Source organism: Labeo rohita, chromosome 16, assembly GCF_022985175.1.
Source record: "Labeo rohita strain BAU-BD-2019 chromosome 16, IGBB_LRoh.1.0, whole genome shotgun sequence".
NCBI lineage: Eukaryota > Metazoa > Chordata > Actinopteri > Cypriniformes > Cyprinidae > Labeo > Labeo rohita.
The window spans coordinates 8,706,946-8,835,510 of record NC_066884.1 but is presented as its reverse complement, the minus strand read 5'-3'; the positions used below and the strand labels follow the sequence as shown (position 1 = coordinate 8,835,510).

General features: G+C 35.6%; 2 protein-coding genes across 4 annotated transcripts; both read left to right on the top strand.

Moving 5' to 3' along the window:
• The first annotated feature begins 13,037 nt into the window (after positions 1 to 13,037).
• On the top strand, positions 13,038 to 16,173 carry LOC127177826 (uncharacterized). 2 transcript variants are annotated; one of them, XM_051130318.1, is made up of 7 exons: positions 13,038 to 13,391; positions 13,823 to 14,182; positions 14,303 to 14,557; positions 14,682 to 14,769; positions 15,166 to 15,247; positions 15,503 to 15,597; positions 15,792 to 16,173. In XM_051130318.1, exons 1-7 carry the CDS (start codon positions 13,361 to 13,363, stop codon positions 15,850 to 15,852), a joined length of 972 nt encoding a protein of 323 aa, XP_050986275.1. In that variant the 5' UTR covers positions 13,038 to 13,360; the 3' UTR covers positions 15,853 to 16,173. The 2 variants fall into 2 exon arrangements, with proteins under 2 accessions (XP_050986275.1, XP_050986276.1); XM_051130319.1 differs by lacking the exon at positions 15,166 to 15,247.
• A 1,182-nt stretch (positions 16,174 to 17,355) lies between these two features.
• nek11 (NIMA-related kinase 11) lies at positions 17,356 to 90,509 on the top strand. 2 transcript variants are annotated; one of them, XM_051132344.1, is made up of 16 exons: positions 17,356 to 17,472; positions 17,790 to 17,993; positions 29,950 to 30,115; positions 41,734 to 41,852; positions 42,066 to 42,130; positions 44,098 to 44,224; positions 47,902 to 48,051; positions 48,296 to 48,374; positions 51,114 to 51,199; positions 53,995 to 54,114; positions 55,390 to 55,483; positions 55,656 to 55,785; positions 67,687 to 67,826; positions 72,672 to 72,732; positions 77,126 to 77,222; positions 89,926 to 90,509. In XM_051132344.1, exons 2-16 carry the CDS (start codon positions 17,818 to 17,820, stop codon positions 90,128 to 90,130), a joined length of 1,815 nt encoding a protein of 604 aa, XP_050988301.1. In that variant the 5' UTR covers positions 17,356 to 17,472; positions 17,790 to 17,817; the 3' UTR covers positions 90,131 to 90,509. The 2 variants fall into 2 exon arrangements, with proteins under 2 accessions (XP_050988301.1, XP_050988302.1); XM_051132345.1 differs by lacking the exons at positions 72,672 to 72,732; positions 77,126 to 77,222; positions 89,926 to 90,509 and adding an exon at positions 69,868 to 69,964.
• Positions 90,510 to 128,565: the final 38,056 nt, after the last annotated feature.

Genomic DNA, 128,565 nt, shown 5'->3' with positions numbered 1-128,565 from the left:
CCATCACAAGCATCTGTCTCTGTATATATCAGTCAGTGACGGAAGCTGTGTTCTTATGATGTTCTGCGCTGCCTTCCTCAGCCTCTCCAGAGCATTCTTATCAGTCATAGTGCAGCTTTTAAATCAGGATGTTGTAAGTGATAATACTCTCCACGGAGCATTTGTTAAAGGACAGCAGGAACTCCTATGATGAGTTAACTCTCTTCGCTGACCTCAAGAAATATAGTCTCTGTTGTGCCTGTTTTATGAGGGCATTTGTGTTAACAGACCATGTCAGATCCTGAGAGATGTATGTTCCTAAAAATTTAAAATCACTGACCTTTTCCACAGGTTCCTCTTTGATGTAAATAGGGGCATGCTTGTCCCTTTTTTCTTTCTGAAGTCTATGGACCAAGTGTTTTTGATGAGTTGAGTGTCAAGTTGTTATCAGAGCACCAGACAGTGAGTTTTTGGATCTCTTTCTGTCAGTCCCGTCAGTCCCTATCAGTCCCACCACCATAGTATCATCCGCAAACTTTATGATATTGCTGTCATAGATTGGTGTGCAGCCGTGGGTGTATTAGGTGTACAGCAGAGGGCTAGGGGAACACCAGTGCTGAGTACTAGTTTTGAGGACCGATGGAACCCCATCCTGACCAACTGGGGGCGCTCTGTTAAGAAGTCCTTAATCCATCTGCATGTGTGGTGACTGACACCCAGACCGTGTAGTTTAGTCAATATTCTGCCAGGGATGATTGTATTAAATGCAGCAAAAGATGTGCCGTGAGCCCCCCTTGCTACACTGTCCCTCTGTCCTTCTCCTGTAAGCCACTTTTGTTTCCTTGATGCCTTTTTAAGTTAGATCTGGCAGCACTGTATAATTCCCTGTTTCCAGACCTAAAGGCTGTATCTCAATCTCTCAACAGCTGCTTGACGTGTCTGGTGATCCATGGTTTGCTGTTTTGATAATGTCTGATCTGTTTCTGTACAGTAACATTATCAATACAAGTGTGAATATACGTCTAGGTTACGTACGTAACCCTCGTTCCCTGAAGGAGGGAACGGAGACGTTACATATGGGAACTCGCTTGAGAGTCCAATCATCTCTGAGCCTTATTCAAAAGGCCAATGAACATTCATGAACATTGGCGAGTGGTATTTGCATGCCGAGCCACTCCCCGTACATACGGGTATATAAGATGGCGGCGTGCAACCACTCATTCAGGTTTTTGCTGAGGAGCCGAGTCGCAACCCGGCGTCAGCGCGACGTCAGGTCGTGGCAGGGGATGTTACGTCTCCGTTCCCTCCTTCAGGGAACGAGGGTTACGTACGTAACCTAGACGTTCCCCTTCAGTCGTTTCACTACGACGTTACATATGGGAACAGACCCATGGAACAGGCCACGAACCAGACGCCGCGTTACGCACAGACCCACGTGCTGACAGGCGGACGTGTCAGCAGATGGATATGAACGTAACCTTCCCAACGCCCTGAGGGCCAATAGGGGACCCCACAGGGATGCCAGTTGTTACTGAAGCAGAAGTTGGGGGGGCGGAGCACATGAGATGTCTACATGTGGAATTAAAATAATTCAATATATCTATAACTTGTAGAGATATATGAGGGAAACAGCGGCCTTCTAGCTGACCTTGGAAAAATACTGAGACATGTTGCCACAACCTGCTGGGCGAAGGAGACCCAGCCGGAGCACAGTCAGGCACTACTCCGCAGCTAGGCCTGACTGCGGGGCATGGAGGACCCAAGGTTCACCGGAGGGAACAACTGAGGGATATAGCGCACGGATCCATTAGGAGTGGCGCAGCAAGCCGACACCAGCCGGTCTCCCGCTTACCTGATGTCTATGTTAAGACACGGGAGGACACTGCCTCAACGCGAAGGTTGTAGAACCTAGCGAAGGTATTAGGTGTCGCCCAGCCCGCAGCTCTACAGATATCTGCTAGTGAGGCGCCATGAGCCAACGCATAGGATGAGGCAACACTCCTTGTGGAGTGGGCACGAACACCTAAGGGGCATGGCTCTCCCTGGTTTTGATATGACAGGGAGATGGCATCTACCACCCAATGGGCCAACCTCTGTTTGGAGACAGCATTCCCTTTCTGCTGACCTCCAAAGCAAACAAAGAGCTGCTCGGTGCGTCTGAAGTGCCGAGTGCGGTCCACATATATACGCAGGGCGCGGACTGGACACAGCAGCGCAGAGGCCGGGTCTGCCTCCTCCAGGGGCAGAGCTTGCAGGTTCACCACCTGATCGCGGAAAGGCGTGGTGGGAACCTTGGGCACATAACCGGGCCGGGGTCTCAGGATGACGTGAGAATCGCCGGGCCCGAATTCCAGGCACGCTTCGTCGACAGAGAAGGCTTGTAGGTCCCCTACCCTCTTGATGGAGGCCAGCGCGGTCAGGAGCGCTGTCTTAAGAGACAGATATTTCAGCTCTACTGACGCGAGTGGCTCAAATGGGGCCTCCCGTAGACCCTGGAGGGTGACGGCGAGATCCCAAGAGGGTACGAGGTGCGGTCTAGGGGGATTAACCCTTCTCGCACCTCTAAGGAACCTCACGACCAGTTGGTGCTTACCAAGGGATGCTCCATCCACTGCATCGTGATACGCTGCGATGGCAGCAACGTACACTTTGAGAGTCGAAGGGGACAGCCTGCGCTCCAACTTCTCCTGCAGGAAGGAAAGCACTACTGCAATCGGACATCTCTGTGGGTCCTCTCTGCGAGAGGAGCACCAGTCAACGAACAGACCCCATCTCAGTGCATAGGCCTGCCTTGTAGAGGGAGCTCTAGACTGAGTGATAGTATCTATCACGGCCTGTGAAAGGCCGGAGAGGTCTGACGCGTCCCGTCCAGGAGCCAGACGTGCAGGTTCCATAGGTCGGGACGCGGGTGCCAAATTGTGCCCATCCCCTGAGAAAGAAGGTCTCTCCTCAAGGGGATCTTCCAGGGAGGGGCTGCCGCAAGGGAAATGAGGTCTGGAAACCAGGTCCGGGTGGGCCAGTATGGCGCAACCAGCAGAACCTGCTCCTCGTCCTCCCTGATCTTGTACAGGGTCTGTGCAAGGAGGCTCACTGGGGGAAAGGCGTACTTGGGCCCCGGAGGCCAGCTGTGTGCCAGCGCATCCCTGCCGAGGGGAGCCTCGCTGAGGGAGTAAAACAGCTGGCAGTGGGAGGATTCGGGGGAAGCAAACAGATCTATCTGGGCTTCGCCGAAATGGCTCCAAATCAGCTGGACTACCTGGGGGTGGAGTCGCCATTCTCCAGGATGGGTGGACTGCCGTGAGAGCTGGTCGGCTGCACGGTTGAGTTCTCCTGGAATGTGAACGGCACGTAGCGATTTCAGCCACGTCTGACTCCACAGGAGCAGATGGCGGGCGAGTTGTGACATGCGACGGGAGCGAAGGCCACCTTGGTGGTTGATATAGGCCACGGTCGCAGTGCTGTCGGTGCGAACAAGCACGTGCTTGTGGCGCAGCATCGGTCGGAAGCGACGCAGCGCAAGAAGCACAGCCAACAACTCTAGGCAATTGATATGCCATTGCAGTCGAGGTCCTGTCCAGGAGCCCGAGGCTGCTTGCCCGTTGCATACAGCACCCCAACCCGTGGAAGAGGCATCCGTGTAAACCACAAGATGCCTGGAGACTTGTCCCAGAGGGACTCCGGCCTGAAGAAAGGCCGGGTCTGACCACGGGCTGAACAGGCGGCGACACTGCAGGGAAACGCCAATACGGAGTGTGCCACGGTGCCATGCCCATCTCGGGACTCGATCGTGTAACCAGTGCTGAAGCGGTCTCATATGAAGCAAGCCCAGCGGCGTCACCGCGGCTGCAGCTGCCATATGCCCCAGGAGCCTCTGAAATGTTTTGAGAGGAACCGCTGTCTTGTGTCTGAATGAGTTCAGACAATTCAGCACTGACTGCGCGCGCTCGTTGGTGAGGCGGGCTGTCATGTTGACCGAGTCCAGCTCCACACCGAGAAAAGAGATCCTCTGCACTGGGGAGAGTTTGCTCTTCTCCCGGTTGACCTGAAGGCCCAGATGGCTGAGGTGCCGGAGCACCAGGTCCCTGTGTTCGCACAACACATCTCGCGAGTGAGCTATGAGAAGCCAGTCGTCGAGATAGTTTGAGAATGCGAATGCCCATCCGCCAGAGGGGGATAAGGCAGCTTCCGTGACTTTCGTAAAGACACGGGGAGAGAGGGACAGGCCAAATGGAAGCACTTTGTACTGATACGCTCGACCCTCGAAAGCAAACCGTAGGAAGGGTCTGTGTCGAGGTAGAATCGAGACGTGAAAGTACGCGTCCTTCAGGTCGATGGCTGCAAACCAATCCTGGTGACGGATGCATGTTAGCATGCGCTTCGTCGTGAGCATTTTGAACGGCAGCCTGAGAAGGGACCGATTCAGAGCTCGAAGATCCAGCATGGGTCTTAACCCACCGCGCTTTTTGGGCACAATGAAGTAGGGACTGTAGAACCCTGACTTCATCTCGGCTGGAGGGACAGGCTCGATTGCATCCTTCGCCAGTAGGACTGCAACCTCCGCACGCAGGACAGCGGCATGTGTGTCCGAGTGGACAGAAGTGGAAAGGACGCCTCTGTACCTGGGCGGACGCCTGGCAAACTGAATCGCATAGCCGAGACTTACCATCCGAATCAACCACTGCGAGGGGCTGGGAAGCTGAAGCCAGGCTCCCAGCCTGGTCGCCAGGGGAATCAAAGGAACGTTGACCGACGTGACCGCGGTGGGGCAGCCTGGGTGGGGAAGGGGAAGGGGACTGATCCCAGAAGGAAAAACGTCCTGGAGAAAAGTCTGACTGCACTGGGCAGCGCTTACCTTCTTCCCTGGTTCCCGCGCTGGCGATATCGACCTCCAAGTCCGGATCCGAGGATGCAAGGCGTTGCTCGAAAAGGAAACTCGGGGTCGAAGCCCCAGAGGTGAGAAAATCGACTCTTTGTGGGACGAATTTGTGGGTACTGAGCACATAGTGGCTCCCGGCCCTCCACCGGGATAGGGGACGCAGGTGTTGTCATCTCCCAAAGAGCAATCTTCTTCACCTCTGGGGTGCCCGCGTCAGGGACGCTTCGCAGCTCTCCTGCGGGTGTTCCTGGCCGGTCCCTGAGACGCGGGCGGCGCCCCTCTCCCACGGCCGGCTCGTCGCCGGGCCGCCAGTCTGGCATCGTGTGCCTCGGCGGGGGACAAAGCCGGTGTTTTTGGAGCCGCAGGGGGGCGCCCTCGGCGACGGGCAGGCGGAGGTTGAGGCCTCGCGGACATGGTGGTAGTGTCACGGCGAGGGAGGATGTGTTTGATCGCCTCCGTCTGCTTCTGGACCGCCGAGAACTGCTGGGCAAAGTCCTCGACGGTGTCGCCGAATAGGCCGCCCTGGGAGATGGGAGCGTCGAGAAAGCGAGCTTTGTCGGCGTCTGCCATCTGAGCCAGGGTCAGCCATAGGTGTCGCTCCTGTACCACTACTGTGGACATCACCTGGCCAAGGGAACGTGCCGTCACCTTGGTCGCCCGGAGGGCGAAGTCGGTGGCGGCACGGAGTTCCTGCATCGCCCCTTGGTCAGGGCCACCCTCGTGCAGATGTTTCAATGCCTTGGCTTGGTAGACCTGCAAGGTCGCCATGGCGTGCAGGGCAGTGGCAGCCTGTCCAGCGGCGTGATAAGCCCTGCCCGCGAGAGCGGACGAAAGCTTACACGCCCTGGACGGGAGATGGGGCCGATCCCGCCAGGTGGCAGCGCCCGCGGGCATAAATGCACCGCGACAGCGCGCTCAACCTGAGGGACCGCCACATAACCCTTGGCTGCCCCGCCGTCGAGGGTGGCGAGGGGAGAGGAGCTGGGGCGTGGGCGAGATGAATATGGAGCCCGCCACGTCCTCACCAGCTCCTCGTGCACCTCCGGGAAGAAAGGCACTGGGGGGAGCGCGGCGGTGCCGCGGATGACCTCCCCAGAAACCAATCATCCAGCCTCGAAGGATCGGCCGGAGGTGTTTTAGGCACCTCCAGACCGATCTCCTTGGCGGCTCGGAGGAGCATAGCCGAAAGTTCAGCGTCCGCCTCAGACGGGGCAGCGACCGCAGAGGGGCGCTGACCCGCCGAGACGTCCGCCTCACCCTCCGACTCTCCCTCTGATGCTGAGGCAGACATCTCTACCTCCTGAGGAGCACCAAAGGAGACACTCAGCCCGGCGTGCGGGGAAGCGTACTGCTCTGGCCACTCAACGGAACCGCGTGGTGATGCAGAAGTCCGCGGGGCTTTGCTGGCCGGCGGAGCATTCTGCACAGTCACCTGTATGTCCCCCAAGTGCCTCGCCGCGGCAGCCGAAAAACCTTGACGGCTCAACGACTTACCGCGGGAAGGCAACGAGGGGAGCCGACTCGCGAACGAGCGGCGGGACTTTAACGCGGCCATGGTCATGCGTTCGCAATGAACGCATGAACCATCCGTGAACGCTGCCTCAGCGTGCTCTCGGCCCAGGCACGTGAGGCAGTGATCATGTCCGTCCAGCGAGGCGAGGAAACTGCCGCATGCAGAAGCGCACGGCCGGAGAGACATCCCGGGAAAAATGCCCTCGACAGCCGTGAGAAATTAGCTCTTTTAGATCCCGGTTTGCCCAGGGAGGACCGCGGCACAACTGTGCACTCAAACGGGGAGGCTCGCTGGAATGCAAGAGGCTTTTCTGGCCGTGAAAACGGCCGCCCGCAGGATCTCGCTGGCGGCTGCCAAACGCTCTTTTAGATGAAGCTCTTTTAGTCTTGGCAGCACGCCAGCGGAGAGAGAGCTGGAACTCACAGGAACTTTTTTTTTTTTTTTCTTTCTAGGCTAGAGACGAGGCTCCAAAGCAAAAATCTGAATGAGTGGTTGCACGCCGCCATCTTATATACCCGTATGTACGGGGGAGTGGCTCGGCATGCAAATACCACTCGCCAATGTTCATGAATGTTCATTGGCCTTTTGAATAAGGCTCAGAGATGATTGGACTCTCAAGCGAGTTCCCATATGACTCCCAACTCGTCACATATTGACGATTGGTCAGGACCCCTTCAGCGTCACTTTTTGATAAGCAGTGTCCTCCATTGTTTTCAGTTGTTTGTCTTTAATTAAATTTAATGGTTTGCATGCATTTGTAAAAAAATAGAAATTATCTTATATAAATGTATACTTTAATTGGAGCACCTAACCCCACCCCTGCCCTAAACCTACCCACTTCTGAACCATATAAAACATGCAACAGGCAAATATAAGTACAGTCACAGATATTTATTGCAAAAACTGACCATAAACAAGCAGTATAAAAGCATTACAAACAAGTCCTGTTGCATTCCAAGTCTTCTGAAGCCATACAATATCTTTATGCGAATAACAGAATGTTTTGATCACTGAAAATGTGTCTATTCTTCTCATAAATCAATCGTTTTGCTTCAGAACCCTTGGAATATTAATACTTTTTGAATAAATTATGAATATAGTTGTATCTGCCTGTTATATCTTGCATTTTGTTGACAGATGGTTAGGTGTAGGGGCAGGTGTTGGGATAAATGTGTAAATAGTGTAATAAACTGTTAACTGTTTGCACTGAAAAAAATAAAATAAAATCACACCCAAACATATATGCAATAATAGCAATACATAATAACCAAATATATAATTTAATCATGACGATAAAATCCCCAGTGCCTTTCGCGTGAGCACATTGACGCCAAGGTTTCTTATGTAAAGTACTGGAGGACCCTGCACGTCGGAAAATGACGCTAAAGGGGTACCCTGAGCATCCAAAAGTGACGCCAAAGGGGTCCTGCCCAAGCGTCAATATTTGACGAGTTAGGAGTGAGACAGCACGAGATCCACCAGCATCGTGTGATCATGTGGAACCACCTTTAGCAACTGAATCAAGCTCAACCAAAGAATAAGCAATGGTCCCTGTTCAATTCAAACTGTCTTTGATATTTAGCGTTTGACTAACCTTAAAAAAAAAATCCATCACAATCTGCCCTGATCGCACAAAGAACTGTTAAAACATATTTAGACTAAACAATTATATTGAAGAATAATACGAGATACGTATGCTAAAAAAGACTTGACGTGTGTGCTGTAATGGAGCAACTGTTGTGAAGCGAGATACCAAATAAACCAAATAATTGTCTTTATCTTAAGAAAAAGTCAATATGGTCCTGCTCTAGCTGTCTGAATATTCAGTCTCTCCCTCTGTATGTTGAGTGCGGCCAGTATTTTTACCGATTGTTAGCTCATGCCTATATGTTTTTAAGTTTCATCTTAAACTATGTAAGCAGGAAATGTTTAGCATTTGATAAGTTGGTCAATCGCTCATCCATAGCTTTATCCTACTGTGGTGTTATAATACATTTTCTGCAACGGTTGTACTTGTTAGAACACTGTTTGTCAAACTAGTCATAAGTGATATTATTCATATTAAACAGGTTAATGAACTCTTTCAGCATCTATACTTGTAATAATGCATAAAATAATTTCATTAGGGTCTCAGCCACAGCTGAATGATAAAACAAACTTAAGGATGTTGTTGGCAGTTCGTGGGTGTCTGAAAAAAGCTGTGTGTGTGTGTGTGTGTGAGAGAGAGAGAGAGAGAGAGAGAGAGAGAGTTTGAAAGCAAAAAATGTTTTGGGTTAAAGATGTGATTTTACTACAAACTACAAGCACTCTAACTTAGAAACATAACTTAGAAAACAAAAAAGGCTTTTTTTGTGTGTTTTTAATTAGAAAGTCAGATATGGTATATATAAAGTAGGTCTTTTTTATTGATTAATATGGTAGAATCATGATGAATTTACAAGGTTATGTAATTATACAATAATGTTTCATGAACTCACTGGTTACTGTATACATATTCAAGAGAATAACCTCAGTTGTCAATGTAAAGTTTTTAGTCTGCATTACAAATATCTTAAAAGAAGAGGCTTTCATACATTCTATTTTTATTTGTCTCAGGACAGTGTTACACAAAAATGTGCTTTTAAAACTGTTTTAACAGTAATATTGAACTTTACAAATATTTTACACATACTTAACATCTTAACACATCTGTATCAGTAAGATATTAATGTCATCACAAACCGTCAGACACATCAGCTTGGGTGATAAGATGGGTCTTATCGAATACTTGATCATTTAAAAATAAAACTATAAAAGGCGCAGTTGTTTGTATTTTAATAAAATATAGCATTACAGTGTGACAATAAATATGTTGCATTTAAAAAGCATGGTTAATAATACCGTTTTAAAATGAGAAAGAAAATCTAATCTGATGTAAAAAATGGGGTCACTTATTGCACCTTGTTTAAGACTTCTTTTGTTGCAGACAAGCTTACGACAGCAAATTTTTAGTCTATTTAGGTTTGTAAGTGTCTCTTGCACTCATCAGAGGATCATTTGACAACTTCTAATCCTCATCATGGCTTTATGTGTGAAAGATCTAAAAATCTACAAAACTTAACTTATTTGTTAAAACAAAAGTTACATTTATTTAATCATACGGTTTTCCATCATCATGGATTTTGTGCGCATGTTTGTGTTTGTCATGTTTGTGTTTGCATTTACGTTTGCATGTTTGTGTTTGCATGTTTGTGTTTTTTGTGTTTGTGTTTTGTGTGCATTTTTTGTGTTTGCATTTGTGTTTGCATGTGTCTTTTTTTTTGTGTTTGTTTTTTTTGTTTGTTTGTGTTTGTGTGTGTGTTTTTGTTTGTGTTTGTGTTTGCATGTATGTTTGTGTTGTGTTTGTGTTTGAGTTGTATGTTTGCATGTTTGTTTGTGTTTGCATTTATGTGTTTACCACAGTTTTGTGTGTGTGTGTTTGTGTTTGGGTTTGAATGTATGTTTGCATGTTTGTTTGTGTTTGCATTTGAGTTTGCATGTATGTTTGTGTTTGCATGTGTCTTTGTGTTTTTGTGTTTGTTTTTTGCATGCATGTTCGTGTTTTCATACGTGTTTGTGTTTTAGTTTGTGTGTGTGTGTGTGTGTGTGTGTTTGTGTTTTAGTTGCATGTATGTTTGCATTTGCATTTATGTTTGTGTTTGAGTTTGCATGTATGTTTGTGTTTGCATTTTAGTTTGCATGTGTATTTGTGTTTTTGTGTTTGTTTTTTGCATGTATGTTCGTGTTTTCATACGTGTTTGTGTTTTAGTTTTGTGTGTGTGTGTGTGTGTGTGTGTGTGTGTGTGTTTTAGTTGCATGTATGTTTGCCTTTGCATTTATGTTTGCGTTTGAGTTTGCATGTATGTTTGTTTGTGTGTTTGTGTGAGTGTTTGTGTATGTGTCTGCGCTTGTGTTGAGGATTGAAAAATCTAGGAGTGAATATAAAGAAATAACAAATGTAACTAAACTAACAATATTCACTAAAATGAAACAAGAATTTTCCAACAGCATACACCAGTTTATTAAAACAACCTCTTTGGTTTATTGGGCTGCGGGGTACAAGCTATTTACATTTTGTGTGATGTTAAGTTTAGACGATTAACTACATGCACGTGAAAGTGTGTTTTAACTACCAGTCTTACAGGGGAAGAAAATCAGTGAGGACTACTCTCTTGTTTTTATTGTGCAGCGTGGAACAAAACATTTGCATTCATCTTGATATTTAACTACCTACATGTACATATGTGCGTTTCAGCTGATTTAACAGACCGTAAGGTCTAAAACTGACAAAAATGAAAGAATGAATAAATAAATTAAATTAATGAAGTGTGAATAACTAAATAAAATAAATTAAAATAAAGAAACATTTTCCTGTGGCTTAGGAGGAGTTTGTTTGAAAGGAAACTGGTATGATCTTTACAATGAAAAACTACTTGTATTATTGTTAAAACGAGAAGAATGCTTTCATCAATTAAGAAATGTCATAGATTTATTAACCCTTTAACTGTCACTCCCATTTTGAACATAGACGTGAAAATGTTAAATAGGTTAAAAATCCAATGGTAATGCAATGTCTGATTTTAAAATGGTTTTCAAAGGATACATTTTTCAATTGATATATAATTTCTTACAATTTCTAAAACATTATAGGGTAAAAGCCTGCGATGAAAGTTTTTTTTTTTTGTGACAAAGGTCAGAACTCCTGTTATGATGTAGATTTTTGATTTTTGTACTATTACTTTTCCTACATAATTTGTAGCACAAACAGTGGACAAATATCTATTTAGGAGTCTTAGACCTTTCCAACGATATACAGTTTTGTCATGATTAGATTATGATCTATTTGTAATACGGTGAAGTAAACTTAGGCGTCCCAGCTGAGCGGATGGGTGATGGGTGAAAAGTCTTTTAATTTTAAGAATATTATTTTCTTTAATTCTTTTACCATACATTTAAATCCTAGTGTTGGTGGAGGAGAGAGCTAGAGTAAGGGGAGAGAGAGAGAGAGAGAGAGAGAGAGAATGGGGGCCACACACACACACACAAACGCAGACTGGGGAGAAAGTGAGGGTAAGGAGAAATAGAGAGAGTGAGAGAGGGTTAGAGGTGAGGTCATAATAATGACGAATCGCCTATCGATTGCTTGGGAAAGAGCCAACTGGTCACGTCGTATGGAATTCCACAGATTTCTTAAAACATGCGTATCCTGTAACAGAAGAACGAATTTGGGGGGCCCGCGAAAATGACAAGAGTGGTGGGGAGGCTGTGAGACACACATGCACGCTCAAACAGAAGCACACTCAGTCGGTTGTGAAAGCTTTGGGGTAATAGAGATAGTTTTTTAAAAAGTTTTTAGGTTTTTGCAATCCTCTCAACAACTATCTGGCACAAAGAGGTAAATGTAGAAGATCATTTATCCATTTTCTTTATTGATGGTCTTATTTTTAATTTCAGTTATTATTAATTTTATATTATTATTATTATTATTATTATTATTATTATTATTTATTGTTATTATATTATTGAAAAGCATTTTATATACAATCCTCAAATTGTATGTTAGGGTACTTTCACATACAACATTCACTCAAAACCTGTTAAAATTCTTTATTTATTCTGTTCATCTTTCTTCTTTTCGTAAGAGGAGAGAGCTAGAGTAAGGGGGTTAGAGAGAGAAAGTCAGAGAGAGAGACAGACAGAGAATTTGCCTCACGCACTCAAACACACAGAGAAACAGGGAGAGAGAAAGTTTAATCTTTTTTCATCTCTCATTCGAATTATGGATCCTTTCTCACTGAAAAAGGTAAGGGGAATTTTATTTATTTATTTATTTATTTTTATTTCATTATTATTATTATTATTTATTTAAAGTCTTTATTAAAATTATTTATATGTTTATTATGATATGTACCGGTACTATTGTTCAAATTGTTTATTTATTTATTCTGTCGTGGTTCATTTTTTGTTTTCTATAGAGAATGAGATTGACCAAAAATGCAAGCGATCCTTGGAACGCAACCTGACCCCAAAGGATGCCCGCCCCGCAACGGATGCGGGGGCCAGACTGTGTAAAATCTCCAAAGCATTCCTCAGAGAGCATCATTCGTCTCCTGTCGTCGGACGGTCACGCACATACGCAGTATTTCTGTAACCCGTCACCGGACGGTCACGCAGATACACCATATTTCACTACCCCTAAGTCGTACGTTGACGCGACACCTGGTAAACCCATCAACCGGAGGTCATTAGAGGGTCACAAGGTCAACACATCCGGATAGAAGTCACGTGGGGCCCTGACACATGTGGCAGTCACGTGGGCAGCCCCCGAGGGGGTAGTGGGGGAGGAGGGGCAGTGGGGGGGGGGGTCAAAAGGTCAAAGGGGGGGGAGGGGCAGTGGGGGAACAATACTGAGGGGAAAGGTCAAAAGGTCAAAGCCATAAATCTTCGTGCCATCCCATCACAAATGCAAATTAAATCCTAAATAGAGCAACGCTATTGGCTGTTGTGCAGTCTGACGCGACACCCGAACATATACTTCGTATTTACGCGTACAAACTTTGCGTGTTAATGCGTCCAGATTTCACGCGTTTCATATAATAGGTATTGTCCCCAATGGCGTTCCATAGTCTCCCGAGGAGAGGCGCGCTCGGCATTTTAACAGCGGCGGTGATGAGGCTGCATTCACGTCAGGTGTGCCTCATCACACGCCGCCAGACCTGGCTGTTTCAGCGCCCCTCCTCTCTCGCACACCCACTCCTGTCGGGAGCCTGGTGAAGGGCGGCGATTACGGACGGGGTGAGGATGATAGTAGGGGGGAGGCAGCCGACTCGTCACAGTGCTAATGGTATTAGGAAGGAAATGGAAATCAGCCATCGTTTGAGCAACTTCTTCTTTCTTTCATTGTTTCTTCTTGTGTTTTATCTGACACTCCACATAACACATCTTGTGCTGAACAAGTGAAACAGTGAACTGAAATGCTGCACATTTTTCTGCTTCTGCTGCCTGGTAAGAAAAGATTTTCTGTATTTTGTAAATTTAGTTTGTTGTCCAATTTGTCTCTAATGAATCTTTATCAGATTTTAATAAACTGAAAATGTATTGTATATACAACGGAGATCAAATTCTGAGGCCACTAGTAAAAATGTTGCTATTTTGTGCTCTTTTATTTTCTAATACCCGGTGCATACAGAGTTCGCATCTGCTTATTTATTAGTGACATACAAATATTACAGAAACTTTTCTTTATTGTACTTTTGTACTAAGTGCATTTAATGTTTTTTTTTTTTTTTTTTTTTTTTTTTTTTTTTTTGTGTTTTTTTAATTTTATGTGGCCTCAGACTTTTGGATCCCATTGTATCTCTGTATTTTAGATTACATATTTTAACTGTGTACAGTAACAAATACTGTAAATAAATAAAGTGTTCTGTGCTCCTCAGGTGTTGTCAGTGATGAGTGGAATGTGAAATATCCTCCTCCAATCTGTGCTGCGAGGGGATCCAATGTCACTATTGACTGCACATTTACATATCCACAGAAGCAACGAGTACAGCAAGTGCTGTGGTGTTCAATGAGATCAAACCCTGATCAAAAGTGTATGAATGGGCCGTATGTTTATGATAGTCAAGTCAACAATATTCAAAACAACTTTCAATACATTGGAAACAAAACCTCAGATTGTTCTCTTTTGATCAGTAATATTAATCAAACACATTCTGGGGAGTATAAATTCAGATTTATAACCGATGACACAAAAGGACGTTGGACAGGTGATCCTGGAGTGAAAGTTTCAGTACACGGTAAATATAAAAGATTTATTGTTGATTAATACTTCAAACTTTTGTTGTTGCTATTTTGTTTGTTTTTTTATCAAAAGAAATCTTGCAGTTTCATTATAGAGTTTTCTTGTTTTTTGATAGATTTAAGAGTGTCCATGAGCAGATCAAGCAAAAATGGAAGCACAATAGTTGGTGACTCTTTGAATCTGACATGCACACTCGACTGTCCTGGTGATTTAACTGAGGTTCAGTGGTTTAAGAATGGTGATCCAATTCAACAGTCAGAGCCCGTCCTCACTTTCAGAAGAGTAACTGCTAAAGACTCTGGGAATTACTCTTGTTCTTTGAGAAACTTTAAAACAACTGAATCTGAAGAATTTACCATTTACATTGAAGGTTGGTTGAACTGATAAACATACGATTTTTTTTTATATTTACACAGCCATATTCATATTTGGAAAATGCTAGATTTATTATGCATAATTAAAAGTAAATTATATCTTTTTGTTGTCCTCCGTAGATGTCACCGGGACCTCAATAGTTCTGATTATTGTAGTGTCTTTAGTCTCACTTGTTTTCATCACAGCAGCTGTGATTGTTATAAGAAGGTAGGACATTTAGGATTTGTTACTTGCACACACCAATATCTTATTAATCTCTCAGTACTGTCAGTCTAAAAGGAATTGCACAATTTAAAAGTGAGTTTGAAAGTGCATTTGTGCACTGTGTCTAGCTGTCAGGAAAGTTTTGTAATGTTGGTTTGTCTGTGGTTAAGACTTATGACACAAAGTTGCCAAACTGCAAGTAGCCAAAATAAATTGTAACATGCTGTCTTTTAAAGTTGAAAGAAATAACTGTAAACTTAATTATTCATTCATTCATTCAATCAATCAATAAGTGATATTTTTAAAATATTTCCTCACAATCAGCCCCCTTTTCTGAAATCATTCAAGATGTGCTAAACTGTCCAATTTATAATCAATTTCTGTCACATTTACTCTTAGAAGGAAAGCAAGAGCTCAAAGAAAACCAATGGAAGAAAGAGAAGAAGCCCAGGATTCTCTTTACAGCACTCCTCAAAAAATTGTAAATATATTTGTAAAACCTAAAGATATAAAAACTAACAAAATAATGTATAAGATGTACATAACTATACGCTTTTGAAAGGACCACTAGGCTTCTTAACCAGCCTAATATATTATTATTAACCATGATCCCTTTTTTGGTCAACCAGCTTCAAACCACACCACACTTATGCTGAGCTAAACTGGTCTTTTTAGCAGGCTAGACATAAAACGGAACTAAGGATGACAGTAACATGTTGCATCTGTTTGCTGTTAGGCTGACACATACCTCCCGGAAGCTGACAACGTACAGCAAGAAGATGAAGTAGAATATTCATCTGTCATCATTAAACCCAAAGAATTGTTTCCAATGTGAGCATACATAGATGCGTATCACTGGTCAAATATTTCTACCTACTGGAATTGCTTTGTTTAATCTGACTAGTAGAGATGATGCAACACAATTCATCATATTTGTCTATCTTGACGTTATTGATAGTTAATAATATGAGTATTATGAGTGAATGCAAGTATTTCACTGTAATGATCTTCTTCTTTATTTCTAGATATGCAAACAAAGAGCAGGAGAATGATTCAACCATCTACAGTGCAGTGAGGAACGGTTAATCAGATAATCATACTTTTCAGTTTTGCATTGTGATGTGAAAGCAAACTTGTACACTGTGTGTGTGTGTTAGCTCTAAAAATGTCAGAGAACTAACCGTTTCTGGTTAGTTCTCTTTTTTTATGCAAATAAAAATATGCTTAATTTAAACAGCCTAGACAGTTAAGCTAAAGAAAGCATCTCAGATAAGCATTGCTTGACACAAACAATATTAAAAAAGAAACATATAAGAACGGCAGTGAGTACTGAAAAAAACTTTAAAATAAGCACATATTTGCATATGATCCAAAGTACAGCAAAAACAGTAAAAATGTGAAATATTTTTTACTATTTAAAATAACTGTTTTCAATTTGAATATATTTTAAAATGTATTTTATTATTATGATCAAAGCTAAATTTTCAGCATCATTACTCCAGTCTTTAGTGTCACATGATCCTTCAGAAATCATTCTAATATGCTGATTTACTGTTCAAGAAACATTTATTATAATTATTATTATTATTATCAATACTTAAAACAGTTGAGTACATTTTTTCAGGATTCTTAGATGAATAAAAAGATTCAAAGACCAGCATTTATCTGAAATAAAAAGCTTTCGTAACATTATACACTATACCATTCAAAAGCTTGGAGTCAGCATATATATATTTTTTACTTTGGAAAAGAAATGATAGAAATGAATACTTTTATTTAGCAAGGATGCTTTAAATTGCTCAAAAGTGATGATAAAGACATTTATAACGTAAAAAAATATTTCTATGTCAGATAAATGCTGTTCTTCTAAACTTTTGATTCATCAAAGAAACCTGAAAAAATTCTACTCAGATATTTTCAACATAATAAAAATAATTGTAATAATAAAAGTTTTTTGAGCAGTAAATTAGAATATTATTGGTTTCTGAAGGATCACGTGACTGGAGTAATGATGTTAGAAAATTCAGCTTTCAAATCACAGGAATAAATTGCATTTTAAAATATATTTAAATAGAAAACTGTTATTTTAAATAGTAAAAATATTTCAGAATGTTACTGTTTTTGCTGTACTTTGAATCAAATAAATGCAGGCTTAGTAGGCAGAAGAGACTTAAAAAAAAATAAAATTAAAAAACTTTGACTGGTAGTGTACATTAATAAATTCATCAAATTAGCAAGCGTTCTTGAAAAAAATATAATGAATTAATAGTAATAGTAGCTATAAATAAGAATGCTCCTCAAAAACATTCAGTAGCTTACAGTGCTCATCTGTCCACATGCTGTTTCTACGTCTAGTTATTAATATGTTTTGTATGCATTTGTAACATTTATGTATAGCATTTGACACTTTAGGACATGTAGTTTTGTGTGGTATTCCTTTTTGTTTTTAATACTTTTTACTTAATTGCAACGTATAATAAAGTTTTTGTGACATTTGTATTTGTTTTTAATATTATTCTATCCTTACAAGCCTACGTGATCCCATATTTTTTAAATAATAACTGGTAAAACGTCGGTTGACAGTCAACATTTCAAATTAGCGCCATCTAAAGGAGAAAAAATCCACTGCACCGAGTCTGTTCTCATGACAACGACTTAACACACGGAAGTTGAGTGCATGTGTCTAAATGAACTTCCGATGCACAGGTGAGGTTTTAACAACGTTAATAATTATTTTTATATAAAACAAAGTGAGTGTGGTGAATTTGGTTAGTGTTTTTAGTCTGCATCGCTAAATGTACAAACTAACCTAATTTGTTTTGTAATTTTTGTCGTTATTTTGTTTATGCTACGCATGGTAACGAAGAATTAGCATTTTTTGTAAGTCATTCTCAAAATAAGTGTTGTTTATGTTGCATATATTCAATTTAGGAACCTAAAATACCAAAACACAAAATAAATAACCAAAACAACGAAGCAAGAGAGCATTTGCTGACATTTTCTCGACCTTTATCTCTTTGTAGTTGACTGCTCTGCATTCATGACTGAAAAATGCCCAGATTTCGTGAGCGCCCAGGCCAAACACACTGTCGTCCTGACACACAAACACCTCCTGACAAGAGCAGTCTGATAGCTAACAGATACATCATCCAGCAGAGACTCGGGAAGGGAAGCTTCGGCACTGTTTACCTTGTTAAAGACACAAAGGCAGTCGCAGCGGAGAGACTGTAAGTCCTTTAAATATTTTTCGCCACCAGTGTTCCTTACAGCAGATCACAACTAAATCTAATCCTCTAATGCTTGAGTTTTTGTGGAGAAAGTTTAACATGTCTCCACTCTAGTGGTCACCATGCATTTAGGGTTATAATCAAGGCATGGTAATTTATGGGCAAGCAAAGAATATACTATGGCATATTAGAATCTCTCATAACTGAAGTGGACAATATCACAGATTGCATCAGTTTCTGAGGAAGAACTGAGGAAAGACTGCATGTACTTAGGGCAACCTTCCAATAACCACATACACAACCCCCATCATAAGCACACTGTCTCACACACCCACACATGCACATGGCCTAATTATGTGTCTATAGTGTATATTTATGTTGGTCTAATTTTAAAAGCTTTGAAGCTTACAGTAAGTCTTATGATTATGCATAAAATGAATTAAAAACTCACTGTGAAAGTTGCCTCATTTTAGTCTAATATTTACAGATATTATCAAAGGATTTATTTATTGGTTACTTTGTTTTTTCAGTGTATGATTTCATTGTAATGATAATTACAGATGCATCCTATGCAGGAGAGAAACTATTCTTGTGCACATGTTGGTTTTATTGAAATGATTAAAAATAATGGCAGTTTTGAAATAGTTATTTTTTTGGTCTTTTCACGAGTTCGCCTGCCCATCCAGTCTTAATGGGCAGTGGTAAACAAGCTTGGCTTGCTGTCCTTAATGGAGGCTCGAACTCGAGGCTCGGCTTGAGTGCAGAGTTCGACCCGCCCCCCCACAAATACGATATTACCTAGAGGGAGAATAACAGAAACAGAGGAGGAGAAGGGGAGGTGGAGGGATGCCGGAACAACAGAGGCTGGGACGGTGCAATGAGAGCTGCTTATATAGGCTTGTAATGATGATTGACAGGACTGAATGATTAGGCTCCTCCCGAACCTACATTTGGAACTTCATTAAAATTCACTTCTCTGTCCAGCCACCTGAGAGCAGCATTGGTCTTTGTAACTACTAACCAGTCAGTATTACTTTCCTTAGAGGTAGTTAAGGAACCCTTCATGTTACTATGAACATAATCTGTTATTTCTTATGATCACCAATGGTGTAAGATTGTGTATGTGTATATAATTTAAATACTCTCACACTTTTAGTAATGTAAATATTTATTTTTCTGTGTTGCATTTTCTTCCTCAGACAGAATAAATGCCCTGTCACTGGATTATTAGCTAAACTGCATAAAGTCTTATGCGATTTACTAGATTCTTATAGCTTTTTTTGCATTTGAAGTCCTGAGGGTAGGTTTCGCTCCTATGTGGATGTTTTGTAAAATATAAAGTTGATTTATTGCTTTTGTGGAGGACTGCAGTCTTAAACAGGCAGGTTTGCTTTCGAAACAGAGATAAGAAAAGAAAAAAGGAAATTGTAAGTCGTTATTTCAGAAGGCATTAGGTGCTGTGGTGATCATGGCAATATTACATTTTACTCAGATTCAGCTCACAGTGAAGCTCCCACAATAAATTAAAACCAACAGCTCTTACTTTATGAGGATATTGCTCTCAGAACAGAACAAATATTTGGCTGTGTCGGTTATATTACATGGCTCTTGATTCTGGTCAAAGGTGGCAATGAGCACTAAACTATCGATCTTTTTCCTTGGCAGCCAATTTTCTACATAGTTTCATGTCTTTTTATAAATACTTGAGAAACACAATTACACTACCATTCAAAGGTTTGAGGTTGGTAAGACTTCTGAAATATTTTTAAAAACATATCTTATGCTTACCAAGGTTGCATTTACAGTTGAAATCAAAAGTTTTTGCAGAATCTGCAAAATCTTAACTATTTTACCAAAATACGAGGGATCGTACAAAATAAATGTTATTTTTTATTTAGTACTGACCCGAATAAGATATTTCACATAAAAGATGTTTACATATAGTCCACAAATCCAATCTAAAAATATTATTGAACAAAAATATTTTACAATGATTTTCCTGAAAAAACAAAAAGTTCACTTTTGACCGCGAAGGAGCAGTCAAAACTAAACTAAGAGGGTTAATACTGTGTTGTTACCTGAATGATCCACAGCTGTGTGTGTGTGTGTGTTTTTTTTTTTTTTTTTTTTTTTCGTGATAGTTGTTCATGAGTCCCTTGTTTGTCCTGAACAGTTAAACCGCCCCACTGTTCTTCAGAAAAATCCTTTAGGTCCCACAAATTCTTTGGTTTTCAGCATTTTTATGTATTTGAACCCTTTCCAACAATGACTGTTTGATTTTGAGATCCATATTTTCACACTGAGGACAACTGAGGGACTCATATGCAACTATTACAAAAGATTCAAACACTCACTGAGTCTCCAGAAGGAAAAACAATGCATTAAGAGCCAGGGGGTGAAAACTTTTGAACAGAATGAAGATGTGTACATTTTTCTTATTTTGCCTAAATATCATATTTTTTTCATTTAGTACTGCCCTTCAGAATGTTTCCCAGAAGACAAAATAAATCAAAATTACCCTAATCTTCAAATTCAAAAAGTTTTTACCCCCCGGCTCTTAATGCATTGTGTGTTTCAAGTCTTCTGAAGTCATATGATAATTTTGTGTAAGTAATAGACTGAAATTCAGTTTGGATCTGTATGGCATCTTAGCAACTGCCATTAAGACGAATGGGGTTTCTAACAGCTGGTTTCATCTGTGTATTGTAGATCTTGGATGGTAGAGCTCTGTCTTGATCACCCTATTTGGGCTTATTTTGCTGTTAGGCCAGCTGCCTGCATATTATCCTTCACATATTGATTTCTGTGAGATTATAATTGGATTCATATACACGAGCAAACTGCCTGGAGAAGAGCCAGTTACAGTGTTGTCAGTTCATTTGCTGCTTTTAACTGTTCTCCATGTCTATCACACACTACTTTGCTTGGCAACATACCAGACGAGGAGCTGGAACTGAAAGCTGGAAAGATGCTGTTGGAAATAGAGGCCAATTAGGAAGAGCTCCACACTTTAGCTGCCCACAGGCGAGTGGCGTCACGCTACGGGTTACTGTTCCTTTGGCCCACAGCTTTCTGCTTGTTAGCCCATCGCAGCTGTTTGCCAGCCTCTGACCTGTCACACGCAGAGTGCTGGCATCAAACCTAAATGCCCACCTTTAGGATACCACCACACCTCCTGTTCCTTTCTCTCCAGCACACTTATACGTCAGTTCTCCTTCCTTAGTCTTCTCTCAGCCTTAAAATCCTGCTGGGTGTGTGTTTTGTTGTTACTGCCTCAGTGGCTCTTACAGTGCTATGAACTCCTTTGTTTCTTTGTGAGAGCCAAATGTCAGTGCTGGGTGCTGTGAGCTGAGACTGCCGTACCCCTTTACTGCAGCTGGCTTCTCACTGGGCTTTATTAGCCCAGACAAATGACTTCCTATTCCGGATTCGCCCCAAAAGTAGGGCTCACATCCTGTGGGTCCCATAGCAGGTCTTTCCAAAAAGCCACTGCTTCAGCGTTCACTTGAATGCTTTATATAGTCAGGCCGGAACTGGCGTGTATGTAGGCTGATGATGATGTAAAGCTGCAGAGATTGTATGTTTTTAGGGCCGTGCTTATTGCTTGTTTGTGATCGTAAATAATGGTGTCCTTTTTTTTTTTAAGACAGATTGTTTTATACTTGTCCTGGTATATTGCTTACCTCTGGTTTGTTTTTGTTTTCTCATCTCATTTATCACTTTAAATTCATGTACTAGAGATTTGCATTATAGGACTGTTTTATGATGCTTGTTCTGTCCTTTTTGGAGCATGAGAATACAAATCACCATCTACTTTCTTGTATGATAAAAGAGCAGCTCAGACATTCTGCTGAACTTCTCCTTTTGTGTTTTGAGGAAGAAGATTCAGTGTGACACAATTTGTATTTTATCCAGATGGGGAGCCATTTTGAGAAGTGTGATCTTTGCGAAACAACATCTCTATTAAAAAAATGAATGTGAGCAGAGAAGAGCAGCCTCTCATCTGCTCTGGTGTTCATTAATAGTCTCACAAAATGTGACAAAAGTACCACTGTGGGCACTAAGGATTTCCAAGCGGTGTTGTCTTCTAAATAAATCCACATACTTATGGGACAAAGATGATTATATTAGCATTATAATAGCAAATATCATTTAACCTCCTTGTCCTTGTTAAGGTATTACAATTCTTGATGTATTTTAAGGAATAATTAACCCAAATAAATAATTTCTATCATTTACTTATGCTAATCTGTGCTACTTTAGTTATGTAAACCCTTATAGTATTTATTAATAGTTTGAATTAGCTTTTATTTTTATTTTTTCAAGATTTAATTGAATTGTGGTTTAATATTTTTTTTTATATTTATTTAAAATTATTATTAAAGCCAAGTATGAATCTCAGTATGTTAGTGTAAAAAGCATTTTACATTTATTCCAAAATAATAATTCAAGGCAGCAATAGATTAAACAGTATATTTAGTTTGTAAACTTATGTTCAGCTATTCTTTTTAATAGTTAACTTTTAACTGTTTTAGAATAGTTAAGATCATCAGTCATCAAATCTCTGTAAATATTGGTCACAGACACAGAGATTTACTATTTTTACCAAGCTGATTTTAAATATTATTTTGGCATAAAAAGTGGATATATATAAGTGTGTGAGTTGTTTAATTCATTTTATAAATTAGTCTTCCCATTAACACAATTATATTGTTCATTCAGACTGATTCTGGAACACGCACGAACACAAGAGATGGGATTTATCACTTGAACCAATCACAGCCAGACATAATTAATATGTAATATTAGCGTTCTTATATTTTTAAACTATACATTTTTTTTTTTCTCATCAAATATTTTGAGGAGACACTGCCTCCCTTGCCTCCTCAGAGGAAACACCTTTGTATGTATGTGTTTTTTTTTTTCCTTTTCATTTCAGGTTTATTTCAGTTGCTTAAAATTGTTTCAGTAGTTTCATATTTAGTTAACTGATGCATCTCTTACTGCATCACTAAAGGAAATGTTTGTATTGGTCAAACTATTTTTCATGCAATTACAATGTATGAAGTTTTCAAGCCTCTAAAAGAAAACAAAAGAACCGAAATTAGTCATACGATACCTTTGAATGACAAACATTTGTTGATTGAAGTTGAAATCAGTCTGATTAGTGAGCTAATCATTTAGAAGGGTTTGGATGCTGGATGAATCAATTCATTAAAAAGTTCTGATTTAAACAAATCATTTGACTTCCAAGCAGACGTCTCTCATAAACAAGGAGTATTAGTAAATAATGAAAAAAATTTAAAGTTTTGGAGCACTATGATTCAGTCTGAAATGAGATTTTGAATGGTGTAAACAAATGGTTTATTATCTTGTTTGTGACTGCTGATTTCGTCTCTTGACCCCTCATGTCCTGTTTGAGTATTTCCATTTTAAATTAGGAACAGTTGTCTCTTTATTACAATGCGGCAGACACTTAAAACAGATCTGGAGCATCATGAATATCATTTGTATATTCTCCTCGCAGAGGCCAGTGGCGACTAATCTCGCACAAGGAGGGGAATGCTTCTCTCTTCAGCCCTGCTAGCCCACTTTCAGCTTGTCCTCTGTGGATTTGCCTGTCAGATGAGATTCCCTGGAGACTCCTGGCAGCCGTGCTTATTTCTGCTCACCTCATGATCCAGCTCTTTGTTATGCAACTTCCCACTTGGGTCCAGGTCCACCAGAAATCTCCCAATTTGTTTTCAGGTGCCCACACTCTCATGCAGGCTGGTCTCTCTCCACCTCCTGATGTTGCTTTCTCTCTCTCTCCTAGGCACTCCCTTGCACACCACTGCATGACAGATTTGGGGCTTTCTTGGTCTATGCTGCTACATCTGTTTGATTCCAGACCTTTAAACTGGTTCATTCAGTGACCTGGTTCATGTATCATGGGAATTTTCTCTCCATTTATTTTTTACATTACACATAGTAATTCTGATGGTGCCTTTTAGGGATATCTGGCTTTAACAACACCTTAAAAAGCAAAATATGTGGCCACATTTATAGGTTGAAGATGAACATAATCCATTCATAGCCTGTCTGATTTTTTAAAATTGGTCTAAATGTGTCTATGATAATCTAGAATTATGTAATTATTTTCTGCAACATCTCGTCACGGATAAGGGATGACGGTTTCATTTGAGCCAAGGCTTTGGATGTATTCATTCAAAGGATGTAGACTGTGAAAACGAGCAGGAGTTGATCAACAGAACCCTGTCATTTCCTACATATTCATACCTGTTTCCTCTGATCTCGGGGTTAAAATAGAATATGGAACCATGCAGGTTAAAATTGCAAAGGATTGTGGTTGGTTATTTGCTCAGCTTTCCAATATCCTTAAAATAGGTCTTAAATTGCCTCTACGCCTCCAGAGAGAGACTAAGAAATGGGACATGAACGCATGTTCAATTATTCACCACAGGAAATTTCAGTGATTGATGTTTTTTTATCGATGATATACCGTTTTCTGTCAGAAGAGGTCTAGCTGAGCTTTTGTTTGCATTTTTCCACACGTAAAATGCCTGGGATTTAAATAAACATGTATTGTGAAGTGATATGGTGAGGTTGAAATTGATACCACATATATTTACATTTAGACTAATTAAATTATAGATTTTCATTGCACTTGGCAACCTTAGCAACTCAACAGAGTAGTGTATTTGCAGAACAGGTTTGCGTATAGTCATCCTTTATGACATTTTTTATATTTATGTCACCCTATTAGAGAGAGTACACAGTCTTGTAGATACCTGTACCTAATCTACCTTCAAAATAAAGGATATATCTACAGCAATATATGTTTTTTTGGTCAAAGATATTTAAATGACTTATATCTGTCCTTGACACATTTTTAAACTAGACACTAAATTATTGATAGGGGAGGGAGGCATACTGTAGTACACTTCTGTTTGTAAGAAAAATGAATATAGGCACATATCCGCTATGACATGAGGGGACTATTTCATGTTAAATGTTCATGAAAATGATTTCTTTAAGCAAAGCCATTAAGTGCTGCCTTACTACTACAAGATAAAATCCCTGACATGTTTATAATATGTAAACAGTAGGTTGGTGATCAGCAAATTGTAAATAGAGTTTAGTTTATCCAGTAATTGACTGGATCCTTTACTTGAAATGAAGTGGATAAACACAAACACATTATCTTGGACGATGTAACAGCTTTATGGATGATAATATCTTGTTGTTTTGATCTCTTACCGTTATTCGCGTAGAAGCTTCTAATGTGAATCCATAATACAGAGTGTAAACAGCTTTCTACAACATCAGCTCAAGTGTTCATTAGATTGGTCTTGTGGCATAATGCATTATAAAGGTGTGTTAGCTCTAATGAGACATGAGAGGAAGTGGCCAAAACGAAATTAGATTTTCGAAATTAGACTGACCTGTCATACTTCAATGTAATGATTCCCTGTGTGTCTCACCGTTAAAGTATGTCTTACTAATGTGAACGGCCATTAATATCATTGTTTGTTATTAGAGTTGCTACATCACTTCACGAAGATTACGCTGGACATTTTGCTTGTTGGGGGTGGTTAGAAATCTGGGATGGTATAGCATAAACGTATAATTTTAAAAAAAGAAACTACTCAATATGAGTAGGCCATGCCTAACAAAGTAGACCTGGTGATGTCCATCCTTCATGCTTGAATAGTTCTCTCTAGAGAGATATGACATCTCATAACATGATGAAGAAGTCTTACCTTATTTCCCTGTGGGTGTAGTGCCATTTAGAGGCATTATGTGCATAAAATGTTCTGTTGTGCACGCTGAAAAGGTTAACAGGATAGTTCAACAGAAAATGAAAGGTCTGCCATCATTTACTCATTCTAATATCATTTCATTTGGTACGATTTTTCTTTAGGAAAACACAGAGCTCCTGCTTTTAGCAGTGACCAATTCATGAACGAATCATTCTTTTGATTCAGATCTTTCTTATGAATCACTTGACCAAGATATGGAATCGCTAAGGAGCATGGTGAAAAAATGAGATATTATGTATCAAAGCTTGCATTAGGTTCAAAAAAACTTTAGCATTCTCTCAGAACTTTTGCATTCTCTTGCAAAACAACTGGTAATGGAAATAATATGAGGTGGGAGGAAAAACTATCACTCTGTGTGCTTTCTATGCTACATATAATCCATTCAGAATTTGAATAAAAGTGTTGTTTTTCAGGCACGTACATGCTGCAAAGTTTCAGAAATAACATCCACATATAATTTTGGGATACATTTTCAAAATTGCAATGACTGATGTAGCAATGGATGGGACAAAAATAGATGTCCAAAAACATGTGCATTAAGGGAGAACTCCACTCCACTCCACAAATTTACAAATAATTTACTCACCATGATATTGAAGTCCAATTGAAGTCCATTATATTTCTTCATATAATGGACTTCAGTTGTGCCCCTGATTTTGAACTTCCAAAATGTACTTTAAATGCAGCTTCAAAAGCCTCTAAACAATCCCAGCCGAGGAAGAAGGGTCTTATCTAGCGAAACGATCAATAATTTTTTTTTGAAAAATAAAAATGTGTATACTTTTTAAGCACAAAAGCTTGTGTAGCACAGGCTCTGAGATGCGCGTTCACAACACTACGTATTATTAAAACACGTCGAGGTCACGCAGAACTATAGACCCAGTGTTTACAAAGCGAACTTGCAAAGACTAACAAACTGCAAGTAAGTCAAACGCTGTTTACAGACAAAAAGCTACAACGATGTCGGACGATTCTGAAGTTGTAGAAGAAAATAAGATGGAGTTTTTCGCCATACTCAGTACACAGGCGATGAACTTACACGTGATTCGTAGTACTGATGGGAAGTTCAGATCATTTTACCGACTCTGACCTTTGAGTCTCGTTCAGCAAAATGAACAAATCTTTTTTTCAGAGTCATTTCGTTCATTTTAGCAAAATATAATTAAAATGTTACGTGTTACTTCCCTAACACATCTACTGCTTACACAAATGTTGATCACACTACAAACAAGACAAAACTATAATGCTATAAGAAACAGAAAAGATTAATTCATTGTTTACCTGGGTCTTTAGTCTATGATTCGCTCACCTCACCTTTTATCTGACAAGTTTTCAGGATCGAGTCGTTCGTTCATCACGTGACAGCCCCATAAGATGAACGAACGACTCGAAAAACCCAAAGACTCAAAACAGGTGAACTAATTCCAGTACAGAACCTAACAGGATGTTGCGCATGCGCGACTGAACGAATTACTCCCTGAGATGACTCCTTCTTCCCGAGTCACAATAAAGATCCGTTCAAAATGTAATAATCATTCAAGAACGTGCATCCCAGAGCCTGTGCTACACAAGCTTTTGTACTTAGAAAGTATACAAATTTTACAAATCGTTTCCCTTCTTCCTCGGCTGGGATCGTTTAGAGCATTTTGAAGCTGCATTTAAACTACATTTTGGAAGTTCAAAATCAGGGGCACAATTAAAGTCCATTATATGAACAAAAATCCTGAAATGTTTTCCTCAAAAACCATAATTTTTTATGACTGAAGACAGAAAGACATGAACATCTTGGATGACCAGGGGGTGAGTAAATTATTTGTAAATTGTTGTTCTGGAAGTGGACTTCTCCTTCACGGTTAGCACACCCTCACTGATTTCATAGGCATCCTCAAAGATTTGATTCTGGAACCAAGTCAGAATTTTTACAAGAGAATTTTTTGCAATTTGCAATTGTGAATTCAAAGTTCAACAAGGAATGCAAATATTTTTCAAGGGAACGCAAAAGCATTAAAATGTAATTTTTCCTCCTATGTAATTTTTTTCCTTTTGGGGAAATTTCATTTTTAAAATCAAACTGATTTGGTTCAACTCACTGAATTCTGATCTGGTTACAGATTTATCATATGGCTGACATATGGTGCGGTCTCTTTTGCCATTGCTTGGTGAAATTTCACAGATGAAATCTAGTCATTTCATAGAGGAATCCATGCAATCAGGAGTTTTGTGGAACAAGTTGCATGCACATTTCGCTCATGTTAAAGTTGGTCACTCAAATTCGCCACGTTCACCAACAAAAAGCTGGTTTGAAAGTCACTTTTGTGTGAGCTTAACACATTGCTATACCATTGACAATACACCTTTTTTGCCTGCTATTTTGTGAATGTGACCACATCTGTCTAGCACAGAATATAGCACACTAATCACATACAGTAGACATCTTTTATTAATCTTAAAATACTTTTGCACTTGTCCTGGCACTTAAAAGCTCCATTTGCCATATGTCAAGTCATATAGGTATGAAACGACCTGAGCTGCCAAAATTTTTAGTTCTGAAAGAACTACTCCATTAAGCAGCTGCTTACTGCATCTTTAAAAACACATTACCTATTAGGCCCGTGTCTCAGCTTCCAGGAAAACATTACAAATGAGAGCCATCCAAGGCCAGCATTGAGCTACTGAAGTGCACTTTACCTGTTCCCTTTGCTGTAATGATTTTCAAGTAGGAAGAGGAAAGAACAGAATGTAGCAATAGAGAGGGGAGAGGTAAATGAGAGTCCTCCTTCAACAACCTGAGAAGCTATTTACAACAAAACCGGGAGGCAGATGCAGTGCGTTCCTCTCTGCTGGTGGTATTTGATTAAGTCCCTTAAGGTCTGAGAATAAGGTCACTTAAATATGATTTTAAATCCCTGCTTTGTGTTAAATGCTCATTTGCATTTTTCTTCTTGCTAAAAGCCGGTGGGATTAAATTAGCCGCTCTGAGGATTCCTTATTTGTCTCTTTAACTTGAATTATGATGTGCATAAAGTTTGATCAGCAGTCGTGGCGATCATATTTTGCTGTCGACTGGAGGAAAAATAATCCTCTGCAGAGTTTCTCTGCAATTATCATTCATTCCAAGATCATTCTTTGTTTTTAAAAATGGCTAATGATCACAAGTTCTGCATTATTCAAGATCATCAGTTTTTAGAATTCAATAATAGCATGATAATTTATGCTTATTGTTTTTATTCAGATGGATTTTCTCAGATTTTAAATTGCATCTTGTTGTGAGTGTCTTTCATCTGAAATGCATCAAAAGGTTGGTTGATTCTTTCTTCTCATTGCAAAAGGTCAAATAGGCTAATGCAACTTTCTGTCAAGAGAACACTAAAACAAAATAATTACAGTGACCGTTCATAATTTGTGAGCTAATGACGGACCGAATTTACATTGTGGCCCTGGCTTCCCGATCCCTTCAAGCTTGAAAAGGTCAGGGAAAACAATCTGTTCTTTCCTAAATGACATTTTTGGGGCCAGGTTACAGCTGGTAATTGAGGGACGTGATACTTATATATAAACAGCGCATCTGAGCAGCGGTGGCAGGGCTTGGGAAGTAGGAAATTGAAGAGAGACTGTGGAAAATTAAAGGCTAAACAAGCAATGAGATGAGCAGGTTGATTCGGGGGGCTCTTGAGAGCAAAACCCACAGCCTATCACTCTTTAACAACTTCATTTTTTTTTTATTTTCCCAGTTGGATTAGCTGTCAATCTTGAACTTCCTGTGAAAGGGATAGTTCCCCCCAGAAATTAAAAATTTGTCATTAATTACTCACCCTCATGTCGTTCCAAACATTAAAGATATTTGTTCATCTTCAGAAAACAAATTAAGATATTTTTGATGAAATCTTAGAGCTTTCTGACCATGCTTAGACAGCAACTGACATGTTCAAGAACCAGAAAGGTAGTAAGGACATTGTTAAAATAGTAAAATGAGACATCAGTGGTTAAATCTTAATTTTATGAAGCTAGATAGTGTGTATTGCATACAATATTGAAACCACATGCTTCTCTTTATGGCACTAAGACGTTAGAATTCAACTCAGGATATGCTATTTCCATGATTTTTACACTCTTCTCTGTGGTTTGTTGTGCAGAAAGGTGCTGAAGGAGATTCCCGTTGGCGATCTGAAACCCAATGAGACGGTCCACGCCACCCAAGAGGCTCAGCTTCTCTCTCAGTTGAATCATCCTGCCATTCTCAAGTTCTACACCAGCTTCCTGGAGAGAGATGCCTTCTGCATCATAACCGAGTACTGTGAGGTAAATCGTCCTCTGGGAACACCCAGTTTGGCTTTATTTGGTCACTTCTAGTCATAATAAGCCTGAAGCCCGTCACATGATCTGCTTTTGGAAAACTGTGTTGGCCTGTTGTGGGTGACATTTTGAGCAAATGTCTTGTTATGCCCTAGAAAAACACTCTGGGGAGGGAATACCAGGGCCCTGCAGTGCGACCATTTCAGACACATTTGTGACTGAAAACTACTGTGTGCGACTATGGAAAAAAAATATTTAGGAGCACCAGTGTGACTGACCCGATCAGCATATTTGTGTTTACGCTGAGGGGAGCTTCAAAGGTTTCTATGTGTTTTTGCAACATTGAGTAATGTATCACAGACATATCTCACGAATCCTTTCATAAACAAAGTGTAGAGAGAGTGTAAATAAGAGATTCATTGTGCAGTGTAGAGAGCTTTGTTGATTATAATGGAACTTTGTGAGATTGTGATGAGCTAAGATGAGTGACAGCTTTTAATGATTTTTAAGAGAGTTTGTAAATGAGATATTGATTTAATGCAACAGTCAATTAAACAAGAAGTTAATATTAAGTGACTTACATTGTAGTGACTAAAACTCTATTGCCTGATTTTGCTCTATTTCGTCGTCAAAAACAGTTTGAAACAAGTCACAACTGAGACGCTGCGCATCTCCATTCAAACAGAGCGGAGAGACGTTTATGAATGAACGTGCATTATTAAATGAATCTAGTGAGTCAATGATTCAATTTCCCATTCATAAAGAGAGTCACTTGCTTTATTCCAGAATGAATCAGACGTTCGAACGAATCACATGAATGAATAATTCAATAAAAAAATCAGCGATATGCTGCCACCAACTGGCAATTTTAGTTTCATTTTTAAAGTATCTTTTCAGTTATTTAAATTATTTAAAATGTCTATATTCAAAGTTTTATATTTAAAACCTTAATCTCAACATGAATTTATGAATTTAATTGCACTCATGCCACCTCTGGGCTTTATTAAACATATGAAAATACAACTACAAGCCACTTTTGTGTTCTTCTGTGCCACCTCTGTAGTTCGAATAATTGTGTTACTGCTGATTTCATTTGATTGTTAAGTTATTCTTATTCTACTTGTTCTTATTCTGTTGTTTTAATTTGAAATTTAAAAAAGCTTATAAAATATAATTTTTAAAAAATTGACATAAAAGATGACATACTTTTTAATAAAAAATGCCATTACAAAGTTAAAAACAAAATTCCCCTATAAATCACTCTAAGCAGTCAAATATCACATTGTAATGAGGAGGCCAATTTCTTGATCAGATTTTTTGATTATTGATTAGAAGGTGCTACTGAAATTTTGACTGTGCTTCTTTTATATTTTATATTATATTAAGTTCGGAGCTTTTATTTTAGTGTTCCTAAAAATAAAAGTAAGCGTAGAGCCCTAAATACTATTTGCAAAGATGTTCCAAATGAGAGTGCGTTATTGTGCATGATTCATCAGTCTAAAACGGAACTTGCCTTTTTTTATTTCCTCTTTGAATTTACTTGTAAACATGTGATGTTACAGAGGTAAAATAGATTGCACATGCTGTTTAGTTGAATTCCTAACCATAATTCTGGATGTATTTGCTCCCCACCTCACTCCACTTCCAGAACAACAATTCACAAATAATTTACTCACCCCCTTGTCATTCAGGATGTTCATGTCAATCTGTCTTCAGTCGTGAAGAAGTTATGGTTTTTGAGGAAAACATTTCAGAATTTTTCTCCATATAATGGACGTCATTGGTGCCCTGATTTTGAACTTCCAAAATACAGTTTAAATGCAGCTTCAAAGGGCTCTAAACGATCCCAGCCGAGGAAGAAGGGTCTTATCTAGCGAAACGATCAGTCATTTTTCGGAAAATACAGTTTTTTAAAATACTTTTTAAGCACAAAAGCTCATGTAGCACAGGCTCAGGGATGCGCGTTCACAACACTACCTACTATTGAATCACGTTGAAAGGTCGTGAGGAACGTAGGCGGAACTACAGACTCTGTGTTTACAAAGAAAATGTGCAAAGACTAAGAAAGTGCAAGTAAGTTTGTAAACTCTGTTTACAAACAAAAAGGTACAACTATGTCCTCTTCTCAAGTTGTAGGAGAAGATAGGATGGATTTTTTCGCCATACTCAGTACACAGATGGTAAACTTACACGTGATTCGTAGTATGTCAGTTCATTGTTTACCTGGGTCTTTAGTATATGATTAGCTCACCTCACCTCATATCTGACAAGTTTTTGGGTTTGAGTCGTTCGTTCATCATGTGACAGCCCCATAAGATGAACAAATGACTTGAAAAACCCGAAGACTCGAAACAGATGAACTAATTCCAGTACAGAACCTAACAGGATGTTGCGCATGCGCAACTGAACGAATCACTTCCTGAGATGACTCGTTCTTCCCGAGTCACATTAAAGATTCGTTCAAGATGAAAGAATCGTTCAAGAACGACCCATTTCTAATTCGTAGCATCGTGGATGTGCATCCCGGAGCTTGTGCTACACGAGCTTTTGTGCTTTATTTTTCGAAAAAAATGACTGATCATTTCGCTAGATAAGACCCTTCTTCCTCGGCTGGGATCGTTTAGAGCCCTTTGAAGCTGCATTTAAACTACATTTTGGAAGTTCCAAATCAGGGCACCAATGAAGTCCATTATATAGAGAAAAATCCTGAAATGCTTTCCTCAAAAACCATAATTTCTTTACGACTGAAGACAGAAAGACATGAACATCTTGGATGACAAGGGGTGAGTAAATTATTTATAAATTGTTGTTCTGGAAGTGGAGTTCTCCTTTAACAGCTTGCTTACACTGTCCAGCTCCTCCTCCATCCCTGCGGTTCCTTTCCTGTGTTCAGCGATGGATCAGAGATGCTGAAAGCATCCTGACATCGCCCAGAGGTCACACTCATCTCCCCTACAGCTTCTGTCTCAATCTCACCATCTGATCTTCTCATCTTTTCCTTGCTTATTAAGACATATCTGCAGGTCAGACCGGTCTCGTGTCATTTCTGCTCTTTGCTTTGGAAGGCTTGGTCAGTGATTATTACATTTTGCACGTCTCCTTTATCTTTTTCTGTGGCACACAGGCTGTTGTCCAGAGCTGCTTTGTTCCACAGGTAACTCTCAGTGAATTTAATGGACTTCCCCCTTAGAAAAGAAAAATCTGGCATGAGATCTCTGATCGTTTCTCCTAGCCAGCATTGAGAATAAATGGAGAGGAGATGAAGACGTTTGTTTTGTCTGCTCCGCAGATTTTTGAGATACTGAAATATATACTCACATAAGTCTCTTCTATAAGATATCTTAAAAGGATAGTTCACCCAAAAATGAAGATTCTGTCATCATTCACATGTTGTTCCAAACCTGTATGAATTTATTTCTTCTGTTTAACACAAAAGAAGATATTTTGAAGAATTTTGGTAATCAAACAGTTGCTGATAGCCTTTGACATCCATGTTACTATGGAAATGAATGGCTACCTTTTTGGTTAGAAACTCATACAGGTTTGTAACAACTTGAGGGTGAGTAAATGATGACAGAATTTCAAGAAATCATTTTTGAGTGAACTATCCTTTTAAATGTCACAGACTCTACTAAGAAACTAGAGATTTCAATATGAACACATTTCTTAATTTTTTACTGTTTGCCAACAATTTGTGGGCATTTTCATTTCTCCTCGGGGACTTTTGGGAAAACGTGAGACAGTAGTGATAGAACTGAATTCTCCTGGGTAGCAATAAAATTCTGGGTTTTCTAAGTCTGTTTCCATGCCTTTCTGTCTTGTGTCAGAAGCCAAGGTTTTTTGTTTTGAGCAGAGATGCTATGTTACCCTGGAAGTGTGTTTCTCACCCTTGGAATGTTATGGAGATAGTTTGCTCTAGGAAACCATATTTTTTTCTTGTCCAAATTGCTGTACTAAATTGATATGTCAGACCACATCCATATTAAATTATTAGCTTTGTTAAACTTGTCACAAAATTTGAACCTGTGTTGACCTGAACTAAATTTCAAATGTCCAACTTTTGCAAAAGTGAAAGGTCTGATCTCATTTTCATAAATCCGTCCTCTTTATATCAAACTTAGCTTTATGAGAACACTGACATCTTAACTTATATGAGATGAGTAACTAGTTCTAAACATTACTATGGTTTTAATACAATCTGAAGATTTAATTTTGTTTTATGACATATAGTTAATACACATTACGGTAGTGTTGTTTTTTTTCTTTGAGTAATTGCAATTAATCACATCCAAAATAAAAGTTTGTGTTTACATGATATATATACTGTATAAATGTATAGAAATATATATATGTGTGTGTATTTATATATACATATAAATATTTACACAAGCAGTCAAAAGTTTTTGAACAGTAAGATTTTTAATGTTTTTTTAAGAAGTCTTACCAAACCTACATTTATTTGATCCAAAATACAAAACCAGTAATATTCTGAATTATTTTTTCTATTTAAAATAACTGCTTTCTGTTTTAATATATTTTAAAATGTAATTTATTGCTGTGATCTAAGCTACATTTTCAGCATCATTACTCCAGTCTTTAGTGTCACATGATCCTTCAGAAATCATTCTAATATGCTGATTTGCTGTTCAAGAAACGTTTCAGTACTTTTTTTTTTAGGATTCTTTGATGAATAGAAAGATCCAAAGATCAGCGTTTATCTGAAATAATTCATCTTTTGTAACATAATACACTATACCATTCAAAAGCTTGGAGTCAGTATAATTTTTCTATTTATTTATTTATTTATTATTACTATTATTTATTATTTAATTATTTTTTTAATACTTTTATTGATCAAAAGTGATGATAAAGACATTTACAAAGTTTCAAAAGATTTCTACTTCAGATAAAGGCTGTTCTTCTGAACTTAATGATGCTTAAAATTCAGCTTTGAAATCACAGGAATAAATTACATTTTAAAATATATTCAAATAGAAAACAGTTATTTTGAATAGTACAAATGTTTCAGAATTTTGCTGTTTTTGCTGTACTTTGGATCAAATAAATGCAGGCTTGGTGAGCAGAAGAGACTTAAAAATCATTAAAAATCTTACTGATCAAAAACTTTTGACTGGTAGTGTATGCTACACACACACGTTTTGTAAACAAAAAATTTTGTTTTGGTTGCGATTAATCGATTTGACAGCCCTAATTTATTTATTTATTTGCAAATCTCATTGTGTTGGGACCATTTTCATTATAATGATAATGAAAATAATTTTTCCCCCATTACAGTAATGAGAATTTGAAGGGAAATGTCCTTAATAGTCATGAAACTACTGTTACAACGCAGATGCAAATATGCGAGATGAGTAACTTGTTACAAATCATCCACGTTTTAAACATAACCATGATTTTAACATGGAAAAAATGGTACATTTTTACATTACGCATATTATATGATGTCATGATTTTGGCATCTCGCACAAATTATTTTATGCCACGGAATGGGCTGCATAATAGACAAAGTTTAAAAACTTGTGTGCCACATGGGCAGCTTTTGGGCAGAAGAGCAATAGAAGAAACTGAAATGGCAGCATTTTACCAGTTGATTCCACATTGTTTCCGAGCTGTTGAAGAATAAAAGGTGACAGATGCCATAAAAACATAAGAAACCATTTTAATGTTAATGCTGTTTTGATTGTGTTCTGTGCTCTGGGTTACTGCTTGTCATGTGAAGCTGCTACGTAGATTAAAGGAGATCCCTCCTGTGCTGAGCGTGTGCATTGAGTTCCATTCTCCTAGAGACATGGGATGAACAATAGGCCCTTCCATTGATCTTGTGTCTGTCTCGTTCTCAATGAGGCAAGGTTCACTCTGATCTACAGCAGTTGAATAAAGCAAGAAGAAAAAGCTTATGCATAGAATGAAAGCATATCTCTGTTTCTGGCTTCTAGTTCTCCTCGTTCTGTTCTCTTTCATCTTGCCATGATGTTCTACATAGGTTGACTTGCATCTGACAGACACTCACTATAATTTGACAATTAATCAAGATGAGACTGATTGATCTTTGATCTTTTGTAGTGCAAGCGTCAAACTGCTTTTCTGTTGCGTACGGTTTCTGTGTAAAACTGAATTTTGTGAAAAGTGTGAAAAATAGGAATATTTAATCGCGCTGTCAAGAAATGTCCAGGTTATAAATTTTTATTTTATTTTATTTTTTAATTTATTTTATTTTTCCATTTTATCATATATTATTATTTTTCATTCTAAAATGTGTTTTTTCATTACTGTATTATGATTTTTTTCACTTTATAATAATGAGAATTTGAGTGGGAAACGTCTTTAATTATCTTGAAAAAATGTCTCAGTGCAAAAAACCTTAATTATTCCATCGACTGCCAGATTTTTTTTTTAAAAAAAAGCAAATATGCAGGAGTTGAATTGATAGTCTGTGACTATTCAGGATGCTCTATAAAAGCATAATAGCTGCAAATATGGAGCTGGCTGTGTGTGTTTACTAATTGTCTGGCATACCACCATGCAATTATTTGTGGAAATGGTGCCTTTGATATAGTCACAAGAAAAATATTCTGTTGTAAATTAATAAAAATTTCCTCTACGTGACTCACTGCAGATCTCATTACCACCTACTCCTTTGGATAAATGTCATGTCTCCATGCTATAAGACTGAAGCCACAGACACTGAGAAAAAGGGTCTGGCTTCCTGTTAGAAACAGCTCTGGGTGGGAATCATTAGCACATGGGAAGCCTCTGTTACGCTCCCTTCATGAAAACACACACACACACATACATGAAGGAAGTGATCTGAATGCCCCACTTTGCACCTGAACGGTTGAGCGGTAACAGTGAGCTGATAAAGGATGGAGCTCTGCTATTTCTCCAGCCATGTGGCTCAGATCTGTCCATGCCAGGCATCTCATCTCCTTAGCAGGCCAGTCTTCACCCCACCAGCTGCTCTCATCTCAAGATATCAAAGAGACTGTTGAGACCAGAAGTGTCATGCCCAATCAAACTGAGAGATTGCAGTCCAGATCTACTTGACGCATAACAAGTAGATTTTAACTGCAACTTTTGAAAAATAATTTTTATGTTTGATAATGAAAGGGGCAGTATTATTTGTTGCACTCGTTAAAATAACAGTCTTGCCTTAGACACCAGGATTTCAGGCATCACAGGCAACCTAGATTTCAGGGACATTCAGAGAAAAATGTTTTGTAAGCCTAGAAATGTCATGGATTGTACATAAATGTTTTTTTATTTTATTTTATTTTATTTTATTTTATTTTATTTTATTTTATTTTATTTTATTTTATTTTATTTTATTTTATTTTATTTTATTTTATTTTACCAAGGTAAATTGCAACTGACATTGACTGAACTTTCTTTGTTACATTTTTCTTGGTTTTGTTAAAATATTAATATATAAATGACATACACCACTGTTCAAAAGTTTGGAGTCGGTATTATTTCTTAATGTTTTTGAAAGTTTCTTGTGTGCACCAAGGCTGCATTTATTTGATCACTTTAAAAAATTAATACGTTTTAAAATGTAATTTATTCCTGTGATGCAAAGCTGAATTTTCAGAAGCCGTAACTCCAGTCTTCTGTGTCACATGATTTTTCAGAAATCATTCTAATATGCAGATTTGGTGCTCAAGAAACGTTTCCTATTATTATTATTAACACCCTCGGACCCTGGAGGGTTAAACGGTTGCTCTGTTTAATAAAAACTATTTAATGAATATTTTTTTTTTCCAGGATTCTCTTATGAATAGAAAGTTCAAAAGAACAGCATTTGAAACAGAAATCTTTTGTAACATTATAAATGTCTTTACTGTCACTTTACAAATCTTGTTGTGTCCCACTTTTCTAGAGATTGCACTCTGGTGCTACTGATTGCCTAATGCATTTGCTCAAAAAAACGTTCAAAACTTTTAATATAAAGATCCAAGACATTCTGATAAATGTGAAAATGCACTTTTTTAGTAAGTGAAATGGAGGTAGGTCGGTTTTTATTACATTTGTTCATGCTAGAATGCTTATTCCCAAATTTATTGCTCAATTAAACCTTGACAGCACTCATGAGAAGCATTGATGACAGCATTTTGAAAGCATTCGAGGAGGTTTTTTGAGTGATGATGGTCATAAGCGTAGATAAATATATCAGGGGACCAACAAATTAGCCAGTCCCAATTACACTCATAATGCGAATCATCCTTCGCTTGGACGTGTGGCGAGTCCCACTTACATTGAGCAAACACTTCCCTCAGGCAATGTGCAGGAGGGCTTATCCAAAGATGTTTCAAATGAACTGCTAAGCCTGCAGTATATCCGCACAGGGTGCTAATCTGACTCGCGCCTGTCATTGTGTTACCGATAGAAGACTTTCCTAATGGAACTCACTCTCTTGAGACATTGACAAATGTCTGTTGTTATTGAAATGAGGGGTGCTGAGTTCAACTGTGTGTTCACACTGAGTCCTGCTTCAGTCGTATCATTAGTGGGATTGATTATTCTTTTGGAGGCAAAACAGAGAGAGACTTAAATATGCTGCATGTTTATATGCTCATTCTGATTCCATTATTGTATATTTTAGGATAGTTAACCCAAAATAATAAAAATGCTCTCATGTTGTTTCAAACTTTTGCTCCATCATAGCTTTGGATGTCATTTGCACTGATGAGCATTTAAACTCAATGGGTAGTTTGAATGAGCATTTAAATGAAAGCTGCATGTTTATGATGCAGAAATCCATCATTATGGTGTTTTAACACTTTAAAAGGCAATTTCGGGCCAAAATGCAAGTTCATAATCCATAATACAGTTGAGGTCAAAAGTTTACACCTTTCAGAATATGCAAAATGTTAATTATTTTACCAAAACAAGAGGGGTCATACAAAATGCATATTATTGTTTATTTAGTACTGACCTGAATATAAATAAATATTTCACATAAAAGATGTTTACATATAGTCCACAAGAGAAAATAATAGCTGAAAAAAGTTTAAGGGTACGTCTACATTAATCCGGACACATTTGAAAACGAGTTTTCGTTTTAAAGCGCTCTCCGTCCACACTAGAGTTTTCAAGCATTTTCCAAATGTTTCTCATCCACACTGAAACGTAGGAAAAACGTTAAATTCGCCATACTTCGCATGCGTAAAAACTCACTTAGATGATACAGATGAAACAGATATAATAAGTTCCAACGCAATTCTTGGCAGGATCAATTTATTTTACGGAAATATCTCATCATTTACTGACGCATCCATGTCGCGCACTCTCATGTTTATCTAAAAAGCAGCTGCCCTCACGTTTAGCTGCAGGAGTCATGACAGCAACTGACTACATTTTCTGTCATCTTTTTAGGACTGTAATGTGAAGAGTGTACAAATATATCTTTAGCAGCACTGTGAAAGTGAATAGCACATAACAGCCACAATTACCGGTATAAACATAGATATCTACTGGTACAATATGCGTCACATGACTAAACATGCGTCATCGTTTTCAAAAGCCTCCGTTTTCACAGTCCACACTGCAACGCGAAAACAGCGTTTTCAAATTTATCCACTTTGGAGAGCGTTTTCAAAAAGCTCAGGTTTCCTTGACCAAAAACGCTGTCTCAGTGTGGACGGAAGGCCAAAACGGATAGAAAAAAGATGCGTTTTCAAACGAAAACGTATTAGTGTGGACATAGCCTAGAAGTTTACATCCCCGTGATTCTTAATATTGTGTTGGTAACTGAATGATCCACAGCTGTGTTTTTTTTTGTTTAGTGATAGTTGTTCATGAGTCCCTTGTTTGTCCTGAACAGTTAAACTGCCCACTGTTCTTCAGAAAAATCCTTCAGGTCCCACAAATTCTTTGATTTTCCAGCATTTTTGTGTACTTGAACCCTTTCCAACAATGACTGTATGATTTTGAGATCCACCTTTTCACACGGAGGACAACTGAGGGACTATAACAGAAGGTTCAAACGCTCACTGAGGTTCCAGAAGGAAAAATGATGCATTTAGAGTGAATTTAGAGGGGGTGAAAACCTTTGAACAGAATGAAGATGTGTACATTTTTCTTATTTTGCCTAAATATCTATTTTTTTTATGTAGTACTGCCCTTCAGAAGCTACAAAAGATATGTACATGTTCCCTAGAAGACAAAATAAGTAACATTTACCCTAATCTTCAAATTCAGAAAGTTTTCACCCTTTTTTTTTTTTTTTTTTTTATAAATTCAACCATTATGTTCTCTTGTGGACTATATGTAAACATCTTTTATGTGAAATATCTTATTCAGGCCAGTACTAAATAAACAATAACATGCATTTTGTATGACCCCTCTTGTTTTGGTAAAATAATTAACATTTTGCAGATTCTGAAAGGGGGATGTAAACTTTTGACCTCAACTATAGCACTTCCTTTAGTAACTTCCTAAAAAAAAAAAAAAAAAAAAAAAAAAAAACTTTCTCCTCTCACATCAAAATCCACCAACATATTTGTTTAGAACTGTTTTCGATTATAAACAGAGCATGACCTGTGCATATTTCTCTCCTCATTCAGCCAAAATGACTTTTTCACTGAGCATGATTTGTCTTAATGATTGATTTTTTTTTTTCTTATAAAGCCTCTCACTTCACAAGATGTCAGTTGAAGGACTAGAGTCATGTGGATTTCTTATTGGTCATTCTGATGTTTTTATCAGCTGTTTGAGCTCTCATTCTGACGGCACCCATTCACTGCAGTGGATCCATTGATGAGCAAGTGATGTAATGCTAAAATTCTCCAAATATGTGCCAATGAAGAAACAGATTTTAACAGATGTTAATTGTGTTGTATTTATCTGACATAAAAACAATGAAGGTGATAGCATTAAACACTAATTTACACTAAATGCAAAAGAAAATATATATATGAGTTTATTTGACCAGTGAATTGTTATTTACTTGAACAGTCTGAACAAACTGAACGAATCTGACTTTTAATGGCTCTTGAGAACATTTTGTAAGAGCATTTTTGATTATCATCTCAGTCCGTTGGCTGTAAAGCTGCAGGCATGATACAGTATGTTCTTTTATGCTCCATGGAATGAAAAAAAAGTCATAAAGGATTGTAATGACAGTGTGTAGGCCTTAATTATGATGGAATATTCATTTTTGGATGAGCCATCTTTTTAATTGACACTCAGAATTATTTTAATCGCCTTTGATCATTAGCACTGGGGTCTCTTTCTCTTTTGCTCTCTCTCGCACTCCCTGCAAAGGTCTCGGGAGACTCCGGGCATCGTGACTGGTGCTGCCAGTGTGCGTGAGCAGGAAAATGTGGGTTTGTCTGAAGTGTAAATAGGTGCCCAAAGACTCACATTCTTAAAGACAACTTCACAATCCACTAATGCAAACAGAGAAAGATCAGAGAGAATGTACACATAGGAAACCACCACAGTGTTAGTCTTTGAAGTATCTTTTTGGGAACAAAGACTGTTTACTTAATCTACTTTTCGGTTAAGTCTGCTCTGTGTAGCCAGGATTCCCAGTGCTTCATGCAAAAAAGATCGATTTTCATGTATAACATTTTGTGCCTCTTTAATTTCTCTTTGTTCCACAGGAAAAAGATTTGGACTGTAAGTTGGAAGAGCTGAAACGCACTGGCCGGACGTTATCAGAGCCTCAGGTCTGCGAATGGCTCTGTCAGCTTCTGTTGGGAGTACATTACATACATCAGAGGTAAACGCCATCCTCCTTTCCCCTGTGAATAATTCATAACTGACCTATTTTCTATTTATACATTCAATATTATTTGTTTTTAGTCTTTTATAGCTTGCCTTTACATTAAAGTTTGCAGTTTACAAGACGAATATGCCCACAATGGAATAACACATCTCTAAATCCTTACTTCTCATAGCTTCTATTAAATCTTTTTTTGTGTTCCTTAAACAGGAGAATACTTCACAGAGATCTAAAGGCCAAAAATATATTTCTAAGGAAGAACATTGTTAAGATAGGTAAGCTTTGCTTCGCAGCCCAAAGGATGCTGTATGTGTGTTTGATGTTCCGGCAATGCTTTTAAAAGCAACTTTTAATGGCACCAAAAGCCCTCCCATTTGGTAAAACAGGCCCTTCTTTTATAAGACACTCGTCTACAAAGAAACAAGATCATTAACCAGTAAAAAAAAAAAAAAAAAGTACTTCGGTCAACTATGTCAGATAGTTTTTATAGAATGACAGAAAAGCTAGATGCTTTTGTATATTTTCATTTTCAGTGCTTTGATGCACATCAAAATTTGCTGTCATACTTTGTGTTATGAACCTGTCAGCACAAAGTTACTTTTAGCTCCTTTTAGTGGAGAATAATGGATTTGTGCGTTCTTGAAGTATGAAATTCTTTTGTACAGTAGACTCACTTGAGCGCTAATCTGTGCATTTGTGTTGCTTTACGTCAATTTGTGCCTTAGCCTGCCAAAATAACAGGGTTTGCTTCAAACTAATTCTTAGGTCACACTGTAAAAAATGAAACGTTGAGAAAAGTCACATATCATGTCAGCATTATGCAAGATATTTTCAAGTTTTAGTCAAAGTGCTTCACACAGTTAAATGTTACTTCCAGCAAGCGTACGATAACTTACAGTAGCTAAGCCAACTTGTATTTCTACATTCACTAAATGTTAAATGTCTCATTTAGCTAATAAATTTGTGTCACAGCAACCACAGATCTCTTGTTCAGCAGATGTTCAATTAGCAACACAGGAAGCTTTGTCTTTATCATTATTTTAAATGACTGCTTTGCTCCGAAGGAGACGACATCTTGCAAGGCTTTTTACCTCTAAAAAAGGCACAAATTGAAGCCTTAAGAGGACACACACAGTCTCTCAGCACCTACAGTAGCGCATAAATCTCAATAGCCGTGACAGTTAACAAGCAGATCATTAAAGGGGTCATCGGATGCAAAGTTCACTTTTACATGTTTGAATATTAATGTGCGTTGGCAGTGTATGTACACAACCACCCTATAATGATAAAAATCCATGCAGTGGTTTTTAATTAATCTGTAAAAATAATATCCCCTTTATCTAATCAAGCCATTCTTAGATGCCTGTCGGGGTGGATCCGATGACCCCTTTAAGGAATAACTACCGAAAAATTTTAATCATAAAAAGTGAATCAGTAATAATCCTCTAACAGTAAAAGTATCATGTGTGCTTTAAACATGCTGGCAACTCCTAAATTGTTTACAAATGTGCAGCTTTGCTCAGTATCCTAATGTTTGTCTAGCTGAATCTCTTTTAAGCTCTTTTTTCGGGTACGTTTTTGGAAGAATATTTGTTGGCCTAGCATGTATTTGTATGTAGATTCGATCATTCACAAGTCACATTTCCTACTATCTGTGACTCAAAATTCATCTTAATAAGCATGTGCATGGTACTCAGTTGCTCACGTGTTTGTTAGTCTACATTTTACCAGTAAAAATGTTTTTGAACAGTAAGATTTTTAATGTTTTTTTTAAAGAAGTCGCTTCTGCTGCTTTTTCAGAAGAACAGCATTTATCTGAATGTTTTAACATTATAAATGTCTTTGTCATCACTTTTAATCAATTTATCAATTCATATTTCCAAAAAAAAAAAAAAAATAAATAAATATATATATATATATATATATAGTTATATAATCGGATCATGTGACACTAGAGACTGGAGTAATGATGCTGAAAATTTAGCTTTAGTTACAGAAATAAATTACGTTTTAAAATATATTCAAACAAAAAGTAGTTATTTTAAATAATTTGCTGTATTTTTGATTGAATAAATGCAGGCTTGGTGAGCAGAAAAGAATTCTTTAAAAAAACATTAAAATCTTACTGTTCAAAAACTTTTGACTGGTAGTGTATATATTTTAATTTGGATGTTTTGTAGTCTGAAAAACTCATTTTTAAAATCTGTTTATGCTAATGTATTTATTTTAAACCCTTTTAAAGGTGACTTTGGTGTATCCTGTCTGCTGATGGGGTCATGTGACTTGGCAACCACCTTCACAGGTACCCCGTACTACATGAGCCCTGAAGCCCTCAGCCACAGAGGATATGACTCCAAATCAGACATCTGGTAAGAATAACAGAAACATTACGTCATATGAGTTTGTTTTTAACCAACCAAGACATTGGGTTTTGCACTGTATGGGTTTTACCTTTGCAGTACATTACACTTAGTCAAAAGTTTACACACATTTGACTGTATTTATGCTTTTCATGATATTAAAAACCTTTTGATCTAAAGAATTATGTTTGAAATTATTTGTTGCCAATATTCATAGACAAAATTCAAGATTTTCGAGCAAAACAAATATTATTGCAGTGTTTTACAATGAAATACTATTTGTTTTTCAAATTTTACACTTATTCAGTATGTTAATTACAGTTTCTTTGTATTATTTGTAAAATTTACTAGCAATTTCTGAATAAAAATTGTTTCTGCTTAATTGTTTCAGTTACTTAAATATTGTTTATTGATTTATTTTGGTGATTTTATGTTTGTGCGTCCAAATGTTTGACTAGTGATGTATCTTCCAGCAGTTCTAGTTCTCAGCAAGCAACTTGCAAAAGTTATTCCCTCATCGAAACTCATCACTATGCAAAATTGCAAGTAATGAGGTATTATGTTTGATTGCTATCAAATGGTAGTCTTGAAAAATTTGTGAGTTCTGGCAATCTATGAATGCTCATCACATCAATGTTTTTTTTTTTAGTAATTTTAACTAAAAATGTACTGAAAGATGCAATCAGGTGTAGTTGAAAGTGCATGTGAAAAATGGCAAGCATAATTAACATAAATTCTGATATTTCCAGTTGCCTATTGAGCTGTAACAATCTGCATCTGTGCTGTGTGTCTGTATGTGTGGGTAGGGGAAGAATAAAAATTCATGGCATGAGACGTTTCCAAAGGCAGCAAGGCGAGGTTCCCTCTTAAAGATCTTCCCATGACAGCCCCTTAACACCACCGGAGCTCTGTCCTCTCCTCCCCCTTCACTTACAGTACTGCTGAGATAGATATATAAAGGGAGGAAACATGGGGAAACAAGATCCACTGGGAAATAGTGAGATAACAGCGTATTAGTAAAGTAGAAAAACTGTGGGGGAAAAATGACCAGAAAACAATAAGACAGAATGAAGAAGAAGGAGAGAAGACAATCTCATTTGCCAAACGGCTACAGGCACTAGCTGCTAATTTAAGGGTCATGCTTTTTCTCACGCAATCACCTCGTTGTGTATGTGCAACCGGGAGCTATGGGTCTCTGTTCAGACTCATAAAGCAGCCTATTGGGAATTGGACTCTTCACTCTGTGGTTTCGAGTCAGTAAGAACACAAGCACCAGGCACACTGGAGGAATGGGGTCAATGTGCTGCTTAACAGAGATAGAGAGCAGAAGCGTGAGCTAAAATAGACACATCCTTACACAAATTCTGCCTATATTTCTTTGTATTTTTTGTGTATTTACAAATGGGGCAAGAGAACGTTTTTACTATCCACCTTTTTTCTGAGTAACCAGTGAATACTGGGTAACGGATTCTAACTTCCGTTTGGGTGCTCTCACGTTCCGGTCTCCATCAAAAAAATCCATATAAAGGTGCGCAGGGGTTAAGCTGTGCAGTTGTTGGCTGCCACAGTAACAGCAATAAGCTTTAGAAATCCCTGTAAAGTACTTGTTTTGGATACCAGCAAATCTATGCCTGTCTGGCGCTGTATGCCTTGCATAAACAATGACAAAAGAAAACGACATGGCTTGCAGCGCTTAAGTTACACTGCGTGAAATAATAAAATAATGTGTGCTCTTATTATTTTGTGGACAAAATCCCACAAACTTCATCCCAACTGGGAGCTGTATATATGTGCCCTCATCTGTTTTCAGTGTAGCTAACCTTGTGTCGCTTCATGTCATCTACCTACTCATTAAAATATAGGTGAGTTACTGGGAAAAGATGGTTATTGCGACACTGTGAAGTGACGAAACTATGGCACCATGTGCTTCTTAAAACCATTTTTTATGAAAATACGTTAATTTGACAAGAAACACCAGAGACTGGAAATGTAAAGCATCGTTCCAGTCGGGCAAGACTTCCACGTTGAATAAAAATTGTATAATGCTAATTGCAAATTAGCATTTTTTCTTTTCTTTTCTTTCTTGTGTGATACAGACTTACAATTCCGACTGTCTTTCCTCAGAATTCTGAGATATAAACTCACAATTGCAAGTTATAAAGTCAGAATTGTGTGATATAAACTCACAATTCTGACTTTTTTTTTCTCAGAACTGTGGGATATAAACGCACAATTCTGACTTTTTTTCTCAGAATTGTGTGATATAAACTCACAATTCTGACTTTTTTTTTCTCAGAATGTGGGATATAAACGCACAATTCTGACTTTTTTTCTCAGAATTGTGTGATATAAACTCGCAATTGCAAATTCTAAAGTCAGAATTGTGTGACATAAACTCACAATTTTGACTTTTTTCTCAGAACTGCAGGATATAAACTCAATTCTGACTTTTTTTCTCTCAGAACTGCCTTTTGGGATTTAAACTCACAATGTTGACTTTTTTCTCAGAACTGCAGGATATAAACTCAATTCTGACTTTTTTCTTCCAGAACTGTGTGATATAAACTCGCAACTACAAGTTATAAAGTCAGAATTGCGTGATATAAACTCAATTGCAAGTTATAACATCAGAGTTTCGGGATTTAAACTCACAATTCTGAGAATTGTGAGATATAAACTCACAATTGCAAGTTATAAAGTCAGAACTGCATGATAATGATATAAACTCACAATTCTGACTTTTTTTCTCAGAATTGTGTGATATAAACTTGCAACTACAAGTTATAAAGTCAGAATTGCGTGATATAAACTCAATTGCAAGTTATAACATCAGAGTTTCGGGATTTAAACTCACAATTCTGAGAATTGTGAGATATAAACTCACAATTGCAAGTTATAAAGTCAGAACTGCATGATAATGATATAAACTCACAATTCTGACTTTTTTTCTCAGAATTGTGTGATATAAACTTGCAATTGCAAATTATAAATTCTGAATTGCATGATATGAGCTCACAATTCTGATTTTTTTCTCAGTACTGCAGGAAATAAACTCGCAATTCTGATTTTTTTTTCAGAACTGCAGGATATAAACTCACATTTCTAACATTTCTTGATTATATCTCAGAATTCTGATTTTGTAACTCACAGTTCTGAGTTTTTCTAGCAATTCTGAGAAAAAAAGTCAAGCAAGTATGTATCACACTAAGAAAAATTCAAAAAATATTTTTTAAATTATAATGATATCTTTGTTCTTTTTTTTTATTCATCTTTTATATTCTTATTTTATTACACGCTGACCCATATCCTCCAGGCTTTTCTATTGAGAACTTTAAGATTCAGTAGTGCCACTGTTTGTGTTCCATTTGCTAAAATTACAATGGCTGCTATATGTAAATATTAAAGCAAGCCTCTGAACGGATGAACAGAACAAGAAGATGCTTTGAAGAATCGTAGCCAAACAGTTCCCTATGACTTTCATTTGGACCAAAAATACAGTGGAAATCAATGGGAAACTGTTTGGCTACCAACATTCTTCAAGATATCTCCTTTTATGTTCCACAGAAGAAAGTCAGTCATGGTCAGTCAGATTTGGATTTGATATGAGGGTAAGTAGATGATGACAGAATATTAATTTCTCAGTGGACTGTCAATTTAAGCATTTCTTATTTGTTTCACACACGCAGGTCTTTAGGCTGCATCCTCTATGAGATGTGCTGTTTGGCGCATGCTTTTGAGGGACAGAACTTCTTGGCTGTGGTGATGAAGATTGTGGAGGGACCTACTCCATCCCTGCCAGAACCATACTCACGGCTGCTCAACTCTCTAATGCAAAGGTACCAGAAACAGATGCTGCCCTCCTCCAGGCATAAATCGGGCCCATGTCAGCCCACTATATCTGTTTGTCTGCCTGCTGTGGATGAGCAGATAGACACAAATCAATGGCGTGTTTGATTCAGCCGTTTTTCAAAGCAGATTATGCAAAATCCAAGCAGGTTTAGAAGCATTCAACTAGCACTATCAGCATTTCATGAGGTCTTAAGCATAATTCTCTCTCTCCCTCTGTTCCTGTGGTGCCAGTATGTTAGAAAAGGATTCTTCACGCAGGATCTCGGCAGCAGATGCGCTGAGGAGCAGGTTCGTTGAGGAGAGCTTGCAGGTGAGGAGACGCCGTTAATCAGATCAGCCGATTCGAGCAGCCGTTCACAGTATCTGCTTCAAAGGTTAATGGGAAGGGCCATGATGCACCAGGAAGACTTTGATTGCCGGCCAAGCTCAATAGGTTTCTAAAAGTCTGTTATGCATACTCATCATATCATTGATTCGCCATCACATTTGACTCACCCTGCGCATAACCTTTTCAGATTGTACTTTTGAAATGTCAGTGATTGGCATTGTTGCCGCTTGGTGATTGTATTGATTGTGGCTTGTCGTAGTTGCCCTTGTTCCATGGAATATATGAATTTTTATGTATCTCTCAAACAATAGATCAGTCTGTAATGTATAAAAGTTCAGAATGTTTCTGCGATCGCCTCTGTATCCTTTTTGAACAGAACAACTTTTCTCTGAGAAGCTTGCATAAATTTCTTTTTCGCCGATTTCAATTCGGCCCAATTTTCTCAAACAAACTCTGTAAAAATTACAGACCAAAGCTCAACAATAAGGGCCGTTTACTCTGGTCTGCACCAAACATTCTAGTGTGACAGACATATTTTATTTCATTTTATCTATTATAATTACAACTTTATTCTCTTTGTCCTATGGTCCCTGTGTGAAAATATTCCAACATTCAGGTCTTTGTCGCTTACGGGCCAGTGCTGCAAACTTAAATGTTGTAGAGACCTTCAGAATGTAATGTTATTTCCAATATAATGTTGTCTAGCTGGTTAACATGGATGATTTTTGTTTAATTTGCATATCCTATTGTTTGCCAACAGATATGTTTATTAACTTATATTGTAGATGCATGATTAATAACTTGTTGCATATTGTTGCATGTTGCATATTTAGGGGGAAAAAAAGATGTTTACATTTTTAAAAAATGCAAAATAGAAATAGTTGTGGAATTACATTGTAGCTGCATATTTGTTGCATATTTTCATTTTGAGAAAAAAAGCTATTTATATTTAAAAACAATTGCAAAATATAAATAGTTATACCAGTTATTTAAAAAAATATATAGCAAAAATTATTCTATGCTAATGCCAGTGAAATTGTTGCCAGGGAAAGTGACAACAAAAAAAAACACTGGTCTCACGATTCTGACTTTTTTTCAGAATTGTGAGATATAAACTTGAAATTCTGAGAAATAACATCAGAATTGCAAGATATAAACTCGCAATTCTGACTTTTTTTTTCTCAGAATTATGATATAAACTCACAATTGCAAGTATTTGAAGTCAGAATTGTGATATATAAGCTCACAATTCTGACTTTTTTCAAAGAATTGTGAGATATTAACTCAACAATTGACTTTTTTCTCAGAATTGTGTGACATAAACTCACAGTTCTGACTTTTTTCTCACAAATGCAAGTTTATATCTCGCAATTGTGACTTTTCTTACCAGTTCTACCAGTTATGTGAAAAAAAAAGGCAAAAAATATTTTATGCTAATACCAGGGAAAATGTTGCTAGGGAAAGTTAAAATTACTACTGGTCCAAAGAAGAAAAAAAAACTATTATTCTTGAGTCCTGAAGCAGTTTTTATCCAAATAAGAAATATCCAAGAAATCTATGCTATTATTTTATATCACTTTTTTCCCCACAGTGCTTCTCCTCATGTATTTTTGTCAGTTAGCATAATTAAAACAAAACGTCTTGTTGCACAGCCTGGTTCGACTTCATTATGGTTCTAGGTGTTTTTGTAACTTTCTCTGTAAAATAACAGTTGGTGGTTGAAATACTGCTGGCATCCCATCGAACATAAAATAAAGTGAAATCAAGCGAGTCAGATAACAAACTCCTCAGAACAGCTGTGTCAGGTATAATCCTTAATGAATTCTTCCCTTACTTTTAAACATAATGCATAATTGTATCAAATACAGTAAGATGTAAACATCCAGATCACATGACCTAACGCCCACATTCAACCAAGATGGCTTGTTAATAACTGGAACCCAAGAATCATGTATAAATCTAATCTAATGTCTGCTTAACTGCTTAGAGTTATACTGTACAAGTCATTAGTATTCTTCATTACAGAAAGAATTATGTAACCATCCCACTGTGAAAATATAATTGCACTATAGGCATCTTTATCATGTGCTTGTAATGGCCCTGTGCATTGATTTATTTATTTTTTTATAGCCCTTGTTTAATGCATTCTGGTTACAATATTTGCAGTTTACAGCACCCTTTCATCACTCGCAGTCATATTGACTTGTTTACATCAGGGCGCTTAGTAATATGTTTCTGCCTTTGGAAGCCAGTGATCCCCTAACCCCCATCTGAAAGCTCCTGGTGAGATGTGTTTTCCACTGACTATTACACCGTCACCATCTCAGAAACATGTAATCAGAGAGGGAAAGGGCATCTAAACGACAACTCCGAACACAATACTCTCTGATGGCTTTTTCCTCCTCTGTTGTTGTGTTGTGTTTTCAGTCTTTCTTCTGCCCGTGTAATTTGCGCCTTACAAATGTCTCGTATTGTTCTTTAAACGTGCTCGTGGCAGATTCTTCCCTGAGGATAATATCAGTCTTTCTCTCCCCTTTCCCGTTTGCTCTGATTCAGGAGTTCTGAGAATCGCAGGAGTCTGCGACAGTTTATACTGATTGAAAAGTAGCTGCTGTTTTGCGTCTTGTTTTCACAGCTCCTCACAAAACACTACCTTTTATGAGGCCTCAGAGAACAGCATTAACCAATTCTTCATCTCTTTTGTTATTTCTCTCACTGTAGAGCATGAAACACAAGTTTTTTAGCCTGACGCTGCGAGACAAGTCGATGGGGGAAGAGAGAGATGCGTCGCAGATCCTGAGAGCACTGTAAGTGAATCCACAGTCACGAGTCTCAGAGAGAGAGAGATGTTTTACAGGCAGTCTCACTTCTCTGTTCCTACAGTAACGCTATTGACTTAGAAATGCATGACACTGCCTACACCAGGGATTTCTGGGAACAGGACTGTTTTTGTGCTTTTATTTTCTACTAATATATTTTTTTTCAGTTTCTAAAAATATGTACGTAGCTGTGTTGCTGCATAGCCAGTGTTTGGAACATGTTAATCAGGTGGCAGTCTATGAGCAGCAGACTTTCATTAATTCAGTCTTCGCTTTTCATGCTAATTAAAAACTTTGTCACCAGAGCATGTGCCAATCATAATTAGCTATGACCTAGTGAAAATCTATGCAATGTTAAAGCCAACAGTGCATAGTGAGATCCATCAAGCGCAGTTCATTGATCCTTGAGTACTGGGACAAAATAGATAGCAAAACTGAAAAAGTTTAAAAGTTCTTCTTTTCGTTTTAATCGGCAAGGAATCAAAAGCGACAGTAAAACATTTAGAATGTTTTTGTTTAATTTTTGTTTCAAATAAATGTTTTTCTTTTGAACATATTATTCATTTAGAGAATTCTGAAAAAAACTAAGTATTCTAAATACAAGAATATTAAGTGGCACAGTTTTTTTTAACATTGATAATACTATAATAAGAGATGTTTCTGGAGCTCCAAATCAGCATAGTAGAATGATTTTCGAAAGATCAAGTAATGCTGAAGATTGAAAAGTTCTGCTTCGCATCACAGGAATAAATAAATAAATTACATTTTAAAATACAAAAAGATTTTTATTTTATTTTTTTTAAAGAAGACTTTTCTGCTTATCAAGGCTGCATTTATTTGATTAAAAATACAGAAAAACACAGTAATATTGTGAAATATTATTGCAATTTAAAGTACTGGTTTTCTATTTTAATATACTTTAAAATAGAGTTTATTCCTGTGATGCAAAAGCTGAATTTTCAGCATCATTACTCCAGTGTTTGGTGTCACATGATCTTTTAGAAATCATTCTAATATGCTGATTTGTTATCCATGTTGGAAATAGTTGTGATACTTTTTTATTTTTTCATTTTTTTGGAACCTGTGATACTTTTTCAGCATTCAGGGGCCGGTTGCATAAAGGGGTTAGACCAGTCTTAAAAAGTAAGTCAGCCAAATTTTTCTTTATGTCTGGTCCTAATGTTTTATATTCAGTTACAGAAAAATGTAGATTAGTCCAAGCTGAATCCAACAAATAAGACTGATTACTCTTTGGTTAACTGCTAGTTGATCAGACTAGTACTTAAGACGCTGTCTTAACATAGAGGTTAAGTTTATGCAACTGGCCCCTGATGATGAATAAAACATTAAACAGTTTTATTTAAAATTGAAATCTTTTGTAACTATATACACTACTGTTCAAAGTTTGGGGTCAGTAATTTTTGTTCTTTCTTTCTTTGAAAGAAATTAGTGATAGTAAAATAAAAAGTGATAGTAAAGACTTATATTGTTAAAAAAGATTTCTATTTTTTTATTCATCAAAGAGTCCTGAAAAAAATATCACAGGTTCCAAAAAATACTAAGCAGCACAACCGTTTCCAATATTGATAATAAATCAGCATATTATAATGATTTCTGAAGGATTGTGTGACACTGAAGAGTAATGGCTGACGAAAAGTCAGCTTTGCATCACAGAAATACATTATATATTAAAGTATAAATATATTTTGATATAAAAGTATATTAAAATAGAAAACTGTTATTTTAAATTGCAATAAAGTTTCATAATATTACTTTTTTCTGTATTTTCGATCAAATAAATGGAACTTTGAGCATAAGACACTTCTTTAAAAACATGAACATAAGTTTTTGAACGGCAGTGATGTTAAATTGTGTTAATTGTTCTAATATTTCACATTATTACTACTCTTACTATATTTTTGATCATAAATGCAGCCTTGGTGAACATTTCAGACACCGTATATTTATTTATTTAGTTATATTTTTGTCTTTTTAAGAGTCATTTATATTTGAATATTCAATACTGAAGTATTCATGAAGATCTCTGTTGTTGTATGAGAACATGGTTTTAATAAATTGTGATGAAATTATGAAATATTTGAGTATATAAGAGCATCTGAGTGATCATTTGCTTTTTTAAAAAAATATTGCTATTTTAAAAACAAATGGCAGGTAAAGTTCTGGAAAATAGTTTGTTTTACAGTATGTATAAAAAATTAGTGACTTCCTTTAGACCTTTTTATTTTCCTTTTTGTCTGTCTTCACCATAAGGCATAAAGCTAAGCCATTTGCATGAAGTGATATGCAGCCTCCACTTGAACTGAGAAATCTGACTGAACCTTTTGCTCATTAGCTCGTTCAAATACCATTCTAGTACGCTTGGTGTCCAAAGACTGCACACAAAGCATCTGAAGCTGTCTAACACAAGTTCTCATGAATAACCTAATGATATACTTTTTCTTGTTTGGATTCTACTCTTATTTTTTGTTGAATTAAATCCTAACTTCAAATAAAATGGCCTATTTCTTTTTAGATTTTCATGAATTATAAATGCACTTCCAGTCAAAAATACAGACACTCATTCTCTCTTTCCTATTCCTTTTCCACATTTTTTAATAATAGCAAACTAATATATATGCTGACTAATAAACCTGATGGCAAATTCATGAACATCAACAACTTCTTCACATCAGCTCTGATCACACAGTTCAAGCAATGTCTGTAAAGCAAAAAAAGTAGTCATCATTAGTCATTTCAGTAAATGTAGTCCTTGAACCCCACAGGCAGAAGAAGGTACATCTGCAGACACTGCGGGAGAGATCAGAGGTGCAGAAAATGAGCCCGAGAGAACGCATGCGGCTCCGGAAACTGCAAGTGGCAGATGAGAAAGCAAGAAAGCTGAAGTGAGTGACGTTCATTGCGCTGACCGTGTCACACTGAATGTTAATCAAATGTGACTCGCAGTTCATATTCCATACAGTTAGCATGAGTGTCAGGGCTTTTCTGTTTTCACGGTGCAAGGATTTTTGGCAGCCTGTCTCACGTCGGCTCTGATTCTTTGTGTAATGTATGATGCACTGATAGAATAGGAACAGTCAGTGTTAGCTCATATGACACGCATATGCACATTTTCACACTATATTATTTCTTAAAGCTGGTTGACTCATAAAAGAAAATTCTTTCATGTATTTGCTACCCAGAAAGTATGATATTCAGAAGAACATTGGGCCATCCAAGATGTAGTTGAGTTTATTTCCCCATCTGAGCAGATTTGGAGAAATTTAGCATTACATCACTTGTTTACCAATGAATCCTCTGTAGTGAATGGGTGCCGTCAGAATAAGAGTCCAAACAGCTGACAAAAAAATCACAATAATCCATAAGTAATCCACATGACTCCAGTCCATCAATTAATGCCTTATGCACTCAACCTGCGTGTTTTGTAATAAACATCCATCATTAAGGGTTTTTTTTTTTTTTTTTTTTTTTTTTTTTTTTACACACCTTGAATCCTCTATGCATAGTATTGCTTTCTCCAGTAAAAACAAAATATAAAAACCTGTTTACAAGCAAAACAGTTTCAGTGGATTTTTAAGTGAGAGGAAAACAGGAAAGGACTTTTTCCAGCCAGTTTCTAGCCAGTTTGGCCTATTATTGGTGGATTTGTTTCTTATGAACACGTTTTAATTGGGGGTAATCGCGTACAGAATAAAAGTTTGAGTTTGCCTAATATATGTGTGTAATTATGATGTATATAAATGCACAAATTAATGTATATATTTAGGAGAAATATGTTATTTATGTACAAAATATTTATATTTATATATAATATAAATTATATCAAAATTATAATAAATACATATACTTGTAAATGTTTCTTAAAAATATACATGAATGTGTTTGTATTTAATATGCATAATAATTGCACACAATACATGCACATATATTAGGCAAACTCTAACTTTTATTTTGTATGCAATTAATCGCGATTAATCATTTGACAGTTCTAATTTCAATGTTTTTATTCACTTTTTGGACTCTCGTTCTGACGGCACCCATTCACTGCAAAGGATCCATTAGTGAACAAGTGATGTAATGCTAATTTTCTTCAAATCTGTTCTGATGAAGAACTGGTTGTGTAAAGTGTAAACCTAAATGCAAGTTTTGTCTTACTGTAGGCAAATTGTGGAGGAAAAATATCAAGAAAACCACCTGCGCATGCAAGAGTACAAGTCTAAAAATTTTCACAAAGTCAGTTTGGATGTTTTAAAGGTATGTTGATAATATTTCTGTTTGACATTATGCATAATGAATACATTTAAGATCACAGCTGCAACGTGTTTCTACTACTTATTTATTTTTAAGGCTTTTTATAGTGATATAAATATGAGAAACTTATATATACGTTTGGTTCAGCATTCATGTTTTTACGTCTTTTTAAAAGGTGAGAACCGAAGAAGCAGATAACCAGACTCAGCCGATTTCGAGTGAGACACCAGACAGAAACTCTGAACTGTCAGGAAGCATTTCCCAAAAGTCTGATAAGATGTGCAAGTCTGTGTCAAAAGACCATGGTGAGTGGTATTTATAACTGAAGGTCAGATGGGATAAATTGTAGGTCTGAGTTGACACACTTTGGCTGACAAAATCCATAACCCAGGGTTAAAAGCATTGCATTCAGAATTATAAGAGTGAAACATTGGATTTCTGAGGGTAAGGCCATAACCCAGGGTTAAATGTGGCAGAAAATGTCCTACGGTTGGAAAAGAGTGGTTTTTTTTCAACACATTATTTAATTAAACTTTCAGAAAGTAGATTAATTAAATTATTATGAAACCGAGCTCCCTTGATACGTTTCTCTTGCTTTTTAAAGTATATCACAAAATGTGTGTGTGATGAATTTCTGCCCATCTCTTCTAAATCAGAAAGTTTAACTTTGTCAGAAATGTCTCTTTCTCTACATCTTCATTAAAATTCATTGTGTGCTTGGCGCTCCAGTGCCTCTTTCTCCATGGTTTAACAAACAACAGATCCCAGAACAGAGCGAGGTACCATGAGTATTACCGTGCACTGTCAGACACACAGACGTTTAAAGAGATCGAAAAAAAAAACAATATTCCATTTCAATTTGAAAGTCAAATGATTTCTAAAAGTTTTAATGATGTTCCACCACGCTGATTCATCAGAGCAGCAGTGGTGTGGGCCTTTATGAACAAATGATAAGGAAAGTAAGAAACGGGCAGCTATTTTCATCCCTTATTGAAGGCAGGACCCCAGAACTCAAGCCTGTGAATGTTTTCTGCATGTATGTTGCTGTTTCTAGATTTATCCAGATCAGAGACAACCTACTGTAGTGTGTACTCATGAATAAGGTCTGTATGAACTTCACTGTCTAAATACAGAATTCTTGGAATATATTTAGAGTGCAAATTTATATGTTGGTATGTTACAGTTTTAAAATTTTAATATTCAGCAAGGATGCATTAAATCAAAATTGATAGTAAATACATTGTCATGACAACTCTCTAATAGTTTAGCATGGTAATATACATGGCAATGTTAATGTGTTTGCTCTTGCTGGAATAAATCTGCTACGCTGCTTCTGCAGCATCATAGCAAGTACAGAGACTTGCTTCTGCCAATACATCCACAGACATGCTGCTGTGAGCATGGAGGAAATACTGTTACTGGGTATACACTGCCCTCCAAAAGTTTGGAAATGCCCTAGAAAACTGGGGTTTTGACAATATTGGCATGAATCCTTTTTAATTAGTGATAATTTTGCACTGATAAAGGACAACACAAACTACGAAAACATACTTTATTACATAAGCAGTTTATACATAGAAAAAAAGTTACATTTTCAGTTCATCAAAATATCCATCATTCGCAGCTATTACAGCTCTGCATAATCTGGGCCTAAATTCATTGTATTCTAAACTTAATTGGCAATCAATTGTTGAAGCTATTAAGGTGTGCTGACCCAAAAATCTTTTAAAACCTGGGCCAAGTTTAAACCAGTAACCAGGCATCAATGCTGGCAAAGGGGCATGTCTGACTTTGACATGTACACTGTAAAAAACAATTTGTTGAGTCAACTCAAAATAATTTGTAACCTGGCTGCCTTAAAATTTTAAGTTCAGTCAACTCAAAAAAAGTTTATTCAACTTGAAATGTTAAATTATACTAAGTGACAACTTAGATATTTGAGTTGAATCAACTTAAAATTTTAAAGCAGCTGGGTTACTTACCCATCTGTTAAGTTTAGCAAACACAAATATCTAAGTTGTTACTTAATACAACTTAACATTTCAAGTTGACTAAACTTTTAGTTGACTGAACTTAAAATTTTAAGGCAGCAGGGTAACAAATTATTTTAAGCTGACTCAACAAATTGTGTTTTTTATTTTTTACGGTGTATATATTGCCATTATTATGTAATTAAAATGAAAATTATTATTGCTGGTCTACAGTGATTATGTCAAGTTACTTCAATGTTTTTGCACCAAAAAATGGTAAGGGTTAATGCTGATACGGTCACCCTGTAGCAGATCTATGCATGTGGCACTAAGGGAGGTGGAGGGTTTCTGAAGCACTGTAACTGCTACAGCAAATGCTATTTGAATCTTGTGCAGCAAGCTCATTGGCCTGCGCCATGTGAATAATGATGTCGTTATGTTAGATTGAGTTAGAGCCTGTTGGATTGTGCCATCTAGAGTTTCATGACACAACGCTGCATTTGTAATGTTACCAAAAAAAAAAAGTTCTTTCGAACTTTCTGTTCATCAGAATCTTGAAACTAATGTATCACGATTTCCACAAATACATTAAAGGAAAAGTCCACATCCAGAACAGCAATTTACACATAATGTACTCACCCCCTTGTCATCCAAGATGTTCATGTCTTTCTTTCTTCAGTCGTAAAAAAAAATATGTTTTTTGAGGAAAACATTTTGATATGGTGCCCCAATTTTGAACTTTCAAAATGCAGTTTAAATGTGGCTTCAAACGATCCCAAATGTGGTTGTAAATGATCCCAGCCGAGGAAGAAGGGTCTTATCTAGGAAACGATCGGTTATTTTCATAAAAATAATACAATTTATATACTTTTTAACTTTAAATGCTCGCCTTGTCTTACTCTCTCTGAACTCTGTGTATTGTCGAAATTAATGTTGAAAAACTCTGACCGTATTTTCTCCCTCAACTTCAAAATCGCCCTATATCGCTGTTTTACGTTTTTTGTTAAGGGTGTTTGATCTTCTCTGCATGTTCACTTTGCAAAGACTTGGTTGGAACTTCTGCAGCGATGTAGGGTGATTTTGAAATGATTTTTGAAGTTGAGGGAGAAAATACGTTTTTCAGTATGAGGAGGAGGGCAGGCATCAAGACACATCCAGAAAATCTATAAAAAAAATAAAAAAAGTCCTGATAATTTACTTGCCCCCATGTCATTCAAGATGTTTATATCTTTCTTTCTTATTAAGAAATTAATTTTTTTGAGGAAAACATTCCAGGATTTTTCTCCATGTTTCTCCATGTTTTCTCCAAACGGTTTCAACTTCCAAATTGCCATTTCAGTACAGCTTCAAAGGGCTCTAAATGATCCCAGCTGAAGAGTAAGGGTCTTGTCTAGAGAAACAATCAGTCATTTTGAAAGAAAAATACAAATTTATATACTTTTTAACCACAAATGCTCATCTTGCACTAACTCGACCTCACACATTACGTAATCATGCATGCGTGATGTAGTTCTGACCCAGTGTTTACAATGTGAACATGCAAAGAAAGTCAAGCACCCTTAACAAAATAAGATAAAATTTATATGCTTTGGAGGAAAAAATGAGATGTTTTTTTTCGCCCTACCCTACCTTTTTAAATCGAAGCACACAGACTGAGAACTAACTGAACGTGACTTTTACAATGTGATTACGTAATGCCTGAAGTTAAAGACGTGCATCACAGAGCTAGTGCAGGACGAGCATTTGTGGTTAGGAATATAAATGTACAGTGTTTTTTTTTTTGTGTGTTTAGAAAATTACCAATCATTTCGGTAGACCATTATTCCTCAGCTGGGATCGTGTAGAGCCCTTTGAAACTGTACTGAAACTGCAATTTGGACATTCAACTCGTTGGCCACCATTGACATCCACTATATGAAGAAAAATCCTGGAATGTTTTCTTCAAAAACCTTAATTTCTTTGCGACTGAAAAAAGAAAGACATGAACATGGATGACATGGGATGAGTAAATTATCAGCAAATCTTTATTCTGGAAGTGAACTAATCCTTTAAGGGTATTTTTACTAATATATCCTGCAACCATGTGCATGGGGTTTAGCAACTGATGGAAGGTATAAAATGTTATCTTATGGATTGACTGAACCAGGCTGATTAATTCTTAAATATCCTATTGTTATTTTGCTTCCAGTTCCACTGAAAAAAATAACCATTGTAGTCATTAATTTTTTAAATGGTTTTGGAAATCTGTTTTCGTAGGAGGTGTCTGTAAACCAAACACTTCCTGTTGAGTCATTAACAGATGGGCAGTACGGCAGATGCTTGAGGTTTTGGAACACAGCCCTTGACACAAGTTGGTCCATGCAAAATGACTCAGGAAAGTGAAGTTAGTTTTGCAAATGGTTTGACTATTCATTTGCAGATGCCACTTGTCTAATTCAGTGACATTCAGATATTTTTAAATGTGTCCAAATACCTTTTAATGCCTCTATATGTGATTACACATGAAATGGTTTGTATTTATGTTTAGAATGACCTGTCATTTTCTGGTGCTCATTTGCATCATTGCTAAATCATACAGTTGGCCTAAGTTAATATTTGTGTGGAGGCCGATAACCAGATTTTGAAACGTCTGTAATTTTGCGTTGGCTGTGAATATGTGCAGAGTCTGATCTGGCGTATCGCTGGTTTTCGGTGACTCATTCTTTTACCAGTGTCATTATATGCATCAAGGGAAAGATAAGTTATGGCCAAAACGCCTCCTTAATCGGGTTTTGGTATCATGATGATAAATCTCAGAGATGTGTTTTCAGGAAGTCCTGAGAGGTTATCTATCAGCTCCCGTCTCTAATCACTTTAGATTCCTCTGTAAATGAGATGTTTTAAACGAGTGCAGAGCCACAGCTGTGCTCTTAGACGACTCGGGGAGAATCCACACGGTGTGATTTATCGATAGAGGACGCTGGGGGTGCAATCACTGTGAATCTGAAATATTACTGTATTGTAAGTGGGAATATGTAAGAAGGAGAAAGTGTGCGTAAGTATGTGGATTGGTATTATTAAATATTAAAGAAGTGATGCATTGCTGCTGGGTTTGGAATTAATGGAGTCAAATCTCTTGTCCTTAAATTTCGCTAATGTATTTATTATTTAGCTTCCATGAAACCTCTTGCTTCAAGTTATCTCGAAGGCAGGCAAGTCTCAGCGAATGAATAATGCATAATTAATGCTAAATAAGTAATCGCGCATGTTTTGGATCGTTTACTTAAAGCCCAGCAGAAACCCTGAGCAGAAACCCGTGCTACATCATAAATAAAGGTAAATACTCTTCTGGGATTGAATATTTATTCAGACATCATTATATCCCTCTGGTGCTCTTCGTTTCGGAGTCACACTTGTGCTCTTCGCGGTCAGAAGTGACCGGACACCTGTAACGCATCTTGTAATTTTTTTCAGTAAAACCATTCAAATTCATTTTTGTTTAATAATATTTTTTCTTTTTTATTTTGCATTTTGAGAGGGTTTTGTGGTAATAATTAATATTTATGCTGTAATTAATATCCATTTTTTTGCCATTGAGAATAATTAAAATTTTATTTATTTTTTTTAAATTATTATTTTTTAATTAATGCAGTATTTCAGGTTAAAATAGAGACTCAGCCATTCAACACTAATTTTTGAAGGCAGATTAGCGCCATCTGGTTGTAAAAACCGAGAAAAACATCTGTAATGACAGGTGTAACTTGATGCCTGTATAGTTCTCTACAGAGCAGCTTGTGAATTGCCTAGTTGTTTTTAGACAATTGATTCAGCATTTTTATTAGGTGGAATAGCTGAACATACATTTAAATAATCTCAAAGACTATTTCTTATCCAGTTTGGGATAGTTTTTTGTTATAAATATGATTTGAAGTGTTAATTTTTTGTATTATGATTACAGTCAAACCTAAACATTGTGTTAGAAAGAGAACACAAGGAAGTATTTGTTACCCATTTTTTAATTCAGAATTTGTACAAAAAAAAAAATACAATTAATTCCTTTTTAACACTTTATGTCTTTTGCACTCTAGATATGTATTTTTTTTTCCACACACAGTCAAGGGTTGTGAGATTTGATAACAAGAACAAGAGCTGCAAGAAATTAAAATGACAAGCTGTCACTCGTCTGAGATATTTGAGAAAAATGGGTAAATGTACAGTCCATGGACATGAGAGAAACCTGGGTAAGCAAGTTGTGAAACAAACGATGCATGACCTTCAGGAACATATCGCCATGTGACTATTATTATTATTTTTTTTTTTTTTACTTCTTATGCTGTTGACACAAAGCTTCTTCAAAAAAAGGAAAAAAACGCTCGAAACAATGTAATGGAACAAGCCCGAGCTTCCAAATGCACAGTTCATAGGTGTGTGTGTGTGTGTGTGTTTATGAATGTGTATGTTTTAGAGTAACACCCCTTCACTGTTGTGAGCTTTCGCTGAATTATGACTGAGTTATTGAATGGATTTTACATATTCTCAAAACTCTGCTCTGTTTATAGACACCGTAGTTCATAGGTGTGTGTGTGTGTGTGTGTGTGTGTGTGTGCACGTCTGTGTGTGAGTGGATGTGTCTACATCAGTGTCACCCCTTCACTTTTTTCAGCGTTGCAGCTGATTTGTAGATTGTATACATAGATACTCTCTGAATTTGTATATGCAAGAGAGTGTGTGTCTTTTGCACTCTGGATATGTAATTTTTTTATATATTTTTTTTTATTTTACATATTCTCACTTTGCTGTGTTACAGTTCATTTGTGCGTGTGTGTGGATGTGTGAGAAAGAGACAGAAAAATTCTCTAAATTTTTGCATTTTTGTCGTTTTCCCATTCATTTCCTGTGGTCGGTCATTTTTGACCAAAGAGCACAAGTTGTTTTTTTTTTTTTTTTTGGAATCGTGCCCTCATTTTTTATGTGTGTTCACATTCCAAATGCCATAAAAGTCACTGAATTTGGTACCGTTCTGATGAAGCTGTGATTTTTTGAAAAATTCAAAACCGAAAATGTTTCGGTCAAAAGTGACCGAAGAGAGGTGTGTATATAATGTGTGTGTGTGTGTGTGTGTGTGTGTGTGAATGGGTGTGTTTATGAATGGGTGTGTTTTAGAGTGTCACCCCTTCACTGCTGTGTACTTTTTTTCAGCATTGTGGAGGAATTGTAGATTGTACACACAAAAATTCTCTGAATATTTGTATTTTTGTCGATTTCCCATTCATTTCCTGTGGTCGGTCATTTTAGACCAAAGAGCACAAGTTGTTTTTTTTTTTTTTTTTTTTGGAATCGTGCCCTCATTTTTTATGTGTGTTCACATTCCAAATGCCATAAAAGTCACTGAATTTGGTACCGTTCTGATGAAGCTGTGATTTTTTGAAAAATTCAAAACCGAAAATGTTTCGGTCAAAAGTGACCGAAGAGAGGTGTGTATATAATGTGTGTGTGTGTGTGTGTGTGTGTGTGTGTGTGTGTGAATGGGTGTGTTTATGAATGGGTGTGTTTTAGAGTGTCACCCCTTCACTGCTGTGTACTTTTTTTCAGCATTGTGGAGGATTTGTAGATTGTACACACAAAAATTCTCTGAATATTTGTATTTTTGTCGATTTCCCATTCATTTCCTGTGGTCGGTCATTTTAGACCAAAGAGCACAAGTTGTTTTTTTTTTTTTTTTGGAATCGTGCCCTCATTTTTTATGTGTGTTCACATTCCAAATGCCATAAAAGTCACTGAATTTGGTACCGTTCTGATGAAGCTGTGATTTTTGAAAAATTCAAAACCGAAAATGTTTCGGTCAAAAGTGACCGAAGAGAGGTGTGTATATAATGTTTGTGTGTGTGTGTGTGTGTGTGTATGTGAATGGGTGTGTTTATGAATGGGTGTGTTTTAGAGTGTCACCCCTTCACTGCTGTGTACTTTTTTTCAGCATTGTGGAGGAATTGTAGATTGTACACACAAAAATTCTCTGAATATTTGTATTTTTGTCGATTTCCCATTCATTTCCTGTGGTCGGTCATTTTAGACCAAAGAGCACAAGTTGTTTTTTTTTTTTTTTTTTTTTTGGAATCGTGCCCTCATTTTTTATGTGTGTTCACATTCCAAATGCCATAAAAGTCACTGAATTTGGTACCGTTCTGATGAAGCTGTGATTTTTTGAAAAATTCAAAACCGAAAATGTTTCGGTCAAAAGTGACCGAAGAGAGGTGTGTATATAATGTGTGTGTGTGTGTGTGTGTGTGTGTGAATGGGTGTGTTTATGAATGGGTGTGTTTTAGAGTGTCACCCCTTCACTGCTGTGTACTTTTTTTCAGCATTGTGGAGGATTTGTAGATTGTACACACAAAAATTCTCTGAATATTTGTATTTTTGTCGATTTCCCATTCATTTCCTATGGTCGGTCATTTTAGACCGAAGAGTACAAGTGTGACTATTTTTTTTACGACCACTTAGCCTGCTTGAATCATGCCCTCAATTTTTTTTTGTGTTGACATTCCAAATGGCATAAAAGTCACAGAGTTTCATACCATTCCGATGAAGCTGTGATTTTTAAAATTTTAAAACAGAAAAATTTTCGGTCAGAAGTGACCGAAGAGCACCAGAGGGATATTACTGCTTCTGTCATTTTTAGAGTTCATAGTTTCATATTAGCATGTTATTCAAGGACCCAGACGGCCCTTTCTGATGATCTTCTTGAGTTCTGGAAGTAAATAAACATACGGTGTGATTTTGCTCATGTCTGCAGTTAAACTGTAATGACTACACCAGGGACTTCTGCACCTTGGAAACATGCCGTTCAAATGAATAAACTCTGACAATGAAAGCACATTATGTGCAAGCATTGTCAGCGTAATTGTCTCCAGTCTGTAACTGGCTCTCTTTAATTTGTATGCGCACATCACTACTGTTAACTGTTATTAATTAGTGCTGTAAATAGAGTATGTATAATAGAGTACTGCATCAAATGAAACAATAGTTTAATAAAGCAATAAGCCACAAGAGGTGTTTATGGGTTTATGAACATTTGTGGGCTTTTTAAAATGTGTGCTTATAATTAATCTAATTTAGCATCAGCCACAAAATGTTAAATGGTCATTTTCCTGGTCACTATTAGGAAACCTTGACCTCAGGGTTGAGATTGCTTTCAGTATTTGACTAAGAGAGCATAAAGAGAATGGCGAGTTAATGGTTGTTTAATCGTTGTTAAATGTCTCAGTGTGTCATTAACATCGCTAATTGAAATCAATAAAGTTAGGGATCAGAGTGTTCTCTGAAAAATGCAGACTGTCATCCATAGGGCTTTTCATTTATCTCCGTTTAAAAGTCATTTTAATTGATTCTAAAAGTAAAATAAGGATTTAACCTACAATTAGTCTTGGATGACCCACAGTCCACATTAGAATGAATATCCAATAATTCTCCAAAAAGTTTTTAACGTTTGTGTGAGGTGGTTTTGACTTGTGCAGGGGGGTAAATGTGAATAATGGGAGATGGAAACTTATTTCCCGAATAAATGCCTTCACGCGCATCAAATAAGTCATGTGACTTTGCGCTATGGGATGGCATAACTTGACTAAGCAGTGGACCGATCTTGTTGCACAGCATCTGAAATGTTGTTACTGTATGGTCATTCTTAAATGCCCGAGCAAAGTCTGTCGTTAAAGTATTTATGTATTATTGCCTCCCAGAACTGTCGACAGGACCGAGCACCCTTGTCCTAAACTGTTCGTCGCAGGCTTAAGTGTCTTATGTCATTGGAAACCTTGGCTCACGCCAGACAAAATGCACACCTCTGATTTGTCTGTCACCCTGCAAAATTTTCGGGTATTTTGCAGTTTTTGAAAAACCTACTTTTGCGAACCAGTCCTCGGTTTTTTGCCCGATTGGAACATTATTATTATTCTCTGGACAGTGAATATCAATAATTATCAAAACGTGAAAAAATTCGCTGAGTTTGGCCACTTGGTGGCGCTGTAAGATGGAAAAAAAACCCATAAAAACAGTCATAACTATGCACCCGTTTGTCCTAACGATATGAAAATGGAGTATGCACGATTTTTAAAAAAGGACGTTTTTTAAAAAACATGGCTGCCATTGGCTGATGAACTTTGAGCACAAGGTTAACAGAGGTCGATCGGAACGAAACTCTGTGGGCCTGTTTGACTCATGGCCCTAGAGGTCTGTGAGAAATTTGATAGAAATTGGCCATATCGCATTGTTCAAGGGTGTAAGCGGTTGTATATTGTTTTTCACACCTATACAGGATATTCAAATCATACGGTAGACCTCCTCTTGCACGAACACCTTAGAACCACTGCTGTCAATCAAACCATTTGTTAAATGATTGAGAAAATGTAAACTAAAATGTAAACTTATGCTAGTCCTAGGTTTTTCGCTCAATCTGGAAAAAAACCCTACAGTGCAATAATGATGAAAATGTTGAAATTTATCAGTTGGCAAGCTACGATTGGGTCATTTAGAAAAGAGGCCTGTCCAAATATACCCAAAAGCCTAAAGGTAAACTCAAAACTTCACAAAACCTGGTGAGCACATATGGCAGGTGATTCTGAACAAGCATGCAAAGTTTCAGGGAGATCGAACCACAGCTGGTGCTATAGCAGTCATAAATGTTAAAAAAACATCATTTCTATGGCAAATTTCCTGTATGTGCCACAAATGATTTTTAAATTTATTGATTTAGTTGGTTACAGGCTTGCTAAAAAATATGTTATGTCTTTTTTCGTATGTGTTTAAATGCCTTAAAGTGCTTGAACCATGGTAATTGCTGCTTGCAGTTATATTAAATATGGAAATTATTATATTTAGTGGCTTCTTTTACATTTCTTTTTTGTCAGTTCATCAGAAAGTGACGATTTTGTTCTCTTTTACTTATTGAATGAGTTAAATTTGCAACTTTGTTATGCTAATTTGGAACCATTATTATCAGTTATCAATGCTGAAAACCGTTGTGCTACCTAATATTTTTGTCGAAACCGTGATGCTTTTTTTCTTTGAATAGAACAGCATTTATTTGAAATGGAAATCTTTTGTAACAATGTAAAAGTCTTTACTGTCACTTTTGGTGGATGAATCTTTTCTGAATAAAAGTATTAAAAACAACTTTTAAATTATAGTGTATGTCTCAGACAAATACAAACTTTTTCAATCGTCGGCGCTAAAGTTCATATTCAGAGTCCACACTTTTTGTGATGAGGTTTTTGTATAAAACAGACATGAGCAGAGTCAATGAGGCAAGACTGGAGACTGAACAAATGATCATTTGAAATGACTGAGCTGAATCGTAAAAGCTTCCTGCACAGTGATGCAGCAGAATGCTCTTTCTGCTCTTTGTCATGACTAATCCTCTTTACTGGATAAAAAACACAGCTGTAGTGTTGTAAATGTGCTCCCAGGGCTCTTTTCTTTAATTCTAAATTGCAGGTTACACTTTCATTGGGTTGCAGCAATTTACTAGTTTAGACAGGACTGAAAAACAGAACATGGTGTGGTAGGACATTAGCCTCTCAGGTTATTAACTCACAAGAAACAGCAAAATGTATGTGTATGTGTGTGTGTGTGGGTATATATATACTAACTGAACCAACCAAGCCATCACCACTTGGTAATAAATGGATTCTGTCCTTTTGCACTTTGGTGGGAATTACATCCCTGGTTGTTGGTCTTGTAAGGCAGCTGTTTGTGCAGTGCAGTTGTAAATGTACATGCTGACTTATTACTGTTCTCGTTTAAACCGCAGGATAGTTCTCAGGTGGAGAGCTCTACAAAAGAAAATGAAACTGTTGAGATAGTGAATGGGAAATCCCACAGAGTACAGTCTAACACCTTCCTCTCACTCCCTCCGTCTCTCCTGCCATCTTTGTGTCTACGATTGTGGAGGTCCAGTCGCTGGCAGCTGTCTAATAGAATCAGAAGCATGAAACTGTGTAATCATCTTGGTCACAGGCCCAGGAAGCCGTGTGTGTGTGATAGACGTTGTCGGTGTTCATTTGTTCACACTTGTTCGGTGTACAGGTATTCTGTTGGTTATTTTCTGTTTCAGAGATGAAACTGGCACAGATCCATTCGCATTGTCTCAGTGCCATCATGCAGAAAATGTAAAGTGCTAATGATAGAGGTTACCTGTCATATCAAAACATTGCTCAACAGTTCAGAATATCGCTTAAATCTTTGCTATTTTATTAATCGTTTCAGCAATCCCTGAGGATCCTCAGGCGGCCGAGGCATTTTACTCCGTGGATGAGTTTGAGTCATGCTCGGAGGAAGATTCAGATGGAGAGGAAGACTCAAAGGATAATCTCCCCACAGACCCATCCTGTCAGACATGTGGACAGGTGAGGAGAGATCCGCCGCCTGAGAGAAACTCTTGTCAATCAGCTTGTGTGACTATGTGATATTTACATTCATAGAAGATTTAACTCATGTGCTGCTAAACTAAAACAATGAAACAGTGAAATATACACTTTTTTTCTTGAAACTAAAAAAGTAAGATACAAATAAAATATATGTGACACTGAACCACAAAACCAGTCGTAAGTAGCATGTACATTTGTAGCATTTGTAGCATTAAAGATCATGTCCATGAAGATGTTTTGTAAATTTCTTTCCGTAAATATATCAAAACTTAATTTTTGATTAGTAAAATGTATTGCTAAGAACTTAATTTGGACAACTTGGACACCTCTCAATATTTTGACATTTTTGCATCCTCAGATTCCAGATTTTAAAATAGCTGTACATCAATACATACATCAATAGAAAGCTTATATAAATCTCAAATTGACCCTTATGACTGGTTTTGTGGTCATATATAGAAACATATATACATATGTAGGGTCACATATATAGAAATTAATACTTTTATTCAGCAGTAAATTGATCAAATGTGACATTCATACTATTACAAGAGAATGATAATGTTACAAATGTTTTCTGTTTCCAATAAATGCTGTACTTTTGAACTTTTAATTCATCAAAGAATCCTTAAAAACTTTAATTTCCACAAAAATATTAAGCAGAAAAAACACTGATGATAATAACAAATGCTGCTTGACAACCAAATCAGCATATCTGAATGATTTCTAAATGATCATGTAACACTGGAGACTGGAGTAATGGCTGCAGAAAAGTCAGCTTTGAATTCATAAATAAATTGTAAATAAATTATATTTTATTCATGTAAACAAATTACATTTAAATGACATGTATTGCATTTTTAAAACTATGATAGTCTAAACACGGAGTGAAATATTTATAAATCATTTCCACACTTTATTTGTAAAAAAAAATAAATGTCTTGTATAAAATTGTGGCAAATTTAATTGTGCATAATTTTTAATCAAACTGTAAAATATAATATATAATAATTTATTGTTAATATTTAATATTTAATAATATTTAATGTATTATGGAAAAGTTTATGATGTTTCACAAGAATGAAAAAAATTCTGTTATGAATGTACAGTATATGTACAAAAATTACTCGATGACTTTTTAAAATAATATGACAGTCTAAACACAGAGTGAAATATTTATAAATTATTTCCATATTTTATTTTTAAAAAACTGGTTTAACTTTTTGGTCTTGTATAAAATTGTGGTAATTTTAATTGTGCATAATTTTCAATCAAACTGTAAAATATAATATATAATAATTTTATTTTTAATATTTACTATTTAATAATATTTAATATATTATGGAAAAGTTCATTATATATATATATATATATAATGCACTATATTTCACAATGTTACTGTTTTTACTGTATTTTTGATCAAATAAATTCTGCCTCTCTCTCTCTCTCTCTCTCTCTCTCTCTATATATATATATATATATATATATATTTGTATGTATATAAATATATAGAGGATATTTTACACTTAAAAAAAAATTTAAATAGAAAAGAGTTATTTTAAATTAAAGTAAGTAATAATATTTCACAGTACTACTGTTTTTACTGTATTTTATTATCAGATAAATGCAGCCTTGCTGAGCATAAAAGTCATCTTTCTACCAATATGTTAAAAAATATTAATGACCCCAAACTTTTAAACACTAGTATATATGGTACTATTATAAAGTACTATTTTGATTATTGTTTTCTAATTATTTATCTTTTATGACCACACATTCATTTAGAGACTTAGAATATACAGTATGTACTTTTAAACATGAATTTGTTGCACTGCAACCATTTAAACTGAACTAATGAAGTAAATGGTGGCCAATTACTTACACTTTCCTTCACACATTCATACAGTATACATCTGAACATAAACTGCATCAGCTAGCCATATGCTAATACCATATTTCCTTCCATCCTCAAGGACACTTTTGGTTTGATATTCCTCAAGTATCCTCTTTTTCTTTCCAGTATCTTTTTGAATTATTCACACACTAAACTCAAAGACACCCTGAAGTCTTAATAAGCCCTCATTGACAGGATCATCTGTTTATGAAGCATGGAATAAGAGGAATTCAGTCCTATCTCACATGCACTCGAGTCCACAGGTAATCGTTAACGTACAGGTAATATGATACTGCTTGTCTACGATGTTATAGTCTGCATTATGCAAATGCATTTTGCCCATAGAGGGTTTTCTCAGCCAAGCTCAAACTCATTATTGCAGATACTTTGTAGTGCTTGAATTTTGCGGCACAACAGCAAACACATACGTTCAGATCAGGTGCGAAAGAGCCAGGGGCTCATCTGGACTCCCAAGAGATCACCAGCTACGCACCTCAGCAGACTCTTAAAGCGGCAATCCAATACCGGGCTTCTGCACGATTCGATCAGGCCAGCCGAGATAGATTAAAACTATTTGTCACCATTGAGAGGAAGGGAAAAAACGCAGAACCGTTATGGTATAAGTATGAAACCAAAAGAGAGAGTGGAATAGACTTCTGCCCCAGTGGATATTTGATAATTAGCTGGCTCACAGTAAGAGCGGAGTGGCGATGTTTGTGCTGCCAGCCGTGGCCGGCTGAGATTCCCCAGAATTGCGGATAGAAGAATTGCATTTCGTAAATAGCAGAATAATACATAGCCGGTCCTTCTGCGCCACTGTTTTTTTTTTTTTTTTCTTTTCTCATTTTGATGTTTTGCACAGATGGCATGACTTGATACCCTTGAACTGCCCAAAGGCCTTTGCCTTCTACCACAATGCACTGGTGCCTTATTCACAATAAACTAGGTCCCGCTTTCTGCAAACCAACTGGGGCTTAAATATGGTTTTCCGTGCGTAATATTGGGTTTCTTCATGTGTTTGCACTTTTTGCTTCTTTTTAAATGCATTTTCATGTATATATTTTTATTGTTTTAGCAATTTCTCAGACCTTTAATATTAAAATATAAAATCCAGCATAAAAAATGCATTGCATTTTTAAAACTAGGACAGCCTAAACATAGAGTGAAATATTTATTATTTCCATATTTTATTTGTAAAAAAATGTTTGTTAACAGTTACTTTTTTCCATACACAAAAAAGTATTGTATAAAATTGTGGCAATTATAATTGTGCGTAATTTTCAATCAGACTGTAAAAAACAAAACAATAATAATAATAATAATACATTAATTATTATCAATAATAATAGTTATAATAATAATAGTGGGTTTTATTTGATTTCAAAACTGCTTTAAATGAGATAGGGAAACTATCATAATGTTTAACAAAACTGAAAAAAGTGTATGTAAAAATGTGGTCATCTTGTATAATTGTGGCAATTGTAATTCTACATAATTTTCAATCAAACTATAAAATATAATAATAATAATAATTATTATTATTTTTGTTGTTGTTGTTATACATTAATTATTGCCATTAGAAATAATAATAATTGTGGGTTTTATTTTAAATTAAAGTTGTTGTAAATGAGATGGGGAAATTATCATTATGTTTTGCAAAAATGAAAAAAAAACAAAAAAAAAAAAAAAAAAAAAACAATATGTTGAAAAAGTGGCCATCTTGTGTAAATTGTGGCAGTTGTAATTGTACACAATTTTTAAACAAACTGTAAAGTATAATAATCATTATATTTATTATATTATATATTAATTAAATTAATTTATTTATTAATAATAATTATTGTTATTATACATTAATTATTATCAATAATAATAATAATAATAATAATAATAATAATAATAATAGTGGGATTTATTTTATTTCAAATTTGCTGTAAATGAGATGTGGAAATTATAATGTTTTGCAAAAAATTAAAAAGTATATGTAAAAAAGTGGTCATCTTGTGTAAAATTGTGGCAATTGTAATTGTGCATACTTTTCAATCAAACTAAAATATAATAATAATAATAATAATAATAATAATGTAAATGAGATGGGGAAATTATCATAATGTTCAAAAATGAAAAAAAAAATGTAAAATAATAATAATAATAATAAAAAGTGGGTTTTATTTGATTTCAAAACTTTTATAAATGAGATGGAGACATTATCGTTTCGCAACGATATTATTATTATTATTATTATTTCGCAAAAAATGAAAAAAGTATATGTTAAAAAAGTTGTAAAAAATTTTTAATTGTGCATAATTAAAATTGTGCATAAGTTTTATTTTATTTCAAAACTGTTGTAAATGAGATGTGGTGGAAATCTTTGATGGAAATGTTCATGATTTTTGTTAATAACAAAAAATTATATTTAATCCTGTGATGAATGTTTATGTACTTTTGAACAGTTCATTTACTAGTTATTTTTTTAAGAAAGTAAGAGTGTGAATATGTGTTTTAGGAGAGGTTATTTTCTAAAGGTCCATAAAGGGCAAAAGTGTACGTTATTATGTTGCTGATGGACCTTTAGCCCTGCTTCAGACTCATTCAGTCTATCCTAGAGGCTTTCATCTTAACAAGGTGAATGTCTCGAGAGTATAAAACCCCTTAGGTTCCCTTTATCATGGTGCCAGTTCACCCCTCTGGGTCACGTCATCATTTCAGATAGGAGGCCCATTGATCCAGAATGGTGTTTATAGGACCTGTATTTCAAGACCCCTGTATGGCTAGACTGACATTAGGGAGTTGATCTAAACAGAAGGCATTCTCTCAGCCCTGTAATTTCGACTAATATTATGATGTCTCAATATGTAGGCCAGAGGGAACATATGGTGTGTTTCAGGCTGAACGTGTGTCCCCTTCTTGTGTGTCCTTGTGTGTGTCAGGACAGTGACCTGGAGGCCATGATCAGACACATGGAGAATGTTTTGGATGGTGACTCAGTTGGTGAGTATTTATATGATCTTACACACAGGAAAATGCATAAAACATAATGTGCTGGTTTTTGTTTTTGTTTTTTTCTTTTTTGTTCAGTGTACCAATACAGCCTCACTGGCAGGTTCACTCCATTACCAAAGTGAGATATATAGCATCTTACTCTAACAGTGACTGGCCAATTACATGAGGGGTCAGCGAGCAGACAAAAACTGCTTATTGAAGGTCACAGGGCTGTGAAAATGATACATTCTTCTAAAGACACGCAAGCGTGCTCATTTAGCTCCATACACGTAGAATGAATGACCCATTTGCCAGTTTCACCCCTCTCAGTGTGTGATACTGATATTTTTTTCTTGTTCCTGATGACTCTGAGGTGAGAATGTCAGGAAGCTTGTTTGTCTGCCACTTGAAGCCATGGTGACATTGATTAGGTAATTCATGAGAGGCTATTTACAGGTTCTGACCACATCTGATCAGTTCTGTGCATTTCCTCATCGATAGTACTGGAGTATTTATGTCCAACTCAGTTTCTTTCCTGGTTTATTTTACCTTCCTAGGTTTCAAATGCTTTATATAAATTGCCATTTTGGTCCACATCAGTCTCTGACTATATTTTTTCTGCCTATAAAGTACATTCTGGACAAATATCACACTGAATGTGCAAATGTATTAGCCTAAATATTTTATACATACATTTATATTTTAGATTTTTTACATTATTTTATCTATTTATGTCCCTCATATTCATCTTAATGTAGATTCTTATTCAATTTTAATTTCTCTTTTTATTTTATTTTTTTTTATTTTGAAACCTTAATCTATTTATGTATTATTTAAAACATTTTATGAATTGTTTGGTTTGAAAAGTGTGCTTTGTGCATGTCTTTTTTCATTATTATTTTTCACAATTATATTTATAATTTATTTATTTATGTCCCTCATATAATGTAGAATCTTATTCAGTTATTCAACTAATTTGGTTTTAGTTTTTTTTTTTTTTTATATATATATATTTTATTTTATTTTATTTTATTTATTTATTTTTATTATTTTATTATTTTTATAGATTTTATTCTTAATCTATTTCTCTATCATTTAAAAACCTTTTCTGTTTGTTGGTTGGAAAAGTGTGCTTTGTGCATATATATGTTTGTTTTTCATTAGTTTTTCATGAGTATATTTATAATTTATTTATTTATGTCCCTCAAATTCCTTCATATAATGTAGCAACTTATTTTATTTTATTTTATTTTATTTTATTTTATTTTATTTTATTTTTGTATCATGTAAAACCTTTTATGTATTGTTTGGTTGGAAAACTGTGCTTTGTGCATATATGTCTTTGTGCATATGTCATTATTTTTTTACAATTATATTTATAATTTATTTATTTATGTCCCTCATATAATGTAGAATGTAATTCAATTGTTCAACTATTTTTATTTTATTTTATTTTATTTTATTTTATTTTGAGACCTTAATCTATTTCTGTATCATTTAAAACCTTTTATGAATTGTTTGGTTGGAAAAGTGTGCTTTGTGCATATATATCTTTGTTTTTCATTATTTGTTTTACAGTTATATTTATAATTTATTTATTTATGTCCCTCATATAATGTAGAATGTAATTCAATTGTTCAACTATTTTATTTCATTTCATTTATTTTGACACCTTAATATATTTCTGTATTATTTAAAACTTTTTCGTGAAATGTTCGGTTTGAAAAATGCTTGTGCATTTCTTTAAATGCTGCTTGGTATTATCAAATTCAATGGCATTCATACATTTCTAGGTGTCTTTGCTTTTTCAGACCATTGTGAATGAGCGATTATGTATAACAGCTTGAGTTAGCATTTATTTGTGATTGTTTTCATGACTGATATCATTTCTCAACAGCTTTTGTCGAAACCTATTATTCACAAAAATGACCAGACAGATGACCAAATCCTCATATCAGGCCATATATAATAACAATACACTATTCACCAATCCTCCTGTCCCCAGTAATGAAAATGTTATTCCTAACTCCTGAACTCGGCTTATCTGTAGAGAAAGATGCATGATAGCTGTGTTAGGACAATGCATGATGGGTAATATCAGCCTAGGGTTGGTCTTTTGGCATCAGTATGAGAAGAAACACTTTTCTAACTTTATCTTCTTTCTTTCTTTTTCCAACCACTTTGTCAGCACAATGAATGTCAGATTTGCGCAGCCATAAGAAAAAGAATAGATGGAAAATGTGGAGAGAAAAATAATCGTTTTTGGCTCGAAGTGAGCAGCAGTAGATTTGATTTCAGGTGATGCCTTCATCTTGAACTATCTGACTAAACTGCAGTTCAAAAGATGGATTTAGGTGCACTTTTAATGACAAGTAAAATAAAGTAACAGGAAAGTGGTATTCATCCGGCAGTGACATTATACACCCAAACACATATTTGACGTACGGTACACAACACAGTGCACAAGGTGCTTTGACACATGACTTCTGTGTCCCCTCATCACCTGGTGACTTCTCAAACACACACACACACACACAATCTGGTTTGGCTTGCTGAACCGTAACACACATGTCACTGTGGCTGACAGCTCAGAAATGCAGCTTTCTGCTTGAGCTCCACTATCACATCTCTGACTTCATCCAGCTCTGGCCTACATAAAAGTGTAGCTGAAACTTTAACAAACCTTTTGCTTTATGAATTTATTCATGTAAAATATCTTCCCCTGGTACCTGTTGTCCTTTGTTATTCTCTAATAGCCATGATGTCAAGGAAGTCATAAACTCTACAATATTCTGCAATAAAAATGGCTTTTTATTAGAGACTAACTCATAAACATTCATAATAAATGTGAAAAATATGTGCAGATAAACACTTTTATTGCACTGGAGTAGATGCACTGTGTTGGTTGTTTGTGATTTTCTTTTTATTATTTTCTTGCTGCATCATAGACAGCATAACACTGTAATGTATATCTCTGTGTGATAACCAGAATCAATAAGGCCACTTCCTTCAGATTCAGACCCCTCGCTTGTTACCAGCTCATTTTTTGTTAACCCAAGTCATTTAAAAAAAAATAATAATAATAAAAAAATAAAAATTTGCATACATTACTGTTAAAAAGTTTGGGGTTGGATTTGAGGTAAGATTTTTAAAATGATTTTTTAAAATTACAATTAGAACAGTAATATTGTGAAGCATTATTAAAATTTAAAATAACATTTTATTTTATTTTTTTAATATTATTTTTGTATGGAAGCCTGTTTTAGCCACTGAATTAAAATTTAAAAAAAAGGTTACTGCAATTTTTTTTAAATCTCACAATTCTGACTTTTTTCATAGAATTGCAAGATAAAGCTCACAATTCTGACTTTTTTTTCCACAGTACTGTAAGAGTTTATATCTCTCAATTCTGACCTTTTTGCACGCAATTCTGACTTTTTTTTTCACAGAACTCTAAGATAAAAACTTTTGAGAATTGCATGATATAAACTCACAATTGCAAGTTATAAAGTCAGAACTGCAAAATATATTCTCACAGTTCTGACCTTTTCTTACACAAATGCAAGTTTGTATCCGGCAAATCTGACTTTTTTCTCGCAGTTGCGAGTTTATACTGTATCTCGCAATTCTGACCTTTTTGCACGCAATTCTGACTTTTTTCACAGAGCTGTAAGATAAACTTGCAGTTTTGACTTTTTCTCAGAATTGCGTGATAACTTACAATTGCAAGAAATAAATTCAGAATTGCAAGATAAAAACGTGCAATTATGACCTTTCTTACACAAATGTGAGTTTGTATCTTGCAATTCTGACTTTTGTCTTGCAATTGTGAGTTTATATCTCTTAATTCTGACCTTTTTGCCCACAGTTCTGACTGTTTTTCACAGAATTGTATGATATAAATTCACAAATATGAGAAATAAAGTCTGAACTGTGAGACAGCTTGCAATTCTGGCTTTTTTCTTGCAATTGCAAGTTTTTATCTCACAATTCTGTGAAAAAAAGTCGGAATTGTGAGAGAATTGCAAGTTTATAAACTTAAATTCTGACTTTATAACTAGCAATTGCAAGTTTATTCCTCACAATTCAGAATTGCGAAATGTAAACTTACAATTGCGAGAAAAAAAATCTGAATTGTGAGATAAAAAGTTGCAAAAACCTTTTTAAAAAAAAAAATTATTCAGTGACTAAAATGGGCTTTCCACACATTAAATGTTTGAAAAGTTTAAAATGTGTGCATTTATTTATTTATTTACATACTGTGTATATAATGTGTAGCGGCAATTTATTTTAGTCTGCAAATTTCAAGCTTCTTCATGCAAAAGTCCACAGACAAATCAATTCAGTGAAGTCAGTCAGAACTTTTATCTGACATTATATATAAACTGTGTTTGTGTTTCAGGAGCTGAAGCAGAGGAACAGAAGCCTCAGCTGGGTTCTCTGGGAGTTGGTAGCATCAATACCTCCATGGCTGAGGGCAGAATACAGCGAATGAGAGAGTGAGTATGAGTTTCTAACATACCCCAGACACCTCACAATGGGTCTTATTCACTAATAATTGCATTGACTGTACCTACATGCTCAGAAGAGTTTTTATGGAGAATCTGTCCTAGATAAAGTTTCTCTATATCATATCATATATCTCGTATCATATGTGTGTCTCTCAGCACAATAAGACCAAGAAGTTTTGACCAGCTAGTAGGTTTCTTCTGATATAATCCACCTGCCACTGCAATCAGCATACTGTCTGACACGGTTCTGTATTTGAGCCTGCTTTTCTTGCTCCAGAGGCTCCTAAACCCATCCTGCCTCTCTTTTGTTCCTAAAGCCCGAGTCTGATCTTCACAGAGCCAGGCAGATGTTTGGCTCACAACTAAAACCAGCATGAGCCAGACTCTGAGCTGCTCTGATGATTTATCAGAAATAGTACAATCTGTAGTGCTGTATCAGCAGGCCACTAAGTATGCATTTAAAAAAATGTCATCAGGACTGTAGCATTGATTCTTAATTGTTTTTAAAATGATCATTTAGCACTTAAATGGCTTTGTCACTTCCTGCTTTAATTTTCTTTAAAATGGCTTTGACTTGCAATAGCGATTCTAGTGCTCATTTCCCTATTGTATATCACTGTTCCGTGTAATTCAATTCAAGCATTATGTGAGTATGGTATGAACATTATATGAGCATTATATGAATACAAAATTAAATTTAGGCACCTCTGGACAGCATTTCCAAACGTGAACAAATGTCTGAAAGCACAAAAAAAAAACATATTTATTGGTCCTTTTGTACACTGTTGTATATATCAATATCTGCACCTGCTGTGTTAGTAAACTAATAATCTCGGTGACTCCTCCCAGTGGTGTGTTTATCTAGGTACGTTTTAATATGAGGCCCTGCTTGGAGTGTCATTTATAATACATAAAGCCAATTTGCTATTTTTCAGGTTATTGCACACAGAAGCTTTTCCATTTTTCTTCAGGATATCGCTGTCTTTTTCTGTATAGATACTTTCAGCTTCTTTTCTGTTTCCTTAGGTTTTTTATTTTGGGAGAAATTAATAAGAATGTATTAAACTGATCAAAATTGAAAGTAGACATTTACAGTGCTACCAAAAATTTCTCTTACCAAAGATTTCTATTCTATGTCTATGCCAGTTTTAAAACCCCTTCCCTAACATACCATATTTTACCTTTCCGTTCCATACCACACCGTACCATTCTCCAGTATAGTATGGTATATCTGACTAAAATATCACAATACTACTACTGAACCGATACTATTTTAATGGTTACATTTAAAAAAATATTTAACAAAAAGCATGTCAAATTAATTGAAATCATGACACTTGCAGAATTTAACAGCAATTTATTACAAGTTAAACAGAAATTACATGCCCTATGAAATACATTTAATTTTTCTCAAATTCAGTTTTGTTTGTGAATCTCTGTTTTCCATTAATTTTTTTATTCTATTTTAATAATAATAATCAAAAGCATGTCTAATGAATTTATAAAGGATAATTAAATTATTAATTTATTATATGCTGTATATTAATTTATTATATGCTTTTCAGAAATACTGTGTTGTGTATTTACAATTTTCTGGTAAATAATTGTGGTAAATATTTTTTTCTGGTAAATATCCATTAAACATTGTTTTAATATTTTATTAGTAGTAGTAGTACTATCTTTACATTAAGTAATATATTAATATATTTCTAGCTGTCAAGTTAAACCGAACTTTTATTTTGACGGGTTGCTGTGAAGACCTTTAGGATTTTCATTACATTACGATAGTTTTCCGCGAAAGAAAATGCTCATGAAGTGACTCTCAGAGCAGTTCAAGAGATAATGTTCATGTGTTCATGTGCTCATATATTGAGGCGGCAGAGGCTGAAAACACCGCGAGCGTCACGCTCATGTGTGTAGTAAACAAAACATGCGCGTCTGTGCCATTTACTAACACAGACATGCAGAAATACGTCTCTTATTAAAATGCATTCTTAAAGTACCGGTACTAGTAAGATAAGGAATCGTACCGCGGTATTGCGGTACTTTTTAAGTACCGGTATATCGTGCAATACTACTCCAGTATAACCTTGGTAGAGTGCTCTCCTTTCAGCATGACTGCAAAACCTTTCCTGACGGCAAACTGGGCCTGTGGCTCCCCTACTGAGTGTGGGTTGAAGATATTAATAACAGAAGCGCTCTTCCTGTGAGGGCAGGAATTAGAGGCTGTCAGCTCCCTCTCTGCAAGTCTCATAAGAGCGTAAAGATGAGGAGGAGGGAGAAGGAGAGCACAGGTAGCAATTTACAACAGCTGCATGTTCCCTACACGGCCTCTCGTCAGCTGTGCGGTGAGTCTTGTTCTTCCAGATGCAGCTCCACTTAGTTCTCATTTCTTTTATTCAGAGTAAATAAGTTCTCAGGTATATGCAGGTGCGAGATGATTCTAGTGCTGCTGAACAAGTAAAATTCTCTTACTTTGTAAGTTGTTTTATTTAGTTGAGTCACTCTCAACTGAAGGAACTTTCAGCGAAGTAAAAATATATAGTCTGTGACTTCTCTGTCCTCTAGGATGATTTTGAAGTTATTATGCTTTATTTTTGTATTTTTAATTACTTTCTTGAATTATTTTAAAAAATGTTCAAAAGACTATTAAATATAAATTTATCAAATATTTTTAAACTTCCCCTAAATAATAAAGTATTTAAAGTGTTACAATAAGTCAATTTCTACTTGGCACTTTTTCTGAGAATTTAAAAAATAAGGGGGGGAAAGATAGGGTGCAATTTGTACTTGTTATAACAAAGAATCATCCTCTTTACTGCTGCCATAACCTTCACATCAAATATTTTAAAGATAAATTGATATTTTGCAGAAATATTTTTTATGTGGTCATGGTGGAAAAGAAATAGGAGTGACAGGAGAGCAAATTTCTGCCAGGGTAAAGGACACTGTTTGAAAACCACAAAAATATTTTGTTACCATTACCAACTGTCCATTACTTTTTTTGTTTTTATTTAATTACTTTTTTTATTATTAAATTGAACTGCTAACTTGCTGTGTACAAAACACAGTACATAGCTTAATAACAAGATTTGAGTTTTGAATAATCTTTTTTATATTTTCAGTTTTCCTTTTAATTTATTTAAATTCTAGTCATTTTTTATATGCTTTCTCTATTTTTATTCATTTTTACTTATTTATTTATTTACACTAACAGTCCAAAGTTTTTAACAGTGATTTTAATAATATATATATATTTTTTTAAGTCTCTTCTGCTCACCAAGCCTGGATTTATTTGATCCAAAGTACAGCAAAAACAGTAAAATGTTGACATATTTTTACTATTTAAAATAACTGTTTTCTATTTTAATATATTTTAAAATGTAATTTATTCCTGTGATCATATATACATTTTCAGCATCATTACTCCAGTCTTAATTATAGAAATGAATACTTTTATTTAGCAAGAAATTAATACTTTGATTTTTTTTTTTTTTTTTTTTAGTTTTAAATTGATCAAAAGTGGTAAATGCCAGAAAAATGCTGTTCTTCTGAACTTTATGTTCATCAAAGAAACCTAAAAAAAAAATCTACTTGGCTGTTTTCAACATAATAATAAGAATGTTTTTTGAGCAGCAATTCAGAATATTAGAATGATTTCTGAAGGATTATATGACTGAAGTAAAGACGCTATAAATTCAAATTTAAAATCACAGGAATAAATTACATTTTAAAATAATAAAACAGTGATTTTAAATAAAAAAAAAAAAAAAAATTTTACTGTTTTTGCTGTACTTTGATCAAATAAATGCAGGCTTGGTGAGCAGAAGAGACTTCTTTAAAAAAACATTAAAAATCTTACTGTTCAAAAACTTTTGACTGGTAGTGTACATTTGTTAGTTGCAAGGACAACATTTCTAATTTTCTTTATTTTTTGTTTTTGTTTCCATTAATGAAAAAACATTTTAAATAAGTTTACTTTTAGTTAAAAATCATTCAACTGGTCAAAAGTGCCTTTAACTGAAGAATCACCCATACTTCTTGAGTATCCTGCTCTGTTCAAGGACACTAGATACGTCAGCATTTATCAACAGATGCCATTAGACTGACTATTAGACTGTCAACGAATGTGTGATTGATTTCTTTTCCGTAAATGTTCATGTCAAAATCTTGACCTTGAAGGCAACGGATGCTTTTAATCTTATTCTGGGCTCATGCCTCCTACGGATGCATGTCTGTATCAGCTCATTTGGATTTTATATGAAGCAAATCCCTTTCCTCTAAAAGCCACTTGTCAGACGTGAGATTTGAACCCACGCCCCCATTTGAAGACCAGCATGCTCTTCCTCTGAGAAGACTGAATCGTCTTGAGTCAGCCCTTCTGACAGTAAAACTCTTTCATTGTGCTCTTTAGATTTCAGTACGTTATACAGTATGTGCGCTTGGAGAATAACTCGAGGACAGCACTCAAGGGTGTATCTGAAAACAAAAGCGTCTTCTCTAGATGATGCTGTTTGATGTGATCGTTTGATGACGATAACACTACACCTTCACCTAGCTGATCTCTGCATGACACATGAGTTCTCTCCAACTTGTTGATGGATGGTATTGCGTCTTCAGTTGATCATTATGTAGGACTTCTTTTGTTGACTGCAGCTCATTAAGCTTTTGAAAACAGCCGATCAAAGCTGTGGCAGGAAGTGTACATTCACTGAGATATAGGTCCTCTTTTATCAGAGCGTGCACAGAGAATCGTTTGAGCTGTCGACGTGACGGCCCAGAGCGGTAGCTGCTTGTACTGTAAGTCATCATGCTTTTGTTGTTGAGGAGGTTCCCAGGGTTTGGGGAGCTCTCTATAGAAGGACGGAGAGTGGTGATTGCAAAGGAAAGAGCCTGGAGTTGGCCAGGAAGTGTCGGGGTGGGAGGAGAGCTGTGTTTATCATGCTGGGAGTCGGGGCTGATTGCAGCTCAGCCTTGATTACCACCACTAATCAGCTGGAAATGGACTATGTGTGTGTGTGTATGAGTGGGCGTGTGTGTGTGTGTGTGTTTGCAGCACAGTTTAAGTTTGTCGACTTAGAAAGAAACGCCTCTCTTATATGAAAGCACTGTCTGAAATTGGCTTATGAGACAACAGTGTTGAAGAGGGCTGGTCGTTGTGATCTCAAAGGTCTCTCAGTAATAATTGTCTTTATTCCTGGCGTCTTGACAGTCATGAGTCATAATAACAGAGGGGTCTGATTGCTCTCCTTTTACGGTGTCTTAAACTTTATGACTAGCATACTTACCTTTGTCCTTCATAAAAAAAGGACATTTCTAATGCATTGCTTGATTTAGTTGTCACAGTATAACTGTTCTTATGGGGAACAGTTTTGAAATATTCTTTCACTTTTTTGAATTTTGAGTGATTTACTACACCTGTTTCTTAGAAAAGTTATGAATTGAGCAAAAGCTTTCCAGTCTGTATTTCCCAGAGTTTTAACATTTTGAGAGAAACATACAGCATGCACTGCTGGAAATGAAATTTTCATTTTCAGGTGAACTATCCATTTAGTGGGGATAAAAACTATTAAAAATGCATCATATCCCAGTGGGAATTTCTAGGAATTTTATATTAGGAAATTCATAGTGGAAATTACGACAGCGCTTTAGTGCCACATTAAAAACAAAAAAAACTAAGACTACAAGATTAAAGTTATAATATTTAGAGAATAAAGTCAAAATTATTCTTGAAACATTTGGACTTTATTCTCGCAACATTTTAACTTTATTCTCAAAATTTTGAATTTATTCTCGAAACGTTTTGTCTTTATTCTCTAAATATTTTGTCTTTATTCTCAAAATATTTCAACTTTATTTTTTAAATATTTTGTCTTTATTCTCAAAACATTTTGACTTTATTCTCGAAACATTTCCAGTTTATTCTCAAAACATTTTGTCTTTATTCTCAAAATATTTCGTCTTTATTCTCTAAATATTTTGTATTTATTCTCTGAATATTTCTTCTTTATTCTCAAAACATTTTGACTTTATTCTCGAAACATTTTAAGTTTATTCTCAAAACATTTTGTCTTTATTCTCAAAATATTTTGTCTTTATTCTCGAAATATTTCGTCTTTATTCTCTGAATATTTCATCTTTATTCTTGAAACATTTTGACTTTATTCTCGAAACATTTTAAGTTTATTCTCAAAACATTTTGTCTTTATTCTCAAAACATTTCGACTTTATTCTCGATTGATCAATTGATAGTTTTGTTCTAAAAAAAAAATAAAAATAAATGTATAACTTTTTGTAGTTTTGTTCTATTTCAAATAGGTTGTTCTTTTTGAACTTTATATTAATCAAAGAACCCTGACAAAAATCCACAGTTTCCACAAAAATTTTGTTTTAACTGTTTAAAACATTGATAATAATAAGAAATGTTTCTTGAGAAGCAAATCAACATTTGGGTATTCGGCTTTGCATCACAGGAATAAATTACATTTTAAAATAGAAAAATTATTTTAAGTTGTAATAATATTTTAACATTTTACTGCTTTTATTTTTGATCACATAAATGCAGGCTTATTCTGCCTTAACAACCCCAACGATGGTGTTTACTGTTAATAAAAAACGTGTTTATGACATTTCCATAACCTCTTTTTGTTGGGTCACTTTAAAATCACTGTAAATTTCACCATGCTGGAGTGATCAAACTTATGAAGCACCTATATATTAAAGGGATAGTTCACCCAAAAATGAAAATTCTGTCATTAATTACTCACCATTATGCCGTTTCAAACCTGTAAGACCTTCGTTCATCTTCGGAAGACAAATTAAGATATTTTTCATGAAATTTAAGAGCTTTCTGTTCCTGCATAGACAGCAGTGCAACTACCACATTCAAGGTCCAGAAAGGTAGTAAGGACATTGTTAAAATAGTCCATTAGTGGTTCAACCGTAATGTTATGAAGCTACGATGACCCCAATGGTAATGTTCACTATTAATCACAGACGTGTTTTTGACATTTCCATAACCTCCTCTTGTTGGGGCACTTTAAAATCACTGTAAATATTCCATGCGGTTCATAAAGTAAAATAATTTGCTCTCTCCATTTCACCATGTTGGAGTGCTCAAACTTCCAGAGTCACAGTGAAACTCCAGGGGAGCGTGGAGAGAAGGAGACAGCAATTACCTCACGCTGAAGTGGGCAGGGGGGGCACAATCGATTTAATCCCAGACCGAACGCGCTCATATCCCGCTCCCCATTACTGCAGAGGATTGAGCAGGCTGGAGGATTGCGCTCACTGAAGCCCGAGCTGATGCCACCGCAGCTCTGCCATTCCTCAGCATCAGCAGCTGTCTGCTGCTCATCAGGCCTGACACCTGTATGATATGACTGAAAATATGACTGCTGTCAGCCTCGAGGCATAACTTTCCCCTTTGACAGTCGACACTCTCGGGTGACCCATTATATCTTGTTAAGACAGCAATAACAGAACTAATGAGAAGTAGTGACAACAGGTATCCTACTGGAAAACAGTATGCTTGGTTGTGTAAAAACATCATTCTCGGAAATGAATGTTTTTCCAGTTTATAGTGTTTAAAATCAATTTCTGTACTACGTTAAATATTATATTAAGGGGATAGTTCACCCAAAAATAACCATTCTGTTCTTAATTACTTACCCTCATGTCGTTTCAAACTTGTGAGACCTTTGTTCATCTTCGGAAAACAAATTAAGAATTTTTTTATGAAATCCGAGAGCTTTCTGACCCTGACACAACTACCACGTTCAAGGCAGAGGTTGCACTAGACTTTAACATTGTACGTCATTTTGACGGACAGCGTCGTAAAAATTCCGTCATTATCTATTATTACCCGTCATTGTAATTTTCATATTTTAGTTAGAATAAAACATTTAATTGCTTTCATTTTTGTTCACATTTTTATTTTTAATCATGAACCTACAGGACGACAGCACAGTGTTTAAAAACAACAAAATACGCTAGGCTGGGTAAACAAACAAACAAAATAACAAACAAATTTATAGATTCTCATTTTAATGAACCAAAATCGATTCTTAAATCACAATTGATCTTTTGGTCTATGCTTTTTACAGTTGATGAATGAACAGTACATGTGCGTCTTCCTTCCAAAAAATAGCAACAGGCTAGGCTTTGTGTTACTTTTGATAAAACAAAGTGTCATATTTCAAATTCTGTCTATTTCATTAGGAAATTCAAGCAATAAGTACTGTCTTGGCGCTCTTTAATGTGGTGTGATAGATTCTGTCAATGACAGACAATTTTCGGTTAACACGACCTCTGGTTCAAGGCCCAGAAAGGTAGTAAGGACATTGTTAAAATAATATGTGACATCTGTGGTTCAAGTTTAATTTTCTGAAGCTCTAAGAATACTTACAGGACATACAAAAAGTATTTTCGTAGTTTTGCAAACTATTTTTAATTGTTTTTGTTTAGTTCACAATAACAGCACTGTCATTTACACATTTGTATATGAGAGACTGAAGTGTCATCCATCTTGTTGAATGGCCCTGAAAATCCAATCCAGATTCCAGAATGATAATGAAATAATCAGCTATCAGCTCATCACTGCTAAATCTACTATTCACAAACTAATTGGTTCAGTATTTCTCTAACTCCATGTCACTTTCTCTCTGTAATGACTGTAGTTGTCCCTATTAGGCTCATTGGCCTAGATTTTGTGAGTCAGACTCAGGAAAAAGGCAGTACAGATGTGTTATGTCATGACCAGGTCCTCACGGAATCTGCACCAATGACATTAATTGGATGTTGTTCCTCCCTAAAGGCTTCCATTCAGCTGGGAAGACTGGAAGGCCACTGGATGTTGGCTGTGAGGATTTGCTCTAATTAAGGCAGAAAAGCATCAGTGAAGTTTGAGATGAATTACAACATAGATTTTCCCCAGACGATCAATACAGAAATGTGAGAACAAAAAGTGCGCATTCTGTGTGGATCTGGTCATTGCGATTCACTCTACCTGAATAACTGCTCCTAGTTTCATAGCATGTTGTCATCAAGAGATATGCAGATATTACCTAACAACTTCAACCTGACTCACGAATGTCATATTGGCCATTTTCCACTTATTGAATGATACATGCCTCTCAACATCCCCTCTCCTTATGTTAAACACGTTCACCCCATATACCTGCTCCTGTTCTTTTCTTTGACTCATTTGTCACCTCTGTATTTCAGTGTGATCTCGTATTAGACACTGCATTCCGTCTCTTTAATATTCAGTCATCATTCACCTAGATTCTGTCATTCTTGAATAATTAAGTGCTGCCTTAATTTCTTTAATGATGCCTTTTTTGTCCTGTTTTGCTGAGTTATAAAGTTATAAACTTCTTGTTTTTATAATGTCACTTATGTAGGAGCCTGTTTTTCCTTTTTGGTAATGCCCTTGACTGCAAAGTTAAGCTGAAAACAAAACTTTGGAAAAAAAAAAAATGCTCTCAAACTACATTTCATTTACACTGTCAACAGGGGGTGTCTTTTCCATTAAAATGTTTTTATCTGTCATAGGAAATGACTGTGTGCTGTGATAAAGATAAAAATTGAACGTTGCAAGTCACAGATTTCATCGAGGGTTCATTTTTCTTCTTGTGGGCATGTGGAGAAACTTCCATACTTTTTGTTTCAAAAGTACCATGGGTATTACACAGTTTGATTTGACTTGCTTTCATAAAGGATGTTGATTTGAGGCCATCAGGCCTGAACAGCCGCAAAATTATGTTTCCATGTTCATCTTCTTGAATAATAGGTGGTGTTTCTTGTAATATATATATATATGTAATATATATTATGTAATATATCTCTGCAACCAGCGATTACCGGGCTTTAAGCACTTCAAGCATTTAAGCATATAAGGAAAAAGACACCTAAATTTGCCCACCTAAATCAATGATTAAAAAAGCATTTTTGGCAAATCCAGGTAATTTACCATATAAATATGATGTTTTTTAATGTTTATGACTGTTATAGAGCCAGCTGTGATCCAATCACTTTAAAACCTTGCTTTCTTGTTTAGAATCACCTGTTTTCCTTTAGGCTTTATAGGATTATGGGTAAATTTGGACAGGCCCCTTTTCTAAACGACCCTGTAATAGCTTCCCAAAGACTAAATTTCAACATTTTTTGATAATTATTGGCCTAGAGAGACCAGAGAATTATACTGCAATGTTTTTTCCAGATTGAATGAAAAGCCTAGGACTATTTTGCAAAAGTAGGTTTGTTACATCTTCTCAATCATTTAACAAACAACTTGATTGACAGCAGTGGTTCTAGAAGCAAAGTTGTCTAGAGTGAGTTCTATCGTATCATATGAATATCGTGTGTATGTGTGAAAAAACACCCAATGTACAATCGTTTACGCCCTTGAAAAATATAATATTCCCCTAGAGTGGCCATTTTTTTTCAAATTTCTCTCAAACCTTTGGGGCCATGAGTCGAACAGACCCACGGAGTTTCATTCCGATTGGCCTCTGTTAACCTTGTCTTAACCTTGTCAAAATTCGTTGGCCAGTGGTGGCCGTGTTTTTTGAGATACGCGAATGTCCTTGTAGACTTGTGGCACTTCGGGCCAAGACCGTGCACACCGATTTCATTTTGTTAGGGCAAATGGTTGTGCAGTTATAGCCATTTTTATGTTTTTTTCCCTCTTATAGCGCTACCAAGTGGCCAAGCTCTGTGATTTTATTTTTTATTTTTTTCCTGTGACCTCAGCTTGAGCTCTTACATAGGTGTTCTGAGTTTGGTGTAGATATCTCATTTTGTTCAGAAGTTATAGGCATTTTACTAAAAGTTGTCCCTTTCAAATGTTTTGGCGCCCCTTTGCGACAGTGATTCAAAAGTTCAACTTTTTTTTTTTTTGATAATTATTGATATTCGCTCTCCAAAGAATCTTTCTTCACTGTTAGTTCCGATCGGGCGAAAAACCTAGGACTAGTCCGCAAAATTAGGTTTTTCAGAAAATGCAAAATACCAAAAAAAATGATCACTGTACCGTCCCCGTCAGGCCGATTGGGGCGAGCCTTGATCACGTTGTAGGCAGTGCGAGTACTACCATCCCTCCAAGTTTCAAGTCTCTACGACTTAAGGTTTGGTCTGCACAATCAGTTTTACGTGGAGATCGCTGATCCATGACCCAATTACAATAGGGTTTCAGTGCTGCACACTTGAATCCCTAAAAATTCAGGGCTACAGTGGGTTCACCTATTTTAGTGCAAATATTTCATGCTATCATAATTTTAAGTGCCGAGCTTAAAGGATTAGTTCACTCCTGAATAAAAAGTTCCTGGTAATTTACTGTCTGTCTTTCTTCAGTTGAAAAGAAATTAAGGTTTTTGAGAAAAACTTTCCAGGATTTTTCTCTGTATAATGGACTTCAGTGGGATAAAAAGTATATACGTTTTTATTTAAAAAAAAAAAAAGAACAATCATTTCATGTAAAGCCCTTTGAAGCTGCATTGAAACTGCAGTTTGGACCTTCAACCCGTTGGCTCCCATTGAAGTCCACTTTTTTTTTTGATGGTGGTTAAAAAAAGTCAGATCAGTGTCACTGAGAAAATTATTTAAATAGTACTTGACTTTACAATAGGACTAGAATGAAAAGTGATATCATATAATAATTTATTTAAAACGATGGTCACATTAGTACAAGGCCTCGTGTACAGATGCTGCTTCTGTAGTTCTGATCTTTTTGGACTGAATAGGGGGATATTGTTCATCTCTTCCAGCTGTCTCTTTTAGTTTTTGATCTTTCTACATCCTCTACCTGATGACATTACTTTGGCTTTTGGGTGCTGAGTGAAACAAACCCAAACCTTGTAAGCTTGAACCCTCAAAAACCTCTGAGCTACTGCGGCCAGCAATCCATCATTTACTCTTTTCACACTTTGAGTCACAAATGTTACATTGTCCTGAACAATGAAGTACCCTGTCTTGGAAAGTCCAAATCAATTTAGTTCCCTCGACAAGAGGAAACCTGATTTCTATGGCTCCATCCCTCATAAGAATGACAATTTCTGATATACCAAGATGGAATTAATTACTTTTTCTTCTGTTATCTGACCTTCACCATTGAGTTCAGTTGGACCGTTACTACTGTACTGTCTGTTTGATCTCTAGACTATCAACTTTGAGAAAGAAATGGACATTTCTGTCTTGGTCAACACTTACGTCAACTCATAAATCATTCAGATATCTCACTGTCTCACACTAAGTGGACATATTCACAAAGGCATTACTTATTTTTAACTCAGTTTGAAGGAAAAGGAAAGACGTTCTATTTTTGGCCTGTCAGCTGTGAACGTATTTCACCTTAAACATGGTGTGTGTGTGATGGGCTGTTCCGCTCTTGCTGAGGGGTCCAAAGGTGCCGGTAGAGATCACACTGACATTGAGAAGAGGACGTGATTCACGGTGCCTGCTCACATACCCAACACCTGTCAGGGGGTGTTTTTACAGGAGGTCCCGCTTGGATGCACCCACTTGTCCCACAGTGTTGAGAGACTGAGTGCTGTAGGATACATGTAGAACACGGACTCCAGAAATCCCCTTGCATTTGAGTTTTGAGACTTCTCCAAGTTCTTCATAAATGTGAACTGGATTATTTTAGCTATTTTTTAATTTTAATTGTAATTTAAATTTGGTCTTTTAGGTCAGTGTGTCGGAAGCTAGGAGAGGAGGTCTTCCTCAAGGTCTATGAGTATCTGAAGCAGGCCCGACAGAGGCAAGAGAGCGAGGAGAACATCAGACAGGCTCTGATCCAGTTGGTGGAGAGGCCCAGCGATTGCTTTGAAGTAGATCAACTTCTTTATTATGAAGAGCTGCTCTTGGCAGCACAGGACAACACTGTAAGATAACAATGAAACAGATACACTCACTCGCAGATGTTATCCGTCAACAGCCATATAGATCAATTTATGAACTTTTAAGATCTGCCTGTGATGCAACTTCATATTGTAAGAGTGCAAACACTTTGTTAGGGTTGTGGATAATTCAGAATTTCAGAATTGGTTTACTTTTAATTCACGCATTGGAATGGAAATGGCAGGTGGAATGTTGGATTGGTAAGGACAGGGAGATTTACTGAAATGCAGTTCAAAGAAATAAAAAAAAAAAAGTCAATTTATTTGATCAAAAATACAGAACAAAAAGTAATATTATGAAATATTATTGCAATTTCAAATAACAGTTTTGTATTTTAATATACTTTTAAATATAATTTATTTCTGTGATGCAAAGCTGAATTTTCAGCAGCTATTACTCCAGTCTTCAGCGTCACATGATCTTTCAAAAATCATTCAGATATGCTGAATTATCATCAATGTTGGAAACAGTTGTGCTGCTTAATATTTTTTTTGGAACCTGTGATATTTTTTTTCAAGATTCTTTGATGAATAAAAAGTTAAAAAGAACAGCATTTATTCAAAATAGAAATCTTTTATAGTCTTTACTATCTCTTTTTCTCAATTTAACACATCCTTGCTGAATACAAGTATTAATTTCAAATAATTCAAAGAAAGAAAGAAAGAAAGAAAAAAAAATACTGACCCCAAACTTTGAACAGTGTATATTTTTACAAAAGATTTCTAAAAGGTTGCAAAAATAAAAAATAAAAAATATTAAGGAGCACAACTGTTTTCTACATTAATAATAAATCAGCGTATTAGGATGATTTCTGAAGGATCGTGTGACACTGCAGACTGGATTAAATGTGCTGAAAAAAACAAGGTATAAATTCTATTTTAAAGTATATTAAAATAGAAAACAACTATTTTAAATTGCAATATTATTTCACAATATTACTGTTTTTGACTGTATTTTTAATAAAATAACTGCAACTTTGATGAGTAAAAAAAGATTTAAAAATCTTAATGTTAAAAATCCCAAACGTTTGAATAGCAGTATAGAAAGAGAGATGTTTTTCTTACTGATTAGACATATAGACTGTACATCTAAAATAATCTAAAGTTTAATAATGTAAAAACAATTTACAGTGTTTAATTTTGAACCACAGAATTTCAGCACCACAAAATGCCTTTTCTCTTGATAAATTTTAACATCAAATTAGGAATATTTAAAATGAGTAAATATGTCCACTGTCTTCCTTTAGAACATGCACCCCACTGTCATCTATAAAATAGAAGTTAATTAATTAAATATAATGAAAAATGGGTCATTTCTGTTAAAAAGAATGTAAATGTATTCATATGTTGAAACCTTCATATGTTCATATTTTGGTGTTAAAATGCATCAGTTTATGGAAATGTATTCGTATGTTGTGTTAATGGGTAAATCACACTGGAAATAGTTCAAAAGAATGTTAAAAAGCATTATTAAACTCTACACTTCCTTTGAACTCAAAATTCTATGCTTCAATTCCAGGATATAATTAGACTCGAAACCTATTCGTAATTCAATTCTGATTGCACACAACTCTAATATTTGTGATGTGTGGTACATTCAAGTCATATTTTATAAAACTTTGGTACTTAGATATATTAGACACTAGATATGTTTTGTCCTAGTAAATATAAATAAATAAAAATATGTAAGTGTAATTTAAGGTTAAATTATGTTTTTTGCTAATATGTACTATCCTGAGATCCTGTGCAAAAAATTAAAGCCCTTTACTGTGTTCACTATACATACTTTATATGTATATCTTATATTTTATTTGCTTGATATTATGTGTAATTTTAACTTCTGACGAGTCTGTCACTAGTTCATTTTTTACTTCTTACAGTTTTGAAAAGTCTGTACAGCGCTTACATATTTCATTTTTTCACTGTTTTCTGAAAACCCCCTGATGTTTTATGATTACAGTTATTAATCGATCTGTTTTGTGGTGCCTGTTCACCAAAAATTGGCTGATTTCTCACAGCTCAGAAGTTAGTGAGCTGAGTTAAACGCAACGGTAGAGGATCAATAGCAGGAAACACTGAGGCTCAGGGACTCTAGCGCTCCAGTCAGCCTTCTCCATTGTTCTGCTGTTATCGCTGAAGCGAACCAAGACATTCATTACAAGCTATCGACTTTTCCATGACATGAATGTAGGAATGTTGTTGTTTCTTTCCGTTAAAGATAATCCAAACTCAAAATATGGCTTTAATAGTCTTGCCATTTGAACTGCACACATTGTACCACTCTGAAGATGGGAGTGTTCTTCACAAAACCATCACTGATTTAATCAGACAATGTATGTTTATATAAACAGCTTGTCACGGTGATGGATTACTAGTACTGATCTACTAGTAATGTTCTTTTACTCTAGTACAATGAAAGTTGGAGAAACATCATGATACACATCAATGGATCCTCAGTAGTGAATGGGTGCCGTCAGAACGAGAGTCCAAACAGCTGATTAAAAACATCACAATTTTCCACAAGTTATCTACACAACTTCAGTCCATTAATTAACATCTGGTTAAGTCAAAAGCTGCATGTTTGTAAGAAACAAAGGCTTAACTTTAAAAGAACACTCCATAAAATGTGCTATAAAAATGAAAACATGCAGATTTTCACTTCATAAGATGTTAATTAAAATACAGTCGAATGGATTACTTGTGATGTTTTTATCAGCTGTTTGGACTCTAATTCTGACGGCACCCATTCACTGGTGAGCAAGTGATGTAATGTTAAGTTTCTCTTTTTTCAATGTTGAAACAAACTCATCTACATCGTAAATGGCCTGAGACAGTGCATTTTCAATAATTTTTTATTTTTGGGTGAACTATTTCTTTAAGTACGATCAGCAGAAATTCACAGTGCATTTTAGCACATCAAGTTCATAGCTGTGCTTGTGCTGTCATGCTGTGCTTGTTAACTCTCATTTACACTTTATAAATGCCATTCCAGTTTGCCGTGAAGTATTAACCGTGTACCCCACGTCCTCCTACTGTGCTCGCTTTTTCACATGTCAGAAACAAAGCTTTCATACACCCCTTGCTGTAAGGTTCAGAGAGTTTTGCTAGCCGAGAATCCATTGTTTTGTAATTCTAGTTGGTGTTGTGGTCATGTAAACGCTGTCTCATTATCGTCACTGTGTTTTCAGACACCTTATCATGTTCTGCTTGACTGATATGTCTGGACTGGAGAGAGCCAGAGTATTGTCACGGACGATGACAGATGTCATGAGGGATTCGTTGCTTGTGTGTCCTCCAGTCAAACAAAAAAAAAAAAGATGTTTATTAAATGGATGGAAGCGATTGACCGGAAGAGAGATAGTGAGTGACAGTGATAGTGACAGGCTACATTCAGTCAGTCAGTGTTTGACAGCTGTATTTACTAACAGGTGTGATTCTCAAATCATCTTGTTCATACAACAGCCTACAGGAGTGGTTTGAATGCTGTCTGTAGATGAACAAATAAGCCTCTTTTCTATTGTTCTACTGTCAGCTGTTCTTCAGTTACTCAGATTTACAGTGGGTAAAATAAGTATTGAATTATTCTCCATTTTCTCAGTAAATATATTTATAAAGGTGCTGTTGACTTGAAATTTTCACCAGATGTTGGTAATAACCCAAGTAATCCATAAATGCAAAGAAAACAAAACAAATAAGATCAGAAATTAAGTTATGTGTAATGAAATGGAATGACACGGGGGAAAAGTATTGAAGACATGAAGAAAGGGAGGTGCAATACGGCATGGAAAGCCAAAAAACTAGCTAGAAGTCCACTTTCAGAAAAACTATTTACAAAAAATTTACTCACCCCCTTATCATCCAAGATACTCATGTCTTTTGTCTTCAGTCGTGAAGAAACTATGTTTTTTGAGGAAAGAATTTCAGGATATAATGGACTTTATTGGTTCCCACGATTTTCAACTTCCAAAATGTAGTTTAAATGCAGCTCCGAAGAGCTCTAAACGATCCCAGCCGAGGAAGAAGGGTCTAGCGAAACGATTTGTCATTTTTTTATGAACATAAAAATTTGTTTACTTTTTAAGCACAAAAGCTTGTGTAGTACAGGCTCTGGGATGCATGTCCATGACTACTATTACATTACTATTACGTACTATTGAATCATGTCGAAATGTCACGCAGAACATAGGCGGAACTACTTACCCAGTGTTTACAGAAGTAATGCGCAAAGACTAAGGAAGTGCAAGTAAGTCGAATGCTGTTTACAAACTAAAAAGGTACAACGATGTCAGACGATTCTGAAGTTGTGTGAGAAAATGAGATGCAGTTTTTCACCATACTCTACCTTTTTGAGCTGGAGCACACAGACAATGATTTTAGACGTGATTCGTAGTGTCGTGGACGCGCATCCCAGAGCCTGACTGATCGTTTTGCTGGATAAGACCCTTCTAGGTCCATTATATGGAGAAAAATCCTGAAATGCTTTCCTCAAAAACCATAATTTCTTCATGACTGAAGACAGAAAGACATGAACATCTTGGATGACAACGGTCTGAGTAAATTATTTGTAAATTGTTGTTCTGGAAGTGGACTTCTTTAAGTAGCAAGGGTATGCTTGTAGCAGTAGCCAAAAATACATTATATGGGTCAAAATGATCAATTTTTCTTTTGATGCCAAAAATCATTAGGATATTAAGTAAAGATCATGTTACATGAAGATATTTTGTGCACTTCCTACTGTAAATATATCAGAACTTAATTTTTGATTAGTAATATGCATTGCTAAGAACTTCATTTGGACAACTTCAAAGGTGATTTTCTGAATATTTAGATTTTTTTTGCACCCTCAAATTCCAGGTTTTCAAATTGTTGTATCTTGGCCAAATATTGTCCTATCCTAACAAACATACGTCAATGGAAAGCTTATTTATTCAGCTTTCAGATGATGTATAAATCTCAATTTCATATTGACCCTTATGACTGTTTTTTTGGTCCATGGTCACATATTAGCTGGTTCAGTCCCAACATCTACAGTAGCAGGATGATGAAGATGAAACAAGGGAGGGCATTTCAGCAAGACAATGATCCCAAACACAGCCAAGGAAACTCCTAATTGGTTTCAGAAAAAGAAAATAAAGCTGCTATGGCCCAGCCCAATCACCTAAATTGAATCCAATAGAAAATAAGAATTAAAGATCAGAGTTCATAGAAGAGGCCCACAGAACCTTTAAGATTTGAAGACTCTGTGGAAGAATGGGCCAAAATCACACCTGAACAAATGTATGCGACTAGTTTTTCCATACAGGAGGTGTCTTGAAGCTGTCATTACCATTATATAGCTTGGTTTTTTTAATGCATCCTATCTTCCAAAAATTTGGGGTTGGTAAGTTCTTTTAAAATGTTTTTTGAATGTATCTTATGCTCACCAGGACAGCATTTTTTTCTTTAAAAAATATGGTAGAAGCAGTAATATTGTAAAATATTATTGCAACTTAAAACAACTGTTTTTGTAATTTATGTAATGTAATTTATTCCTGTGATACAAAGTAGAATTTTCAGCATCATTACTCCAGTCTTCAGTGTCACATGATACTTCAGAAATCATTTAGATTTACAGAGCATCCCTTGGTAATTAATTTTAATAAAATATGCTCATAAAGTGGTTAAAAAAATGGAAATTATTCCTACACTGAAGTAGGAATGAATTGTGATATTGCAATTGATGTGATCCTGGACCACAAAACCAGTCATAAGGGATCAGTTTTTTGAAACTGAGATTTCTACATCATCTAAAAGCTGAATAAATATTATTATTTGAAAACTATTTGAAAATCAGGAATCTGAGGTTGAAAAAAATTCAAAATATTGAAGTTGTTAAAATGAAGTTGTTAGCAATGCATACTAAATAATTTAAACATTTTTATATATATATTTACAGTAGGATATTTAGAAAATATCTTTATGGAACATGATTTTTACTAAATATCCTAACGATTTTTGGCATAAATGAAAAATGAATCATTTTGACCCATACAATGTATTTTTGGCTATTGTTACAAATATTCTCATGCTACGTAAGACTGGTTTTGTGGACCAGGGTCACATATTGCAATAGGATAAATAAAATGGACAAGATGCTGCATATAAATGTTAAAATTGCACAAATACTGTATCCTTGTCTGACAGAATGGTGAATGGCGAATGGCGAGCTGGGTTTGCATGACTATTTTCAAACAACCTCTTTTAAAATGTTCTTTCTCTTGTACGTATAGCATGCATCATTAAAAAGTCTGATTTACTTCAGTTCATGTAAATGAACTAATTTACATGAACCGAATGTACATTGCCTCAGTAGGCAGCCTCATGGCTTGGCAAGGTACAATTTAAAGTAGTTTTCCCAACCCTGATTCCTACCAATCACATACTGTACAAACATATCTATGAAAAAATCCTTGATAGCACACAACCGTTGGGTCTTGTGGTCTATAATTGTTGCCAGTCTGTAAACACCCCTGTGTTTGCACAGAGTGCTGTATTGACCTCAGAATTACAGTGATCACTTAGGGAGGTCTCAGCACTTCGAAGACCATGAGTGTTCAGCTCAGCAAAGAGCAAGACATAATTAGACAGGAGGATAATAAGCACCTTTTTGCCTCCTGCTGCCCTCAGCTCTTCTGGCCATGATCAGTCCTCAGCAGGAGCAAATGGAAGAGCTACATTAGTTAATGGACAGAGGAAATGGGTACAGTGGGAAACTTAAGAACTGGGCCCCAAAAACAAATGTATTGTATACTGATTGCATTTTTATGTAGTGGGGAAGATTAGTCAGTTATCAATCAGTATTAATTTCTCCATAGTGTTTTGTTTTAATGGCAGGAATATGTAAATTTTGCCACTAGAAGTCTTATTCAAAACAATAACGAAGACATAGCTCAATGGCACAGTGATGGAATTGTGGGAGTTATTGTGTTCACCTCCATTTTTGCTATATAATGTTATTTTTGGCGACAGCACCTGGAGTAAACAATAATGAATAATTGTGTTCCATCAAGAATGTGTAAAACGAACAACTGTGGCTTGCTAAATGCTATCAGAGATTTTCGACTTTAAAGGAGAAGTTCACTTCCAAAACAAAGATTCACATATAATGTACTCACCCCCTTGTCATCCAAGATGTTCATGTCTTTCTTTCTTCAGTCGTAAAGAAATGATGTTTGTTGAGGAAAACATTTCAGCATTTTTCTCCATATAATGGACTGATATGGTGCCCCGATTTTATACTTCCAGAATGCAGTTTAAATGCGGCTTCAAACGATCCCAAATTTGGTTGTAAACAATCCCAGCCGAGAAAGAAGGGTCTAGCGAAACGTTGGTTATTTTCATTAAAAAAATACAATTTAAATACTTTTTAATCTTAAATGCTTGTCTTGCCTTTCTCTCCCTGAACTCTGTGTATCCTGGTTCAAAATAATTAGGCTATGTCGGCAAACTCCAATTGTATTTTTTCCCTCAAGTTCAAAAATCATTTCAAAATCATCCTACATCGCTGAAATTCCGACCCAGTTTTTGCAAAGTGAACATGCAAAGAAGATCAAACACCCTTAACAAAAAAGGTCAAACAGCGATATAGGAGGATTTTTGAAGTTGAGGGAGAACATGAGATGGGAGTTTTTTGACATACCCTAACTATCATGAACCAGAACAAGAACAGTCCAGGCAAAGTAAGACAAGACGAGCGTTTGGCATTAAAATTGTGTTATGGCATATAAATTGTATTATTTTTTATTAAAATAACCGATCATTACGCTAGATAAGACCCTTCTTTCTCAGCTGGGATCGTTTACAACCGCATTGGGGAACATTTGAAGCTGCATTTAAACTGCATTTTGGAAGTTCAAAATCAGGGCACCATATCAGTCCATTATATGGAGAAAAATGCTGAATGTTTCCCCCAAAAAACATAATTTCTTTACGACTGAAGAAAGAAAGACATGAACATCTTGGATGACAAGGGTTGAGTAAATTATTTGTAAACTGTTGTTCTGGAAATGGAGTTCCTCCTTTAATGATACATTTTTTAGGAAGTGCAATGTGTTTTCATGGCTTATACCAACAACCAAGGGTAGGGTAGATATAATGCCATTGACAGGCGACACAGTAACCATGTGCAGTCTTGTGGAATAATGTTATGTTTTTATCAGCTGTTTGGACTCTCATTATGAGGGCCCCCTTTCACTGCAGAGGATCCATTGGCGAGCAAGTGAGTAATGCTAAATTTCTCCAGATCTCTTTAGATTGACTAATCGACACATTGTTCATTATCATTCATTGTTAATTAACATTTTTGGCAGCACTTTTATTGACAAAATTATTAGTATCAGATAACAAGTAATAAACTTTTGATAGAGTTGAGAATCACGCAGCTGTCTCAGTGGCTGCTGGAAACCTTTATTGCATGCCAAACACTACAAAGCTGGTCCGCAGCTGTAAGTTTGCTAGTAAAGATTTATTTATAATTAGTCCTATAAGTTGTGGTACTTTCCTGAGTTTGTGCTTGATGACTTGCAAAAGAAGCCACGCTGGGCCCAGGTGCAGGGACCCGATTACAGAACAGGTTTTGAATAAGAGATGCTCTACTTTAAATCTCGGAGGAGAATCCACCTTTAGATTCTGCAATCAAACACACCTGCACAGCGAAATGCAGCTCAGTATAAATCGCTGTTGGCTCCAGCAGTGCTTTCCAGCTACTGTGATCTCGATGCCCTGGCAAGTCTGGGTCTGTGCCGTTGTGTGCCATCCCTCTGTGGGCTGCATTAGCATTCAGCTCAGCAGGTTTCTGGCTGCCAATGGATAAATTAATTGATATTTTGGTGGTGGAGAGCTTGCGACAGTTCCAATCTTGTAAAGACAGTTTTTCAAATTGACCCACTTTCCCAACCACTGGAGTTGGTGGTTTAATTGAGTCAGCCTGATTTAGCAACATATTCAAAATGCATTTAAAGTCATTGTTTTTGTTGATAATGATGGTGATGACTAATTTGAAGGATAACTTGCAGCAGGGGGTCAGGCCTCCCAGAAGTCTTTATCATATTAATGTTATTGTTTTGTTATTATAGTTTCAGCTTTTGCATTGTATATCCTTCTCAAGCTATTATAAGATTTCAGCTATTAGATGCATCTACTTTAGACTTCATTTAATTTTTCAGAAATTTTTTATGTTTTTATAGTAGCTTGTGAAATGAGTAAACGAAACAGTTGACAATGTCCTTTATGTTACTGAATATTTATTTATACAACCAGTCAAAAGTTTTTGAAAAGCAAGATTTTTAATGTTTTTAAAGAAGTCTCTTCTGCTCACCAAGCCTGAATTTATTTGATCCAAAGTACAGCAAAAACAGCACAATTTTGAAATATTTTTACTATTTAAAATAGCTGCTTTCTATTTGAATATATTTTAAAATGTAATTTATTCCTGTGATCAAAGCTAAATTTTTTTAGCATCATTACTCCAGTCTTCAGTGTCACATGATCCTTCTGAAATCATTCTGATATGTTGATTTGCTGTTCAAGAAACATTATTATTATTATTATTATTATTAATACTATTATTATTAGTCAGTATAGATATTTTTTTATAATGATACAAAATATTTCTATTTCAGATAAATGCTGTTCTTCTGAACTCTATATTCATTAAAGAAACCTTAAAAAAATCTACTCAGCTGTTTTCAGCATTATTATAATAATAATAATACATTTTTTGAGCAGCAAATCAGAATATTAGATTGATTTCTGAAGGATCATGGTGCTAAAAGGATCATGGAGTAATGATGCTAAAAATTCAGCTTTGAAATCACAGGAATAAATTGCATTTTAAAATATATTCAAATGGAAAACAGTTATTTTAAATAGTAAAAATATTTCAAAATTGTACTGTTTTTGCTGTACGTTGGATCAAATAAATGCAGGATTGGTGAGCAGAAGAGATTTCTTTAAAAAACATTGCAAATTTTACTGTTCAAAAACTTTTGATTGGTAGTGTATTTCAAATAAATGCTATTAATTTAATTGAATTATTTGCTTGCAAATATTAAAATTAAATGATTGTATCACCAATTTAATTTTTAGAATAGTCAGCCTAACTTCAGACTCTCAAAAGTAAACTATAAGCTGTCTGTAAGTGAATATAATGTCTAAAGGAATAAATGCTGTTGAGGCTTCAAGTCACACGATCAGGTCTTGATCCTGACACTGAACCGGGCACATCCAGCCATTATGACTCATCTCTATGTTCCTCTGCCTGCCACTTTGTCTCATCAGGTTTGGGTGGAGAGTGGGCGTTCGGTGCGCTTTGGTCGTAACATCCGTATCACAGTTGTACCTTAAATCGCTCGTTCTCATCAACCCTGACTAAGTGCAATGAGGCATATAGCCATTGAGGAGAACATATTGCCAGGAACACTGAACATAACTAATGCCTCCTCTTACAGAGAGAGAGAGAGTGCGTATAGACTGCATACTCTGTTTTCATTAATCTTTCTCCAATAACTTGTCGGAGGGGCTCGAGGCCTAAACACATTGCATGTAATTTTTACCTACTGTACCTCCCAGTACAGAACTGAATGAATTGAAAATATTTGCCAATATGATATTGTTTATTTCAATGTGAAGTACTGGAGATCTGGGAGATTATTTGCTCCGATATTAGAGGCAATGAGCTGTTTTGACGTTGCATTGCATTAGTTTACTGGTTTAAATGTGTTAAAATGCTTTAATTTAGTTTAAATGAGTATCAGCATCCATAATGTGTTGTTTCAACAGTATATTCTCTTGAGTCTACGGTATTTACCCGAATGGATCAAATTGCTATCCGACTGGATATGCACATTTGAGAAACTGTTATCAAAAATGTGTTTACTAATAGTAGCTTTGCATACTTTCACTCAACACTTAAAAAAATCTGCTTAATTATAATGAGCTAATAACAATAATTACACTGAAATTTTTTAACCAGCCCTAAAATAATTTTTGGTTTAAGGGCATGATCCTTCAAAGTTAAAAGTAATATTTATTATTATTATTTTTTGATAGTATTTTTTTTTTTTGTCAATGTGTTTGTTGGTACTTTTCATAAATTAAAATTTCAAAAGAAAAAAACTTAAAATACAGTATGTGTTGTTTTGTGTTTTTATGAAAAAAAGGGGGACTTTAACATATACATATAATTAAATATATTAAGAAAAGTTTACATTTAGCATGCTTACACAGCAAAAAAAATGCTGGGTTAAAAATAACCCAGCGCTGGGTGAATTATGGACAAACCCAGTGATTCGGTTGTTTTGATCCAGCGGTTGGTTAAAATGTTTAACCCATCCTTCTGGGTAGTTAAAATACCAAATATCTTGTTTAAAATGAATCCAAAATGTTGGAAATTGGTTTGGTTGGAAATTAACATTTTTTAATATGTTCAGTAAATGAACATTTATTAATCAGTTGAATAAATAATAATTAAATAATAAACTTTTTTTATTGTTTATTAATAAATGTTCTCCTTTTGATTATTGCTGGTGCTTTTAGTAATTATGTGTATGATTTTTAATTTAAAACCTATTTTAGATTCATTTTAAGCCAGCCATATAGTAGTTTTTAAACAATACATGAGTAAAAATAAAACTACCCAGAACGTTGGGTTAAACATTTTGGGTCAAAACAACCAAATCGCTGACTTTGTCCAAATTTCACCAATTCCACCCAGCACTTTTTAGAGTGTATATGCTTAAGCTTTTGGCTAATAGTTAACCTGAAAGGGATTTGATGCTAAATGCATCTTGGATGACCTTTACACTTGATATTTTCATAATCAGTCCATAATCTCATCTGAATGAAGTGACAGAGTGTAAATATTTTCTAAGAACAGCTGTACTGAATGCAAGCAGCCACAGCTACTGAGTATGAAAACCCCATTTTGGAAAACCTTGGAATTACAAAGTTCTGTCTGGCATTTTTGTCCAAATTGAGTTATTCACATTTTTTTTTAAGTTGTGTCAATTTTTGGACTTTTTATTTTTAAAAAAGGTTTTATCTACAAAGTATATAGAATGCAAAAACTTTAAATCTCACTATCTCAAAAACAGCTCAGAATGCAGATAAAACCGTATAATTCCTAGGTGGCGAAATGTCCACACAGGCTCTTTGTAAACGGTTTGTCAGAGTGAAAATTGTGAGCTCACTTTCCATGTGGGAATCCTCCTTCTGTGGCCTCCTTATCGTTAGACTTTAGATATGTCAGCATGTGATGGATCTAGTGAACATACCCACATGTTGTGCGAGATTGAAGAAGAAAGCTCTGCTCCAGTTCTCATGCCTACAGGACAAAACTCTAAGCTGTCATGACACTATGCAGTGGAGCAGCAGGAGCGATTTCCAGGCTCTGGCACTGCCGTAATTGGTTGCTATTGCATCTTTTTTCCTCAGGTGTTATGTCGGTCTTTTGGTTTCATGTGACTAGACAAAAGAGAGCATCAGAGCCAATAATATCAATGTGCTTTTCTCTCTTCCTCTCCGCTGCGCTTTCTTTCTCACTCTCTCCATTTCTACTTACGTTTATATAATGGGAAAGGTCTAGACCTTTTACTATCATATGCAGGTAAAACTGAGATGACAAGCTTAATGGCTGAATGGAGCATTAACTTATCAAATCATTTATTGGTTCTGGGCAGCAGCAACACCTGTGAATGAAGGTTAACGGGTCTAGAGGGCATTTGAGTGTTTCAAATTAGATTTGTCTCCTTCAATGATTCAAGCCATCACATCTCACTGCTTTTATCAGTTATCATGCAAGAAAAGACCAGTTTTTTTGCTCTTTTTATTGTTCATTATCTTTGATATATATCAGAATTTTTTTATTAACATCATACACAAAGGTTGAAATGTTGCTTATTGCTTGTCTTCTGAACTTAAGACTAGACGTTTCATGCAGACAGATGAAAAAGCAGACGAGGGACAGGTGGAGATAAAGGTGAGAGACTGCTTGAAGAGAGCTGATGAATAGTATTAATAACAGTTGTCTTGTGATCCGCCATGCAGCGGTGAGGATCAAACTGTGATTGTTCACCTGAAAGTGAAAACTGTGCCGTCATCCTCATCCCCGTGTCGTTCCAAACCTGCATGATTTTCTTTCTTCTGTCAAACACGAGATCTTAGGCAGGATGTTCACGCTGATCGTTTCCTTCTAATGAAGGTGAACAGTGACCAGGGGCTGTCAAGCTATAAAAATGACACTAAAAGTAGCCTACATTAATTATGCGCTATTTTCCAGTCTTATGGTGTGTGCACACCAAAAGCGAAACATGTATTTGCATCGTGTTATCGCTATAGATTACTCACAGGATGTTTTTCGTGTCCCTCGCTTTTCACTTTATGTGAAAATAAAATCTTTGCGTAATATTCTCCTTCATTTTCTGGTACAACCGGACGCGTCAAACTGGACATGTCAACAAGGTCTTCGCAGATTGGCTAGCTTGACAACACGTAATGCGAAATTTCAGTTTGAAATTTCATGCCATGCATTTGGTATTAATTTACTATAAATTATAATATTAAACAAGTTATTCATTTGAATAATTAATTATATTACCGTTATTAACATGATAAGCGGACATAAGAGAAAGCAAATAGTTAATGATTGTTTAATTCATAATTAAATAATAGATGTTTTATATGACAGATTAAAAAATGTATTAATGTAGCCTATTATTATTATTATTATTATTATTATAAAGGGATCTACACTGTAAAATAAAATCTGTACAAACAGGGCTGTATTAATGTGAGGGAATTTTAGGAAATTAAAAGAAATCACTGTATTAAAAAAAAAAAACTACAGGTGTTTTTTTTTTACCTGTGTTTTGACTTTTCATTGCACTGTATTTTAGGGTTCATTGAAATATCCATAAAATTACCGGAAAATGTCCTGGCAAAAATAAAAAAAACTTTTTTTTTTGTTGTTGTTGTTGTTGTTGTTGTTGTTGTATTTTCCCTTTAAACAGTGTATAAGGGATTAAAAACAATATGTATTATTGAACTGACAATATTTATTATATAATAAATATATGATATAACCCATTTTTATGTGACAAAAATATGCTTATCCACAGATACAGTACATAAATCACAATGTTTTCTCAAAAAGCAAAACAAACACCAAAAACTAAATTGCTAGGGTATCTCTTAAAGATTTTCTCTGTGAAATATCTTTAATGCTGTGATTGCTCTGAGTGCCTGTTCGCAAGAGAAAGCTGCAGGGTTACGGCAAGGGCGTCTGAGTGATACCTGACATCTCAAACACTTTCTGTTCCATCCTCCAGAAATCTTCATCCAGGGCATCACGTTTCACTGACACCGATACACCATTTCCTAGTGGATGGACAGTGCACACTATCCAGTTCTGCACAGCTCAGCATTACGGATTATTTACAAGATTTAATGTTTTTATATGTGGATACACTGAATGTGCTCATTACAAGAATATGAAGCACACATAAAACAATTCCTGGCTAATGGGAGAGATAAATCTGAACGCTTGAATCGGAGAGGCATCGCATTTTGTTGAGCTTAGAAAAATGTGTGACCTTGAGGTGCATTGCTTTTCTAGGTACGTCAATACTGGATCTTATTCTTTCCTGGAGAAATAAATCACGCTCATTAAAAAACACAAGTGATATGGGTGGCGTCACTCTTAAGATTTTCCAAAGCACAAGATCTTTAGTTCATTATCCCTGGTTATCTTTTTGCTTGGCTGTTGCATTTTTCTTTAATCCCTCAATATTTCACGTTAACCATCTCACTGTGAGCCAGGCTTATAGGAATCAATTATACCACCTTTCTTTCCTTCTAATTCATGCTAATCCTTAAGGATCTGCGTCTTCCTTCCTGTTTTGAGAGGCAAAGTTCTTTTAAGGGGTGAGACTTATCTAATTAACCTATAGTGAAAAGTTTCAGAATGCATCTCAAACTTTGGTTGACTTTCACCCTGGTTATGGGCGTTTGATGGGTTATGCCTGGGCAAATAAACATTCAGTGCTATCCTCAGATGGGGAATTTACTCTCTGGAGCAATTTGAGATCTCATTTTGAGTGAGCAAACACAATTTGAGTTTTAGCTGTGGCCTACCTTTGCCCTCACTTATTGAAAGCTAGAAGCGACACATATTGTTGCTGGGTTTGTGTAAGTCAGTTTCGATTGGCTTGTGACCATGAGACGAGTGGTTTGGAAAATGGATGGATGGATAGTTTGATTGGATGCGAGTTGTTCCAAGAGTGTTGATATTTCATATTACACCACCTGCTATCCAGCTTTTTCCTGAGTATAACCAATAAGCGCTGCCATGATCAATTCTAACTTCCGTTAGTTGCTCCCGTATTTCGGTCTCAATAGAAATCCATGTTACAATGGAGTAAAAGGATCGGCTGAATTAATTAAACGGAAGCTTTTTTCAATATAACTAAATATAAAAATCTGTGCAGGGTCAAGCTGTGCTGCTATTGGCTGCCACAGTAACAGCAATAAACTTAGGGAGTTCCTGTAAAGAACTTGTTTTGCTTTCCTGCAAATCTGTCAGTGTCCGGTGCTGTATGCCTTGCATAAATGATGACAAAAGAAAACGAGCACAGCTTACAATGCTTAAAGCAGAAGCTCCACTCCCAGAACATATTTACAGATAATTTACTCACCACCTTGCCATCCAAGATGTCCTTTCTTTTTTCAGTCGTAAAGAAATTATGTTTTTTGATGAAAGCTTTTCAGGATTTCTCTCCATATAATGGACTTCTGTGGTGCCCCTAAGTTTGAACTTCCAAAATACAGTTTAAATGCAGCTTCAAAGGGCTCTAAATGATCCCAGCCGAGGAAGAAGGGTACAACCAGGTATTTTCAAAAAAAAATAGACAATTTATATACTTTTTAACCTCAAATCCTTTTCTTGTCTTGTCTAGCTCTGCGTGAACTCTGTGTATTCCGGGTTCAATACAGTTAGGGTATGTTGAAAAATCTCCCTCTCGTTTTCTCCTCCAACTTTAAAATTGTCCTGCATCGCTGCAGAAGTACCGACCCAGTATTTACAAAGAGAACATGCAAAGAAGATCAAACGCTCTTTACAAAAAAAGGTAAAACAGCGATGTAGGATGATTTTAAAGTCGGAAAAGAAAATGAGATGGAAGTTTTTCGACATACCCTAACTGTCATGAACCGGAATACACACAGAGTTCACGCAGAGCTAGACAAGGCGAGCATTTGAGGTTAAAAGGTATATCAATTATATTTTTCTTTGAAAATTACCGATCGTTTTCTGGAAAAGTCCCTTCTTCCTCGGCTGGGATCATTTAGAACCCTTTGAAGCTGCATTTAAACTGCATTTTTGAAGTTTAAACTCAGGGGCCCTATAGAAGTCCACTATATGGAGAAAATTCCTGAAATGTTTTTCTCAAAAAAACATAATTTCTTTACAACTGAAAAGAGAACATCTTGGATGACAAGAGAGTGAGTAAATTATCTGTAAATTTTTGTTTTGGAAGTGAACATCTCATTTTAAGTTAAAAAACTGTGTGTGAAATAATAAAATAATGTGTGCTTTTATCATTTTGTGGACAAAATCCCATGAACTTCACCCCAGTCGGGAGCTGTACGTATGTGCGTTTTCAATCCAGCTAACCTCACATAACTTCATCTTCCCGTTCATTAAAAGGGTGAGATACTGGAAAAAGACGGTCATTGCAACACTGTAAAGTGATGAAACTATGGCGCCATGTGCTTTTTAAAACCATTTCAATAGATTTACCATTATATTATCGGCTCGGAAAATATGTTAATTTGACTAGAAGCACCAGAGACCAGAAACGTAAAGCATCGTTTCAGTCAGGCGAGACTTTCGCGTTCAGGAAAACTGTGAATATTGCATCACTTGTCGGCGTTGCATTGTTCCAGACAGGCTGTCAGTCTATTCATTACTTGACAACATGCAGAACTTTGTGGGAAAATGTCAGTGATGGGGAAAGTATTTGTAAGTATGTATGAACTGGCCAGATTTAGTTTGAAATGCAATTTCCACAATATGAACTTAATTTACAGAAAAGTACCTTCATGTTTAATGGGAAATCATTGATATTTAGTAACAGCACTCTAGATTATGGTATTGCTTCTGAAAGTATCCCTTCTGAAAAAAACAATAGATACCATCACAAAATTTGTAATGGTTTTACTGGTTATAATGGGACTTGTATTGGTTTTAATGGAAACTGTAATAGACCCTGAGGGTTTCTACTGGTAATTCGTCACCTTCTATCCACCTTTTTCATTCCATAAGAGTGGGTGAGGCCATTTGTAAATTTTATTTTAACCTTCCGGTCTCATCTGCATCCAGCAATTTTTAGCTGTACAAAACAACTCGTTTTGCTTCTTGATATTGCAAATTGGTGTGTCTTACCATGTTATTTTAATGTATTATCTTAATTATGAGTACACTCGTTTGTAGAGCAAACAGTTTTATGTTTATGGCACGCTGTTATTTTTCTCATAATTTCCCTATAGCGGATAATGAACCAGGTGTCTCACCAATAGGCTTACTTCCGCACTGAGGAAAAAGGTGGATTGGTGGCTTAAGACCACTAAATCCTAATGAATACACACTACAGGAAACCATTTTTAATGGTTTTAATGGTTAAAAGTTGATGGTTTGTAATGTTTGCAATGGTATTTGTAGTGGTTAATAATGTTAATAATTTATTAAGAATTTTATTGATCATTTGTTAATAATTTATTTATTAATTTTATTGATCATTTGTTAATAATTTATTTATTAATTTTATTGATCTTTTATGTTAATGCTATTTTTGTCCAGTTTTTTTTTTTGTTATGCTATTTTTATTTCATTTAAATTTTAATTTCATTGACTTTGTATTTTATGTTATGCTATATTTTGTTCAGCTATTTTTTATTTTATGTTTTTAATTTAATTAATTTTATTTATATTTTAATTATATTTGTATTTTATTTTATTATTTTTTATATTTATTATTTTGTCAATCTCTTTTTTATGTTATAATATATTTATTTTATTTTAATTACACTACATTTTATTTAGTTATTACATTTTTATTTTAATTGTGTTACATAATTTAATTTATTTTTTATACTTTTATTGATTTTGTATTTTAGTAATATTTTGGTATTGTATGTTATGGTATTTTATTTTATTTTATTTTATTTTACATTTACATTGTTATAGAGAAGAAATTGTTGAATAAAATATTTTTATTTTATTTTTTTGTTGTTGTTTTTGTTTTGTTTGTTTTCTTAGCACACAAAAAGTATAGCTTCGTAAAATTACGGATAAACCACTGTCACATGGACTATTTTTTCGATGTCCTTACTTTCTTTCTGGGCCTTGAACATGGTCTCAACAAAGCTCTGAGGAGATTTTAGGATGATCTACCCCTTTGCAGTTCCATAAAAGGATTCAAAACACTGCACAAGTGTCATAAAAGTAATTCATATTACTGTAGCACTATAATTCAAGTCTTCTGAATATAATAACTTATGTTATGAAGGTGTGAACCACTTCAACCAGATCACTGAATCATTTAGGCATCTTTTGACAAGATTCAAGCCAAGGCAATGATTGAGTAGTAGATTTTCCATAAATAATTAACATTTTGGCTTGTTTCTCACACAAAGCTATTAAATGACTTCAGAAGACTTGGAATCTGGCACTGAAGGCATTATCGTGTTCTGAATCTTAAAAGCCTCAGGCTCCATTCGTTGCAATTGCACGAATTGCCTTCAGAATTTCTGCTTTTGTGTTCCACAGAAGAAAGAAAATGATGCAAACAAACAAGGAAGCAAGTAAATGCTTGCAGAATTTTTATTTGTGGATGAATCGTTTTAAAATAAGCCATAGATCAGAAATGCTGTGACAGTGACATGAGGCAACAAAACATTACCCCAAAAGAAACCCTATCTGTTCGCTAAAAAAATGCATTATCACAACAAATTACCAGCTAAACCTGTTGTCTGTGGCCTTTTGTGAAAAATTGCACATGAAGAAACACAATAAAGAGGAATGTCTACCACAGTCAGGCCTTAAGAAGATAAATTGCAGATGTTTGCCATGGTAATGATTCTCTAAAACAAACTGAGCGTCTTGTAGAGTTTCTCACTCACAATGCTGAGCCACGGTGCTCAATCACAATGAGTGGACAGGCCTGTGCAGCTATGGGCTTTGTTGGGATATGGGCCTTCAGCATTTTATTTACAGCCTTATTTGGCAGAAAAGCACCTGGTTTGACTCTGAGCGATGGTGGTATTAGTACACAAGATGTGCGTTTATTGTCAACTGCTTTTGAAGTTATGTGCTTTTTTTCCAAATACTCATTTGTATGCAGTGACTTTTTAAAGCAGCTGGAAGTGTTTTGTATAATGAAAGCGTGGCATTTATATCTCCTGTGGTTTTGTATGTCAGTTATCACTTAAAATGTTAGAGGTGAAGAATCTAATTGGTACGGGATTCTTACTAGTGCCCCTAATAACAGCGAGGATGGTAGATCATCCCTATTACTTGGACAAAGCAGTCACACCTTCTGGTTTCATTTAGAAAAAACACTAAATAAGACTTAACCCTAGACACAAATGAGGTGCACCGAGTGTCCGCATGGGAGTGCTCATTAACAGTCGAAATCGGCCTCTGGAGCTCATCACTGACCCGCTGAGGCTCTGTGTAGACCCCGCTTTCACTTATCCCACTGCTGCTTCCTTGAAAAATCAGAAGTGATGAGAGGTAGCAGGGGTAATGACGTTCTCTTATCTCCATAAATTGGGCTTTGAGATGAATGTGGATCGTGGGATGAGGCTGACAGACCATTACTTATCTTTAATGGAGTGCCCCTTGTGCAAATGGGGATGGACTTTCATAAACGTCTGCACTCAGATCAAGAGGTGCTATGGGCCTCCAAACAACAACTGCAACACAAAGAGGTTTATGAAAGACAAATGCAAGACTGAGTACTGTCGTGACTTCTGGCTGTAACTCAGTATATTGGAAGGTTTTATTAGCATTTGCAAAAGCAAGGATCTTTTTCGTTATTTTTGCTCATAATTATAATAGGATTATTTTAACAAACCATAACCCTAAGTTTTAGACTTTGAAGCATAAATCATTTTTTTTCTTGTTTTATTTAATTATTTGTAATTTTATTTTGTTGTATTTTTGTTTATTTTTTATTTATTGTCTTTTTTGTTTTATTTTCTATTACGTTTTTATTAGTTTGTACTTTTTGTTAAGCTATTTTTATTTTATTTTAATTACAGTTTTTGTTATTATGGTTTTATTTTAATTATGTTACATTTTCAATTTTATTTTTTGATTTTGTATTTTATGTAATGCTATTTTTGGTCTAGTTTTTTATTTTATTTTATTTATTTATTTATTTATTTATTTTTACATTTTGATTTTATTGACTGTATTTTATGTTATGCTATTTTTTGTTAAGCTATTTTTTATGTTATGTTAATTTAATTTAATTTAATTTAATTATATTTTTATTTTATTTTATTGTTCTGCTTCAATTATATTTTTATTTTGTATTTTATGTTGTCCTATTTTTTGTTAAGCTCTTTTTTATGATAAGCTCTTTTTTATTTTATTTTTTGTTACATATTTATTGTGTTGCATTTTGTTTTATTGATCTTGTATTTTATACTATTTGGATTTTATTTTAATCACACATTATTATTTTAATTACGTAACATGTTTAATTTAATTTTATTTTATTTTGGATTTTGTATTATTTTTAATGCTATTTTGTCTAGTTTTTTATTTTATGTTATGCTATTTTTATTTTATTTCAATTTTAATTTTATTGACATTGTATTTTTTATTCTATGCTATGTAAATGTAATTAATTTTAATTATATTTTTATTTTTATTATATATTTTTTTTTTTGCTTCAGTTATGTTTTTTTTGTTTTTTTTGTGTTCTATGTTGTCCTATTTTTTGTTTAGCTCTTTTTTATGTTGTGGTGTTTTTATTTTATTTAATTCTTTATTACATTTTTATATTTATCTCTCTTTATGTTATGATATTTTTATTTTATTTTTATTACATTTTTTAATTACATTAATTACATATTTTATTGAATTTTATTGATTTTGTATTTTGAACTATTTTTGTTAAGCTATTTTTTATTTTATGCTGTTAATTTATTTTAATTATATTTTTATTTTTTTTTACACTAATTAAATTTTTTATCGTATTTTTTGTTAATCTCTTTTTTTATGTTAAGCTATATTTATTTAATTACACTACATTTTTATTTTATTACAATTTATTTTTTAAATCACATTTTTAATTATATTTTATATCTTATTTACATTGTATTTAATGTTTTATTTGTATTTTATTGACTTTGCAATGTATATTTTTAACTGTTTTTTTTCTCCATTTTATGTTAATTGAAATATATTTGTCCTTTTTTTCTTTTTTAATTATTTTAATAACACTCACATTGAACATGATCTCAAAACATCTCCAGTTACCTTGTACTTTCTCTTCCTGTTGCACCTGTTTGTGCTAAAATGGTAGCAGAATGGCTTCAGTTTTCTGTTGAATATCTTCAAAGCTTTTGAGAACTTGGAAACCAAGAACAAATGTCTATCACATATTATCTCCTCTGTGCACCTGTCTTAAGGCTTTCTTTTCCAAACAACCAGACAGAGGTTTAACAATAGTGTGGTGTGTTCCTGTAATCTGTATATGCCACTTACAAGGAAGGGGGCGTCTGGTTTGAAGATCTCATGCTGATCAGCAGGATTTATATGCAACAACACCTCTGTGCTGTTTTATTGACTGAGATTAGGAATTCAAGTTTGCAATGCTGAAAGTGGATCTGTGATGTGCCTCTTCAAGATGCAAAGAAGCACATTAATATGTAAAGAATCATAAATATTCATTCAGTCGCACATAGGCAGTGTAAAGAATTAACAATAGGTCTGTTCCAAAGTGCAGTGCCCTCAGGGATTACCCTTTTTTCACAAAGTTTACAAGCTGCCTTAGAAGTTGCTAAAACTTTTAATTTCTTAAAAGGAAGCGTAATGAAATTATGGGTTTTGTCAGTTTGTAGAGAACTGCTGTGGATAATTTAGGACATCAAGACATTAACATAACCCCTGATGTAAGAGGCCTCCAGCTGCTTCTTCAGGTTTATAGGAAGTCACCTGACCCCTGGTCAAGGACCTGAGAGACATCATGATCAATACCTTCAATATTTATCCCGACAGCAAATATTTACATAAGTACCCTAATGGGACTGCAAATCTGAAAATCAGCATTCTGTGTGCTGCTTACAGAGTTACAAGCAGAAGCTCAGCTTTATATTAGAAGCAGCTTCAAAATTACAAACCATTAGGAGAGAAATTAGGAGACACTAACGCTTGGGAACTTATTCAGTAGTCACAGCTCAAACAAACAGACCACTTCGACTGCCAAAAGCTAGAAGCCTGCACAAATGATTCGCATTATAACAAGAAGCAGTGATTCCTCAAAAAAGCATTTAAAAATGCATTAAAGTAATCTGAAATATGATATGTTTTTATTTTTATATTCAGATTACTTATTTATTTGTCTGTGTTAACTCTTATATTATATTTTATTAATTTACATCATAATATAACTTTCACAAATTTTATTTTGCATACAAGAATTAAAAAAAGTTTTTTGGAGGTGACTTATTGTTTTCTTTCAGGCATTGTTATGTAATAATGCACAGTCAGGTATTTTTTCTTTTAATACAGTTTCATTTTTAGCATTTTATTTCATTAAAATATTATATACTTTTTTATTTAATATATTATTTTAGACTAATTTAAATATTAAGCACAGTAAAAAAAAATATATTTTATTACATTTGATTTTTTTTTTTATTTTATATTTTACTAATTTCCATAATATTACTTTTACTAATTTGAGGACTTGGTATTGAAGCAATTTATTTTTGCAATAATTATTAGCGGAGTCATTCAATTATTTAGCGCAGTCAACAATTTTATTACATTAGATTTTATTACATTAGATTTTTTATTTTGTATTTTATACATTTTTTTGTTAGAATACTTTCACAAGAATTAAATTAAATTCAGAGTTCATTTTTATGTACAAGAATTTAAAAAAAAAGTTTTTCGGAGGTGACTTATTGTTTTCTTTCAGGCATTATTATGTAATAATGCACAGTCAGGTGTTTTTTCTTTTAATACGGTTTAATTTTTAGCATTTTATTTCATTGCTATTACACCAGATAATGTTTTTTTTTTAATATATTATTTTAGACTCATTCAAATATTTTTAATAAAATAAATGTTATTACATTTGATTTTTTATTTTATATTTTACTAATTTCCATAATATTACTTTTACTAATTTCAGGATTTTGCATTGAAGCAATTTATTTTTGCAATAATTATTAGCAGACTCATTCAATTATTAAGCACAGTCAACAATTTTATTACATTAGATGTTTTGATTTTTTAGTTATAATACAAAATTTTAATTTAATTTAAATTTATAATTTTTCTTTCAAGTACTATCATGTAATAATGCACAGTCAGGTATTTTTTTCTTTTAATATTGTTTCATTTTGAGCATTTTATTTTATTACTGTTACACCAGATAATATTTTTTTTAATTTAATATATTATTTTAGACTCATTCAAATATTAAGCGCAGCCAACAATTTTATTAAATTGGCTTTTTTATTTTATATTTTATTAATTTGCATAATATTCCTTTTACTAATTTCAGGACTTGTATCGAAGCAATTTATTTTTGCCTTAATTATTGCCAGACTTGTTTAATTATTAAGCACATCAACAATTATTACATAAGATTTTTTATTTTAAAATTGTATTAATTTACTTTATAATACTTCTACAAGAATAATTAAATTAAATTTAGAATTATTTTTATATACAAGACTTATTGTTTTCTTTCCGTTATTATTATGTAATAATGCACAGTCAGCAATTTTTAAAGCACAGCCAACAATTTAATTTTATTACATTAGATTTTTAAATGTACATTTTATTCATTTACATAATATTACATTTACTAATTTAAGGACTTATAGGTATCGAAGCTGTTTATTTTTGTGTTAATTATTGGCCGACTTGTTCAATTATTAGGTAGCAATTTTATTTTATTACATTAGATTTTTTATTTTATATTTTGTTAACTTAATTAATTATGTAATAATGCACAGTTTTTTATTGTATTTAATTATAGTGTTTTATGTTATTACTAATACACCAAATAACTTTTTATTTATTATTATTTAATAAATTATTTTAAATATTTGATCCATTTTTTATGGCACGATATGAAATGATAAGCCAAATCAAAGGTCATCATGGCCCATGGGCCCTGGTTTTGGCATCTCTAATGTAGGTAATAGCTTACTGTGGTATTTTAATTATTATGTTACTCATAATGCATTTTTATCTTAATTTATTTTATGTACAAGAATGTAAAATGTGCATTTCTTGTGGTGTCTTACTGATTTCTTTTCAATTCTTATGGAATGATAATACGCAGTCAGCTGTTTATCATCATTAAATAAGCCCGGACAGAGCAATCAGGACTTGTGTTGAAGCAATTTATTTTTGTGATAATTATTGGCAAACTGGATATTATCTTGCTAATTACATGTCTATCTAACAAATTAATAAATGAATGGACATGAAATATTGATTTGAAATTTTAAAAGAAGTGATTGAAATTGAAAATCAATTGACTGGGACACTCAATTACACAGGTCATTCTACTAAAACACATAAAAGACGAGCTTACATCAGTCTTTTTTAAAGATTTAATACTACTAGTCTGAAATAGTTAAAAAAAAAAAAAAAAAAAAACTATTTTTAGCACTAAATTAAAAGTTTAAAATCAGCATTGAAATCTATTATATTTTAAACGCTGATCAGCATCCTTTATAAAAAACACTCAATGTATTTAAAAATCCTTCAGAAAAAGGTGTCTTATACACTCTTAAAAATAAAGGTGATGCCATAGAAGAACCATTTTTGGTTCCACAAAGAACCATTCAGTCAAAGGTTCTTTAAAGAACCATCTCTTTCTTACCTTTTTAGAATTTCGTCACAAAGAACGTTTTGTGAAACAAAGATTTTTCAGATGTTAAAGGTCCTTTATGGAACAATTTAGACAAAAAGGTTCTTCTATGGCTTTGTGTAGCACCTTTATTTTTAAGAGTGTAGTATACATTTCTCACTAGACTCACTACACTGTAAAAAACAATTTGTTCAATCAACTTAAAATAATTTGTAACCTGGCTGCCTTAATTTTAAGTTCAGTCAACTCAAAATGAAATGTTGAAATGTTAAATTATACTAAGTGACAACTTAGACATTTGAGTTGAATCAACTTAAAATTTTAAGGCAGCTGGGTTACTTACCCATCTGTTAAGTTTAGCAAACACAAATATCTAAGTTGTTACTTAGTACAACTTTTCAAGTTGAATAAACTTATTTTAGTTGACTGAACAAATTGTGTTTTTTATTTTTTTACAGTGTAGGTTTTAATGCAAAACACAGAGTCTTTATCCTACCTTTTCAGATGTTTTCCTGAAAAAACACAGATGGGAACAATTAGTAAAGGCAGCATTTATGTCACACCCCTGTGGACTGTTTATGTTGGTTTCTCCCTTCTGTGCCCATATATGGTCTTTCCTGTTCCATTCCTTGTTAAGTCCTTATTGGTTTATCACCCTCACCTGTCCTTTTATCATTAGCACCCCTATATAAGTTGTTTTCAGTTCAGTGTTTGGTTATGTTGGTGTGTGTTTCCCTGCCGTTCCTGTCTGGATTTACCTTTTGTGGATTTTATTAAAGATTTGTTGTTATACTTTGTCTTCGTACATTTCCTTTTACACACAATCGTGACAATTTAAGTATTTATGAAACATAAGCTGACACGCAGCAGCTGGTAATTAACAGACCCGACTTCAAAGTGTCTGTTAGAGAGCTGATCTGAGCAGTACAGCGGATGGACAGGAGAAATGGACACTGGCTCTGGTCTACCTTTCCTCTGTCAGGCCCTGCATTCATTAAGCCACTGCCAGACACTGACCTGACTGAAGGCTGTAATTGGCCCATCTTTAAGCCCAAAAACTTTTGGATTTCAGGAAGAAGACAGAATGGCCAGGGAGATAGATAGGTAGGAGTTTTTCCACTAAATTAGACATTGCTTTGCTTATTGACTGTTGATGCAAGAACGAATAAAAACACTTTCTCAATTTCAGAAGACAGAGAATGTTACAGCACGAGAAATGCACCCTTGAGATGAATTTCATACCTAAATTAAGATATAGATCAGGATATGTTACTGTGGAAAGCGCTCAGGTTTTGTTATCACATCCGGATGAAGAACGGTTGAAGTGCTGTGTTTCCTCATATCTGTTCTTTGCAGGCTTGATCTATTGTGCTATCAGCACAATGCTGATAGAAACTCTGAGGTCAATAACCCAAAGTTCCTCTGGATTTATCACCCAGCACTGCACAGGTGAGAAGTTCTGAGAACATTAGTCCGGCGAGTGTCAACCTGGTTTGCTCTGTGACCCATTTTTTAGTTTACAAAATTCTTCAACCAAGGACCCCCCCACCTCACCTTCAAAATATATTTTTCACTTTCCACAGAAGAAAGTCATGCAGATGTGGAAAGACATGAGGGTAAGTAAATGATGGAATATAGATTTTGGGGTAAACTATAACTTACACTCTTAAAAATAAAGGTGCTGCACGATGGCAAAAGAAGGTTATAAGAAGGTTATAAAAAGGTAATTATAAAAAGGATTATAAAAAGGTAAAAAAAAAAAAAAGAGAGAGAGAGATGGTTCTTAAAGAACCTTTAAATGAATGGTTCTTTGTAGAACCAAAAATGGTTCTTCTATGGCATGGATGTGAAGAACCTTTTAAAGCACCTTTATTTTTAAAGGGGTCATCGGATGCTAAGTTCATTTTTTCATGTTGTTTGAACATTAATGTGTGTTGGCAGTGTATGTACAAATCTACCCTATAATGATAAAAATCCATGCAGTGGTTTTTAATTAATCTAAAAATAATATCCCCTTTTTCAAATCGAGCCGTTCTCAGATGCCTGTCCGTGTGCCGTCACACCCACAGAGGCCGCTCCCACAAGAGTTGATTGACATGAGCTCTTACCTCAGACCAGCTGTCACAGTCCAGTAACTTTCCTTGTTTCGATGCCGGAGCAGGGATGTAAGTTAGACAATAATATCTCCGATTGAGCGATTGAGGTGTTGTGTTGCTGGATGTAATAATGAACATAGTGGTCGTCATTTACTCAATACACATCTGAGCCGCTGAAGATGCAGTGGATTACGTTTGTTTGTGAATGGAATACCCGATCTACATATATCTGTCTATGTTCGCGCAAATCATTCATGATCCAGCTTCACTTACAGCAGAAGTGTGTGTAAGCGTTTTTTTATGAATCTTTGTGATCGCCTTTCCTTATAACGTGGTAGTTAGGAAGTTTAGCGGCTAAATGTGGCTAAAGTAAACAAGATCGTCATTCCACAGAAAGAAGAGAGGGGCGGGGTGAGCAGAGCTCATTTGCATTTAAAGGTACAACCCCTTAGAATGAGATGATTTTTGCAGAGCTCATTTTGACAAGGTAAAAAGGGTGTTGTTTTACAAAACCATTGAGAATTTTTAATCAAAGTATATTAGAGACTTTTCATTTAGACCCTAAAGAATCATATAAACTTGTGGAAAATGGGCATCTAATGACCCCCTTAATAGTGTAGTCACACAGTATGCAGTTTGTACAAGCAAATGCTTGCAAAGGTTTTAGTATGCTAAGCTACTTTTCGTTTGCATCCGTTGCAAGATAGGATCGTCATCCCCAAAGTTGAGAAGCTTAGATACCACTGTCATATTCATGAATGAAAGTCTATCCATTATATGCATATTATTCAACACTGAAGACTATGTATGAGACTTCTGGTTCCGCTATAGGGAACAGTGTTGCCAAGCCTGCGGTTTTCCAGCGGAATTAGGCTACTATAACATTGCCGCGGTTTGTTTTTCATGTCCGCAGGTTGAAGCGACCCTAATAATGTGATATTTATTCCCTGAAATTTTACCAGCGGTACCCCGCCAAAAACATGATTAATGAACACGATTGGTCTAGGCTTGGGCCAGTTCTGAGTAGCTATTGGGCGGGTTTTGTTGTGAAAATCTGGGAACCCTGATAGGGAAATAACAAGAAGAATAACAACGTGCAGTAAACGGCAAAACTGTTTGCACTACAAACCAGTGTGCTCATAAAATAATATGGTAAAACACACCAATCTGCAATATCAAACAGCAAAACAGGCTATTTTGTACAGCTAAAAATAGCTGGACAGAGGTGAAGCTAGAGCCTGTAGTGTATTTCATATTTTAATATCTTAATAAGTATATGAAAAAACTGTACTTGCAGTTAGAGCTGCACGATTAATCGATAAAAGATTGCAGTCTCCTTTCAAACACCCATGTGGTCTTATTTCTGAAGGACAACGAATTGTCTTTGTTAAAGTCATAACGGATCATTCAAATCTGTGTTCACACTACAACTGACACAGAGAGAGCAGTTATCATGTTTAGGTATGAAACAGCTTAAAAAACATTGTTGAATGTTGAAAAATGCATTTGTCATTGAATCATTCATTCAAATATTTTGTTCGAAAATGCTGATTCATTCAGTAATGCAACAAGTGAAATATTTAGGTATTTTTCAGTGAGTCATTGAATCATTAATTTAAACATGTTTAAACATGCCGCGTTTAGCTGCTAACTTTGCTAACTAGCACGTTATTAGGAAGCTGATTGCAGAGATTCATAAACAAAAACCCCTCACTTTTGGATTCATTCACTTTTGCTGTAGGTGAAGCTGGATCACAAATGATTTGCGTGAACATAGATGCATTTATGTAGATTGAGAGGCACATTCCATTCACAAACAAACGTAATCCACTACATCTTCAGCGGCTCAGATGTCGGGAGTAAATGATGACCACTATGTTCACTATTACATCTAGCAACACCACACCTCAATCTGAGATATTCTTGTCTAATTTACATCCCTGCTCCTGCATCAAAACAGTGGAGGTCAGACTGTGACAGCTGATCTGAGGTAAGACGCTCATGTCAATCAACTATCGTGGGAGCGGCCTCTGTCGGTGTGATGCATCTGAGAAAGGCTCGATTTGAAAAAGGGAATATTATTTTTACAGATTATTTAAAAACCACTGTATGGATTTTTATCATTATAGGGTAGATTTGTACATACACTGCCAACACGCATTAATGTTCAAACAACATGAAAAAGTGAACTTTGCATCCGATGACCCCTTTAAGTATGTAAATACATGACAGCGGTTTAAAGGGGTTATATGTATTTATATTCACTTTTATAAATATGACAAACAAGCTTGTGATAGAAATTACATTCATTTATATTTTGGTTTACCATAAATGCTTGTCAGTTCAGCAGTACACTGCACCATTTTTTAAAGACAATTGAAATAATAATGAAATTACATAAAGTATGTACTTAAGTCCTACCTACTTACTGTAAGTTGTCAAAAGCCCTGTGCCTAAAAACATTACATTCAGTTTGCACTTAAATATATTCTTTTTAAATAGATAATTTCCATAATAATTATTCTTTTTAAAAGTAGGCCTATGCTAAAAGTGTTTTCTCACAAGGGATTATTTGAATGATTCATTTCCATGAAAGTTTGATGTTACTGTGCTATCAATACAGATTTGCATCTCTGCTATCAGTTATACCCAGCCCTATAAAAACAAAATGAACTGAGGTGTATAAGTCAGACTGAGTAGATGGTTCTTGACTAAAATAAGCTGGAAAGTGGACTAGACTTTATATGACACTACATATGTATAGGAAAACAGCATCCTGTATTTCATTATATATTTGCTAGATGGGTAATCCACCCCTCCCCCGCCTCAGACAGCACTGCTGTGGCTCATTTGAGCATGATACTCACACTCAGAGAAAGTGAGAAATAGAAAGGTTGTGAGAACACACAGAGACAGAAAAATTCCTTCACTGATTCAAACATACTCAGCCGGCTGGATCTCATTTGCATTCATTATTCAAAAAGATGTTCATTTTAGAGGAATATGTAAATATAAGCTCTAGTAGAGCCAGAAACATGCCCGAGCTCTGTTTGCTCTACAAGTAGAGCACTTCTACGGCTGCATTAATTAAACCTCAGCTAGGTTACACCAGCGGTGCTTCTCGACTGGTATGTCGTGACCAAGAAGTGGGTCACAGGTCTGACTGGGTTATGGACAGCAGAGAAAAACAATCCAACTTAAACTTTACAATTCAAGATAAATAAACAATAGATAAAAAACAAAAACAAAATGCTTTTTCAGAGTATTTTTTGCCAATTTAACTATCCCTTGGTTAAGTAGATGCCAAAATGCACAGGATGCTTGAGCCTATGTTCCTTAAAAATCCAAAAACCATGTCAAATTGTGAATATTCCTGTTCAGCGGATATTGTTAGATTCTCAGTGCATTTTTTGTTTACTTTTGCACAATTAAAATGAGGTCATCAAAATGTAAAACCTGGATCCTGATGCAAACCCTGTTGAGAAGCCCTGCACTCTTTCTGTCGTTGAAAGGTGCTTAGATTTATATCAAAGCTAGAAATACAAACTGTGGTTTTATTAGTGGGGTTCCATTTTTTAAGATGCACTGTACATCAGTGTGACAGCAGATCAAAGGAAGGTAGGACACGGATCCACAGAGGATCAAAAAAAGTTAAATTTTTCAATGTTTTCACTTGAGATGTTGCCATGGGAACTGGTCAAAGACCGTGAAATCACCCATCCAGAGCAAGCTTTGCCTACGGAGGGGTTCTGGGTAGAGGATCTGTCATCTACAAAACCGCAACAGTGAGCTGAAATACCACACTGAGCATTGAGAAGAAAAAATATCAGCTTTCCATTATATTCGTGATTGTTAAGGACAAACCCGTGCTCAACAAAAATGATGCAAAAAGATGCAAAAGGCGCAAAAAAGTCCAAAAGTACAAAAAAGATCATCTGCAGTGAATGGGTGCAATCAGAATAAGGGTTACATCACAATAATCCAAAAGTAATTCATACAACTGCAGTCAACCAATTAACAGTGAAAAGGTTGTCTTATCTGAATCAGGAGAGAAATATGGACAGATTAAGCACTATTTATAAGTGAAAACAGTCCAAAACAGATTTAAAGTTAAAACACCTTCATATTGGATTTGTTCCTGTAAACGCGTAGCTTTTTGTTTCACAAAACACTCATTGTTGGACTGGAGTCGTATGGATCACTTATGGATTACTATCTTGTTTTTCTCAGCTGTTAGGACTTTCGTTTTGACGGCGCCCATTCACTGCAGAGGATCCATTGGTGAGCAAGTGATGTAATGCTAAATTGCTACAAATCTGTTTTGGACAAACTCTTCTACAGTGCCTTGCGAAAGTATTCATACCCCTTTGTTTTTTTTTTTTTTTAACGTTTTATGTTGCTTTCCTATGTTAAACTGCTTTAAATGACTTTTTTCCACATCAATCTACATTCCATGCACCATAATGATAACGCAAAAAATAGAATTTTTCAAGAATTGTCAACTTACATTTCATACATTTATTAAAAAAAAAAAAAAAAAAACTGAAAGAAGTACATTGCATAAGTATTCATAACCTTTAACTCTAAAGTACTAAGATGAAGCACCTTTACAGCCTCAAGTCTTTTTGAGTATGATGCAGCAAGATTTGCACATCAACATTTGGCAAGTATCTGCCATTCTTCTCCTCCTTTTCACATCTCAAGCTCTGTCAGGTTGGATGGGGTCTGGCAAACCTTTTCAGGTTTCTCAAGAAAAGTTTGATTGGGCTCAAGCCCAGGCTCTGGCTAGGCCCCTCAAGGACATTCACAGAGTTGTCTATAAGCCACTCTTGCTGTTAAGGGTTATTGCCCTGTTGGAAGGTGAACCTTCTGCCAACTCTGAGGTTTTGAATGCTCTGGACTGGGTTTTATTAAGGCTATCTCTATACTGTATTTTGGTGCACTGAGCTTTTCTTCTACACTGACGAGTCCCTCAGTCCTTGCCACTGAAACACAGCCCCACAGCATGAGGCTGCAAACCAGCACACGTTACTTCTGGGATGGTTCTCTGCAGGTGATGAGCAGTGCCTGGTTTCCTTCAAACATGATGCTTGGAATTGAGGTTCATCAGACCAGAAAATCTTGTTTCTCACAGACTGAGGGTCCTTTAGGTGTTTTTTTTTTTTTTTTTTTGCGAATTCCAAGTGTGTTTTCATTTTACTTCTCTAAGGAGAGGGTTGAGTCTTGCCACACCACCATAAAGCCCAGATAGGTTGCAGTGATGTTTGTCCTTCTGTAAGTTTCTCCCATCTGCATATATGATCATGGAGCTTAACTAGAATGACCACCAGCTATTTTGACACCACTCTAGCCAAAGTCCTTCTCCATCAATTACTCAGTTTGGCCAGGAGGCCAGCTCTAGGAAGAGTCTTGGTTGTTTCAAACTTTTTCCATTTTTTTAACCTCAGGGCTTGGTTTTTGCTCTGATATGCATTATCAGCTATTAAACCTTTTATTAAGACGTGTGTGCCTTTCCAAATCCTACCCATTCAAGGGTAAGTTTTTTTTTTAAGTTTTTTATTTTTAATAAATTTGTTAAGATGTTTTTTGCTTTGCCATTATGGAATATGGAGTGTAGATTAATGTGGGAAAAAAGTAATTTAAAGCAGTTTAACATCCTAACATAACTAAATGTGGAAAAAAAAAAAAAAAAATGAGTGAAGGGGTATGAATACTTTTGCAAAACACTGTATATCTTGGACAGCCTGACGGTGAGTAATTTCCAGCAAATTTTATTTTTTTATTTCAGTTTGTAAGCTCTACCCAATTGGCCCAACGACAGAATCCAGTGGGTGGGCGAAGGTATAATGAAGGTCTTTTACTTGCACTTCTGCAAACTTCACAGAATTTTTAGTTTCGGATTTAGTTTCAATTTTAGTCTACAGTAGCTCCGTGTTTAATCTGACTCCAATTTCAAGTGATCATTAAGTTTAGGCTGTATTTCTAATTAAAACCTGATTACAAATATTAGTTATGTATTCATTTAAATATTTGATTATTCTAGACATCCCATACTTTCAGTGACCATATGCCCAGGAGGGAAGGAGGGGGACTTAAGCATGGATGAAGGGACAGTTGAGCAATTTGTTTTGTTGCCTGCCATCTGTTTTGTGCAAGTTCCTGAGGTTTGGATAATTTCAAGTCTTACAATGTTTTTATTTTTCATTTTATTTTTGGGTGAACCTTTCCTTTAAAAAATTGTTGCAATGTTCAGAGTGTTTTTAGTTCAATATTTTCACCTGTTTTGTTGTCTGACAACAAAAAAACCTAAGAAAAAAAACCTTTTAGTAGAACTGCTTAGAAATGTAATAATACATCTTTTCCCAAAAAGCCACATGATTTGAGGTATCAGTTATGTCCGTAACACAAACAATGTGGGGTCAAACTCTTTTCAAAATTCCTAATCAAAAGTATAAGTAGTAGCCGATTACAATCAAATCACCCAATTATAAAATCAAGAACAACAGCGGGAGCTCAAAGAGTTTGATTACAGGACAGTTAGAGAGGATTCATTCTCGTTCCTGCACTGAGGTGACAGTCGCTCTGCACGTCAGAGAGAAGAAAAAAAGTCAGCAATCAGTAATGTTTCGCTTGAGAGTTTGGTACGCAGGTGTGACACCCACACGGGTGTGAAAGAAGTCAGAGTACATGAACCGGCCTAACCACACACTCATCAAGGCCAGCTCAGCTCTCTAAATCGGGCTGACGACAGCGCCAATCACCTTCATCCAACTCACACTCACCCCGAGTCCAAAAAGTAAACGCGGGTGCTGAATGTCCTCCTGCTGAGCAGGTTTACAGGCAGTGAGTAAATGCCATGAGGAAATGTCAGCAGACAGTCAGAGGGTTGCAAAAAAACCCTAAAATGTGTTTGAAATTCTCCTAAAAAGCAGTGTTGGGTTAACCTGCCGGGTACAGAATAATTACATTGCAGGCTTCCCAGGAAAAGTAAAGTGAGTAATGTATAAAAAAAAAAAAAAAAAAAAAAAAAAAAAAAACTCTAATCTCTCCTGAGGACCGGCTCACTACCACAACTTAATTAGTTTAATTCCACAGGACTCACAGTATGCTAATGGTGCCTTAGTTTTCCTTTCACTCCTCACCTTAAACCATATTCCTTTTTAATAACATTAAAGGATTAGGTGTATAAAGTCTGTATGCTTTCAGAGTTTCCAGAATGCTTATTATCAGACTTCATATGATTGTACACTGTAGGTAAAAACATAGTAATAATAAAAATACTTATTTTTTAACAGAGTTCTTTTTCAAATATCTAATTTAAATTTTTATACTGTGCTTCAGAATACAATTAATTTATGAAATATGTTTAAAAAACTGCCCTTCTACTCCTGTTAGAATAACTTAAAATAGGACTAAGCAGTGACCTTGAAATTCAGGAAATTATAGGTTGTTCTCTAATTTTGATCTCCACTGTACATACAGATTTGAGTTTATATTATTTTAATATGAAAGTACAAAGAGATTGGTGAGTGAAACCTAGAAGACTACAGCTATGTAGGAATTCCACTGGTGTATTTCAACCCTCACAATACTTAATTTCCTGTTTGGTTTGTCATGTCATAAATAGTAGACACTGAAGTACTATAAAAACATATTATCTGAGCTCCCACACATTTTTTTTTTTTTAGATAATTATGGGCCATTATTCGAAGCATAAACCATAAGGTATGTCCACCCTGTCATGGACATATATATTACTGTTAAATACATTTTCATTGCAATATTAAGATGCAAATTATATTTTCTAAAAAGGTGTGATGTTCCTTTCCTAAACAGGGTTATTTGTTTGCTTTCAAATTATAAATACATAAAAGAGTTTATGTAAACCATGTGTTTTTAAAGGAACTCATACAATTCACACATGTATTTTTTCATATTTGGAGAAAACTGTGATATTTGGATGCATGTTATTGCCCCCACACCTAGCTATTGAACACTAGCTAAAAGAACATACAAAGCATGACAAAATATGATGATGAAACATTTATTCAACTTCGAAAAAATAATATAATAATAAGTAATACAATTTAAATTCTCAGTCACACTGATATACCCCCCCCTTTCATTTTAGTTTTTTAGCAATATTAACTACAAATGAATGCTATGTCCACCCTGTCATGTATATGTCCACCCTAAGTGTCCAACAGGGTGGACAGTTTGGAACAACGATTTTCCAACATTTTGACCTTCAGTTAACGTAATAGCTTACAACAAACCGTGACTAGCTAAATAGTCAGTCTGTTTGTTGAAGAGAATTTTGTATATTTAAACTTACATATTTTGAAAATACTGTATTCTAATCACTTCTGGCATACTTTATGCCGACAGGGTGGACATGTTAAGTTTTGGCAAAGCAAGAAGGCAAACTCAGAAAATTTGTCAGTTGAAAATTCACCAACTTACTCACCTCAGCGGTTGAAATTCCCACCACTGAAGACACAAAAAAATCTGTCGTCCTGATGTCACTAAAGGGGATGGCCTTTCTGAAAGGGGCGGATTCCTCAATACGACAGGGGGGAAAACCATTCAAGGGACATGAACAAACTTTTTTTTTTTTTTTTTTTTTTTAAATAAAAGTATTGTTTTATTACCAAATGATCAATACACTCAAATTGAGTATTCTCTTATTTAACAAAATTTTGAAAAGTTATTGGAGAACAAAATTGTAAAAAATTTATGATTTCAGTATATCCTACTTTCATTCAAATTTAATGAGCAGTACATGGGACATAGCAAAATAACATGAATCCTCTTACACAAAGCAAAAAAAAAAAAAAAAATCTACAAAATGTGTCTAAAGAGCCAAGTAATGCTTTTGTTATGAATATAAAAACTTATTCTAATATTACACACCCTTTTATAGTCATTTTTAGGTTACAAATGAATTATGTACAGGACACCAAAAGGCACCCTACAGTGATATTGACCCAGGTGTATAAACTTTCAGAGTTTCCATATCAGACTGTAGGTGAAAATGCAATATTAGAGTGAGTAATAGCAATATTAACAGAAACATTTATTATGTGGGATCAAATATGGGAAAAGATGTGGGATGTGGGAGGGGCTGAGGAGCCTGTTTGCTGAAACCACACCCACTTAGCTTGACGTAGCAGTGGCAACCCACTTGTCACTCAAGTGGCCACGCCCTTAATTATGCAGAACTTTAAATGGGTGAATAAAAAAATTCACCCCTCACAGTTGTCATGAAGGGCAAAATTAGCTATATAGACCAAAACCACTTTTGTACCAGGCTGTAAACATTTTTTCTGCTCAAAAGTTGGGCTATGGGATAGTGGCCAGTCAGTGAATTGCAGTTTAATTCACTTCCATGTTGGATTCAAGAGAGAGACCGGAAAGTTGCCACTTGGTACAAACACACCGGTTCATAATGGTTGTCAAAAAACTCATGGTGGGAATTATTAGAATATTTTACATTTATGTGTGAAAGTTAAGCAAGGTTTGCCTTCTCATGATTGACAGATACATTCAAACACTTACTGTCAAAGCCAGGGAGCATGAGGTTACCATGGCAATTCAGCTAGACGGAAGTGAGTGCTGTAACCACTATCCATTCTGTTAATTAAGGATCCAGTGCAGTGCAGTTCCATTAGCATGTGCAGAATAAATCTCCTATTTTACTTAAGTATTCAATATGTATTTTAATCTTAATGAAAGTGAAACAGTCTCCGAGAGCACAAAAAGAAGCTTTAAAGAATCGCAGGACCTTTTTAAGCTGCATACGCAGCGGCAGGAGCCCTCCTGATCCTTTGTTCGGTGAAGCTAATCAGCTCCAATCATGCGTCTCTTCCTCGAGACTAGACCCTCATTAGACTAATACCTGTCTTTAGACTATTTATAAACCATTGGAGAAACAAAAGAAATTCCTAGAAGTTTTAATCACTCAACAAATTGGACCGAGACAAGCTTGTTGCCTTATAATTACAAGGCAGATGCCAAAGGGTCATTGTTTGAGACGCTCAACTGTTGATTGGTGAATTTGAGACAAGTATATGCACACACAATTAATTGCTTGAAAACTATCAGCTACATGTCAGATTAGCATTTGATTTCATGTCCTGAATTCTAATAAGTTGCATCTGTTTATATTTAATTTAAAGTGAGCGGATGAAAAACCAAACAGAACAGATGTTAGTCACAGAATCTGGCCTTTTTGCTCTTTTGATGACTGGATTTATATTCTTATTGCCGTTGTGCTGAGAAGAAAATGACGCTATTGAACCGGGACATTACTTTCTTTTTATATTCATACTTTTTTATTTGAATTTCACTCGCGTTACACTTCAGACCGCAGATCTGGGCTGCAGATCTCCATGACAACAACACAATCTGAGCCAATCAGTGACAAAAGCTCTTCAGAATGCATTGGCCTAATGATGTAGGATCCTGCGGTTGTCCTCGAGTGGCAGATCAATGATGGACCCAATAAAATAGCAATGACCCGTGCAGGCTTTTAGGGAGTCACAACATGCTCCCGTTGATTGAGAACAAATGAGATAATGAAGTAGCACTAAAGCCGTCAGAAGACTACTATGTGAATGCGGTTTTGGAGATTTTCTTCGTGTTACACTGAATAAATAAATGTGACGCTTCAGTCATGAGGTAGCTTTGGAGATTTAGAGCTATTTGGAGGGCAATGCTTTCAGCGCCAGGCTATATGGAAACTCTTTTATTTACCTTACATTGTTCAGATGCAGTTGTATCCCATACAGCCAAAAAAAGACTTTTCTGCTCATCAAAGCTCCGTTTATTTGTTTAAAAATACAGAAAAACTGTAATATTGTAAAAATATTATTGCAATTTAAAATAGTGTTTTCTATTTTAACATACTTTAAAATATAATTTATTCCTGTGATGCAAAGCTGAATTTTCAGCATTATTACTCCAGTCTTCAGTGTCACATGATCCTTCAGAAATCATAATAATATGCTAATTTATTATCAGTTGTTGGAAACACTGGTGCTGCTTTTTGATGAATATAATATAAAAAAAGAAACAGCATTTATTTAAAATTTATATCTTTTGTAACAATAAAAGTCTGTTGTTCAAAGTTTGGGGTCAGTATATTTTTTCTTATTTTTTTGTTCTTTCA

Bases quoted from the DNA above. Each gene is read 5' to 3' on its own strand.
- LOC127177826 (XM_051130318.1), top strand. From the start codon at position 13,361: ATGCTGCACATTTTTCTGCTTCTGCTGCCTG. The intron at 14,183-14,302 runs GTAAATATAAAA...GTTTTTTGATAG, and splicing joins AGTGAAAGTTTCAGTACACG to ATTTAAGAGTGTCCATGAGC. The intron at 15,248-15,502 runs GTAAATATATTT...GTTTGCTGTTAG, and splicing joins ACAGCACTCCTCAAAAAATT to GCTGACACATACCTCCCGGA.
- nek11 (XM_051132344.1), top strand. From the start codon at position 17,818: ATGCCCAGATTTCGTGAGCGCCCAGGCCAAACACACTGTCGTCCTGAC. The intron at 30,116-41,733 runs GTAAATCGTCCT...TTTGTTCCACAG, and splicing joins TCATAACCGAGTACTGTGAG to GAAAAAGATTTGGACTGTAA. The intron at 72,733-77,125 runs GTGAGTATTTAT...TTTGTGTTTCAG, and splicing joins TTTGGATGGTGACTCAGTTG to GAGCTGAAGCAGAGGAACAG.